We start from the raw sequence: 105,403 nt of genomic DNA on the forward strand, positions 1-105,403 counted from the left end.
ATCTTTTTTTTTTTGTTGAAATGATGTTTTAGTTTACTAAGAAATTTTAAGTGAACTGGCAGAGTTTGGGAAGCACAAAGATGCGCGGTCATCTTTGTGAACAAACAAGAAACCTTTGGTAATTGGTCCGCTCCAGAAATATCCGAAAAGCCTTGTGTCTGTTTAGATTCTCTCAGTGAAAGACAGGCCTGCAAGAACGGTGATCTCAGTCAGGGATTTTGGGTCCCCTGAAGGAATATCATACTGGGCCCCCAACCCAGATCAATCAGATTATGTTCCAAATTTTTTAGGGCCCCTGTCACGAATCGTTGTAACTTTCCTTCGCTTTACAGCACTCCTGATCTCAGTATAAGGGAAAATCGGCCAAGACCTACCGACCGTTACATAATCAGTTTTTTATTTGGCAGCCATTAGAAAATACCTTGTTATTAATATGAAGAAGGAAGTACATTGTTTAATATCCTTGCCTGTCGTGTAATTCTTAGGTAAATGATTACACTATTTTATAGATCTTATCTTTATGTAATACTCTAATTTAAGATGAATAGGCCTACAGTAAAGGCATATGGTTAATATTTTAAAGCAATCAAACATACAAGCAATTTCCCAAAGCTGAAAAGACGTCGTTTTCTCTTGGCATTATGAAGGAACAGTCATTGGTAAAGGGCAGTCTGAGGGACTGCAAACAAAATAAAGTGTGTGAAGAGATTGACCTGCCAGAACGGCCAATGGAAGGAACTGAGGTGTGGAAAAAACGAGTAAGCTTCTGTTTTTGACCAGACGTTACTTCACATGTTGCTCCTATTAAGATGAATTTGACATTATTTAAACTGTTCCTCTGTCTTCCTTTGACTCTGATCGTTGATGGAATCATATCGATTTTTCCTATGAGACATTCACAATTTCCACTTTAAAAATGTGACACACAGAAGAATGCTTTAATTCACACTAATCCAACAATAATACTGTGCTTTTGTTATAGTTTGTGAGTACTGTTAAATAACTACTTTTGTGGGTTTGTATGACTTTGATGCATGTTATGTTTTAGTTTATTGCACAGTTTAAATTCTTTATTTTGTGTTTTAACACAAAACCATGTAGTTTAAAGTCGACTGCTTTTTTGTGCTGAAATTTATGCACTGGTCATTACTTTCATTGCCCTTATCTTCAAAGCATTTCCTTAAATAAATATCCATAATGTAGTTGTTCAAGTTGTGATTATGATTAAGTCCCTGTTGTCAACGCTCTTCCTCCGTTTCTCATTTTTCGTTTTGTTATGAAAACTGTCCTTAATTCACTTACTTAGGCTGTGAATTTCCTCAGACGTTTTCATTGGCTACTATTGATTTCTCATATTAAATTCCGCCCATGCTTGATTGCTCCTGGGATATGATTACTGCCGTCTAGGAAACGTTTCATACCTCATAGACTGAGAAGGTGGCGTACTCACTGCATCGTAAGGTTTGGTGAATGGTGTTCTGTATTAGTAAATTTGATGGGCATGCAACAATAAAAAGAAAAAGTCTGGCGTATTGTCAAACATTGCTCTTATTTGGTTTACAGTCAAGTTAATCAGACAGGCAAAAGGAGTATTAATCTCTTACAAACATGCGATTTCTTTGTTTCGCTGCCTTAAAACAATAACTTTGAACCAAGCATAATGTTAGACTCGCATTCTATTCCCACTTCTTGACGATAACATCTATTCGTCTCGATCCATCGACTGGGACCCCCGGACTGGGACTCGCCGCACCAGCTACCCTTCTGCGGGACATTCCACAGGCGGTCACGTGACAACAGAGTGCTGGAACAGCGCCGCCTGGCGTCCAGTCGACTTACTGCTTCTCTCTCCGCATCGGTCGGAGGGAGGCGGGCGGTTTACGAAGGATCTCCGATTGTTTTTGCGGAGAAACTGCGGAGCACAAGCACACTTGCACCCTCCTCACACCGAGCGGGACGTCCTGGCAGGTGGGCGCCATCTCATGCCCGCTCGTCTGCGGATCCCTTCAGGTTGGCAGCCATCGTGGCAGGTCAGGCTTATTGCATTTACTGCGCTCTTTGTTTTTTTTAATCAAGCACCGTAAATTTAAGTAAACTGAGAAGCAGGGATGCTTTTTAATCATAGCGTAGTAATGCCGTTTGGTTACTGCGTAACGCTGGAAATGTTTACGGATCCGTTTCGTGGAAGACATCAAAGGTTATGATGACATACTCGGACTTCTGGTGTAACTAGTTTAAATCGCTTTTAGCTAGAAGGCAGCTAGTTAAATTGTTGTGATTCAGCGCGCGACGCGGCTGTAGTATGTAGAGCGAGCGCGATGGATCTTTTTCGCTTAGGATTCTCCCTATAAACCAACTAACTACCTGCTTTCCCCGAACAAAGTACTTCTCAAGTAAGTGTTTCGGATGTCTTTTAATTCGACCTTTTGAGAATTAACCACTTTGTTGTGTCTTGAATCTACTTCTGTTAACCGATGGACCAGATAGTGCCTTTGTGTATCTGAGAGTGTCTTTGTTTTCTGTTTTTTTTTTTTGTAAGAATATGTACTTATATTTTTAACTTCCTAAGACAGCTTTCTAGTTAGACCAGTTAACAGTTCTGTTAAACAACCTAACTATGCACCGCGAAGAATCGTGAGAAATTGGGTGCATTTCATCGTTATACGTTTAACATTAATAAGTAGATATGTAAACAATTGCAACTGTTGGGTCAAGTGGGAAATGAGGGGGGGGGGGGGGGTTCGGCTTTTGTTGAACCATCAAATGTTTTTGCACGGGATATACATTCACATGAGCTCCAGGTAACTCACTTTTATCCAGACAAGAAAAACGCGTCGGACCGGGGCAAAAGCGCGACGTGTGATACCAATTCCGGTAATAAGTGGCAAACAGTAGGATGACAGCGGTGTCCCTCGGATTGCTGGCTTTTCCGGGGTCATGTACTCTGACTACTGTGATGTACGACAGCGTACTTGGTACTTAGTCACCTTCTGGTATCTCCCACTAATTGTTATTTGGTTAACTTAAAGATAATGTCCTGTTTATATTTCGTGATAGTATAGCGGGCTAAAATAAACAAACAGATTTTTCTCTTTTCCTTTTTCCTTCTACTGATATGGCTGGGATTTATTTATTTATTTGCAATGGATAGCAAAAATTTGCCGCTGTTGAATAAAATTCTTCTCATCTCACATTCAGGGACGGATTACAAACCGGGCCAGCGGGGCCGCTGCCCAGGGGCCCTTGGGATGCAGGGGGCCCGTGGGGCCCCTAGCCTAAAACAATTTGCAACACTTATCAACAATGTATTTTCGTTTGTCTATTTTAGAGGGCCTACATTCTTTGATCCTCTGCCTACAAGGGCCCCTTACCCTATAGGGAGGGCGTTTGGCTGCCAAGGGCCCTTGAAATGTGGTGGTGGTGGTGGTGGTGGTGGGGGTGGGGGGGCGGTCTTGCGAACGTTTTGCCCAGGGGCCCACACAACCCATAATCTGTCCCTGCTCACATTATCTCGCTTTATCTCACATAATCAGTACCAATCGGAGCACATGTGGCAGCTTAGGCAACTTCATTCTTGGCCCCCTGCCATGACAGTGAAATTAGTTTGCTGAGTACGTGCCTCCTCGGGAGATGGCGCTATAGGTTGCACCCATGTCATATAATAGGGTAACTGGCTGGCAAATGGGTTGATAGGAAGGCTCGTAATATAGGCTAAAATTACTTTTTATTTTGGTTGACAACCTCAGTCTCTGAGGATGTTTATCAATATGCGTACTTGACATCCTTAAATTTTCACATACCTGTTTGGCGTCATCTTCCATTGCCGAAGTACAGTTCCACTTCTCAAGAACACAAGTATAGAGGACGGGGTTCTTGCCCCATTCCAAATATTAAGGAAGCATAAGTTTCATCCCGGCTATCGAGAACAGTCCCATGATTCATTGCGTCCAAGGTTCGTTCTTGGGAGGCAAGCTAGCAAGACTGCTCTTGCCAAGAATACAAATACGTTCTTTGCGCTCTTGGTGTTGAGAAACACCCTGAACTTTTTTAGCTCTAGAAAAGTGGTGTTTCTCAGTAAGAGTACTTGACCGTACTTGTGTTCTCGCGTACCCATTTCTATGTCATCTTCCATCGCCAAAGGCCAGTTCCAATACTAAGAGCAGAAGTACAGAAGATGGTAAAAATCCTGGATGTTGTTCTTGCCTCGCCACAGATATCAAGGATATATTGTTGCATCCTTGCCAAGTGAGACGAGTCCCATGGTTCATTGTGCCCAAGTTCGTTCTTGGGAGGCAAGTTAGCAAGAACACTCTTGTTAACTTGATATTGAAAAACACTCGTTATCTCACCTTATCTCATGTAATCTCGCGTTTTATCTTGTATAATCTTATTTTATCGCACAGGGCAGTGTGCAGATCAGTGGGCTAAGCCTGTGTGTCTGTGATCAGAAGGTTGCCGGTTCAAGCCCAACTTTGGCATATCTGCAGGTCCTTGGGCAAGGCCCTTAACCCCCAGCTCCCTGGGCACCACAACAGGTAGCTGCCCTTCCCAACCAGTTTGCTCTCACCTACAGAGAGCAAGTTGGGGGGGGGAGCTCAAGACAGTTTCCACATGGGCATCAATACAGCATCAATTATAAAATCCCTTGTAATCCCACGTTACCTGATGTGATCTTAGGGTGTTTCTCAATACTAAAAACACGAAAATTGACGCTGAATCATGGAATTGTACTCATTTGACAAGGATGCAACCGATGCATCCTTGATATCTGTGGTGGGGAAAGAACGACATTCATGGATTTTTCCTGTCCTCTGTGCTTCTGTTCGTACTATTGGGACTGGTCTTCGGCAGTGAAGGATGACGTCAAACAGGTACGCGAGAACACAAGTACGGTGACGTCTTCAAACCTTATTGAAAAACACCAATTTTGTGGTGTTAAGAAAGTTCAGTGTTTTTCAACACCAAGAACGCAAAGATTGTATTTGTGTCCTTGGCAAAAGAAGTCTTATCATTTACATTTAATTTTTTTGCAGCAAGGCCAACCTTGGGATTTGAACTTCCAACCTTATGATTTAGATAGATAGACACATACATATACATACATACTTTATGGAAATTTACACATCCAGTAGCTTACACATACAAAAGACCACAATGCAAAAGAATAAGAATAAAGAGTTGTAAGACTGACAAAACTGGCAATAGTAGCAATGATTAAGGGTTACAATAATGATGAAAGGTACTAAGAATGCTAATCACTGCAGAGTAGCTATCTAGTGACACAGTATTTGCCAGTGGGTGTGATGGTGCAAGGGAATGCACAAGAGAGGTACTGTAAATTACTGCATGCTGTAAATGTCCCAGTACAGTAATACTAAAATGCTTTAAATGTTATAATACTGTAAATACTATAAACACAATGAATACTGTAGATTGTAGCTAAATATATATTTGGAAATACCAAATGCAGGTATTGCCAGTGACCAGAGAGAAGTAAAGTCAGTTTAATCGCTGGGAGGAACTGAACAGTCTAATGGCCTGGGGGACAAAAGACTTCCTCAGTCTGTCAGTAGAGCAGGGCCTGCACAGCAGTCTGCCACTGAACATGCTCCTCTGCCCGGTGAATGTGCTGTGCAGAGGGTGGCTGGCATTGTCCATGATGGACGGCAGTTTGTTCAGAGTCATTTTCTCTGCCCCTGACATGATGAGATCCAGCAACTCACCGGTCGGTCCAGCCGCGTCGCGTCCCTCATCTTAATGCTGCCTCAACCAGCAGACCACGGCATAGAAGAGAACTTTGGCAACAACAGCCTGGTAGAGCATCAGCACGAGCTTCCTACAGATGTTGAAGGATCTCAGGAAATACAGCCGGTTCTGCCTCTTCCTGTGTAGCGAGTCAATGTTTGCTGACCAGTCCAGTCTATCGTCCATCTGCAGCCCCAATTGTAGGCCTTGACCACCTCCACATCGAGCCCTCAATGGAGACTGGCTGTAGACAAGGCCAGGTCCTCCTAAAGTCCACCACTAGCACAGCGACCTAACCAGCTGAGACATGCATCACTCCTGGGGGATTTTTCTTGTGACATCCAACATGGTGTTACTTCAAATTATTGTTATGAAATGAAATACATTATTACTATACTTGTGAGTAAAGTTATTGGTGGATTTAACATATTACAATAAAATTGCATGTATTGCATTTGTTTTGTATGTGGTAAAATACCCCTAAAACTGGGTCAGGTTGGAAGCCGGGTCATTGTTGGCAAAGAATTTAACCATATGAAAAGTTTAACTCCATCCAAGGTGCTGTTAATGTTTCTCAGAGCTGTTGACCACAGGTGGGTCTGTGTTTCTGCTTACTAAGCTGCTCGTGGGCGTGTGGTTTCTTGACGGAATGGCGTTGATGGGAAGGCAGTTCGCTCCTTGTGTTTTCCCTAAAGTTTTTGTTGTTCCCATTCCCCGAGGATTGTTTTCTCAGAAGGAAATGTTGCCGTTGCTTCCAAAAAGCACACATGGAATGTATTGAAGACATTACCACAACATGACGGGCTGTCTGCTTCCCCCACTTCTAGCCTTATCTTCCTCTTGTCTGTGTTTATCCCATCAAGCTCTGTATGACCCCTGCTTGCAGAATGCATGAAGCGCGCTGCTAGCTGTGTGCGCTTTTGTGGTATGTAGCCCTGTATTCACAGTATGCCTGTTACAGCAGAGTATTTCGCTGTGCCTTTGGCTGGTATGTGGTCGAATACGATGTATAAATTCCCCGGCAGCCTTCTGTGTCTGCTGAGTCTGTCAAGGCGATTTCTGCAGTGCCCGGATGAAACAGCAGTGTGAATTTGTGTATCCAAGTCCTTTAGTCAGAAGACAGGAACTTTAAATATTATTAACTGCCAAGGGTTCAGCCATGACCAGGGCTAGGTTACAGAAGACGGACAGATGGATTGGAGATGCTATTTCGCCATTTACATGCAATTTCTTTGTTCTTGACTTGAGGAAGAGTGTGTTTAAGCCGGGTGTCCGTTTTTCCCATGATGACAAACGCAGACACTTGGCACTTCTCTCTGAGCTGTTTTGTGTGCCTCGGATCAAAGGGATATACCCACCCCTTTGTCTCTGTTTAAAATATTGGATTCTGCTAAATGTTTTCATTCATGCTTGGGGGGGTTTCTTCTTTATACTCCCTTACTGTGTGTATGTATGCGTGGGCGACGAATTTGCCCAGACCTGCCGGGGACCGTATTGGAGAATGATTACAAAAGTGATTTTATCGGAAGATTTGTGAGTGAGCTTTGGGGGAAACCAAATGTGCACACTCTGGGTAAAGGGTCCGATTACTTCAGGTCCCTAAAGCCACCCATGAGTCTGCACGCTGGAGTGTAAACACATCGCGGTGAGGGATTTGTAACTACGTCGGCTCTGGGGAGGTAAGCAACCTCAGCTCGCACATTGTTTCTGTGTCAGTGTGCTCCTGGATATCATGGCTATTCATACTTGACTGCTGGCAGATGTTTATTTAAATATTTTTCCAGGAACTCTCCCGTCGGTCTCCAGACAACATGTCCGCATATGGTTGTGATGAAACCCAACAATTAAAAAACAACTTTTAAATTTGAAATTCTGATCTAGATTCAGCCATGTGATTCGTGGGCTAGAGGCCCTCTGAGGCTCTGTGGAGCTAGACTTTGTGTTTTTCTTCCTCTCTTTAATGTGTGTCGGATTTTAGCTTTCTGCTCCGGTGGCTGGGGGGAAATGCAAAGCTTGTTTACATGGAGCGCACATTGATGTTTGTTGTACTTGCTTATCCGTCCCATTTGTAATGTGCCCTGCAATGAACTCGTGCGTGTAACCCAATAGCACTGGTTTCTGTAAAAGCTACTAATATAAATTCTTTGTAAACATTCGTTCCCTGATCTGGAAGTGTTTTGTTTACATGCCGATTTGATAATGTTCCCACCAGGAAGTGATTCAGCGTCCAGCTGCAGTAACGAGATATGTGCTGTTTTCTTCAGAGCTGTAAATTGTTTGCGGACCTGAGTGAGTCACAGTGTGAATTTTGAGGTTTGTGTCAGATGACTCGGTCCACGGCAGAGAATAAAAATGCGACCAGTCTCAGTCGCACAGCCACTCCTCTGCTAGGTTGTACAGTCCTGAATGGGACTCATCTTGCCCGCTCTGTGGGTCATTAGCACCACCCACGCAATAAGGCACAAGTGCAGTTTGTCATCTTTGATGTCATTGTGGTTTGTCAGCTACATATGATAGCGCCATTTACCAGTCACTCTGGTGTCATTTTTGGGTGCATTTCCCCAAATGTCTGTGTATCTTCAGTAAAACTTGCCTGTGACGTGACCAAGGTACTTTCTTAATAATCACCCAGCGCATTCGAGCTCAACCTGGCAGCTGTAAATCACTCTTGGTGGTTTGGCTGTAAAGTTGAAATTAGTGTTGCTTGTTATCCAGGTTTAGCTGGAGAATAATTTCACTAATGACTTCGTTGCAGTCGTTACTAAACTAATCTAAGTTAATTTTTTAGGCAATTAAGTATTCATCAAAACCTTAATTGATTTAGATATGCTACTGGTGGAGCATAATGTGCGTGGGGTGATCGCAGTTCATGGGGTGGGGTCCAAGTTCATTTTAATACTCCTGCTATTCAGTGTTGGCAAATTGCATTACGGTTTCGAAACCATTGGCACTTGTCTGGCATCCTCCACGAAAAGGCAGTGACGGGAACAGAGAGGAAAAGAGTCCTGACTCTTGTGTTTATTTGCCATTGAAATTCAGTTATAATATTTATGATGTGAAACAGTATCTGTAGGCCGGCACTGGCTGTGTATAAACGGCAACACTGGACTTGTGAGAGGAGATTCTGAGGGGCCGTTTTGGCTGTTATCTGCTGGGAAGAGCGATTGCTGTCCCCCAGCAGCAGGGCAGGGTTGGGGTGGGATGCAGTGGGGTGTCGTAAGTTCACGGTGACGTTAGCTGGTCAGCTGTTTTGCACCGCGCTCTCTCTGGTCCCCATGGGCTTGGAGCATCTTGTCCTCCTGTAATAATTCATCAATCTCAGAGCTGAATTGTTCATCGCTTTGAGCAGTGCGGAGGGAATGAAGACGGTCGCCGGAACCACTGACCTCGCCCAGGAAGTCGTCCGTATGTAACGGACTGGAGCGTTAAGGCCATCATTGGCCGGCTGGGTCTCCTGGAGCCTGTGAGCTTTCAGAGATGCCCGGGGGTGGTTCTGTTCAGGTTCTGGCAGGCAAGAGCCTTAACTTGAAGAAAGTGTAAATACCAGTTCAGCTTATTTCTCTGTCTGGAAATGTTAGATTTTGAAAATGATTATTTCACAAGATTTTTCTTACTCTTTTTACCAACATATGCCTTTTTGTTCCTTCTTTCAAATACCACACTTAAATTTATACTTAGAAATGCAAGGATTTTTCAGCAGTTTGACTGAAAGTATTAGTCAGTTTCACCCTTCATTTTCTCATGAACACAAAAAGGAGATTTTCCAGGAGATTTGTGACGAAATCCCACAATCAAACGTGCAGTAGAAATGAAAGCGAGGTGCTCTGATCTGGTCAGGGAGGTACCCCAGTAGCCATATCCCAAAAATATAATGATATCTTAATGAAACGCACCAACTTATTCAATCTAACTCCTCTACCTACTTCCAGTACTGTCAGCACAATGCATTATGGGAATGAAGCTGCCCTCCCACCAAAGCTATTATTTTACAATGTAGCCCTATGGCACCATTTATTACCCCATCAGCTGTGCATCCAAGGGCAAGCTTTATACCTAAAAAACTGAGCCCTTTTCAAGGGTGTGACTTTATGTAGTCTGCCGCAAGTCCCTTTCCTGAAGACTGGATTGTTTTCCATGCAGAAGGTGTCTCTCCATGCCATAATCGGCCACGCGGCCAGGAAGCAGCCTCTTCAAGGTCAGGCTGCCAAGCACCTCCCCCCTCACTGGGTGGCCGGAGACACCTTCCCCCTTGGGGGGGCTTCTTGGGGCCTCCCATTTTGTTTTTATTCCACTTATTTGTTTATTCCAGTGACACTGATTTCAGACAAACCTCAAGGTTCCTCTGCTGAACAGCTCATCCAGCGCTTCCTTTGGTGTGCCGCTGTGGTTCTGTCTGGCCCCATTTTGGTCGGGGGGGGGGGGCGTGGGCCCATGGCCCAGTTATTCCACCCCTCTACCCTCTACCTTCTGCATTTGAGACATCACTAGCGGCAGAGAAGGGCACCACCTTTGGGTTGTGGAGGTGTTCCTTTAATTCATCACGAACCTCTTTAATACACTAAACCCTCATTTGGGTGACGCTATGAAAACAACCCCATGTGGTGAGAGCTGGCTATAACACCAGAAGTTAAGGAAAGATTGCATCTATTTTGAGCCTTGCTTTCATAGTCTTTTCAGTCAAGCCCATTTTTATGGTGGTTACACAGTTTAATGTATGTCCTACTGTAACTAAATTTTACTATTTATTTTTAATCCTTGTTTTGATAAGACAGGTACGATTCTCCCACACACCCCCTCCGAAAAAAAATGCCATTATAAAATTGCCACCAGCGAATTACTTAATAAAAGATTTCCCACGCAATCCGGGGGGATGTTGCATGAAGCAGGATTTCTTGCTTAGCCGGATAATTTATCAGATTTAAGGTAGTCTGAGCTAATTGTAAGAGAACAAACGAACTCTATTTAGCCCAGACTACCTTAAATCCAGCAAGTTCTTCAGCTAAGCAGGACATCCTACTTCATGGAGCACCCTCCTGGTTTCCCTTTTTGACCTCGTGCCACTCTGACCTGGTGGTGCCAGATGCTCATCACTCAAGAACTATTACGATTCTTATTGCACAACATTGCCCCACCCTCCTTTCCTATAAAAAGTGTTGTTTTTTTTTTTTTTTTTAACAGAATCATGCAGGAGGTTCCCTGAAAGTTCTCTGTACTGTATTTCTGAACACCAGTATATAGATGTTTTTTATTTTTCTTCCTTCTCTTGCAGGCATCTTTTCTGGAGAAAAATTTAATAACTTGGTGCAATTGAAACACATCCGCACCTTTTCACTGTTCCATAACTTCACGCTCTTCCTTTTATACCATCCCTATAAATTTCCTGTTTTCCAGCCCTCCGTGGAGACCGCCAGTATATTTCAATGGCCCTATTCCTCTCTAGGTGCTCCACACTCCCTCAGTTTTTGAGGAATATGGCGTGTACCGCATCCGTTCAGCCTCTGGGGGCTCCAGAGGGTTCCAGTCCATAAGAAATTGCCCCTTAAATGCAACCTGTAAGTCTGAATTTCGGTCCCCTCAATTGCAACCACATGCCGTCCATGTCATCATCGCCTGCAGCTGATTGGTAGGTTTCCAAACTGGGATCAGAGGGGGCTTTAATGTTGCTGGCCTAAATAAATAAATAACTGGAAAAGTGTGCTGGTATGGTTGGAATGGGATGGATGGAAAAACAACGGATTCCACTTGATTAAGAACTTCGTGGAAGTTCCTCCTTTGCTGGAGACTCACTTCACAGGAGCTGTTGCTCAACAATCACATGTCTCTGACTCTGGGGGTGGGGTTCAGATCCCAAAAAATCAGCCAATGGTCTGGAGGATCTCCATGTAAACAGACCTCTGAGCATGGTCTCATTCTTCACCATAGTACCCCTGGCCCCACCTCTGAAGTTTTCATGCTGAGTAAATGCAAAGACTCTTTAATCAGACATTTTCCTGAGGGCTCGGGGGGGGGGGGGGGGTTTGGGGTTTGGCGATCTACGGTTGTGAATCCCCCTTTATTTCCTGTTTGTCTCCATTTCTCGAGGATTGATTCCTGCTATTTATGCCTGGATGCGGTGGCAGGTGCTCGTGGTTTGGGGGCTGGACAGTGAGCCGACCATCCACATGTTTCCACTTTGCCCCACCCTCCCAAAATAGCTGAGAAAACAACGAGGAGGAAAAAATCCAGGGGATTAGCCGCAGCAACAGCGTGTTTGTCATAGCTGTGCTGTACCTTACGTCTGTTTTTCTCAATGTTCTTTGTTTGCTCCTCTGCTGACCTTGTGTCAGTGATGTGCTTTGGCACATGTGAGGAGTTTGGAAGCCAAGATGATTGACCTGTCTGCGCAGTCGCTTGTCACAGCATGCTTTGGAAACCAAAGTGATCGACCTGTCTGCGCAGTCGCTAGTCGCAGCTTGCTGTGGGAGCCCAGGCAAACTGGTCTTTCTGCGCAGGTGTAATGTAGCAACCCCGGACGCACCCTCACGCAGCGGTTTGAGATTTGTAAATGCTTTCTCTCGGTTTCTGTCTGGACTTTTATCGAGCTCAGTTGGTTTTTGTACAGCACAATATCTTCACCGCGCAGTCAGGAAGCTCCGTGCCTTTGTGACACTCACCGACCAATAGGCGGGAGCGGAGCCAGACCGGCTGGTCACATGACCTCTTGCTGGGAGGGGTCTTCATTCTTAGCAGAGCCCTTAAGCATGACACCATGGGCAGGGTTCCTGGTCCGGAAAGTGCTTCTACAGTCTCAGAACCAAGCAGCTCACAAGGAGCTTCTACCCTCAGACCATCAGACTGCTTAATGCTTAAATGGCAATTCTTATTTATATTCTCACCTTATTTACGCACCTCGCATTTCACTGAATTGTGCTGCACTTTTCTGGGATTTTCTTTTCCTTATTTATTACTTTTTTTTTTGATGTCTTTGCTTTTGCTCTTTATTATGAGTTGACCACCTTTCATTTCACTGCAGGTTATAGTCTGACTTGTATACCTTGCATGTGACAAATAAAAACCCTCGAGTCCAACCCTCGAACCTCCTCGTTTATTTACAACAAGCCGGACATTTCCTGAAGCAGAAGACTGTATCTCACATTCGTTTCGATCGGTACAAATTAAAAGAATCGGGTTGAGCTGCTCGCTGTGTTTAATTGCTGGACCTTACTGGCAGTGTCGCGTATTAAGTGTTTGCTGAGTGGTGAGGTCTCTGGCTCTGTTGGGTCTCAGTTAGCTCATAATGAAAAGCAGCCTTTTTCAGTTCTCTCTCCCCCCCCCCCCCCCCCCCCTCGAATTTTTCAGCTCTGATATATTCCTTTTAAACCCGCTCCGGGGCACAGCTGTGTACACAATCGCACGTGGAAACGCGCAAACAGAATTTGAATATCCGGGGCAGGCGGAGACGAGAGGAGGTGAGGCTGCGGAGCATCGCGGTGGAAACGCCGCCGCTTGCTGCTAGATCGCTCAGACATCAAAGTGCTCATCTGAGAGAGGGGGGAGGTGGGGGGGGAATCTGAGAGAGAGGTCAGGCTGGCCGCTATGCCGTTTCTCCAGCCACCTGTTTCCAACCCGGCGGAGACACTGCAGCTTCATGATACATCTGAAGACACGCGAAAAAAATCCCCCCCCCTTCTTTTTTCACTTCCAGCAGTGTCTCCTCAAGTTTGCTGCAAACTATGATATATCTCTGTTGGAAATGCAATATAACTATTGGTCTGAATATCTCTAGTTATCTCTAGGTCTAGTTCTAGACCATTCCTACTTAAAAGGAAGTATGTAAAGGTGCCCGTGTAAAAGGAAAGGTGCCTTCAGTGGGTCTTTGTTTGGTTTGCTGATAAGGGTTGTTCCCTTCACTGAAAAACTCAGTCAGAGGCGACAAGTGTCAGTTAGGCGGAGAGTGATGATTGCGCCCCAGGTCTGCTCATAAAGATGTTCCTGTGACCAGTTTGTTCCATTTAGAATTTACTGATCAGTGGACAGCAACGAAACGCGTCCTCTGCATTTAACCCATATGTGATGTGGTGACGTAGCAGGGGGCGGCTAATTCAGCGCCCTGGGAGTAGTGCTTGGGGAACCTCGGCGGTGCCTTGCTGGTCGGGGATTCGAACCTGCAATTTACAAGTGCGCTTCCCTAACCATTAAGCCACCACTGCCCGCCATTACCATCCGCCATCACCTGAGAGGAAAGCCTGAGGATGTATGCATGATGTGCAAATACTCTGCAGGTTTGGTACAATATCAAAGCACACAGCGAATTATTCATTTCCTCGAGACTGCCTTCTTCATGTCTGCCTTTTAAGGGGGATTTCTGTCTGGTTTCTGAGGTAAGCTGGGTGTGAATTCCGTTAGTTCGGCTTCCTTTAGTTGAGTCTGACTTCCTCTGCTCTCTGTGCTGGCCAGATGTCCTTCATCTGCGTGTTGATTTTAACGCGAGCATTCGGGAAGCTCCTCTCTCTCTGGTCAAACCTCTGCCCCCCTCCAGGGATAGGGACACCTGTGCTCAGCTGCACACACGCACAAAGGGGCAAGCTCACGCAGCCCCCCCTGCCTCCGGGTGCGGGACCGGAAGTTCCAGCAGAAATACTGCCACTACCTTTATCAGACAGCTTCTGTAGTCTTGCCCTGCTTTGGCCCAAATCACACTGCGGGGTCAAATGATGGAGACGTCGTCGCTCTCGGTTACGCCGCTGGACAATCGGCCATCTCTGTCTGCCAGCATGCTCGGTGACTGTTTCACAGATCCAGCACGAGAGCGTTTTCTCCTCCTCATAGCCATCATTGACGGCTGGGCTGCAGCTGATTACGGGGCAGGTGGGGTTGCTGTTTGCAGTGTGCCTGCTGGTCGCTGCTCTGTGACGATGGAGCCGGTATCGTGATTCCGCATCTCCTGCTTACCTGGATAGCTCGTCAGATTTAAGGTACCCCAGTTTAAATGGACTTCATCTTCATTTACTTACGTTTAGCCCGGGCTTCCTTAAATCCGACAAGTTGTCCAGCTTTGTGACGCATGGCCCCCAGTCCAAAGGGGCTCCCAGTGTTTACTCGGTATGAGCTGGCACTTGGGACCTGGGAAGGGGGGTCGCGAAGTGTGGTGGGGTCTTGCTGCTCGCCTGGGGTCCATATGGCGTCTGGTGCGGGGGGGGGGGGGGTCACATTCCACAGCAGCATCCTAGGGGACTATGTCAGGCCTTTGCCGAATCTGCGTGCAAGTAAACACTATAATGTGTCAGTCACCAAACTAATTATTTACTGATGTGTCGCTTGAGGGGACGATAGCGTTAGTGGCATTTCCGCTGTCAGACTGCTGGTGTGTCTGCAGGCCGTTTCTTCTGGTTTTTACATTAGTGAGGACAAACGGGAAAAACTCGCTGAGAAATATCTGATTAGTTACCCGTACTTGCCAGTTCTTACGGCTGTCTTTGCCCTTCACACTAACGTGCACGCTGATGGTGCTGAACGGGAGTGCATGAACTCGATGTTGGTGTTTTAAAATGGCCTGAGATGAGGGCGCCGGGGTGCCATACCCCCAATGCGGGGCGACCCGCTTGCAGAACATGCCGGATCCGTCCGTCGTGGGCTTCATGTTCCTGCACAGCTGTGAGCAGGAATGCTCTGTAACAAAGATGGGGATTTCAGAACCAACAGGGTGCCAAGCAGTCATATATATTTGTGTGTGTGTGTGTGTGTGTGTGTGTGTGTGTGTGTGTGTGTGTGTGTGTGTGTGTGTGTGTGTGTGTGTGTGTGTGTGTGTGTGTGTGTGTGTTTGTGTTTCGGGTCAGCCCATTTCCTCTCCCTAGACCCGGGGCTGGGAATATCTCGGTTGGGCTGCTTTGAACACCTGCCAGCTCTGGACGCCTGCTGATGTTTTCCACATGGGCTTGGCAAGCAGGAGTAGCGTGCTCTGGCCCCCACAGATAACACTGCCCTTGTACAGCGCAGTTTCGGATGTGCGGAGGAAGTCGTCCATCTCGAATGGAACGATGATTCACGCACATTGTAAATAAAGGTCATTTTGTCATGATCAGCGAAACATCAAAGTGGGGGAGGGGAAGTGCTTGATCTGGGGTGATTTGAAGGAAGCGGGGGAGGTAGGTGAGAGAGAGACAGTGGGTGAGAGAGCACAAGGGAGGAAAACATTTAAGCAGAGGCGCTCCTGCTGGTTCTCTGGCCGGCCCCTGCGGCCAGCGCTGGAATTTCCTGCTGCCGGGACCATGGCTCTAGCGCCTGTCTGTAACTCCCGCAGGACCCCAGCCGGCCCCCGCCCCCCCCTGCAGACGCTCGGAGTGAAGCATGGCTGCCAGCGCCCTGGTGCATCCGTGCCTGCTGGACAGGACCGGAAGCTTCTTCAAGGTAGGTCGGGCGTCCCTGTCATTCGCTGGTGCGGGGATGGGTGATCCTCTCTCTGAGCCACAGAATTGGGGCAATGGGACATGCAGAGAGACACAGGGACACACAGGCAGAGACACGGGAACGCACAGAGGCTCAGGGACACACAGGCATACACTCTGGGCTACAGGGGTCTAGGGTTCATATAGAGGGCGGCAGCTTTCCCTGTGGCTGTTTGATCCCTCTGAGGCTCCTCTCTGCTTCTCTCTTCAGGCTGTAAAAACTCAATGGAGCCTCATAAATCTGCTGAGGCAATAGACAGAATCCCCCCCGCCCACCCCAGTCTTTTCTCTGTGCCACTGAGGCAGGCTCGTCACCCTGCTCAGCTGCAGAAAAGTACATAAAGAATTTTTATGGGCCAGCATTGCTACTGGGACAGACTTCTAATTGCACTAAGACACTATAAACGTAATTAATTTCATGGCCATTACTCCTGTTTCCAGCTGTGTGTTGATGCTTTAGCAATTAACAGGTGTAACTCAGGCGCTTCAGTGGGGCCTGGGAGTGAAATTTCAGACACCCAGGCAGCGCAGCCCAAAGTTCAGCTCTCTCTCCCACAGCCCACGCGCCTCCCCCAGCTCCCAGGGCTGCCGCGTTCCTGGTCTGCTCTGTGTGGCTCGCCGTGTCGTAGGCAGTCTCTGGCCGGCCGTAAAGCAGGCGGCTGGCTCCTTGCAGGGAGCCTCTTTCTTACAGCCTGGTGTCAAGCTGCATTACTCCTATGGGTGCGGACTGCTGGAGCGCTGAAGAGCAGCTCGATTCTGAGCGACGGAGCCTGATGATGCAGCGGGAAACAGAAACCCTGAAGTGTAACGTGTAATTCTCCAAATGGCAGACCCGCAACCCCGAACAGGGTATTTATAGGCTTGGTGAAAGTACTGGCCCAAGGCACAGTGTTGCAGGCCCTAATTACTTACAAACAAAGCGGCCCTTCCCTTACAGTGAGCCTGGTGACTATGATCTTGCTGTGTCTTTGTGTGGGCTGTATCGCCGCTCTGTGAGAGAGGCTCTATACTGCCCCCTGTTGGTGGAGATCAGTATAGCTCTCTGTTGTTGCACCCTCTGTGTCTGTGGAGATCTGTACTGCCCCCTGTTGTGGGGAACAGTGCAGCCCTCTTTCAGTGTACCCTCACTGTTGCTGTGGATCACCCAGTTGGAGTGGCTCTGTACTGCACCCTGTCAGTGTGACTTTGCAGTGCCCTCCCAGTGGTGTAACTCCACATTGCCCCCTGGTGGTGTGGCTCCGTACTGCCCCCTGCCGGTGTGGCCTTGCGGCGCCTCCTGTTGGCACACCCTCTCCGCCGGTGTCCCCCGCCCCCGTGCTCCGCCTGAATGCTCCCTCTCAGCAGAGCCGCACTGAAAGCGTCCTCTGTGCACTCACACATACTTTCCCATTGACCGCAGCCCTTTGATTGCGTTCATGCAGAGAGCCGCTTTCTTCTCCTCTTGTTAAAGTGCCACCAGGCATTTCGGATCGTTTCCTCAGGGGAGGAATACCTTCAGATGGCACTCTGAACAGCTGTTGTTGATTATCAGGCAACATTACGTAAGCTTTCACACGACTCTTCTTTACCACAGTGTCCCTTTACCTGGCCCCTCCTGACCGGCGTATCACCGACTCCCCCCCCTAAATGGTCCCCTCTGATGATCCAAATCGGTTCCTATTAATCTGTTTTCCAAGTTTCCAGCTACTCCCATGCCCCGCGACCAGCAGACGTTCCTGCGTATGAAACTCCTTACAGATCTTTCAGGCTGAAATGTACATTAAAATGTCGGAACCCATTTTCAGCCGCTAGATCCGCGGCTCCCAAAACGTGACCCTTGATTTTCGCGTCACCTGACAGGAAATCTGAGCACAACTAGACCAGCCACTCGATTCATGTAGGAAAACCAAACGTGTTTTTTTTTTAAATTAGATTTATTGAAAGGAGATGGTGGGAATAGTCCTTAGGAGATTTTTTTAAATACACAAAGAAGACATTAAAAAACACAGTGTTATTAATAACAGAGTGGGAATATTTTGAAAAAAGTGCTTAGATCTGTATGTGGATGCTGTCACAGGATAAGGCCTGTGCTCCAGACCTGTGTGCCCGACACTAGATGTTACTCGACAGCCGGGGGACGCCGCGCACGGAGCCCTGGACACGTGCCTCTCAGACATTCCCTCTGCCAGTAGACTGTGTGGTTTGTGGGGGACACGGAACTCCGGGTTTCTGAAAATTGCCTGGTGGAGTGATGAATGTGCAGGGATGAGAAAACATGAGAGGAACTGAGAAAGCTGTCTGCCGAGCGCCGATGGGTATCTGGCCCGGCGAGCCTCTAAGTCTCTCCTGCATTGGGAGGCGTTTAGCACGGTTGTCGGCGTGTTTTTAGCGGCGCTCCCTGCATTCTGCTGTTAGTGTGGATGCTGGGGAGGTGAATGGGGTAGGTGACGGCGTCGTGACTCAGCGGGCGAGGTCACGAGATCAATTCCCAGGGTCTGCAGACCGATTTCACCATTGGGACCTGGAGCTTCCGGGTCAGGAATGTACGTCGCGTTTGATAACCGCATCTGCTAAATGGGTATTATGTAAAAAATAAAAATATGAGCCGCATGCCAGCAATGCTGCTGTATCGCACCCCGGACAGTCACGCGCATCACTTGCCTTTGGAGGGCACTCCTCTGTGTGAATCGGGCTTTCCCGTTCATATCCAGAGCTGCAGGTTAGCCCCGCAGCTAAGCAGACTCCCAGATTTCGTGAGTGAAGGATGGGACCATGCCAGATGCAATCCCACGTTGCAGTGACACGTGTCGGATGGCATCGTCCTGTCGGAGGGGGATGCGAGCCTGCCTGGGAAATTGCTCTCTTAGCTGCCGCCCCCTCCTGTCATGAGTCGGTATTACATCTGCCACCTACATGTAAGTTTATCACACGTGAGTGCACCTTCTCTTGCTGGCTGTGGGTGCAGCTTAAGCAGGGTGAGTAACACACTGTGGGCTGCAGAAAGCCCTGTGACCTGGCACTCCTCCTCTTATCTGAGCACGCTGTCGATAGAAGCTATGTTTGAGTGCTTGCCATATATTGTTTGGGAAATGATCTCAGGCAGTCAAAGAGAATGATGTTTAAATGATCTTCATATTGGTGTGACTGTGATATGTATGTCAAATTTTTAATTTAACCACTACCCCACTTGGTCTGGCTAATCAATACCCCATTGAGCAAGTTAAATAACTAATCAATTAATTGAGCTGGTGGTGAAATTTAATGAATACACAGAATGGCTGAGGTGCCCCTGAGGAGAGGTTAGGGAGCCAAAGCGGTGACCATCTATTAATCCAGCAAGGTATCAATGATTTCCTGTTACTTGAACTAAATCTCACACATATTCTCTGATGGTCTAAAACTTTTGCACAGTAGTTTATATCCATCCATCCTCTAATTGGTTGTCTAGTGATGGTCACATGGTGGCCTGGAGCTAATCCCAGGCAACGCAAGGCTCTAATTTATGTGTTGAAATCCTTATTATGCAATCCAGACATGACTAATCCCACGATTACTGTTAAATGAAAGTACAATGAACACTGACGCTAACTGTTCATGGAGCAGCATTCATTCCTGGTCGTCTCCCCCCCTTTTCCCCTGCCTCCCTTGAAGCAGTGTGGGCTTCTGCTTATAAGAAGACCTGGCATCACCAAAGATGAAAGGGGAGCTGCTCTGTTGCATGCTGCCCTCTGCTGGACAGTATCGGTCATGCTGGATGGGGGAGCTTTCTGAGATCAAGCCAGGGTTTTCTATTTAGGATGTTTACGCTGAAAGAGGAAAACGGATAATTGGTGCCCGTTTGCATAGTTACGGTGAAACTGGTGATAAGATAGGAGCTGAGTTTGGGTGGGGCTCTGTACCAGCTTATCTGCCCAGCAGGAAGCTGTCCCAGTGGACAGGGATTTTGGGAAGTCCTGCCACTCAGTGTTGTTGTGGCTTTGTTTCCTCTTTCTCTCCCTTCTGATACCTCCAAGCTTCCCTTTTCCTGTTAAGTCGCTCCTGTTGATGACTGTATGGTTTGTACAGGAAGTTTGGTGTGTTTTTTTTCCTTCCCCATGCTCTCCAGAGTCCCCCGGGCCAGGATGTGCGTAAGCGAGCCTTTCTGTCTGGGGCGGCAACCTGCAGGAATGCAGATCCTTATACCTTCACGCTTCTCTCTTTCTCTCCATTCGCCTCCTCGCCCCCCGGTTCCCCATGACGCTCCCCGCCAGCTGATCGACTCGTTCGCCTCGGAGATTGGAGAGCTGAAGCAGGAGATGGTGCAGACGGCCCAGCCCACGGCCAGGCACTCCGGCGCCGACCTCCTGGAAGGGTAAGTGTATTACACTGACCCCTAGGAGTGTCCGACGGTCGCGCTCTGGCTCTTCACGGCAGGGTGAAAGGTTTACGGTCCTCTAAAGAGCTATAGTCCTCAGTCTTATCCGGAGACCCAGCTGCCTGCTGCAAGGAAGATTCAGTATAAGTTCTCTTTTATTGCCTTATTGAGAAACATCAGTGCAGATGTGCAGTCAGCACCTATGATCGGAGCTGTCAGTGGTATCAGTATCCTGTGATACGATGTGCTTCCTGTTTGAAGATTAGCTATCAATGTAACATGAGTCCCATTGACACCCCCCCACCACCCCCCATCAGGAGAATCCAGGGAAAACGTCTTCGTGGTGTCCTCCTTGAACGGATTAGCGCATGTCATCAGGTGCTGTGTGTCTGTCAGGCTTATCCGCCCAATTGGATAAGATTTGAGCTGTATGATGCGGAGTAAGGAATCCCTGAGTAAGACGGTGGTATCCAACCTTTTTCAGTTAAAGCTACGTTTACAAAGAAAATACTACTGAATGGTGATGGTATATTTCACTGATTTTGGGGTGTGGGGTTGTGGGTTCAGGGGTTGCGTCTCGATCGGCTAGAATTAGATCGACTACATCGAGTGATCGGCGACCCCTGTAGTAAGGAGTCACTAAGTAAAACTTTGTGTCTCCAGAGTCAATGGGCTGTGGAAGGAATGGGATGCCGAGGACTCTGAGACCAGGGCTGTGTGTCACCCACCGAGTTGGGCACTTCCTCATGTGGACCAGACAGTGGCTGTGAAATGGAAAATCCCCATAAATTCTGTCGTTTACTGAACTACTAGGTTTGGCATGCGAGACATCAGTCACCTATGTTTTAATTCTTTGATAACAGAGCACGCAATCATTGTTGGACGGTTAATGAATCTGACTCATGGACTGAGAGTGTTATTTTACTGCCTGCAAATGCTCAGGTCCACCCGCAGGGGGAGTCGTTGCTCGCATTGCTCTGGAAAATGTCGCCATTCAGTAATTCAGATGTTGAAATGTCAGCACCGAGCAGTTTATTCCGCTGAGGCTAGCAGGTTTTGTTTTGAAATTCTAGCACGTGGTTCAGCATTTCCTGCAAGGTGTCATTTTTTTTCCCCCCTAAATAGACATTCATGATGTCATCTGTCTGCAGCTGTGAGGGAATGGAATATGTTCAGTGTGATATTCCTGTAGTAAAAATGGGTCCGTATGCAAATAGGCTGCTGGTGGGCTAACTGCGGAAAGAGCACGACCCCTCAAACCCTCAAACGAGACGCTCCGCGGTTGTGGTTTATGAGATTGATGTGCACCGTGGAGGCGTGGGGTTACTTCAGTAGTCATCGTGTCGCTCTCCACTTCTCTCCCCACAGGCTGGAGGGGGAGGTGAGCGGCGTTTATCTGCAGTCCCACCCGGGGGCTACAAGTGGCGCCAGAGACTCGGGCTACGACTCCCTGCGGCGCCGCATGAGCGTGCTGGACAGACTGGCGCAGACGCACGCCGCATGGCTGCTGCTGTCGCTCAGCGACGAGGAGGCCGGCCGCATCCTGCAGCAACAGCCCTGCGGGGTGAGAGGCGCCCCCCCCAGCTAAAACAGGGGGGGATTCACTCACACTAACGGGGATTATCCTGACCCTTTTGGTGACCCCAAAGCCTGGGGCAGAGCAGACTTAATTGAGAGAGCTGCTTGTTGGTTTAGATGAGAGTGCCGTTAGGGAGCCATTGAACAGTCTTTAATTGCTTTACAGAAAGTTGCAGTTTTCTAAGGAAAGGCTCCAAGAATCAGGTATATGCTGTCTGATAAACAGAAATATGTACTGGACTTCTAAGGGGATTCCCTTGGTGCGAAAGGCTTATTCTTATTAATCTCTACTTCCAGCAATGTTATCCGTTAGCTGTACATGTTCTCGGCTGCAGCAATCGTTGGGGCTCAGTCAGACCCCAGGCTCTGCTTCTTAAGCGTAATGCGCTGTGTGATGACTTGGTGACAGTGTCGTATAGAGCTGTCCTCTATCTTACAGACGTTTCTGGTCAGAAAGTCGGCGCGGCTGCAGAGGAAGGTGCTGTCCCTGCGCGTGGATGATGTGGCCCCCGGAGCCGTCAGTGACTTCCTCATCAGGGAGAGCCAGTACAGTACGTGCCTCTCTTCACACATCTGGGGGCTCTTTCTGCACGCTGAGCCCCGATCCGTTCCGGCGGTTTGCGGTTTGCTGCGGGGTGTCTGTCCCATGGGCTGTTTGTGTAGGTGTTTCTCAACTCCGACACCTTCTCCTCTGCCTTCTGAGATTGCACGCTGATACGCAGACTGCTGTCCTCCTTTTGCAAAGAAGTAAATTTGCTTTACTGGCATCGTAGTTTTGGCAGAGGTGTGGGCTTTCGTTTCGGCCCGTCGGCCAGCCTGACGGGGAATTCCCCCTGATCCCCCTGCCACCAGTCCTCATACGTTTAACACTTGTTTTATTACTTCAACGCTGCAAATTTTCCACTGGAGGGGAGCTGATGCGATTACCCATCCTGTTTGCTATCCTGCGGCCAGGTTCGCAGAAAGCACGGTCCCCGGCAGTTTCACAGGAACGCCATCTAAACATCCCATGATAAGCGGTGAATTTTCTGTGTGGCTCTGGCAGCTGTGTTATTAAGCAGCGATTGGCTGACTGAGGAGTTGGTGCTAAGCCAGCAGCTGATCTCAGGTCCATAGAGGGGGGCGCTCAATCAGGCTGTGGGCAGCCCACAGACGCGTTCCTGCTGTCTCTTGGGGTTGGGTGTAGCTAAGAGTTCAGGACGCAGCCAGCTCTGACCATCCATTTATTTATTTACATGGCTCCAGGCCCATAGTGACCCAGGCAGGCCTCTTGGCCCAGCTCTTATCCCCATGGCGTTTCTATGTTGCCTTTGACAACACCAGCCCGTTCTGGCACCTTCTCCCCACAGCTTTCTCTCTGGAGGGATCTGGGATCAGCTTTGCCGACCTGTTCCGCCTGGTAGCCTTCTACTGCATCAGCAGGTAAGGAGCCCCCGGCCAATCACACATCGCCCTCCCCTGAAGGTGTGAGGAAATGCCTGTTTTCCTCAGGGGACGGCGAACATTGTTACTGATTGATTTCTTGGAATCCCGACTGCCATCGAGGTACTGCACTGAGTGCAGTCCTGAAGGCAGTTACCCACGGGAGGCTCCTTCTCCTTCTATACCACCACGACATTTAGGCCAGAGACATAGAGACATCTTGGTGCTTTGCAGACTGGTTGTTTCCCTCTCGCCTGGGAGTCAGCTGCGGAAGAGTCCGCTTGCATTATTGCCGTGAATAAGGCCACACCTGAGTGCTGCAGTACGAACCTGAGTGGGAACAAAACCTTTCAGGATGTAGCCTCGCCGACCATGTGATCAAACGTCGCACTGGGCATGCTCGAAAACAGACAGCCACCCAGGAAACTCTTTGTCACTGGCCAATGGCATCCACCCTCCCCGTCCCTGGGGCTGAAGCTGACCGCCTCTTCCCTCTGTCATGACAGGGATGTCCTGCCCTTCACCCTGAGGCTCCCTGAGGCCATCGCCACGGCCAAGACCCAGACTGACCTGGAGCAAGTGGCCCAGCTGGGGGCAGGTGAGAGCCACGCTCAGGCCTCTGGGCCTCCGAAACCCTACAGAGCCCCAACCCAGAAAGATCCCCTCTCACATGACTAGTCACATGACTAGGGCACTTTATCATCCCACAATCACTGTAAACCTTTTGCACTTGTCGATATACTGCTGTGTTTTAGTATTGTCTGCTTTGTTTTGGTCATATAATATTATCTATTTTACAGTCATTTCATTTTATTGTTATTTTATTGTATATTATTCTTGCCTTTATATCATTATTATTATTGTTGTTATTATTATTTTATCCTGTATTATTTTTTTTTCCTTTGTATTTCATATTTTGACATGCACAATCCAGCAAGCGGGTGGAAAAGCATTTCACTTTACAGTATTTCAGTGTATGATCATGTATGTGACCGTTAAAGCCTGAGATACAACTTTGAGCAGATCAGGGCGTTTGTACCTGTCCACCGTAGTTACATATAAGGTTTTACGTCAATGCATGAAAAGAAAAACTGCAGGAAATGAGCACTGAATCTGTCACAGTGGCTGCAGGCTGTGTGTGAGGGTGTGTAGGGACACGCGTTCGGCACTCGCATAGGCCTGGGGGGTTCGGCATGGAACACAAATGTGACATATTGGCAAAGTGCTGTGTTAAGGTCTTGGCCCGTGTTGCTGGGCCCGTGGCCGTAAGAAGGAGCCCAGTGCATTGGCAGCAGTCTTGTATAAAGTACCCAAAAGTCACATTTAATTATAAGTACAGATATCCTCCCAAAAATTTACTTTGATAAAAGTTCAGGTAACCAACTAGAATTCCACTCAAGTAAAAGTCTTAAAGGGTTTAGTATTCACTGTACTTAAGTATTACAAGTGATCTATAACTAACTGTACTTGAGTAATGAAAGTACAAGTGCAAGTCAATGTTAATAACAAGAGAATGCTGTCTAAACTTTTAATATTAAAATGTTTGCTCAGCATTTTAAAGCATGGAAAAGTGAATTTTTTGCCTCCATCACACATTTCAAAAACAGGGCTTAAAATGTAGTGAAGTAAAAGTGAAAGTTGACAAAATAAAAAAAAAAAAAATCAAGTAAAGTATAGATACTAAAGTATAGTAGAGTACTTCGTTACTATTCAGCACTGATCTGCAGTAGGTATATTTAGCTACCAGCCTGGAGTTATTATTAGGCAGCCTTGTGAGTCAGTGCTGGGGGGTTTTTCTGCGACCTGTTTGGGGAATGGAGGCTGTGTCACCAGCGGACGGCTGGCTCCATTTCTGCAGCGTCCCTCAGTCGTGCAGATCCGACCCAGCGGACTTTGCTTCTCATGTGCAACAGACTGTCCCCAAAAGAATCTGATAGCAATCAAGCGCTTCCCCTGATGTTTGATATATTGCCTTCTGGGAGCTCCGTCCGCGGTGGGGAGGGGAGGGCGAGGATGCCTGTTAACACAGAGGCCTGGAGAAGGCTGTCTCCATCACTCCAGTGTTGGGTAATTAGTCCCCCCAGCACTGAGGAGTGTCTCCCCCCGGGTCCCGCCCACACCTCCGGGACGGTGCAGTGCTCCACTAGCTGCCTTTGTGCTGCTCTGGCTGGCGGGCGGCCCGAAAAGGGGCCGAGTTCTGTGGCGTGACAGAGCCCCACATGTGTCACGCATTCTCCCCCCACGCCTAGCCGCTGCAAGCCCCCTCCCTTGCTGCTAAATGTAGCTGGGAACTGTGCCCGAGTGGGACGGTGCCCAGCGCAGGCAGGCAGCTCTCCGGGGGCGGGGGGGGGGGCATGCTCAGATTTCTCTGTGCCGCTGTCAGAGGAAAGACAGGCGGTCCGTTTCTCGTGGCCTGGCGCCAGAGCTCACGGGCCGATTCTGACTCCGGTCAAAGTAGGAGTCTCGCTTCTTAAGTCAGGAGTCACTGCTCCTGGAGTGAAATCCAGCATTTAGCAGAGGTTTCTGCTGCCGCGTGACGGGTAGCAGGAGGCGGGGCTTGGGTGAAACTGCAGAAAGTGGGTGGAGCTGCCTGTCTCCTCCCACATTTTACATGTGTGTGACTCACAGCCTGCCTATGGGCGTGTGTCTGCATTTGGGATTCAGACTCCAGTAATGCTGGACTGAGTTCCCTTCTTGTGTCTCTCCGTCCTGCTTGGATCTGCCTGCGATCGACAGAAACAGCTATTATACTTCTAGGGCCTGCAGATTTGCACCAGACACTCATCTGAGTAAGTTACTGTTATGCTCCTGCTTGTGTGGTTTATCTCTTTATGTTTTAAAATTTTAAACTTTCTCTTCTTCTTTTTCTTCCCTTCTTTTTCTCTCTGCCTTCTTTTTCACCTTCTCTCTCTCTCTCTCTCTCCCTCTCTCCTGTTTCTCTCTATCCCTCTTTCTCCCTCCCCCTCCCCTCTCTCTCATGACAGGATTCTGGGAGTCCTCACTGTGCCGCAGGAAGGATCCCTGCGTGTCACCTTCTCGCGGGTCACAGGTTAAACCCCCACAGCCGCCAGGGGACCCGGGGCCTCACCTGAGTCTGCGCACGAGGGCCCCGTCGCAGCTGGAGCGCGGACAGTCCAACGGGGCACTCTGCTTCATCAACCCACTCTTCCTGCAGGCGCACCGCCTCGAGGAAGCTGCACCTCCGGATCCCAAATCACTCCCCCGCGGGCCTGCCCTCCGTACACCCCCGCCACGGCCCCCGCCCCCACGCTCACTGCCCCGAAGGCCCGTGCCTCCGCCGCAGAAACAGAGGAGCATGCCGGAGACGGCGGGCTGGACGTGCCAGCAGCCACAGCCTCCACCGTCCGTGCGCCGGGGCCTCATGGGGGCCAAGCTCAGTGGCCTGACCTTCTCCACGCCCAAACGCAGCAGTGCCCCCATCCCCGTGCCCCCGCCCCGCCTTAAGAAGCAGTACAGCATGTCTGACGCCGACGGCCTGCGATGCCAGATCGCGCTGGATGAGCGCACCATCGAGAAGGCCCTGTGTCAGCGTCGCCCCCCCGCTCCGACTGCCGAGAGCCCTAGCCCCCCTGCTGTGCCCGGCGCACGTCCAGACGCCCGGCATCGCAGCAGGGGAGAGCCCGGCCAGCGGCTGAGTGACGTCAGCATCTCCACGTCCTCCTCCGATTCCCTGGAATACTCCCACAGCTACTCCCTGTCGGGGCCAAGCCCCCCCTCCGGCGACGGGCCAGCGGGCGACAGCAGCGAGGAGGAAGACGACGACATGGAGGAAGAGGAGGACTACGGCATGAGCGTGGAGAGCGACCAGGAGGTCAGCGTGCCGCTACCGTTCAAGTCCAAGAAGTTGCACGTGGGAGGCACCTTCGTGCTGCGACGGGCGCTGAAGGGCCGCCTGCGAAAGGTCAGTGGCGTATTCAACTCGTTCATGACGCCGGAGCGGCGGGCGGTGCGGCGCATCGCTGAGCTGGCCCGCGACAAGGGCGCCTACTTCGGCTGCCTGGTGCAGGACTATGTCAGCTTCCTGCAGGAGAATCGCGGTTGCCACACGTCGGGCCTTGACCTGCTGCAGACGCTGCGGCAGTTCATGACACAGATGAAGGCCTACCTGCGGCAGAGCTCTGAGCTGGACCCCCCCATCGAGTCGCTGATCCCTGAAGACCAGATCGGTAAGGGCAGGGGGTGAGGGCGTCCCTGTGTTACACCGTCCCTGAGGAATGGGTACGGGGGCGAGGTGGGTGTTGGCTTACGGGGCCCCGTGCCAATTTAGCGCGCCGGGCTAAGCAGCCTGCTCAGCTATGTCACCCGCCGCTTCGCTGGTCTTGCCGATTCAGCTGGCAGCAGCGATTTTAGCGGCTCTGCGATAGATCTGCTGAGGTTTTTGCAGGACCTTAGTGGGCTTTCTGTGCGCTAGGGGCATGTGTCTCCTTTCTGTGCCTGCTTTCGAAGGAGTCATCAGTTTCTTGCACAGGAATTTACGACTTTGGCACCGTACGCACTCGGGCGCCAGGCCTGCCTTGTGTCTGATTCCCTAGAAGTAGTTTACTTTAGAGGTCAAGTACCGAGACCACATGGCTACATGGAGTATAGCTCTCCGGAGTGGTTTCACTGTAACTGCATGGCGTTACTGTACTTAAGTTGCTTGGTTAAGCAGTAAACTTCTTAGCTAAATGGGTTATGAATGACTAACTATATGTGTTTGGTTACAGGCAGTAAAGTTGTGTGATGATTGACTGGGGGGCGCGTTATGTCATCCTGAGAGAGAGCAGTTGTTCTTAATGCACATTTCTCCCTGTGTGGGCAGAAACAGAGAAGCTCTATCAATGGGCCCCTTCTCTGCAAGACGCGAACAACTACACCAGTGTCACCGACGTTGCTGCCGATGCCTCCTAGTCTTCAGCCTTTCTTAGCAGGCCGTGTTGGGATCGCTCTAAGGAGCAGAGCATCACTTGGCTGCGGTGGCCGGGCGGATGGACGTCTGTGTCCGCGGTGGGGGGGGGGGGGGTCTGGCATGTTTATGCTGGCAAGGCAGGGTGTGTCGCTGGATGTCGGACCATCTTGACCCGTGGGAGAGATCGGGTGGGACGCCGCTCCCCTGACCACAGCTTGGGGCCTCGGGATGCGTTCGTCTTGACGCATTTTAGTGACGGTGTGGTCAAGGAAGCCACTTTCGCATCCTGTTTCTGCCCGAGAGATGCAGAAGTGGAATGGCCACAGGACCCAGGGTTCTGCATCACAGTGCATGGCCACGTCAGGGACTCCTGTTCCTGTTCTGTCCTCAAAGGCTTTGGAGAATCCTTAGTTGCTTCTGCCTGTCAATGGGGAGAGTGTTGTGTTTATGAGGGTCTAACAGAACGGTCCGACATAAACCCTGTTTATCAGGCCTCACTCAGGGTATAAACTGCGTGACTTTTACTGCCGCGCTCGAGACGGTTTGCAGTGCCGTTCTTTGGACCAGCGATCTTCCAGTTCAGTTTTTTTTTTTTAAACAGGAATTCACTTTATGCCACACAAACTAAAAACTCCTGGGTTTACCAGAGTACATTATACCCTTCGCCATCAATGAAAGAGGCTCGAAAAGTCAGAACCATGCAGCTGCATTATGTAAAGCCGTTCCAGCCCGTGAGAAACCGACCGGCGTCAACAGAGTGCCATCAGTGCACAGAGGCATGCTGGGTAAACGTGCTGAGAGGCCCACACAGGTCTTCAACACTACAGCACTGAATAGCTGTTTGTCTTTGTATAGTCGGACTGTTGCTTAACCAGCGATGTGTTTTGACTGCAGCAGAAGCCGTGAAAGCAGTTATCTGTCTGACTTGGACGTGTGTTATCGGGCCACACTGACAGCCTACCCAGGGTTCGTCCATCTTCCTGGCCTCTTACCAAAGTTGTGTGACTGCTTCTTTCCTATGAGATCATGCATATTTAAGAAGTAATGGCAGCGAATTTAAGCTGCGTTTGGTATGCTGGTTTTTTTCATTCTAGCCCTTTCTTGTCTGTTTCCAAGCTTGAGCCGAGAGAATTTATTTTCCAGGGTAGGATTGCAAAGCGGGATTTAGGGAAACATGTGGCTGGAGCCAGCAATGGTGCTCGCTAACTCTGCCGACTGCTAGCGTTTTTTTTCCCTCCAGCTGGGCATGGTTTCTGGAAAGACTTGTAGATTGTCCACAGCCTAATTGTCGGCGGATGTGAGGCAGGTGTTGGATGCCGACTGAGCTGGACTGCTTTAAGAAAGGTGAATTGAGTGTCGAAGTGTGCACGCCTAATGTGCGTGCGGGCGTGCGTGTGTGTGCACGCGTGTGCACGTGAGCAGTGTGGAAGTGTGACTGCTCTGACTAGGCGTCCGCTGCCGGGTGGTGTTAAGAAGGACTGCTGATGGCAGCAGAGGTGGCATGTGACTGGCTCACTCGAGATGGGGGGGGTGGGGGGAGACAGATCTCAGGTCTCAGATGGCAGAGAAGCTATAATTAAAGGCCGGAGTAAGTGCCAGATGGGGCCCCTACCAGTTGTGGGGCCACTTCTGTCCTGATGGCTCCATTCTGCAGGTTGAGGCGTCTTTGATAGGCAGATGTTAAAACTGATCCAGGTGCAGGTCGGCCTCGTCACGAGGTCAGACGCCTTCCTTGGTAATGGCTGTGATGAAGCTGGGCTGCTATTCCTCATTGTGGTTTCATTACAGCACATTCAGCTATTTAGAGCATGATTTAATAACGCATTTCTAACGGATCATGTACTGTGATGTATTACAGTGTAGGGAGACGTGGATGCAGAGGCTAAATGCATAATGCATACTGTGCAATGGTATCTGCAATGGTGTGTTTGTTTTGAGAGGTGCCCCCCCCCCACTATGCAGTGTCAGGGTCCTATCAAAGGGCTCCCACATCACTTAATAGGTCTTTGTGTTGTCTGTAGTCACCCAGTGTAGTCAAACCGAAAACACATTGTTTGAATGGAAAATGTTTAATCTGGCGACCAAAGTCTAACTGCAGGACTTGCACTGGTAGTGAAGGTCACTGCCAAGGCACTGCAACAGGGGTGCAGAGGCTGTGTGCCAGGTAATTAAAAGTTAGCGTTTACAGTTAACTCCGTTCGGTTTAACGTGGGTATTAATAATCGAAGTTAAAGTACTGAGACTATTGAAAGGTTTGAACTTACAAGATACCGAAACTTTTCACTGAGCTGCTGGGGATGTGAAAAGGGTTATTAATTAGTTACTCGCTGTCTGTACTGCAAGGTCGGACTCTTTGAGGGCCAAAGGGTTCATTCTGTTTTTTTTTTGTGCAAGTAGTGTGTGAAATCAGACTGACCTCATTAGTTATAATGAGCAACTGGCCGGGAACGACCAGTGCCTGCAGTGCACCAACACTGACACTTTAAAAATAAAATGAGGAAGTTCATCCTCCGCTTTCCGTAGGAATAAGTATCAGTGTTGCGTCAAAATAACTTCACATTTCCTGCCCATATGTTCTCTCCTTTTCATGACTGTCTCCTTAAACATTTCATACATATACAGCCGTGGAAAAAATTAAGAGACCACAGCACAATTTTTTGTGTCACTCATTCCTCAATTTATGGGTGTGTCTGTGAGTTATATATGTATGTTTTGCAAACTGCAGCCTGGTCCTTCCCTGCTTCTCATTAATGAAGGGCTTCTTCCTTCTTCCTTGCTTTATGGGACTTCAGTCCTGCTTCTGTGAGCCTGATACACACTGTCCTAGCAGTGCACTTAATGTTTCCCATTCCTTTAGAAGGTCACTTGATGTCATCTTCCGATTCATGAGAAACTGTCTGAAAAGTTAAGTCATCAGGCACTATAATGTTGCTTCCACCCTCTACCTGGCTGATTTCTGGTCATTCCCAGTGTTCTCTGCATCCCCTTATTCTTTTGTACTACTGTCTTAGACATTTTGAACCTAAAAGCAACCTGTTTCAGCGTAGCCTTCTGCCAGCAGAACCAGGATTAAATCAAGAGTTCAATTTAAAAAAAAATATATAGTCTCTTAATTTTTTCCATGACTGTATATATATATACAAACACATACAAACATATTAAGCAACAAAAAGGTTATAGCGTGTCATGTTTGATTTATTTTGCCTTATCTGACATCGTACGTCCTGCGATTGGATTATTGCGCATGCGTGCATGGTGACGACGATGCTGAAGCTAAGTATCGTGCAGCCCTAGTGGTAACTTAGCAACACTCAGCATGTGTGCAACTGCCCCCCCTCCGCCCAGGCATCACTGCAACATTTCACAGTTACATAAAGCCAGCACGGCGCCTGTCCCATCATGGCCTGATTAAGCCACAAGGTTTTTCATGTTGAGTAAAAGAGATTTTCATGCAGGATGTCGGATTAGACAGGGAGGCAGAGGTGTCTAATGCAGTAGGTCAGGTCTGGTGCCTGAAGATTAAGAAAACATAGAACTTCATTGATCTAGTGGGAGGACAAAGGATACCACAACTGAAAATGGATATGTAAAGGAAAATCAGTAATAAAATTAAATGTAAACATGATCAATTTAAATAGAAATAACAACATGATGTGAACAATGCAGCACTATGGTAAATACAGCGGGAAATGGCTGTTGTGCAGTAGCATATGTGCAGTCGTTGCCTGCTCACACTGCGGTTTTGCACGTTGCTCCCCACAGACCAGGTGCTGGAGAAGGCCATGCACAAGTGCGTGCTGAAGCCGCTGAAGGGTGTGGTGGAGACGGCCCTGATGGACTTCCAGGTGGCCAGCGGCGCCTGGCAGCAGCTGCGGGAGAACCTGGCGCTGGCCAAGGCCAAGCAGCCGCAGGAGCTGGGCGTGGACTGCACCTACCCCCCGGACCCGGTGGCCGTCGAGAAGATCCGCCACAAGTTCCACAACATGCGCAAGATGTACTCGCCTGAGAAGAAGGTGGCATTGCTGCTGCGAGTGTGCAAGCTCATCTACACCATCATGGAGGACAACTCAGGTGAGATGCCGGGGGGTGTAGATGGAAGATGCACACTTGTGGATAAATTCAGCAGCAGATTTATTATATGAGAGGTGTGTGTGTGTCTGTGAGGGATGGTGTGGTTGTGCGAGTGAAAGAGTAACGCAGCGGCCCTAATGCAGAGAGCCCCTCTCCTGACAGGGAGGAAGTTCGGTGCCGACGACTTCCTGCCCATGCTGACCTACGTCCTGGCCCAGTGCGACATGCCCCAGCTGGACCTGGAGATCCAGTACATGATGGAGCTGCTTGACCCATCCCTGTTGCACGGCGAAGGTGAGCATCTCGACCGTGCCCTCCCCCCCCCCCCCCCCAGTGGAGACCGGGGGTATCTGCATGCCGAATGAGGCTCTTATTTTCCGTTTTTACTGCTGAAACTCAGCAGTTTTACAAACTCCCACTTGGCAGCCATTTTATTCCAGGCCAGTACAGTTACATAAACATTCTGAGGAAATGTCCTGCAATTTCCATAGGAATGTTAGCATAGTTAACCGGAATACTATCAGAGGAGATTCCGTCCAGGAGGACCTGAGCATTCATTGTCCGAGCAGAATCGGGCTTCCTGCAGCTCATTGTGTCGTGCGGCTTCCTACAGGGAGGGGCTTTTCCTCTGAACTCTGCCTTGCCTTAAGTGCCCCCGGTGTAGCACATGGGAGCCGTAGAGTCCGTATTTCCACACGCGCACGCCCCCCGACCCCGCATCACCTCTCTGCTCTGCCCCCTGCATCAGGCGGCTACTACCTGACCAGCGCCTACGGAGCCATGTCCCTCATCAAGAACTTTCAGGAGGAACAAGCCGCCAGGGTGCTGAGCTCAGAGGCTCGCAGCACACTGCACCAGTGGCACCGCCGGCGCACTGCCCAGCGCACCGTGCCCTCGGTGGATGACTTCCAGGTACCGACTGCAACGCCCGGCTGTCCTAGGAAACTCAAGGCAGCGACCACTCTGATCTGCTCTATGATAATAATTACAGTTTAATATTTATACTTTCACCCAAAACGGCACAAACGGTGTAGTCCGTAAGTAGTGTCGGAGAAGATGCTCACAAAAGTGATCCAGTTCAGGTCCAGAAAGTACAAATCCAGACCAAGGTTTTGTTTCGACCAGCTAGTTGAGCTTAAAGTCACAGTCACAGAGTACGCAGTGCTGTCCATACTGCACCCCATCACAGTGGACTTCAACATGCTCAACATGACAATCAACATGCTCTGCAACCCACTTGAGGATGTATTTCGCTTGCTGCAAAGATTAAGGCTGACAGTCCACACTTTAAAAACAGGCTTTGAGTGTTTCATTCAAATCCATTGTAATGGGGTGCAGAACTAAAATAATAGACTGAGTCACCGGCCAGATACGTATGGAGCAGACTGCACATTTTCCCACACAATGGGTGTCTAGTTGGCTTGGTTCGGAATATCAATGATCTTCTCTCCCACAGCTTAATCAGGGCCCTCACCCCGCCTCCTTGTTGTGTGTTTGTGCAGAATTACCTTCGCGTGGCCCTGCAAGAGGCAGACAGTGGCTGCACGGCCAAGACCCTGCTGGTGCGCCCCTACTCTACCACCGAGGAGGTGTGTGTGCTGTGCTCCCAAAAGTTCAGCGTGCAGGACCCGGAGAGCTACGCCCTGTTCCTGCTCATCGGAGAGACCAGCCAGCAGTTGGCCGCAGACACCTACCCCCAGCGGATCAAGGCAGAGATCCACAGCCGGCCTCAGCCCCAGCCTTTCCACTTTGTGTACAGGAGGGTGCCTAACCTCAACTTGTGTGGACCCACCGACCAGCAGAACGGCAACTGTCTCTCAGATTAATCTCAGGGAGGCTGTTCCAGGTTCACATCACGCAGGACTCGAAATGTCTAACCCAAGCAGCTACTCGCTTTCTGTGACGGCGGAAGCCTTGCGTCTTGTCGGATGAAAGACAAAACGACTCCGACTCCCGAATTTCACATCAGAGTGACACATCTAGGGGCAGTATCTTATATTTCCTGTCCCCGGCATAGAGCTCTGAACTTTAAAAAGGCTGATATACAGGGGGCGCTGTAGCTCCCAGCCCATAACCTTCTCTTCACTCCATACATCTCCCTGACTTGTACGACTGCTCACATGATGACGCAGGAGCATCGAAGACGACGGATCTCTTTTTGTTCAGTTTCATCACAGTGACAGCTAAGACCGCGCTGGAGCCCAGGGTGTGCTGAAGTACTGTATCAGTACGGGCATCGTCCTGTGTGTGAGGATTCCTCTCTGACTGCTACACACCTCTCCTGCCCACAGATGCGTACTTATGCATTTACATATTAAATATGCGGTAAATATATTTTTATTTAGAAAAGAAGGTTTCCGATTTAATAGTTCTTCTTGTGCTGCAGTTGCTGGTAAACTGTGGTTTGTTGTTGGTATATGGTCTTTATTTTTTGGTAATTTTTATATTTTGACCACACTTTTTATAGATGTTTCATAAGACTCCTGGTGCCAGGCTGTTCTGATGGCTACCGGGAAGGCTCTTTATGTTTGACATGCCGGTGATCAGCACCACGAAAAGACGATTCGTTTTGTAATTCAGCATCTCGCTTCTCTTTATGAGATACAGATACATCCATCCACGCACCTTCTAACTTGGGACTGGGGTACACCATGGACAGGATGCCAGTCCAGCATACAGATACTGATGGATAAATAAGTAGCGAGTTAAAATGACTAAAGGAGCCATGGGATTGTTCAAGTCCTTGTCTTGGACTTAAGAAGTCAAATGATCGGTGAAGTCTGTGTTACGGATTATAAAAGGCTCACGGTTAGTCAAATTCATGTTATGATGTCGGTAAACTACTGACAGGTACCACATCTTTTCAGAACGTCCCCTGTTCCTGTGGGGACACAGTGTAGTCATGCCTGGTCTTAACAGAAGACTCATGCACCCTAAGTCATAGATATGTACGCCATGTATACAGTGCTGTACACACCAGAGTTTATTCAGCCTTAATTCTTAATGCCTTAATATCTTTATAAGTGATTATAATTGCAGTAGCTGTGAAATGATGGTTATTAGCGACATTGCTCAGTGCGTAGGTTCCTACTGGAAAGAACATGTCATACACAAATACGTTAGGCCATGTCCACGGGTAAAAATAATGTAGAGAGAGACTGGCCTCACCTGCAGTGGCCGTTGCCGAAGATGTGGCACTCGAAATGTGTTCCGTTTACCGGGGGATCTGAAAACAAGAGGACTGTGTTAAGTGCAAGTTGGAGAAGAGAAATGTGCAGGGCTTTGAGGGAGGAGATCGGGATAATTAATAATGCAAAACGTAGTGGATGCTTTTTATTGCTTTCAACCGCTTTTCTGGTTTTACACGTTTCGAGCCCGTTTGATGTCAGTGACCAGCGATATGGGGATGATTTTTGTTTAAAATCTGTCTGGAATTTAAATCTGATGTTGTACGGTATCCAAATCATATTGCTCTTGTAATGAACAAGACAGAAGACAACTTAAAAAAAGAACTTAAAGGCACTAATCTTCAGCAAAATCTGTAGCTGCACCAGGCAGATGGTGTAGTGATCATTTTGATTTTTTTGTTTTTTTTTTTTGCTTATAAGAATCCTGAGAAAAGTATCAGAGACCCAAAGGTTATAAATAAAGGTGAATGTTATGTGGAGCACAAACACAAAAGTTATGAAACACTAAACGTCTGGATTTGGTGTGACTATTAGGCGTGTGATCATCTTAAAGCATTATTTTAGATTCGTACTGTAACTGTCTTTTAAAAAATGATTAAAATATAGCTGGTAAATGTATTTATATATATCTATAGTCTGTGCTGGAATTTTCACAGATAACTTTGTAATTCGCCCTTTATAGTCCTCATTTACTTGTTTCGTTTTGTCTTCTGGAAATGACAAGACATGTAGAATAAGTATCCAGTCCCATGTCACCGGTACCTTGTGTGTAAACCTGTTTATACTATATTTTGCACACAATAAATTCTGGTGATTTGGTAGAATAAATTTTTGTATCTCTTATATTAAAGTTCATGCACACATGCATGCACACATGCATGCACACATACACACACTAATATATAATATATATATAAACACACTTATGAAACCAATACATTTGCAACATTTTTACAGAATTGAACAAGCCTCACAAGACTGTGAAGTCTTCTGAATGTTCAATATAATCGTACTTTAAATAAATCAAATTTTTCTTTTCAAATGAATATTTCTTTTTGTCTCTGGCAGCAGGACAGATCCTGTATCTGCAGACTTCCTGTGCAAATAAAGGAAGTATCTCCTTTTAGCATCCAGGCATCAGAAATGCATACAGGACATTTCATAATTTTGTTGTGTGTGTCTAGTTATTTAGTGCGTCTAACCTATTTACAGAAGGACAATTACGCCTTCTCAAAGTGGACTGCAGATTTGGATTGAAATGTATAGTATTTATTGAACTCATCAGCAGCCATCACACACTCACATGCTGGTTTACTGAGTGTAGGGTTGCCACTAACGATTATTTTTCAGTCGATTAATCTATTGACTATTTTACCGTTTCGTCGATTAATCTACACTATTAATTTTCTTCCTGAAAATAAAATTGACCATTTCATTTAAGTTAATTATGTTTTGACAACAACAAACTATGTCACTCCAGGGCTTTAGATAACAGGCACCGGTCTCTCCGCACTATATGTACCTTACATACACCCACGATTCCATAAGCAGGTTAGTAGTTGAGTAACAGTCTCTCCTGAACAGGACACAAAGCTGGAGGCGAAATACTTTGAGCTGTTATTGCATCAAAAGATGGCTCAACCAATTACTAATGTGCAGAGCTTAAATACTTATGTAAGCAGCATTCTGCAAGTCTGGATACTTTGTGAAGGGTTGAATATTTTTGCAAGCCACTTTATTTTACCTGGAAATGGTCTGCGATTAGTGCTTGACCTCGGCTGTACCTGTTGTGAGAGGCATTTCAGAACACTGTGCTCCAGTCTGCATGGGAGATGGTGCAGTAAAATGCATCTGTGCGTCTCTTCAGGAAGCCCCTTCCTTGAAAGTTCCACATCCGTGAAACTAAGAAAATTAAAAGCACCTCTATTCACAAGAGTTCCCTGCCTCCTCCCCCCCCCAAAAAAAAATAAAAATAAAAGCCTAGTCTTTGCTTGATGTACTCTTTTACACACTTTGATTAGGGAGCAAATCTTTATGGCACAACGCTCCATCGGCTCAAGAGATAGAGAAATTGCGGAGATGGAGGGTGGACGTTCTACATAAACTCATCTCTTTACATTTCCCAAGTCTCAGTTACTTCCTTCCTCACCAAAAGGACACTGAGACGCGTTTTGAAACATAGAATTAGGGCTGGGTGTGTAGCCTTCCGAGGTTATGAGACACAGAGGCCTCCACGTGCCATTACATGCTGTGTGGAAGGCACCCAGTGAACCAGTAGGTGTCTTTCTGCCTTCCCACTCCCACTTCTGAGTCAGCTCTCAGAACCCAAGTTTCTAATCGCCCTGACGAAAGGGGGACTTTTTTTTATATTAGAGTAAATAAAAATGACTAGCAGGTGACATTTAAAAGAAAAAAAAGGATAAAAACCAAGAAAGGGATTTATTTTCATGAGGAGCACATGTGTAGTTCTCATACTTTCCTGTGTTAGTAGAGGTGGTCGGGTAACACGACAATCAGAATTAGAATCGTTTTAATTAGCCAAGTATGCTGCCATACAAGGAATTTGCCTTTTACAAGACATTACAAAAAAGGACATTATAAAGAACATTAAACGTTTATCAAAGGCATATACAGAAAAGTAAAACACTAGCTTAGTTTTTGGGTAGTAGAATAATTATGTTACAATTAATCATAATAATAGTGATGACGATAATGATATAATTAGATATGTAATTATATATGTACATATGTACATTCATATATATGTATTATGACGGATACATTACGTATTATTCATTTCCTCCATTACACAAACCCTGCAGTTTGGTACGCAAATTATTTTGCCTAAGGCATATTTGGGCTTTGCATGCCCCACAATGGCTGGTAATTTGTGACATTCACTGACTCCATCACTAGGTGGAGACTCAGTGACCTTTGCCCTTCCTATGTCATCTTACCACTCCGGTTTACATCACCCTGTTTTTCATTCTTTTAAATCCGACAAGGCAGCGCCACTCTGAAGCACATTCATTTTTCAAGGTGGTGCACCTAAGCCTGCCAATCTGAAGATCCATTTTTATTCCTGGATCACGGATGAGATGTATCAGGCTAAAGAGATACGACTACGCTTAATCAGTATGGTTAATATGAGAAAGGTGATATGGGGGGCGGCATGGTGGTGCAGTTGTTAGCACTGTTGCCTCACACCTCTGGGACCCGGGTTCGAGTCTCCGCCTGGGTCACATGTGTGTGGAGTTTGCATGTTCTCCTCATGTCGTCGTGGGGTTTCCTCCTTGTACTCTGGTCTCCCCCCACAGTCCAAAAACATGCTGAGGCTAATTGGAGTTGCTAAATTGCCCGTAGGTGTGCGTGTGAGAGTGAATGGTGTGTGAGTGTGCCCTGCGATGGGCTGGCCCCCCATCCTGGGTTGTTCCCTGCCTCGTGCCCATTGCTTCTGGGATAGGCTCCGGACCCCCCGCGACCCAGTAAGATAAGCAGTCTGGAAAATGGATGGATGGATGGAAGATGATATGGACGTAATGATTTTTGTTCTTGCAATGTGTTTTGTAGAACATTTGGCGCAGCTGTTCAAAAACATGCAACCCTGTAAACACGTTGTGGTGGATCACCATCTAGTGGCGGAATTGCGTTTGACCGCTTCAATGTTTAAATGGCAGTGTATTGAAAATATTGTAGCGCTGGCGAGACGGCAGAGCCCAGTGAATGCGCTGAGCATACTTGGTATATTGTAAATAACCCAGGTGTGTTATTCTAAACACTTGTGTTTCCTTTTGTCGCGTGTCTTTGCCCGTGTTATTTGTAAATTCCGTCCGATCCTCGCGTGTCATTAACCGATGTGTAAATGACTCACCGTGTGTGTCCGAGCTCCCCGTACTTTGTGTGTTGTTTGATGTTTGTAGGATGTATGTGGTAGTCGTTTTAAAGGATTACGGAAAGGGCGTTGTCTTTTTTGCATTGAGAAATGTCTGTTTTTAACGGCTGCTGTCAGGCTTCGGTCTGGCGGACATGGCAATGTTGTGTTTGGTTAGCGTGTTTTTTTCTTAACCAGTTCAGGTGTTGCAACCTTGCAATACTTTTATTTGATCCATCTATTTAATAAACAAATAGAGCTTTGCTACAAGAATGAAAAAGCTGGAACTTTTTTGCGAGCTCCATTTGAATATATTTATCTCCTGAACAAAAATCGGCACAGGTGAACTGCACCAGCATTTTAAGCTAACATGTTTAGATATACAACTTAACTTTCCACTAGAGAAACCAGATCTTTTGTCCCCAAGGTCCCAACAGTATTGTGCCCAACATTTTATATATTGAGCACTACGTGTTCTGTTTTCAAAGTATTTAAATAATCTATATAAATATTAGATCACTTTAAATTGCGTGATTCAACAAGTATACATTTTAAACACTTTTAATGTTTTATTAAATGTTTTGTCGATAACAGGTCAAGTGTCAGAAGTGAAAGAATCTTATAGTTGAACGCAATGACTATAAAAGCATCATAGTTTCCATTTATAGTAATTATGTGATATTCCACTCCAGTGGGATACAAGAGGGAAAAAAACTGAGAATAACGGGGTTTCTTACTTTTAAAATTGTAATGAGGGATCAGTAATTTCACCGAATGAAACAAAACTGAGGACTGATGAGTTTGACACCAGCGGTCTGATCCAACCGACAGCCGGTTAACAAGTGCGCATATGATGCCATCGGCCGGAGGGGCGAATTAAAGCTCGCATTAGTTGCATTCTTCGAAAGACGCGGCATGTGTAGGCTTTCTATCCACATCATGCCTGCTTTGCTCAATTATGTTAAATATGGTGTTTTTGTGGATAAGAAAAGTTTTTTATAACTTGGTTTTACTTGCAAAATGTTATATAAATAAATGTAGATATCTAAAAGCGCTCCCCTTTTAATTTCATTTGAAATTATCTAAATATACTTTGTCTTTAAGTAAAATACACAAAAAGAATGTAAAAACTGCATAATGTAATGCACTTATGTATATTCTAAGTATTTTTGTAGATGTATTTGAATATAGCTGGGGTTGGCGCATGCGTACTGACGAGTCCCCCACTTCCGCTTTCATCTTTGACACATGACTGCAGGATCCTCATAACAGTGGAAACTTTGGGATTTCTTTTATACGCTACCAAATAAAATGACTAAAGAATATTTATGTACACAGTTTCTGAAGTAAGTCATGCGGCGACCTGCAGAGCGCCTTGAGTGGAATGATATCGCCTCGGCTCCATCAGTTATTAAACATTAAATAGTCCCGCTCATGCAAAATGGAGGAATATTATGAATCTCCAGATTCCTCCTCTGACGATCATCGTCGCCCTTTGCTGTACCGTAGTGACAGCTGTAAAGTTGAACAAGGTGAGTATGAAGAAAACATTTAGCCTAATTAATAAGTGCTCTATTCGTTATGTGGCCGATATACAGGTTCGGCTTTTATCAGTTCTTTCGGACAGTTAAGGTATACGGAATAATTGTTTGTCTTCTTAATTGGTATAGTAGCGAAATGAGGCGGTTAGCATGATAAATAGGTCCCCCCACCCACGTGAAGTGAGTTCTGATTCCCATAGTCATCAGGCTAAAACATGACAAAAACACGCAAAACCCACGATGACACAATATGTTGTTGTTAAATGTTAAGTTACGTTCAGATATTAGTTATTAAATCCTTTGTTTTGGCCACATTTCATAATAAAAGTACGATTAGAAAAATAAAACAATTTAGTAACTTGCTTATAACTTGCAGTTAAATGGCGGGTTTTAGCCAGCACTTATTAGGTACCGTCCCCTCCTTAATACATATTTTATAGTATGGCACCATGCAGTATCACTGATGTAACATTAATGCTGTTTGTACCTTTGGGATGTTCCTCAAAGTACATTTCTGTACCTTAAAAGGTACAATTACAAGGGTACAGCATAGGTACAAACTGGTACTTAGTGACAGAATCAGATATTCACTCAGCTCAGAGGTTTCCGGCATTAAGCATTTCTGTTTGTGTCAGCAAGTTGTTTGCTATTTGTTCAGGTAACTTGTTTAAATTCTGTGAAATCAGGAAATGTTGATGTGCAAGACAAAAGGTGATTTTACCAGGAAAAGTAATTTATACCCATATATTTTGGGCTCACAACCTACGCCAGTTCAATTATGTTCCAGTGGCCTGTATGACGGATTTAAGGTAGTCTGGGAAAAATGTAAGTGAATGAATATGAAGTCCGTTTCAACTGTGGTACCTTATATCCGACAAGTTACCCAGATAAGCCAGTAACCCCACTTCGTAGTACAGGCCACAGGACTTTCACAGGCCCTTGGAATTACCCACCCCCCCTCTTACTGTGCCCCTGTGTGTAACATGATATATCATGAAGTGTGTAGGAACTATACAATAATCGGTCTATACATGTTGCAACCTCACATCCAGAACAGGGTGGGGGACCTGTAGAGAGAGGTAAGGAGCGTACACTGTTTACAGCGAATGGACCGAATGGACCAGTGTGAGATTTTTGTCCAGTGACTGGAGTGTAAATCCAAGTTATTCCCTGTGAGTTGGAGGGCCTCCTTATAGGGCTGGATGTGGATTAACATCATACCCAGGACAAAGCAATTGCAGGTTAAGGGTCTTGCTCAAGGGCCCAACAGAGTAGAATCACTCTGGGCATTTACGGGATTTGAACTAGCAAACTTCCAGTTACTGGTATAGATCCCTAGCCTCAGAGCCACCACTCTGTCTACAGTAGGTTTATAAGACATTTGTGAAAAGTAGTAAAAGGACAGAATGGCACACATATTACTCAATATATCAAGATAATGAAAATTACATATTATCTTACCATGCGGGGCGGCATGGTGGTGCAGTGGTTAGCACTGTTGCCTCACACCTCTGGGACCCGGGTTTGAGTCTCCGCCTGGGTCACGTGTGTGTGGAGTTTGCATGTTCTCCCCATGTCGTCGTGGGGTTTCCTCCGGGTACTCCAGTTTCCCCCCACAGTCCAAAAACACGCTGAGGCTAATTGGAGTTGCTAAATTGACCGTAGGTATGCGTGTGTGAATGTGCCCTGCGATGGGCTGGCCCCCCCATCCTGAGTTGTTCCCTGCCTTGTGCCGTTTGCTTCTGGGATAGGCTCCAGACCCCCCGTGACCCAGTAGGATAAGCTGGAAGATGGATGGATGGATCCTACACAGCCTGTTTTTTTTCCCCATATTTGTTGTACAGTACTGCTTATCCAGTGTAATCCTACTGTAATTCGCCCAACCTGATTAAATATATTTCCTCACTACAGAGCTTCCAAAATCTAAATGCTTAATCATTTTCATAGCTTAATTTTCTGTAAAAGTATATTAATAATGTGAAACATTCTGCCAAAATACCCCCATCTTCTCGTTCAGTACGCACAATGCTTTAATGGGACTAATCACAATGAAATTAATATTGCCTTGTTTTTTACATAGTTTAGATCTCGACAAATAGGACTATCTATAAGCATTACAAGTGACTGCGGAAAGTAATAATAATATAAGATTTGCCATAAGATTTCTTAAATCGTTAGAGTCTGGAAGCGTCGCGCCAGATGGGTGAGAGTTGGCAACATGTTTAAAGTCTTTAACCCGAGCTGATGTGTATTTAAAAATAATGGTCCTTTATACAGCTGTCAAAAAGCAGAAACTTCGACGAACTTCAAATCATCCAAAATCTACCCCACGGTTGCAGTCTTTCACGTAAACAGAATTTTACGTGTTCCATTTAAAAACTCCGGTGCTTTTCACAACTTCATTCCATGTTTTGAAAGTTTCTTAGGTGATCACAGCTGCAGGCTTTCGTTTTTAGATAACATCTGTGGGTGATTGGAGTCCCTGCCTAATATAATTGAAACCTCAGTCATCAGATGAGTGACTGGAATTTCACATCTAGTTATAGTCTTTCTCATGTTTGTTGATGACTGCCAGCATCTCTATTTCACTGTCTATGCCTGTTTCAGGGACTTCAAAGCAACTAATTTTCTTGAAGCTTTTGGTTTATGGTGATTTTAATTGTGGGCTGCTTCTCCCATAATCCTCCAGCACCTGCCTGCTGTTCCTCACGCTACAACCTAGCCCTTCTCTCCTGCTATGGCTTCATCGTGGCCTATGCCTTGCGCGTCAACCTCAGCGTCGCCATGGTGGACATGCTGGACGTCAGAACGGACGGCAACACCAGCTCCTCCGTGTGCCCCGTGCAGGAGGGACGCGCCAAACGCAACCACACGGTTGGTGGATGTTCTATTACAGCGTGTGTCCCAACCCCAGAACTCCACTGGTGGTGAGACATCTGCAGTCAAAAGTTTGGACTCGCCTAACCATAGAAATGTTTATTGTACTGTGCTCTGCCTTTAGATTTTTGAATAATTATAAAGATGTCAGAAATATAGAATTGCAAAAATGGAATTATGCACTGAACAAAAAAGTATTAAACCAAAAAAAAAATGTGTTAGGGCTGCAGCTGTGTGTGTTGGGATTCAGAAGGTTGCAGGTTCAAATCCCATGGTCAGCAGAGTGATTCCACCATTGGGCTCTTGAGCAAAGCTCTTTGCCCTAATTGCTCCAGGGACTGGCTGACCCTACTGTCTCCTCTATGCCAGTTTCATGAGGTGGTCTCCTGAGATGCTTTTCCAGCTGGAGGTGTCATATATACTGAGCACTCATTGGTCACTTTTCCTTCCCTCTCTGGTTAGACTCCTCCAAAACCGTTTCCACTGTTTTTTGGTCAGGTGACCAGCTCATGTGATGTAACATCCTATCAGTTTCTTTTGTAGGCTTACTGGCCTTATCAGATTTTTGACTGGTACTGTATTTTTAGATGAACCTGTGAATCCAATACTAGTTGCTATCAGACAAAAGAGTTGCATTATTTTTTTCTTACATTACACTTAGAAATCTGGACATGAAACATTCCCAGCACTTAATGGTGTAAATTGGGGTATGGACAATAGGGACATTTTGTGTGGACAGAGCAAACCACATCACCTTTCAACTTTTGCTCTCTTTTTTCCTTGTTATCTCCCACTTGCTCTTTCATACTCCATCCTTCAGGAAGCGCAGACCTTCAAATTTACTCCCCAAGTGGTCTGAGTGAAAATTGCAGCTATGAAATTATCCTTGATTTATGCCAGTTGCACAAACAGAAATACAGGCACATTGGCTTGTGTCTCTTCACCTTCCCCATCTTGCTCTCCATGAGGCGCGCAGACTATTGTACAGGTGAAAGTAAGTTGGGGAGGGGGGGGTCACAGTGCAGGGTCAGCCAGCGTACAGTGACCCCTGGAGCTGCAGCTTAAGGGCCCTATTCAGGGGCCCCCGGACGATTTTGCCGAGGCTAGGCCCCGAACTGGCGACCTTCCAATCACAGACACAGAGTCTTAGCCCACTGATCCCCACACCTAGTAACCGTAACGAAGACCTCTGCAGTTTTACATGCATATTCAAAGCTACAAAGGTTTCAGGGGAGGCTCGAGTGAGATAGTAACGGTACAGTGGTGGTTCTGTGGCCCTCAGGCACCCGTATATGACTGGAACTCGGAAACGCAAGGGTGGATCCTGGGCTCCTTCTTCTATGGCTACATCGTGACCCAGTTACCTGGCGGATACCTGGCGCGAAAGCATGGCTCGAAGTGGCTTCTGGGCCTGGGCATCCTCTGCACTGTCATTTTCACACTGCTCACGCCACTGGCTGCCAGCCTGGGCGCCCCGTATCTCATCGGCGTGCGTGTGCTGGAGGGCATCGGAGAGGTAAGCTCACCTCGTCGGCCTGCTCGTGTCTGTCCATCTTCCCGCTCCCTCGTCAGTTCCTGACCTGTGTGTCAGCCCCCTACATTTGCGCCAAATGAACTGTACAGGGAAGATGTGCAAGCATGTAAGGAAATGCCTCCGTAACCTGAAATACTTAAGTCAAGCATTTCGACCCCCAAATGAAAATAGCAGGGTAAGGACCCCCTAATACCTGATCATTTAAGGAACTTTGGACCAGCTTTCATGTTTCTTCTTGTGGCTCTGACTTCAGCTTTTCAATTGGGTGGAAAATAAACAGCTGTAATATTTGTAAGTTGAATTGCATATGAACAGAAAGTGAGTGTGTTTGGATCCTTATATGGCCGTTCAGTGATGTCAGATTGCTGATGTACTGATTGGTTTGTTTTCTGGGGACCTTTAGGGGGTCACGTTTCCCGCCATGCACGCGATGTGGGCCTCTTGGGCTCCGCCCCTGGAGAGGAGTCGCCTGTTAACTATCTGCTATTCAGGTGCCGTGTGTGTGTGTGTGTGTGTGTGTGTGTGTGTGTGTGTGTGTGTGTGTGTGTGTGTGTGTGTGTGTGTGTGTGTGTGTGTGTGTGTGGGGGGGGGGGGGGGGGGGGGGGGGGGTTTGATGGCAACATCTGGTGGAGATTTTGTGTCAATAGAAAACTTAGAAATCCCCTTAATGTTAAAAATGCTGATGTGTCAAATACTTATTTTCCCCTTTGTATATCTGTTGTTTTAATAAATCAGGTTACCTGATATAACCAATATTTTCAATTTCTCATCTCCCCAGGTTCCCAGTTAGGTACAGTGTTGGCCCTTCCCTTATCTGGTCTGATTTGCTTTTACCTGGACTGGACATACGTTTTTTACCTCTTCGGTAAGTTTCTACCCTTTTACTTTGTTATTATTAGTGTGAATGGAGTTGAATCCTCCTTTTTCGAGGGTTTCTGGTCGGTGCTGGAGGTGGGGGTTCTTGGGGGTGTTTTTGGCGGTGGGAGGGTTTTCAGGGGCCTGTCCCGCCATCCGCAGGTGTCGTCGGGCTGCTGTGGTTCTTGCTCTGGTCGTGTCTAGTGAGCAACACCCCGGACACACACAAGACGATCTCAGAGAAGGAGAGGCTCTACATCACGACGTCTCTGAAGAACGAGGTAAGGAGGGATGCATCTGCAAACTTGATGATGGAGTTGGATCCATACATAGGCCTGCAGTCATGGGTGAAAAGGGAGTAGAGGAATGGGCTCAGCACACAGCCCTGTGGAACGCCAGTGCTTAGTGTAATGGTGGTAGAGCAGTTATGGCCTGACCTGACATGCTGGGGTCTGTTGGTCAGGAAGTCCGTGATCCAATTACAGATCGAATTGTTAATACCAAGATCCCCAAGTTTAGTGATCAACTTGGAAGGGATGACTGTATTGAATGCTGAGCTGAAGTCAACAAACAGCATTCTTGCATAAGTGTTCTTATTGTCCAGGTGTGAGAGTACACAGTGAAGCGCTGAGGATACAGCATCCTCTGTACTCCTATTGCTTCGGTAGGCAAATTGTTGAGGATCCAGTGTGGGGGAGCAGGCATGTCTTGAGGTGTGACAGGACCAGTCGCTCAAAGCACTTCATAGCTATAGGCGTGAGTGCTACAGGGCGGTAGTCGTTCAGGCACATCGGTGATGAGTGTTTCGGCACTGGCACTATGGAGGTGGTTTTGAAGCATGCTGGTACTGCTGCCTGGGCAAGGGACAGGTTGAAAATGTCTGTAAAGACCCCTGTAAGCTGTTCAGCACATGCCCTAAGCACACGTCCAGGAATGCCGTCAGGGCCAGCAGCCTTACGAGCATTGATACGGCTCAGTGCATCATGTACCTCAGTGTGGGTTATTCTGTTTAATTATAATTATTCTGATAATTATAAACCATTTACATCAAGACTAGACACACATTTTCCCACCTAAATATAAAATTAATATGAGGGATCATTACCTATCACTTTTTCTGTCTTTTTCGAAACAATATGATAACCCAAATTGCAACAGCAGTTAAAGTGATCAGTTTTTTTGCATTTAATTTAACAGCAAGGCTTTAATTTTATTGCCTGCGTGGGATTATGATTAATTTAACAAGATCAGTGTATTGAAACCAATACTTAAAACGACCCTGTTTGATCGAGATCATTGTCAGTGTCGTTTATGTTTGTTCTTGTCCTTTTTCTGTCGTCTCTCTGCAAGTTCCAGTATATTCCCGTATTGTTGTTAACAACCAACCGAAACCGCGAACATTACACTCCTTTAACCGCCAAGCACTGGGGCGTTGCTAGACACAGAAAACGAAATTCTAGTAATAAATGTTACCATAGATCAGAATCAACAAGAAGGCTAAAATTTCTAAGCACCGTGTTAGGTCGTGTACGAAGGAAACCAATGTCGAGGTGGTGAAACTCATGTCTTGCAGCCTTGGGACATTACATCATTACTTCTGTTTTTTCTGTGTTTAACATTTTTAATCTAATCTAATTTTTATCTAATATCTAATAGTCTTCAAACCAAGAGAGCAGTGATGCATCATCAGGGTTAACAGATATGTACAGCTGTGTATCATTTGCATAACAATGAAACCATAATGATTTCTCATAATGTTACCAAGAGGTAACATTATAGCATGTATAGGGTAAACAGTAGCAGTACTGATCCCTGTGGGACACCATATTCAAATTTGGTAGCCTTGGATGATTCATTTTTCACATGGGTATACTGATAGCGGTCAGTTAAATATGAGCGGAACCAAGAGAGCGCTGTCCTCGTAATCCCAAATACACTTTCTAATTGGTCCTAGAGGATATTATGGTCCACAGTATCGAATGCTGCAGTTAAATCTAGTAATACCAACAGAGATACACAGCCACGGTCAGAAGCCATAAGTAAATCATTCGTTACTTTGACTAGAGCAGTTTCTGTGCTCTGGTTTGGTCTAAAGCCAGACTGATATAATTCATTAGTATTATTTTACACCTACAGAGTCAAGAACAGCTGCAAACGCTATTTTTAACTTTGTCTTTCTCACTGTCTTTCTCCATGTTAAAATTACCAGCAATAACAGCTTTGTCAGTAGTTTTTAACAAACCACCAGGTTTGTTAAAAAATCGGCAAACTCCTTAAGAAAATTACCGTACAGCCCAGGCGGTCTATACACAATAACAATGGTGATTTGGGGTGAAGAACTAGAAGGTGATGAGAGCAATGAAATGCAGCAAGGCTAAGAACAGGAGTTTCAAATGTGCTGAACGACATTTCTCAGACACTCCTAGGCTGGACTGAAAAATTGCGATAACACCAACAACTTTGCGATTCGGTCAAGGGTTATGCTTAAATCAGACAGCAGTTTACAGCGATACAGTTAGTATTCCGCTGGAGTAGGTTCATTCAGTGCCATGAATTCATCCGGTTTAAGCTCTCAGTAAGGCATAGGGCACCAAGACTAAAATCAGTAATTATTTCATTTATTAACAGTGCCTTAGGAGCCAGTGATCTTACATTCAGAATTTTAAGTTTAAGCCTTGCATCACTAACTCCATCCATCCATTTTCCAAACCACTTATCCTACTGGGTCGCGGGGGGGTCCGGAGCCTATCCCGGATGCAATGGGGTCGAGGCAGGGAAGAACCCAGGATGGGGGGGGGGGGCCAGCCCATCGCAGGGCACACTCACACACCATTCACTCACACATACACAACTATGGGCAATTTAGCAACTCCAATTAGCCTCAGCATGATTTTGGACTGTGGGGGGAAACCGGAGTACAAGGAGGAAACCCCACAACAACAGAACATGCAAACTCCACACACATGTGACCCAGGCGGAGACTCGAACCCGGGTCCCAGAGGTGTGAGGCAACAGTGCTAACCACTGCACCACCATGCCGCCCCCTTGAATGAGTCAGTTTGTGGAAATGTTTAAATAATTCAGATTGCATGTTATGCAAAACTGACATTGATAAAAAAAATGTGTATATATATATTTTATGTCCCCCCCCCTCACATCTGGGAGGACGGCGCCCAAGCGCCCCCCTATGGGCCAGCCGCCACTGGTGGGGCGATAGCAATTCTTGCGTAAACTTTCTAGTTGAAGCGGCTTCAAAGGTTACGGAACAATTGCTAATCCCCCACATTTCCTGTCAAGACCTTTTCTAGTTGAAGTGGCTTCTTCATTTGTGTGCATGCGGTCGTCAAAAGAGAAACCTTTTGTAAAATAAAGATAAAACAACTGTTTATTCCAAGCCGTCTTTCATAAGAGAGAACCTAAAGCGCAGTTATTTCTAATACGACATGGGGTCACTCCTTCGCTAAAGCCCCCCCCTCCACGCCTTAAAGTGACAGTACTGAAATATATTATGAACATGAATCCAACTGTACAGAAGCATCCATAACCCATCAATTGCACATAAGCCTCTATGTCATCTATATGAACAGTATTCACTGATAGTAACTTAGACTGTGTAAAATGCTTTGTCTCCAACAGGAAGTACAAACTGATTTGGCCTGTAAGTGTACAGTACAGTTACTGTTTCTTTAGAAATTGATAATAAGTAGACTGTGCTATTGTTCAGGCTAGCAGCCCCCCCCCCCAACCATCAACAGTGTGAAGAAGTTACTGTAATTTACACTGAAGCACACAAAACTGCAGTGTGGCTAGTTATGATCTTTCTTAAGTCTGAAAACGGTCAAATTTATGCAAACCAAATGTCTCGTTTTCTTTCTAAAATTTGATTACTTACTACTTCAAAGTTTGATCTGTGCTTCATTGAATATTTTGTACAGGAGAATCTTGTGTAGTTTTTGACCTAGAAATGGTTATTTGGGGTATACAATGATATTTTTTGATTGATTTCTTTGTTAGATTTTGTTTGACAACCGATTGTACAGTTTGCACTTTAAGAAATGTTTCTGCAAATTTTTGTGAATATTAGTACAGAATTAAGCTAAGAAAGTGACTTGTATCTCGTCGGCCTGGGATTTTTTCTGTAGTGTAGTGGCGTAGCTTCCGTTTAAGCAACACGACCATTATATTTGACTGTTTAGCATACTCCACCAATATCTGCATTTAGTGTTGTAGCGGTAGTTAATTGAAATGTATTGACACAAATACCCAATTTAATTCTTAGTGGCTGATAAAGCTGAAGAAATATCGCATTGGCCTCAGCAGTTACTAGTTTTAATACTGAGGTGGGATCCGAAAAGATTAAATTGGCCCATGTCTAGTTTTACACTCTGTCAGATGTTCAGCTGCTTTTACCTTAAATTCTGTGCTGTTTTACCCGCCGTTAAGTGGGTGCTTGAGAAGACATGGGTCTTCAGCGTGATTCCTTCCTTCCCAGCTTTCCACCACCACAAGCCACATTCCCTGGGCGTCCATCTTCACTTCCTTGCCTGTGTGGGCAATTATCGTACCACACTTCTGCTACAATTGGACCTTCTACACCCTCCTGGCTCTGCTGCCCACCTACATGAAGACCATCCTGGGTTTCAGCATCCAGCAGGTGCAGACTGTCATCTGTGGTGAACTTCTCGATCTTGTGGTCCCAACCACAATATTGTGATGTCCTTACAGTGATGGCTTTAGGAACTAAAATCTTATAGAAGTGTGGGACTGAAGTTTATGCCAAGTTAGGGCAGTCGTCACCATCTGGTTGCCACTCTTTTCATCTCCCTGCCTCCCTCCTTCTTGAGTAGAACGGGATGCTGTCAGCGCTGCCGTACCTAGGCTGCTGGGTCCTGGCACTGCTGGGGAGCCATCTAGCGGACCTGCTGCGGGAACGATGGCTCGTCTCCACTGTGGCTGTGCGTAAAATCTTCACCCTCATAGGTAGGGCTCAGCGAGGCGCAAGCCTGGCCGACCCAGGATTGGCTGGGAATATCTTGGAGTGATTTAATATGATGTCTGACAAAGACACAACCTTGTTGGTTTGGTGCTGTATTGACACTGACCAGCCTATATTTGGTGTTGGGGTGGTCTGAGTGCACCAGATGGCTGTATTTTGAGTCTCGTGTTTTTTTTTTTTTGTCTCTGTGACCTTCCAGGAATGATCGGGCCAGCGGTGTTCCTGGTGGCAGCGGGCTACACCGGCTGCAACTATGTGATGGCAGTGGCTTTCCTCACCATGTCCTCCACCCTGGGTGGCCTCTGCACCTCTGGCTTCAGCATCAACCAGCTTGACATCGCCCCTTCGTAAGACACCTCTGTGTCTTACGGTGCCAGCCTAGTCCTCCTGGCTTTTATTCCTACTGAACAGTCATGCCTAATAGCTTAAAGCTGTTAAGGTACAGTACTGTACAAAACTCTTAGGCAGTCAAAGTAAAAAAGCTGTTTCTTCTGTTCTCCAAAAAGTTACTGACGTCTTGCTAGATGGTCATCGCTTCAGCTCCCAAACCTCTCCTCAGGGGCACCTCAGCCATTCCACGTGTTTATTAAATTTTACCACCAGCACACTTAATTAATCAATTAAATTAGTTTTAAAAAGTCAAGGAGGTATTAATTAGCCATACGAGGTGCGCTAGTGGTCGAGTTAAAAAAAAAAATACTTGGGTGTGTTGGATGGTTGCTGTATGTTACCTCTTTGTGTTATCTGAGATTCATGAGGTATGTTTATTGTGTAGAATTTAGTTTAACATACCCTTTTGTCAGATGTCTTGTAACAATTGATACAATTATAAATGTGGGTTGAGCACAATGGTGTCCTAAATGATAAACTAACCCGTTTTCAACATTTCTTCAGGTACGCTGGGATTTTACTTGGAATCTCAAACACTTTTGCTACCATACCAGGAATGGTAGGGCCTGTAATCGCTAAGGCTCTGACATCATCCGTAAGTACTGTGGTACTATTATTTATTACAGTAAAATTGAGTTATATCGAGTTTTATCGCAAGTCCATTATATCCACAGTTGGTGTACGCCCAGAACACAACTACAGGACACCATTTACTCATGCCACACCCCAGCAGACACACTAGTGGTATAGATTATTATATTGTGCATCTAATAATCCAACTTTATCTGAGCAGATGCATGACTATTAATAATGCCGACTACGTATCTGCACTGGATATCACCAGCACGCCACGCGCCTTGTGGGCGGAGCTGCATGTCCGTTATAGCCGAACAAAACTACAGCTAAAAGTGGCCCAGGGGACCAAATTGTTTGTCCGTTATAAGCAAAATTCCATTATATGCGAGTCCGCTATATCCGCTGCTTTTTCTGCATGTTCTTAAAGGCGCACGGCCGGGACCAGCGGACCTCGTCCGTTATAGACGATATTCCGTTATAAGCGAGTCCACTATAACGGGATTTTACTGTGCTATTATTTGATTGCAAAAGTAAAGTTGATTCAGTCGATGTAGCTGGAGGTAAAGCCTACCTCTGAGCTTAGAAGTGAAGTCCTTTCTGTGTGGTCTGGTTCCAGAACACGATACCTCAGTGGAGGATGGTGTTCTACATCTCTGCTGTCATCAACGTGGTTGGGGCAGCTTTTTTCACCATCTTTGGAAAGGGCAAGATCCAGCCCTGGGCAGTTCCAGACACCCACGTCCAATGAGAGTGAAGAAACTGAGGTACTGTTCTCATTCCAACCACTGTGCCTTCAGGGGTCGCCCTTGGACATTACAGACCCATAGAGGTCTTTGTTAAGGCAGTAATATTATCATTACTTTGATGAAGATAAGTGTGTTTTTTTTTTTTTTACCCCTAATTGCTTTATTTGTGTGTCTCAGTATTTATGTTTATCCACTTTACAGTTTGTGGAATATTTCCAGGGATGTCGTGGTAGTGAAGGGTGGAAAAGTTGTGGGCCAGCTGGTGCTTAATGTTTTGAAGAAATCAAGTTATTTTATATCTGTTTGATTAAGCATATTATAAAAGCAGTAAGATTCCGTGTGTTATAAAAACCACACAATTACATTCTGGGTAATAAAAAAACCTAAAGCGAAGTAGGGATTGAAAGGTACATTTCTGTTGTGCCGTCAGTCAGTCCCGATGCTGTTTGCTATGTGGCACTCAGATGGGGAAGTTTCAGGTTTAGAAAGCACAAATACACCAAGGTTTCGCTGCAACTGACCAGTCACATTACTCAACTGGTTGTAAAGGGATGTTGAAGGTGAGAACATTTAAAATGGTGGAAAGTGAAATAAAAAAAGAGAGGACTGCTTTCCCTAAACGGTAACAAATGTCAAAGAATATCAATGTATATGTATGTATATGTATGTATATGTATATGTATATGTATGTATATGTATATGCCAAATACCTGATAATAAAGCACGACCACCGTGTTCATAAATGGTTTTCACTTTAATTACATCAAAATCCATTTTTCCTGTGAGATGTATCCAGAAAATATGCATGATGAAACTACAGTCCAACAAATACTGTAATGGAAGTGCATTTCTAACACCTATCGCCATAAAAACTGATCTGCAAACGTGTCTTTAACCTGTACATTTAATACCTGGAGCAGTACGACTGAAGAGAAGAAGAACAAACCCCCAAACGTATTTAAAAGTAGCACGTATTTCTCAGTAGTGCGCCTGGTGTTAGTGAGTGATGCTTTTTTGTGGACTTAGAGGGGGGTTCGCGTATTGGCTGCCCAGTTGGCAATAAGAGCACCCCCTCCCATCTGAGATGGAAACCAAGCACGAACGCAGCCTCTTGCATATATATACACACACACACACACATACACACACATACACACACATAAAAAAATCTGGAATTCAACAATAAATGTTTACATGTCTGGCAATAGCACATATCTTAAACATGTTTGGATGGCATAGTTGAGGCTATGTTTGATGGAAAGGAGAAATATGAGAAGAAAATAAAGCAGATACTATTATCCAGCCGTAATTCAGCCAGGAGAAGAGAAATACTGGCTGATGATTTAAAGCAATTAACTGATGACATCAGGAGCACATAGGGCACTGTGGAGGAGTTAACAGACGGCGCTGAAAAAGCCCAGCTATGTCTATGTCAGATACACTGGCTGGCAGTAGTACGGAAATCAACCAGACTTTATCTGTAGAGCTACGGATTCCCGTCACGCCATGGCGGTTCTGAATTCCTGACATGCAGCAAACTGTGCCAGTGGGTGTGATAAAGATTGTGGAGAAGAAAACATCCACCAGTGGAAAGGTCACCAAGTCAGCTGAAAAAGCTCAGAAGGTCAAGTGAACATGATGCAGGGCAGCCGACCTCAGTGTCACAGGCGACGTACCGGCACTTTGCTCTGATTGGCCACTGGAGTCGCTCTCTCAGACTGCTTACCGCTGTGAATCGCAAAAGTACGAGAAGAAAAGAGTGGCACTGTCGCGTATGTACAGTCTGCATTAGTTCTGCAAGTTCATTCCTAAACTTTTCAAAATGAAGAGGAGTCAAGTAAACAGTTTTACTCCCTCGTTCTGCAGTTGTCATTTCCTAATTTACCGACCTCTACGTTCTTCTAAACACCTGCATTCATCTAATGTGACACCTACTCATTTGACCCTACGCACTTTTTTTAACCCTTTTGTTACAATCTTCCAATTTCTGAGTTAACAGATGGATCTGTTATGTTAATGGTAAACAAATGCCATTCCTTAAAACAGTAAAGGTGTATAAACGGTTCACACCTGTGCTTTTGTTTGTTATACTGAACTTTGCAGGGGTGAAGTTGTTTTATCTGACTGGCCTATTTGATTTTTATTTTAACCACAAGCCTCAGTTTAAGCTGTGCATATGAATTATGAAGATGGGCACCTAATCGCAGGTGCTTCAAAGGTGTCATCCGGAAACCCCGTTTACACCTTCCATCTCTTCCCTTCTATGTTGCTGAGTTACTTAATGTGGACCACAGAACTCTGGATCATGCCCTGCACTGGCCATCAGGCATACCATGCATTTTCAAAGTGAAGTGATGGGTTTTTGCGCTGCAAAGTATATTTTTGGAATCCTATGACCTTGCATGGGACAAGTAGGTATGGAAAATTGATGTATGTGCGGTGGGTCTGTATGGGCAAAATTCCAGAGCCAAGTTTTAATCCCAGTCCAGCCCTGGACCCAACCATGTATGATATGTTCAAACCAATCCACTTCAGACTTAATATATTTGAACTAATCATCCAACTCCTCAGCTGATCAACAAAGCTAGTGTCGCATGCATAATGCAGAGCGACTGCTATATAATTATTTGTGGCCTTTATCCGGCTGACAAATTTTACATAATAGATTGTATATTAATGAATACTGTGCATAAAAATGATGTCAATGCTAACATGACATGTAATGCACATACGGTTGCCACGTCCCAAGGAGAGCAGTAGCTGGGTTGAGATTGGGTCTGGGCAGTAGGCTCATACCACAGTATATAGCATTCAAATGAACAGTCAGAAAATGACAACAATTTCACAATCATAATGTAATTTCTTTAGTTGGCTGGGTGATATTTATTTCGGGCTTGTCGGGTCCCAGCTCCTTAGCGTGGATTTCTTTCCACCATCGTCCTTCTCGCAAAAGGTTAATTCAATAACGATCTCACCGAACTTGCTGGAAGCTGCCCCTCAACTGTCGTCGTCACCATCATCTCTCTCTGACTGACTGACCTGAGAACAATCCAAACCTTTCCCGCATTTTCTGTAGCAGGTGGCGAAATTTCCAACGCCCCAAAACCATTTAAATCGGCGATGCTGATAGGAGAAATCTTTTTTATATTCGCCTAGCAAGCATACACGATTGGCTATTCCGCCGTACTTCTGGGGCGCTTTGGTGAGCGCAAAATAAGAGAAATGATCGGTGGAAATTCACTGTTGAATGAGTCAGTTTGTGGAAATGTTTAAATAATTCAGAATGTATATAGGCACACACTATTAAGTAAAACTGACATTGATTAAAACATCTCTATATATATTTTGTATCCCCCCCCCCCCCATCTGGGAGGGCGGTGCCCGAGCGCCCCCTATGGGCCAGCCGCTACTGACTCTCGGCCTCCAGGACTGCAGTATAACAATCCTACTCCATCAGAAAGCCCTTTGGTCAACTCCTGTTGTTTTAAAATGTGCTATACATAGTAGCTTATACAGATAAATTGACTTGACTTTTGACCAAAGAGACCAGAAAATCCATGGCAAAGAGGACACTTTGAGTTACTTCAGGTTTTCCAAACTACTTTAAAACTGAACAGCTCCTGTGCAAGGCTAAATAATTAAATTCATTCTTGTGTTTTGACTAGTTTGTTTCCTTGATTGAAAGACACATCCAGCTCCTTCCTATTAACATTAGTGGCACATGCATGATTATAGGACACTGACCAATCAGCACACAGCAACATCTCAGTGCTAAAGTGAAACCCAGGTCCTATTAATTGAAATGGTAGTTTAAAAACTATAACAACTCCAAAAGTTCTTCATTTGGTACAGAAAACATACGCCCGGCTGACGAAGTTTATTTCGTCTTTATTCTTCTAAACACCGTGAAAAACTATAAAACATATTATTAAATTCCTGAATTGCATTTAATCTTACAAGCCATTCTAAAAGATCCATGATATTACCGATAAACAGTAGCTCATACATCACCGCAATTCCAAACAACTTTTCAATACAAGACAACAAGTAAATACAATAAATAGAAATTATCGTGTGCGCCTTCTGACCAAATGCTTAGGAGTTATTACAGATCCGGCAGTGACAAGCCGACAAACCAAAAATCGACTCCATGAATCTTCCAGCATGCATTTACTCCTCCCCAATTCCGTCACATGACCATGTATTCAAGGGTTAACACGGATCAATTACATAAATAGTCAGCAGAGGGCACTAACATACTTTTAACACAGTATACATTCTGTATTAAATCAAACCAGCAAAAGGTGATTTGTAAAATAACCATCTTAGCAACAGTTACACAAACCTTGTCCTCGCTTGAAGTATCTGGTCACCCTGTTTTTACCAAACTGCCTCAATAAATAATTCATTCGTATTAGTTGGGCTCTAACGCATCAACTGAGCAACGGAATGTACAATACGCAGAAGTTCAGATTTTGTAACTTTGCCAATACGCGTAAAACGTGACAGAAACTGCGCTTCTAAATGTCAAAAAAGATTAGAAAAATTAGTAGCTTGCAGCCTGCCTTTAATGAGATCGTGGTTGTGCTGAATTTCATGCAGGTTTTATTTATTTAATTGGATGTTCCCGCACTAACTAAACTTTCATTATTTTACAGACGACGTCAGTAGTCCCTACATATATGGACCGCCCCGATTACATAAGACCTGCGGAATGGTTTCAGTAACCCTTTTGTATGACAGGATCACTCTTTTTACGCCAAAATGTCAAGCAAAGGAATTATGCGCAAAGGTCGCGGACATGACAGCGGAGTTTCAAAGGGAGCTGGTGCAAACGAATCAAGTCCTATCGGGAACGAAGGAGCGAGTTGCAGCGGAGTTTCAAAGGGAGCTGGTGCAAACGAATCAAGTCCTATCGGGAACGAAGGAGCGAGTTGCGCTCCTACTCGCTCTCTCCGTGGCCGCCGCAAAGAATCGAACGTGGTCAGAGATCCCTGTGAGATTGAATGCTTGGAAAAATCTCCTCCTCCACTTTCGAAGACTAAGGGTTTAATAACAGTGAAGAGCCGTGCTGGCCAGGATAATGGAATTGTGCGCAAAAAAGGTGCGCAAGCCCGGGCTGGTAAAGACAGCGGGGTTTCAAAGGGATCGAAGATTAAGGGTTTAACACCGAAGGATAATGTGACCCAGGTGCTCTTAACGACACTCGACAAGCTGAGGATTCGCAAGAGCCCCCGATCGGAGTCTACCGCCGTTATAAACACCATCGTAGAAAACATAGTCAAATATTTAAAAAGACAAACAGATTGCTTCAGACAAGTTACAAGTTTGCGCACTGGAAGCTACTACGAGAATGTGAAAGTAAGTAAAATGTAGCTGTAATTCGAAAAAAATAGGCTAATTATAACTGCAACTGGAAAAAGCGGAGTGAACTTTACTCTTCAGGTACTACAGGTAGTAGTAGTAGTAGTAGTAATGATAATAATAATAATAATAATAATAAATTATTTAAATGTACACGTTTGCAAAGGATGGTAAATATTTCACATTGACCCCTTACTTTTTAGCTGCTATGAAAGCATTCAATTTGCAATGTGTCTTACTGTATGGAAAGGGATCGTTCATTTTACCTCAAGAAAAAGGTCTCATTTAGGCCACTTAAAAAAAATTTGGTTCTCGTCCTTTTTTTGGAGGGGGTGGGTCGGGCGGCGGGATTTTTATTTTATTTATTTTTTAAAAAAATTTTGATTGAGTGTTTGGACTTTCAAATATGTAAGGAAATACATATTTGAAAATACATACCGAAGAGAGCAGACCTACTTAGTACGCCTCTTCAGTTCTTCGTTTGTTGCGTTTCAAATATATTAAATGTAAGAAAATACAAGAATGTAAATTCCTTGATCCATGTGTATCTCATAAATGCCTTCCTAACTATGGATTTGGATACTTTATGCTGATGTTTCATTCGTGAATATAAAAATGATACTATTTGAAACCAATATTCTGTTTGTCATTCCCATTCTAAATGAACAACCAAGATATTAAAATATATATCTAGAAAGAAAGTGTATTAAAACATGTTAAAACACGAGGAATTTACAAAATACAAGAACCTGAATGTTTGAACAAGGAAATACAACTGTTCAAACAAGTACTTAAGAACATGTACCACATCACTTCCCCAGATTTAAATCTTTGCACCAGCCCATCTCAGGTAGAGACAAATTTAGGTTCATGAAACCATTCCAAGACTAGGATTACACAATGTGGATCACGTCGATGTGGAATGCGCGGGAAATCAAATGTCGTCATTCTTGGGCATTTTCCATGCGATTTTTACGAAATAATAAAAAAAAATTCGGGTCGGAGGCATTTCGGCGGGTCGGGCGGGGACGAGAACCATTTTTTTTTAAGTGGCCTTAACTCCATTTATTTTTTTCGTAACAAAAATGGTAAATGTATTAATGCGATACAAGCCGTTAAATAAAAAATACGTCGCACTTTCAAACATCAAACCAAGTTCAATGAATTCCTCTGGCCCTCTGTAATCCTCCACACCCTATGAAGAAATTTTCACACCCATCTATTTTCCAGAACACCAGCTCTATGTGACCTATAACCGTTTGTCAATATTGCAGTTGGATAAATTGCAATAACTCATTTATTTTTACATGAATCAAAGCCTAGCTACCACTAACCAACAACGTACAAACCATTTTATTTGGAACACCACCACAGAGCAACCGCTTTGTTAGGAACTCCAGCTCTTCAAATGAAGTGCAATTGGTCCATCTAAAAATTTCTTAAGGAATTTTCATTCTAGTTATTTTTGGTCTTGTCTCAACTTTATGCCCATATAACATTAAATGTAGGGTTTATGGCAAATACAGCTGTGAAAAAAATTACAAGATCACTATACTTTTAAACAAATCTGCTTTCTCAAATCTTGGTTTAATCCTGGTTCTACGGGCAGAATGCTACACTGAGCAGTAGGTTGCTTTCACGTGGCTGTATATACACACTGTGTGTGTGTGAGGCAAATTTTAACATACAAATAAACTAGCATCTTATAAAGAAATGTTTATTTTGCCATTTTTATTCGGTTTACTGCCAATTGAAAATTTTGAATTCAATTTAAACTGCGTTCAAGGTTTTTTTTTTTTTTCAGCAATAAGAATGTAAGCCAGTACTTGTATTTAATATTTAGTTGCGAGCTTGGTATCCAGTTGGCATATTAATATTTCTCTTAGGTCGGACAGCCTGACGAGTTTGATGTGATTTTGGCTATCCGGGTGCAAAGCGTGGACCTTCGTGAGTTCGGCGACGATGGCGCTTTCTACAGCGTCGCGGTGAAGGAGAAGTCGCGAGGACATCCTCTCGCTGACTTTTTGCATGGGCACGGGGTCGTGTCTGCTAGTGAAATGCTGGCTAAATTCAGGACTCATGTGAAAAATGCCCTGGATAGTACCGCGATGACAGGTGGGTCGCCATGCCATATTGAGGGCAGGCATTAAGTAAGGATGGATCTGCAATAAATATTTTTTACTTAACAGTATTTAAAATAAGCAATTTTATATGGCCATCATTCGCTCAATTTGATCAATTCGCTTTATAATTCAAACTGCAAAATTATTTTTGCGCGATTTGTTGAAATAGATATTTATTTGAAGCTCATTACCATGGAGACCTGAATTTTGTATAATCTTCTCATGGGATGACGTTCGGTTAGCATTTCACAAAAATACAGAACAAAACCTCCGCATTTTTTTCTCACGGAACTTGTGTAAACTTATGTATGGCTTTTGACTGAGGGGATAAAGGACCACAGTGTGCAATGCCTAATTGTGGAAAAAGGCCCTGAGGTTCGCTGATTTCATATATCCCTCTTTCTTTGGAGATGTGCAAGTAGAGAGAAAGAGGAAGGGAAGCCCTGCGGTGACCCTCCTAGTGAAGAAGGACGGTCTGCAGATCAGTCTGGATGTCGTGCTTGGGCTGGAGGTCCATTCCACCTGGCCGCCTGTCACTAAGAGTGGCTTCCTGATCGAGAAATGGCTCGGCACCAAGGTGAAGAAAGAATTCAGATTCAAACCTTTCTACTTGGTGCCAAAATACGAAGGAAATGGGAGTGACGCCCAGGATGGAATCTGTGCCAAAGGTACCGTTTTCGCATCAGTTCATTAACGGGAAATTACTCCAAACTCGAATCATTTACGGATAGATTCTCACACCAAAAACTTTTAAAAAGCACTTAAAAATTGAGCGCTTAAAAATGATTTTTGGCAACATACACTATTTCATTTACCTTATGAACCAAATTGAAATAGAAACGCTTAATAGTTGCTGATATTATTATAAATACTATACAGCAATTCCTGTTTTTTTCTTTTTTTACCTTTTTTCAGAGTGTGTGCACACCTGCAAACCGCTGGGCTTTGCTATTGTGGGCGGTGGTGGCTTAATGGTTAGGGAAGCGCACTCGTTGTTGAAAGACTGCAGGTTCGAATCCCCGACCAGCAAGCTATTAAGGTCACATATCACATATGGGTTAAATATGAGTTAGTCATGTAAATGACAACTAAGTTCTAATGATCAGTTAACTTATCGACAGTGTAATTAGCATCTAAAGACATTTCCTTTTAACAAAACCTTTGGTTCCTCCACTTAGAGGTTTTAAAATGGTTTACTTTTAAACTGTTCATTTCGTCTCTTTTATTTTAACTTGTAGCCCTTTGAGATCTTGTGATGTAAAGGGCATTATAAATAAAATGTATTATTATTATTATTATTATTAATAATAATTATACCTACTGGGTTTACAGCTTTGACTAAGCCTATATAGTGCACATATAGCCCACATTTTCTCCTTTAGTAACGAAAAAAAATACATTTTTTTTATATATATATCTATTATGTGATTTTCCTGGTGTAATGTCAGTACAACAGGTCTTTTAACTGTCTATCTTTGCTGAGAAACGAACGATTTTCAATAGCAAGAACATAAAGATCATACTTGGTTTTGGGCAGTGCGGCGGCCGTAATCTTTTCGGTGCGCTTGCACATGGAAACATTGGTTGTTTCCACGAATACGCTGCTGTGTGTAGTTGCTTTATATTTTAGCAGTTTTGGAGTAAGAATGTTATTTCCGAGAGACAAACAAACATACAAGAAACACGAACTAGTCAAACCACATTAAAAGCTTTATAAAATATTTTAGTACATTCATAACGATATTCTTTTTTCGAGAGGCAAACAAACTACAAACCGCCATGTTGAAATTACGTCACGGGCAACTCGGACAAGAAAATTCTGTTCGACATTAACGTCATAAAAGAGGCGTGTTTCCGACGGGAAGTGACGTATTTCGTGACATTTTCATTCGAGTTCCGAGTTGGAGAGAAATAATCGAATGCTCTAAAGTGGGGAAAATGGGATAAAACTCGAATCTTCACCCAAAGCGAATTTAAAGCATAATTCCACTAATTTTTCTGTCTTGTAGCACCCATTAATTTTGGAGAATTAGATTCACATAGTTAAATATTTTCGGTTGTGCCTATTATAGTAGGTAATTGACGGCGATTATTCACATTGTTGTTTTTGTATTACAGGAAACAGTTTTTTAGGACTTGTCAGATGCTCCTTCAGCTTTGCAGAGTTTCCGTTCCTTTTTTACTTTATCTAGTTTTTAAACCTTTCAAAGTGTGACAGGATATTTAGGTCACAAAGTGAAAGTAGTGATTAACAGAATATACAGCATTGTTCAAAAGTGTTAGGAAAAGAAAATATTTGAACGATCTTCATTTTGGTGTTAAACCATAATGATATGTCTGCCAAAGTCTATTTGCTTAGCCATTTTCAAACCTTTCCCAAACTCACCTCTGCAGGCTATTTGTGGCCAGGGACGGATTATGGGTTGTGTGGGCCCCTGGGCAAAACGTTCGCGAGGGCCCCCACCAGCACCACCACTACAACCACCACAATTCAAGGGCCCTTGGCAGCCAAACGCCCTCCCTATAGGGTCAGGGGCCCTTGTAGGCAGAGGATCAAAGAATGTAGGCCCTCTAAAATAGACAAACGAAAATACATTGTTGATAAGTGTTGCAAATTGTTTTAGGCTAGGGGCCCCACGGGCCCCCTGCAACCCAAGGGCCCCTGGGCAGCAGCCCCGCTGGCCCGGTCCGTAATCCGTCCCTGTTTGTGGCAACCATTCGATATACCAATGTATTATTATTTGATCACTAGCATATCTTGTTTGGCTAATCAATACCTTATCGAGTTATTTAATTGATCAAATTAATGAACTAATTGAGCTCGTGGTGAAATTTTAACGAATACATGGAACGGCTGAGGTGCCCCTGAAGAGAGGTTTGGGAACCAAAGCGGTGATTATCTAGCCATCCAACAAAATATCAATAACTTTTTAGAGAAGAGAAGAAATGAGTTTTTATTGTTACTTTTTATTATGTTAATTCTCATATATTCTAATGTTAAATTGAGTTTATTTTATACACATACACATAAATAGGTTTAAATATTTTCTTTGCCTAAAACTTTAATGTGGTCAAATATTTAATTTAATATCAGGATTGTTTTTTAATTAGTATTATTACAATTTTGTGTTGATTGCCTATTCTGTCACCCTCATATAAACATCAAATTAATAACCTTTCAAGTAACTGCAGAACTGAATTTATCTGTTAACCAAAAATAGTTAGCTTTGGATTTTTTTTTATTGTTTATGTGTTCTGAAAGGGTGGACAGTAATGAGCAGGATGTGGGCGGTTTGCATTGTGTCTGCATGTCAAGTTATCTGGAGAGTTTGCTTCAGCTTCTGCCCAAACTTGAAAAGGGCCAAGCCAGTGACAGAGACTGTATGGCATAAGTCAAACAGCACTTTACTTCATCACCTTTTATGTTTTATTGTTGGGGAACTTTGCTTTCAGGTCGAAAACCTTTACAATGCAAAAAATAGAAAAAAATACTGACATTACTGCAAATTCCATTTATCACATAAAGAAAATGAAGCTCCTTTTATCACTGAATTCTTCATAGAGAGTGAATTAAATAATCCTCACTTACATTTTACATTTTAATCAAATTAAAACGCTACAAACCACACCCATAGCCTACATACAACATAACTGATCTCATACTGACTCTGGGTTAAGCACAAACTAATCTGGGCTGCGTTTCCCATACAATGATGAAAGTCAGCATTAACAACAAATCGTACTATGTTAGTTCCAATTAATTAACATCCGAAGTACGACTGTTTCCCAAAACTGCAATTTTGTCATGATGATACTTGTATGATGCTTCTTCTGAAGGGAAAAAAGAGCTAGACTATTAGCTATTAGGCTATAATGCATTTAATGACATCGGCTCTATCTGTAATTACATTTATTATATTCTAATTTTATTATTTTAATCACACTATAAGCACATAAATTCCTGATCCATCACTATTTATACAGCCTTAGTGACTCGGTGTGTAAAACACCCACCACATTTCTTTCCAACAGTCATGGGTTTGTATTCAAATCTTATATATATATATATATATATTGCAATGAAAGCTCTGCGCTTAAGAAGCCCACACAACCCGTTTAATAAACAATCAACAAAGTTGCGAAACTTCATACATGTTGGCAGACACTTTTTTTTTTCTTAAGGAGGGATTTGCTCACTCGTTACTGTGCATCAGGCGAAGGCCGTCATTCTTATTTTTGCCAGTGACGGTGATCGCAGTTTCAGATGCAGTTTAGTGCTTATTTCCATTTCACAATACTGCTGTGGTGGTGTCTTCACAGATGCCTGGCGAATCTCCTTCTCCCACGTGGAGAAGGACATTTTGAAGTCCCACGGTTCTGCGAAGACCTGCTGTGAAGCGCAGGGCACCAAATGCTGCAGGTACAGCCTCCCACCCAGTATGTGCAACTGGCGCAGTGATTTTCCCCCGTCCTGCCCCAGCATGTGCAACTGGCGCAGTGATTTTCCCCCGTCCTGCCCCATATCAATTTGTTCGCTTTAACCATTAACCGCAGCTAGGCTAGGAGATGGATTGCCATTATTCAAACCAGCAAGGGTCTGTCTGTTATACCTTTGCAGAGGTTGTGTGTTCTGAATTCATCCATCCATCCATTTTCCAAACCACTTATCCTACTGGGTCATGGAGCCTATCCCGGAAGCAATGGGCACGAGGCAGGGAACAACCCAGGATGGGGGGCCAGCCCATCGCAGGGCACACTCACACACCATTCACTCACACATGCACACCTACGGGCGATTTAGTAACTCCGGTTAGCCTCAGCATGTTTTTGGACTGTGGGGGGAAACCGGAGTACCCGGAGGAAACCCCACGACGACATGGGGAGAACATGCAAACTCCGCACACATGTGACCCAGGCGAAGACTCGAACCCGGGTCCCAGAGGTGTGAGGCAACAGTGCTAACCACTGCACCACCATGCCACCCCGTGTTCTGAATTCCTCTATTAAAATGTGTAGTTGTACAAAGAATTTACATTTTCTGTGGATGAAAGTGTTGGCCAAGTAAGTAATGATAGTAAATATATTTTTAAACACAATTTTTCTGTTTATAACTGATTAATATTTTATATTAAAATATATTTATTTTATGTATACATAAGAAGCATTATTAGTTATAGCAACACCAGCGTAATGCTGGTAAAGCTCAGCATAAATTTAAAAGGCTCAGATGAGATGAACCTTGAACGTGCAAATCGGAGCTGGAGCCAAAACAAATTCTGCAACTGCAATTACTGAAATACTTGCTATTCCTGAACCCCTTGTAGAAGAGAATGTCTGAAACTTCTGAAGCACCTGTTGGAGAAGCTGAAGGAGAAGTACCCGAAGGATATTTCCAAGTTCTGCTCCTACCACGCTAAGAGCACGCTGTTCCACGCCTGCGCGGAGTATGCGGATGACAGCGACTGGAAGATGGAGCAATTGGACTGGTGTTTCTTGCGACTCCTGGAGGACTTTCAGAATTGGCTTCGCAAAGGTGTACTGCCAAACTTCTTCATCCCCACACACAATGTTTTGGGTTCGAAATGTAACCAGAAAAGCTGTAACCTTTTGGCAGACTATATAGATTTTGAAAAGAACAATATGTTTCCGATATTTTTAGAATGATTTTTTGGCCCATGTCAGATCCTCTATGAAATGTCAAATGCAAAGTACAAATGTATGTAAATGTATAATATACGTAGTATTTTATATTTTTGAAATGCATGCAAAAACTATCGGTTGCCTATCTATGGACTTGTCATTTGTGCATCACATAATGCCCAGTCTATTTCAAAACAAAAATATCCATTCAAAGAATTCCCTTAGATAAATGATGTAAGGCGTAAGTAACCATATTATTAACTGGCAAGCAAATGGTTGCTGCTTTTCTCACAGACATCTGTTATAGTTCCGCATGCACAGGCCCATGGCTGCCGCCATCAGTATTACCATGGAGGTGCTTCTTTTTCACAGACCACACGGCATTTTTTCCATTTCGAGGATGTGAATAACCTGTAATTAAAACCCAGTTTCATGTACTGAAGTATCTGATTGCATCTGTTGCTATACGCTGTGCCATTCAGACTTGTGGAATTTATACATACACCAAAATGATTAGTTCAGGGAGATGATAATCAGATGGCAGAAGAGGTGGGACCAGGATATGTAGTTGATCCTGCCTCCTCTACAATTTGATTGGTTATCTCCATGAACCAATCATTTTTCCCTTCTGCCCTCAGAACATTTATCTGTCCTCCGAGCTGGTTCCCGCTGTCTCTGGTCATGAGAGTCTTGGAGGAATGCGATTAGTTGTCATTAGGCACGTAATGACGAATCGCGACTCTGTTAAAAATCGATGTAAATGTATGACAATTGAAGCCGGCTGATTTGGAAAATGAATCGCTATTTTAGGAGTACTTCACGTTACTTTACTTAACAGGAAAACTGGTGTAATATTACATTTGATTTCACGACATCAGTTCGATGTCAGGTGTCACTGCATATTCACCACATTGTGCTTGGCAAGATAGTTTGGCAATAGTCCTGACATAGTCCTGTTTCCAAAAAAATGGGCAGAGTCTCTGTGCAGTGAAGATGGGGAGAGGTTCACCACTCTGTGAAGAATTGCACGGGCAAGTAGTGCAACAATTTGAGAATAATGTTCTTCAACATAATATTGCAAAGAATGTGGGAATTTCGTCATGTATGGTGCATAATATTATATTAAAAGTTTCAGAAAATCTGGAGAAATCTCTGTACGCAAGGGACAGGGCCAAATCCAATATTGGATAGCTGTGATCTTCGGCTCCTCAGACAGCACTGCATTAAAAACAGACACAATTCTATAGTGGAAATCACCGCATGGACTCAGGAACATATCTGAAAAACCATTATCTGTGAGCACAGTTAATTATTGCATCCACACATGTAGGATGAAACTCTACCATCCAAAGAAGAAACCACATCTGAACATGATCCAGAAACGTCACTGACTTCTTTGGGCCGGAACCCATTTAAGATGGACTCTGGAAAAATGGAAAACTGCTCTCGTCTGGCGAATTTCAAATTCTTTTAGGAAATCATGGATGCCATGTCCTGTGGGCTAAAGAGGAGAGGGACCGTTCAGCTTGTTATCAGCGGACAGTTCAAAAGCCTCATGTATAATGACGAGCATAGAATTCACATTAAATCATGGCGTACGGACAAAACTAGGAATGTACGTAAGCAAGAAAAAATCCAGATGCACAAAACTGTGCTTAAGCACATATCTACGCACACACCCTTTATAAATCCCAATGAGTGAACGAGCCCACGGCCACACCCCGACCAGCCCATAATTATGTATATTTGCATATGTAAATCTGTATAAATGCCCACTTTGTTCTATGTTTTTCTTAAACAACAATGGATAAACCACATCGGAAAAAAAGAAGTATTTCAGCGAGTGCGAAATGGAGGTCATGTTAACAGAAATCGCGAAGAGAAAAGTGATATTATTTGGTGGTTTAAGTAGTGGCATCAGCAATAAACGAAAGTTGACGGAATGGCACCGCGTGGCGGAGTCAGTTAAAAGACATTAAAGTCGACGTGAGAAAACGAGTGGCCGCTCACCGTAAGAGTCTTAACAGCACAGGCGGAAGTGGGGTTTCACACTTATCGGGCGAGGGGGACGCCGATGTCAGCGCCGGTGAGTTTTTCTCGTAGCATACTTGCTTGAATTACTTGCATGTTTATGAATAACGGGGGGACGCACTGGCATAAAACTAATATTTTATGTGAAATGTGGAAGGATCCAAACGAATAATTATTAAACAGATTTAATGGCGGCGACGCCCATGCATTTATGAGACGCGTGTTCGAATCCCACATAATTTGTACATCAATAGAGTGAAAGTGCTTTCTATTTACATGAGCAAATTAATTCTCTGAAGGTGCATTTATTGCAATGTGTTTGCAGTCGACGGCTCCGATTACACTGGGAAAACTGGACAAATTGTGGTTTAATGTTTGCCTGTTCAAATACAGTGTAAGAAAATTTTATATATCTGGGTGACAAGCGGATTATGCCGTCCCATACAGCTGGCATGGCGCGACTTGGTGTTGACTGAGAAATACCCGATCGCGCCGCAAGTTCTCGCTGAAAAGCACCTGTGGCTAAAAACCCGAGAGTGGAAAGAATTTGTTAAGGAACAGGTACAGCGCAATAGTTCAGCACACAGCTCCAAAAGGATTGCTCTTATTGCCCTTGAAATCTAAATCGACTTAGAAGCCAGTCATCGTGATGGGCCAAGAAATCACTATGATCCCTGAATACGTGGTCTCTTCTAATTCTTCCATAAGCTATGTCTTCCAATAACGCAAGAGCTGCCAGTTGAAATAGTTCGGTCATTTTCTAAACAAACTGAATAAAAATCATGTGCCGTACATTTGTAAACAATATATAATTAATGTCGGTGTATTGGATAAAGTCAGCGTCATGATTGTGACTTTAAAAAGGGAATCCACAGTAGCAATGACTTACCACTGGGTGCCGTCTGTTTACAAAACCGAACAGAAACGTGCGTACGCCATGTCTGGAGCTACCGTGAGAATGTGCGTAGCGGTACGCCAAGTTTTGTTTTTATACATTTCGACGTGAGCGTAGAAACGGACGTACGCAACATTCATACATGGGGCCCCTGGTGCCAAAGAAATGCATCACTGTAGATTAACTTACTGAAGCTATCTGATCATTTCCATACTCATTCACAGACAAAACTGATCAGCCAGTGCCAATTGTGAAAGGCTTCTCAACCAAGGGTATAACAGGAGGAAATGGCCATGAGAACCGGTTCCGAACTAGACACCTTCCTCTTCTTATTCTGGTTCTGGCATAAGACATACCACTGAGTTGATATATATTCTTGAATAAAAGGTGGCAGAGCAGAGAACTTCTGCAGTCTAAGTTCACAGACTTTAGACTGTGACCTAAACACCACTATGCAGAACATTACCATCATGAATGTATATGGTCCACTTTGTGAAGTGTGGACAATGTGCTTTGAAGGGAAACACAAGTTCTTCAGAAAGGTTGTTCGAGACATGGGAACATTTTATATATTGTGAATGACGCTTGCTTTTACAGAACACAAGTCGCCTCTTTACCGAAAAACATTCAGAGAGCACTTGGTAAAAAAATATGGAATCCATCAGCAGTTTTTGTCGCATCTTCCATCTGTATTGCAGGGCAGTATCTCAGCCGGCCATGACAGATCAGGTTTAAAAAGCTTAAAAAATAATTGAGGAACTTAATTTCCAGTGTCCCGAAGTGTCACACTGCCACCAAAGATGATGTTGTATGAGTGAAGAAGATGGTAAAAAGCAAATAAAATACTAAATAAAACCACAGTCTACATGGAGGGATCAGGAAGGTCCGAACTTAGCCACGCCATCTTGATTAGAGCCGGTCCTGTTGTGCTTGGTAAGAATGAATTGAAGGGTTTAGTTCTAACGCAGACAAATCAGCTGGCCATGTAAGGTGGAAAAAATGTTCTCCTATCAGGCAAATGGGGGACATTTTACAATCACATTGCAGTGGTCTAGTATTGTTACTTTGATTTATTTTTGTTTCAAGTGATACAGAGAAATTGCCAGTACATCCATGTATTCATTTTTATAAATTTTCATTTTTCATTCGCTTTACAATGTGCATTTTGGTATAGCTTTCTAAATAGCTTTATGATTGTTGTTCAGTAGTTTAGTTACTGGTCAGGTGGTGGTACGTTGTTCTAATACTGAATACATGTTCAAACAGATGCTTTCTGTTTCTTTTACATTCTGTATTTAGCTATAGTTTAAAGCACATTTACCTACTACAAATGTATGTAAAATGATTTGGTCGAAAAGAGTCTACAGGTTTATGCAACCTCAAGAAGTTCAATCACAATTGCAAGAATGTCTGCACTGCATGGATGAACCTTAACGTTATTCTAACATAAGTTTCTAATTTTGAAATGATAATCTTGATGGCAATACTGGTGATGCAGCGAAGGTGATGGATCACATCTTCATGGGCAGATGCTGGAGACTCCTGCAGAACTACAGGATCTACAGAACTGCCCAGTTTATGAATTTTGACCACAGACATGTTGTTGCTACTCTGAAGATCCAGCTTAGGTTTAGTAGGCTACTTGAAGGTTGCTGAGGGTTGTGTTGGTGTTGCCGGAGTGCCCAGAAGGAGGTGTTACATGCATGGCTTGATGGCAACTTCAGTCTGTATGGGGAACCGAGAAGAATGGCTGTGAGGGATCTGAGGGGAGATAAGGAGGCATCTGTTAGAGGTATTTGTGAGCAAGTGACACCATCTAAGGTATAGCAACCCATACTCTGCTTATGGAGGAATTGAAGTATTACATGCATCCAGATCTTTTTCTCTGAGGTTAGAGTCAGGGCAGATGATGGAATGTTCCTTAAAGATAGAGCTGCAGTTGTGACCTACTGCGCCAGCTACTTTGAACAGCTGTGTAAAGCTGATCCTCTGGCTAGGATATTGGGCTTATCTGGGACAATGAATCTGATCATCCGATTAGCTTTGAACCACCTAATCTCACTCAGATTGCACATGTGGTGAACAAGGTGAGGGTAGGGAAGATTGTAGGGGTCTGTGGTATCTGGGGTGAACGTCTCCAGACTGATGGTAAGGCTTGGGAGACAAGCATCCCCCCTGGCAGATTTGGCCTTAATTGTCATTGCTATGCTGATGATACTCAGTTGTATCTCAGTACCCATTCCTCCATTGACTCCCCTCCCAATACACTAACTGATTGCATCTCAGATTTAAAGGTTTAGATGCATAATAACTTTCTCAAACTTAACACAGACAAAAATCAAGTCTTAATGTTGGACATTAATCATTGGTATCCAAATCCTACAGATTCTCTGTCTGTATTGATGGTGTCCCTGTAAAACCTGCTACTGTTCAGAGTAAATCTTGGGGTATTATTTGACTCTTCATTCAATTTTGATCTATATATAAAATCCCTCTCCAAAATCTCATTCTTTCACCTCTGTATCATCGCCCATCTATGTCCATTTCTGTCCAATTCTGATGCCCTGACTCTGCAACATACATTCACTACAACTAGTATTTACTACTGCAACTCCACCTTTCATTGGCCTCCCTGCAAAATCTACACAAATGCTTCAGTATATTCAGAACTCAGCAGCTTTGCTCACATCACACCCATCCTGTATCAGCAACACTGGTTACCAGTAAAGTTTCATAATTCAGAATTCAAAATATTGCTTCTCACTTGCAAAGCTCTGCATAACCTCACTCCTTGCTACCTCAATGAACTATTGACTGTCTCAGATGTTCTATTAATAATCTCCTTGCTGTGTCACGTACCAGACTTTCCACCATGGGTGGCAGGTCCTTCAGTGCCACGGGCTCCAAACTATGGAACTGTCTTCCACACTCTCTCCAAGGCTGCTCTTCCTTCAAATCTGAACTAAAGACATTTCTCTTCCATGAACATTTCTGTACTGTCTCTTCCTGATTACTGATTTTTTTTTCTTTCCCCCATAAAGCAACCCTGGTTTTGTGAAAGGCGCTATATAAATGTAACCTATTATTATTATTATTATCCTAACTGAAATGAATGCAAGGCTTGTTGTCCCTATCTGGAAAGAGAAGGGTGATCGCCTAGATTGTGGCAACTACAGGGGGATAACACTGCTCTCAGTGCCAGGTAAGGTCCTTGCTAGGCTCAATCTCAATAGGATCCATGATCACTTGCTCACCTACCAGCGACCGGAGCAGTCTGGTTTTTATGCCTCTCGACCACATCATGGCACTGAGGGTTGTCATTGAGCGGACTCATTTGAGTCGTGCTTTCCTTGCACGGCATGAAACACAAGTTTACGTAATTCTGAAATGAGATTAAGTTATCCTAACACGACAGGTTTCAGTTACTCTAACGTTATGAGTGTGAGTTATTCCCCGGTCCTGACATTGTTACGTGTCATCGCACCCAAAACCCATCTTCATCTCTACATAAGTTCCCCTACAGGGGTTTTCCGTTAACCAAGCTACATTTGAGTCGTGCTTTCCTCGCATGGTATGACACACAAGTTTCTGTTATTTAGAAATGAGATTAAGTTATCCTAACACGACAGGTTTCAGTTACTCAAACGTAACGAGTGGGAGTAATTCCGCGGTCCTGACATTGTTACGTGTCATCGCCCTCAAAACCCATCTTCATCTCTACATAAGTTCCCCTACTGGGGTTTTCCGTTAACCAAGCTACATTTGAGTCGTGCCTTCCTCGCATGGTATGACACACAAGTTTCTGTTATTTAGAAATGAGATTAAGTTATCCTAACACGACAGGTTTCAGTTACTCAAACGTAACGAGTGGGAGTAATTCCGCGGTCCTGACATTGTTACGTGTCATCGCCCTCAAAACCCATCTTCATCTCTACATAAGTTCCCCTACTGGGGTTTTCCGTTAACCAAGCTACATTTGAGTCGTGCTTTCCTCGCATGGTATGACACACAAGTTTCTGTTATTTAGAAATGAGATTAAGTTATCCTAACACGACAGGTTTCAGTTACTCAAACGTAACGAGTGGGAGTAATTCTGCGGTCCTGACATTGTTACGTGTCATCGCCCTCAAAACCCATCTTCATCTCTACATAAGTTCCCCTACTGGGGTTTTCCGTTAACCAAGCTACATTTGAGTCGTGCTTTCCTCGCATGGTATGACACACAAGTTTCTGTTATTTAGAAATGAGATTAAGTTATCCTAACACGACAGGTTTCAGTTACTCAAACGTAACGAGTGGGAGTAATTCTGCGGTCCTGACATTGTTACGTGTCATCGCCCTCAAAACCCATCTTCATCTCTACATAAGTTTCCCTACTGGGGTTTTCCGTTAACCAAGCTACATTTGAGTCGTGCCTTCCTCGCATGGTATGACACACAAGTTTACGTTATTCTGAAATGAGATCAAGTTATCCTAACATGACAGGTTTCAGTTACTCTGGCATAAATTTCAGTTATTCTAACATGATTTAATTCAAATTTTACTTACATGACAAGTTTTATTATTCTCACCTATTTAGTGTCAGTTATTGTACCATGCAGAACTTTAGTTTACTGTACTGAAACTGGGCAGTGCAGTGATGCAGTGGTTAGCGCTGCTGCCCTATAGCAAGAAGGTCCTGGGCTTGGTCCCTGGGTTGGGCGTAGGACCTTTCTGTGTGGAGTTTGTTTGCTGTCCCCGTGTTCATGTGGGTTTCTGCCAGGGGCTCTCTTTCCTTCCCCAGTCCAAAAGTATACATAGTAGGTTAACTGGTGACTCTAAGCTCGCCCCGTGAGCACGTGTGCCCTGTGGTGTTTTGCTTCCTGCCTGATATTCCCAGGATAGGCTCTCGTCCCCCTCTGCAACCCCAGTTGGGATTAAGCAGTTAGAATGATGGATGAATGTATTATATCAATCGCATTATAACAGATTTGCACTATGATATCACTCATTATGGTGGGACTGACTGTACTACTTGTACACTAGCAATGGCACCTACGCATGGGCCTATGTAATGAAAAATTTTCAGGATGTTGTAATATTCTACAATATATGCGCATTTCATGCAGTTTTTTACCATGCAAATTGTTTAAGAATGACATCTTTTCATAGCACTGTTCAGAGACTCCTTTTGAATCACTTCTGTGTTGACTCTGGAAGAGACGCCTGTCAATCGGCAAGATTGATTGTGGTTATGCTTGTATGGTGTGCCTGTCTGACTCAAACACCAGAGCCGATTTTTAATACCAGTCCAGCCCTGCACAGGAGCCACACCAATTTGCTGCAACTTCCAAATATGCTGTAAGAGCTCCTTGCCGTTCTTGACACACAACCACTAACCCGTACTTTAAAAAAATCGAGAGACTCATGAACGATGTGGGCGTCGTTTTACTTTCTGACACGACAATTCCTTTACAGCACCATCCATGGGCCCCAGTTATCTGGGTAAAACTCTGGCGTCGTACTCAAAGAAAATGAAGATCTGCACTTTGCAGTGCGCCTCAGCGGCAGCCCGGCCTGGGATTGTGAGAGGAAAAAAATGCACAGCTTCTTATTGCACTTTAAAAAATTAATTTGAAATAAAGTTGTAAACAACTTGCTGTCTAAATATGAACTGAATGTTCAGGCTCTAAGAAGGCTTAATGCTGGAAATGGTTAAATGCTGAAGTCCAAGTACTGGATGACAGCAGGAGTATGAGTTAGTGACTGATTTCTGGCCCACTAGAACCAGTTCTCTAAGAGAGAGAGAGAGAGAGAGAGAGAGAGATGAGTTCCATGATAACTTCCGTTGCGACTTACGTACATGTAACTAGCATACAAAATCAGCAGGCCTGCTCCTCCTTTCCTTATATCATAATGTGACTATGAACATAATTCAAAGACACTAAATCACAAGACCTGAATCAACCTCTCGGCCAGACAAAGCATCCCAGCCTGGAACCTTCAAAATGTTGTACAGCATGTGTAGTTTCTGGAAAAAAAAACACAATAACACAAAGAATAACATAAAGAATACACAGTGTGAGAACAATAGATGTCATGAGAAAAAGAATGATTGCGAGAATAAAAAATAATATAAAAGCGAGAGAATGGAAAAGGGTTTCAGACTTTTCGCTCTAAGGGGGAGAGCGAGAGGACAGTGAGATTGGGAGGGAGAAAAATTAGAGGTATTCCGCGATGACATAGATTATCTGCTCACCCCACAAGTCCAAAATTGGCTGTTTTTCTGCATCGGCTCTTCTCTTGACTACAAGATTAACTGTCACACCAGGGTGATTTTGCCGTACATAAGCACTCATATTCAAATTCAAAGCAAAATTTACAGACAGCCGCCGTTTTATATGCAGCACGTCGCTGTCATAAATTGTCGGGAAACCAGAACGCTTCCACGCAACCTACCCATAAGATAGCGGAACGGGGTTTTTCCTCATCAAACTGGAAATAAATTGTAAATCATGACTCAGCCGTTGCTTGGCTGTAACTTTCACGTGGGTGACACCCACACAGAAAATGCTTTTATGCCCGCTTCTACGTCTAAGTTAGCTGGTCTGGAAAACCTTTTTAAAGTAAAAATTACAAGGACTAAAATTCATATAGATTATGAGTCCGATTCGGCTACGTGCGCCGAACCATGGATGCCAAACCGACTGGATCGGCTGTGAGCCTTGCTGTTCTTAGTGAAACGTTCCCGTGTTTCTGCACCATTCTGTGCACTTGTGTATTGTTGCATTGTGCGCGGTCTGCTTCAGGATTATATAAAGAACATCTTCGTGCAAAACGTTTTTTTTCCGTCTTTCGCCGTCACTGCCTCGGTGGATCAGCCTGCCGAACGTCCCAATGCTTCGAATGGTTGATTATAAATAAGATGCTATATTATAGGATTACATCAGGGGAGTTTGTAGATGTTGAAAATATCAGCAGCTAAGTTAAGTTTACCTGGGGCGTGACTTTTGTTTTTGAAGGAAGATAATAGGCATTGGGGCTATAACGACTCTCATGTATTACATTATAGTTCCGTGAAAAGGTAGTCAGTTGAGTGTTATTTAATAGATTTTATTTTATTTGCACAGTAAAGTGTTGTACCTGGTAGGCTGATTTCATTTCCGCCCTTGCTTCACACCACTCCCTTGACTTTCTGGCTTTGACTGAGACCTGGATATCCCCTGACAACTCGGCCACCCCGGCAGCTCTCTCCTCTGCTTATGCTTTCTCTCACTCTCCTCGCCAGACTGGCAGGGGTGGTGGCACAGGTCTATTGGTAACTCGGAACTGGTGCTACACGCCCCTCTCTCTGCCCCATCTCAACATTTCATCCTTTGAATTCCATGGAGTTGCTGTTACCTCTCCACTCGATATTCGGATCATTGTTGTCTACCGCCCTCCTGGCCCCCTAGGCTGCTTTCTAGAGGAGCTTGATACTCTCCTCAGTCTCTTCCCCACTGACAGCTCATCTCTCATTCTCCTTGGTGACTTCAACCTCCCCCATGACAAGCTCCCTTCTTCTGGTCTCCTCCCTTTTCTCGATTCCTTCTCTCTAACATCCAACAGCTCCTCTCCTACACACAAAGGAGGTAACGTCCTCGACCTGGTTTTCAGCCGCCCCTCTCCGGCTACTGACATCTCTTCTACTCCTCTACACATTTCTGATCACCACTTTGTATCCTTTACCATTGCCCTACCCGTCTTGCCTAATCCCAGTTTTCAAGGTTTCCTCCCCACTCGACCAAACCTCCACTCTGTCTCCGCTTCTTCTGTTGCTTCCTGCACCCTGTCTTACCTTCCTGACCCTGACTCCTTTTCCTCCTTGGCACTGGAGTCTGCAACTGATACTCTCATCTCCTTACTTTACACATCCTTGGACAACCTCTGCCCGCTGTCTTCCAAACCAAGGAAAACTCGGCCTACTCCTTGGCTTTCAGCTGCATTACGTACCAACCAAAGAGAATTGCGGGTAGCAGAGAGGACGTGGAAGAAATCTAAACTTGATGCAGATCTGTCTTCCTACCGTACTCTGCTATCCAAATTCTCTATGGACGTGACTGCAGCTAAAACTGCCTTTTACAAAGACAAACTAGAATTATCCTCACAAGATCCTCGCAAACTCCATAACATCTTTTCGTCTCTTCTCAACCCTCCCCCTCCTCCTGCTCCTTCCTTCCTGACTGCTGAAGATTTTGCCAACTTCTTTGCCGAGAAGATTGACAGAATCTGTCAGACATTCTCTCCCTCATCCACTACACTACACACTAAGGATTTCCCTCCCCCCTCACTGGCCCAGTTTTCCGGTCTTACGGCAGATGAGATCATGAAAGTCATCTCATCTTCCAACCCTACCACCTGCCCACTTGATCCAATCCCTTCTGCATTGTTTCAGACAATCTCTCTAGACCTTCTCCCCTTTATCACGACTATCATTAATGGCTCTATAACCTCCGGTCATGTACCAACAGCATTCAAAATAGCCAGGGTCATTCCCATCCTAAAAAAACCCACTCTAAATCCCTCAGACACTTGCAGCTACCGACCAGTATCGCTTCTTTCCTTCCTTTCAAAAATCATCGAACGTACAGTCTACAACCAGCTTTCTCTCTATCTCTCTCAGAACAACCTCCAGGATCCTAATCAGTCTGGCTTTAAAGCAGCTCACTCTACAGAGACTGCCCTCTTAGCAGTCACTGAGAAGCTACATGCTGCCAGATCAGCCAAACTGTCATCTGTCCTCATCCTTCTTGACCTATCAGCAGCATTTGACACAGTCAACCACAAAACTCTCCTATCCATCCTTAGGAGTCTTGGCATTGGTGGCCTGGCCTGGCGCTGGCTGACTTCCTACCTAGAAGGCCGAACATACCAAGTGACATGGAATGGATCCACATCTACTCCACGTTGTCTTTCCACCGGTGTCCCTCAGGGCTCGGTTCTTGGCCCTCTCCTATTCTCCCTCTACACTAAATCTCTTGGCAAAGTCATATCCTCACATGGCTTCTCCTACCACTGCTATGCCGATGACACTCAACTCATCCTCTCCTTCCCTCCCTCAGACACTCATGTCTCCACTAAGATCTCTACATGTTTGGCAGACATCTCATCTTGGATGACCACTCACCAGCTAAAACTCAACACTAGTAAAACTGAGCTGCTTTACATCCCGGCTGACTCATCCCCCCTCCAGGACCTTGCGATCTCTTTCGAAAACTCCCTGATCCGTCCTTCGGTTTCTGCTAGAAACCTTGGAGTTACCTTAGATGATCAGTTGTCATTTTCCTCACATATCGCCAGTCTTTCTCGCTCTTGTCGGTTTCTCCTCTTTAACATCAGGAGGATACGTCCATTTCTTTCCACTCAGGCTACCCAGATACTCGTCCAGTCCCTCGTCATCTCACGCCTTGACTACTGTAACTCGCTTCTAGCGGGTTTACCACTGAGCGCCATCCGTCCCCTCCAAGTGATTCAGAATGCAGCTGCTCGTCTTGTTTTCAACCTTCCCAAGTTCTCCCACACCACTCCTTTGCTGCGCTCCCTCCACTGGCTTCCTGTAGCTGCACGCATCAGATTCAAAACACTGATGCTCACATACAAAGCCAAAAAATTCTCTGGCACCATCCTACCTAAATGACCTCATCACACCCCGCTCTGCACCACGATCTCTCCGATCCTCCAGCACTGCTCGACTGGTCCCACCTCCCCTCAAGGCACAAGGAAGACACGCATCTCGGCTCTTCTCTGTCCTGGCACCTAATTGGTGGAATGAACTCCCCCTAGATGTCCGAACAGCTGAATCCTTGACTGTCTTCAAGCGACGACTCAAAACTTTTCTTTTTCAGAAATACCTGATGTACAACTTCTATATTCTTACTCGACTCTTTTTCTGGTGTGTGTATAAAAAAAATAAATAAATAATAAAATTCTGCACTACTCAATGGAGTTCTCAGAGATAGTATTCATAGCTTGGGTCCTTATTGAGCTAGCATCGGAAATTCATTGCAGAGTCTCAAAGCACTTATGTAAGTCGCTCTGGCTAAGGGCGTCTGCCAAATCCTGTAAATGTAAATGGTAGGCTAACGGAACAATTAAACTGACATTCAGATTGTTTTTTGCTAACGCAGCACTTGGGGCTTATTAACAAAACCTGGAAGATAAGTTACGCACCAAAATAATTTTCACTTTATAACAGTAAACAATATGAAGCATGGGGATTTCAATTTTACTTACACTGCAAGTTTTATTATTCTCACCTATTTAGTGTCAGTTATTGTACCCAGGGACGGATTACGGACCGGGCCAGCGGGGCCGCTGCCCAGGGGCCCTTGCGGTGCAGGGGGCCCGTGGGGTCCCTAGCCCAAAACAATTTGCAACACTTATCAACAATGTATTTTCGTTTGTCTATTTTAGAGGGCCTACATTCTTTTATCCTCTGCCTACAAGGGCCCCTGACCCTATAGGGAGGGCGTTTGGCTGCCAAGGGCCCTTGAATTGTGGTGGTTGTGGTGGTGGTGCTGGTGGTGGTGGGGGGCCCTCGCGAACATTTTGCCCAGGGGCCCACACAACCCATAATCCGTCCCTGATTGTACCATGCAGAACTTTAGTTTACTGTACTGAAACTGGGCAGTGCAGTGGTGCAGTGGTTAGCGCTGCTGCCCTATAGCAAGAAGGTCCTGGGCTTGGTCGCTGGGTTGGGCGTAGGACCTTTCTGTGTGGAGTTTGTTTGCTCTCCCCGTGTTCATGTGGGTTTCTGCCAGGGACTCTGTTTCCTTCCCCAGTCCAAAAGTATACATAGTAGGTTAACTGGTGGCTCTAAGCTCGCCCCGTGAGCACGTGTGCCCTGTGGTGTGTTGCTTCCTGCCTGAAATTCCCAGGATAGGCTCTCGTCCCCCCCTGCAATCCCAGTTGGGATTAAGCAGTTACAGTGATGGATGAATGTATTATATCAATCGCATTATAACAGATTTGCACTATGATATCACTCATTATGGCGGGACTGACTGTACTACTTGTACACTAGCAATGGCACCTACGCATGGGCCTATGTAATGAAAAATTTTCAGGATGTTTTAATATTCTACAATATATGCGCATTTAATACGTTTTTTTTTAACCATGCAAATTGTTTAAGAATGACATCTTTTCACAGCACTGTTCAGAGACTCCTTTTGAATCACTTCTGTGTTCTCTGGAAGAGACGCCTGTCAATCGGCAAGATTGATTGTGGTTATGCTTGTATGGTGTGCCTGTCTGACTCAAACACCAGAGCCGATTTTTAATACCAGTCCAGTCCTGCACAGGAGCCACACCAATTTGCTGCAACTTCCAAATATGCTGTAAGAGCTCCTTGCCGTTCTTGACACACAACCACTAACCCATACTTTAAAAAAATCGAGAGACTCGTGAACGATGTGGGCGTCGTTTTACTTTCTGACACGACAATTCCTTTACAGTACCATCCATGGGCCCCAGTTATCTGGGTAAAACTCTGGCGTCGTACTCAAAGAAAATGAAGATCTGCACTTTGCAGTGCGCCGCAGCGGCAGCCCGGCCTGGGATTGTGAGAGGAAAACATCCACAGCTTCTTATTGCACTTTAAAAAATTAATTTGAAATAAAGTTGTAAACAACTTGCTGTCTAAATATGAACTGAATGTTCAGGCTCTAAGAAGGCTTAATGCTGGAAATGGTTAAATGCTGAAGTCCAAGTACTGGATGACAGCAGGAGTATGAGTTAGTGACTGATTTCTGGCCCACTAGAACCAGTTCTCTAAGAGAGAGAGAGAGAGAGAGAGAGAGAGATGAGTTCCATGATAACTTCCGTTGCGACTTACGTACATGTAACTAGCATACAAAATCAGCAGGCCTGCTCCTCCTTTCCTTATATCATAATGTGACTATGAACATAATTCAAAGACACTAAATCACAAGACCTGAATCAACCTCTCGGCCAGACAAAGCATCCCAGCCTGGAACCTTCAAAATGTTGTACAGCATGTGTAGTTTCTGGAAAAAAAAACACAATAACACAAAGAATAACATAAAGAATACACAGTGTGAGAACAATAGATGTCATGAGAAAAAGAATGATTGCGAGAATAAAAAATAATATAAAAGCGAGAGAATGGAAAAGGGTTTCAGACTTTTCGCTCTAAGGGGGAGAGCGAGAGGACAGTGAGATTGGGAGGGAGAAAAATTAGAGGTATTCCGCGATGACATAGATTATCTGCTCACCCCACAAGTCCAAAATTGGCTGTTTTTCTGCATCGGCTCTTCTCTTGACTACAAGATTAACTGTCACACCAGGGTGATTTTGCCGTACATAAGCACTCATATTCAAATTCAAAGCAAAATTTACAGACAGCCGCCGTTTTATATGCAGCACGTCGCTGTCATAAATTGTCGGGAAACCAGAACGCTTCCACGCAACCTACCCATAAGATAGCGGAACGGGGTTTTTCCTCATCAAACTGGAAATAAATTGTAAATCATGACTCAGCCGTTGCTTGGCTGTAACTTTCACGTGGGTGACACCCACACAGAAAATGCTTTTATGCCCGCTTCTACGTCTAAGTTAGCTGGTCTGGAAAACCTTTTTAAAGTAAAAATTACAAGGACTAAAATTCATATAGATTATGAGTCCGATTCGGCTACGTGCGCCGAACCATGGATGCCAAACCGACTGGATCGGCTGTGAGCCTTGCTGTTCTTAGTGAAACGTTCCCGTGTTTCTGCACCATTCTGTGCACTTGTGTATTGTTGCATTGTGCGCGGTCTGCTTCAGGATTATATAAAGAACATCTTCGTGCAAAACGTTTTTTTTCCGTCTTTCGCCGTCACTGCCTCGGTGGATCAGCCTGCCGAACGTCCCAATGCTTCGAATGGTTGATTATAAATAAGATGCTATATTATAGGATTACATCAGGGGAGTTTGTAGATGTTGAAAATATCAGCAGCTAAGTTAAGTTTACCTGGGGCGTGACTTTTGTTTTTGAAGGAAGATAATAGGCATTGGGGCTATAACGACTCTCATGTATTACATTATAGTTCCGTGAAAAGGTAGTCAGTTGAGTGTTATTTAATAGATTTTATTTTATTTGCACAGTAAAGTGTTGTACCTGGTAGGCTGATTTCATTTCCGCCCTTGCTTCACACCACTCCCTTGACTTTCTGGCTTTGACTGAGACCTGGATATCCCCTGACAACTCGGCCACCCCGGCAGCTCTCTCCTCTGCTTATGCTTTCTCTCACTCTCCTCGCCAGACTGGCAGGGGTGGTGGCACAGGTCTATTGGTAACTCGGAACTGGTGCTACACGCCCCTCTCTCTGCCCCATCTCAACATTTCATCCTTTGAATTCCATGGAGTTGCTGTTACCTCTCCACTCGATATTCGGATCATTGTTGTCTACCGCCCTCCTGGCCCCCTAGGCTGCTTTCTAGAGGAGCTTGATACTCTCCTCAGTCTCTTCCCCACTGACAGCTCATCTCTCATTCTCCTTGGTGACTTCAACCTCCCCCATGACAAGCTCCCTTCTTCTGGTCTCCTCCCTTTTCTCGATTCCTTCTCTCTAACATCCAACAGCTCCTCTCCTACACACAAAGGAGGTAACGTCCTCGACCTGGTTTTCAGCCGCCCCTCTCCGGCTACTGACATCTCTTCTACTCCTCTACACATTTCTGATCACCACTTTGTATCCTTTACCATTGCCCTACCCGTCTTGCCCAATCCCAGTTTTCAAGGTTTCCTCCCCACTCGACCAAACCTCCACTCTGTCTCCGCTTCTTCTGTTGCTTCCTGCACCCTGTCTTACCTTCCTGACCCTGACTCCTTTTCCTCCTTGGCACTGGAGTCTGCAACTGATACTCTCATCTCCTTACTTTACACATCCTTGGACAACCTCTGCCCGCTGTCTTCCAAACCAAGGAAAACTCGGCCTACTCCTTGGCTTTCAGCTGCATTACGTACCAACCAAAGAGAATTGCGGGTAGCAGAGAGGACGTGGAAGAAATCTAAACTTGATGCAGATCTGTCTTCCTACCGTACTCTGCTATCCAAATTCTCTATGGACGTGACTGCAGCTAAAACTGCCTTTTACAAAGACAAACTAGAATTATCCTCACAAGATCCTCGCAAACTCCATAACATCTTTTCGTCTCTTCTCAACCCTCCCCCTCCTCCTGCTCCTTCCTTCCTGACTGCTGAAGATTTTGCCAACTTCTTTGCCGAGAAGATTGACAGAATCTGTCAGACATTCTCTCCCTCATCCACTACACTACACACTAAGGATTTCCCTCCCCCCTCACTGGCCCAGTTTTCCGGTCTTACGGCAGATGAGATCATGAAAGTCATCTCATCTTCCAACCCTACCACCTGCCCACTTGATCCAATCCCTTCTGCATTGTTTCAGACAATCTCTCTAGACCTTCTCCCCTTTATCACGACTATCATTAATGGCTCTATAACCTCCGGTCATGTACCAACAGCATTCAAAATAGCCAGGGTCATTCCCATCCTAAAAAAACCCACTCTAAATCCCTCAGACACTTGCAGCTACCGACCAGTATCGCTTCTTTCCTTCCTTTCAAAAATCATCGAACGTACAGTCTACAACCAGCTTTCTCTCTATCTCTCTCAGAACAACCTCCAGGATCCTAATCAGTCTGGCTTTAAAGCAGCTCACTCTACAGAGACTGCCCTCTTAGCAGTCACTGAGAAGCTACATGCTGCCAGATCAGCCAAACTGTCATCTGTCCTCATCCTTCTTGACCTATCAGCAGCATTTGACACAGTCAACCACAAAACTCTCCTATCCATCCTTAGGAGTCTTGGCATTGGTGGCCTGGCCTGGCGCTGGCTGACTTCCTACCTAGAAGGCCGAACATACCAAGTGACATGGAATGGATCCACATCTACTCCACGTTGTCTTTCCACCGGTGTCCCTCAGGGCTCGGTTCTTGGCCCTCTCCTATTCTCCCTCTACACTAAATCTCTTGGCAAAGTCATATCCTCACATGGCTTCTCCTACCACTGCTATGCCGATGACACTCAACTCATCCTCTCCTTCCCTCCCTCAGACACTCATGTCTCCACTAAGATCTCTACATGTTTGGCAGACATCTCATCTTGGATGACCACTCACCAGCTAAAACTCAACACTAGTAAAACTGAGCTGCTTTACATCCCGGCTGACTCATCCCCCCTCCAGGACCTTGCGATCTCTTTCGAAAACTCCCTGATCCGTCCTTCGGTTTCTGCTAGAAACCTTGGAGTTACCTTAGATGATCAGTTGTCATTTTCCTCACATATCGCCAGTCTTTCTCGCTCTTGTCGGTTTCTCCTCTTTAACATCAGGAGGATACGTCCATTTCTTTCCACTCAGGCTACCCAGATACTCGTCCAGTCCCTCGTCATCTCACGCCTTGACTACTGTAACTCGCTTCTAGCGGGTTTACCACTGAGCGCCATCCGTCCCCTCCAAGTGATTCAGAATGCAGCTGCTCGTCTTGTTTTCAACCTTCCCAAGTTCTCCCACACCACTCCTTTGCTGCGCTCCCTCCACTGGCTTCCTGTAGCTGCACGCATCAGATTCAAAACACTGATGCTCACATACAAAGCCAAAAAATTCTCTGGCACCATCCTACCTAAATGACCTCATCACACCCCGCTCTGCACCACGATCTCTCCGATCCTCCAGCACTGCTCGACTGGTCCCACCTCCCCTCAAGGCACAAGGAAGACACGCATCTCGGCTCTTCTCTGTCCTGGCACCTAATTGGTGGAATGAACTCCCCCTAGATGTCCGAACAGCTGAATCCTTGACTGTCTTCAAGCGACGACTCAAAACTTTTCTTTTTCAGAAATACCTGATGTACAACTTCTATATTCTTACTCGACTCTTTTTCTGGTGTGTGTATAAAAAAAATAAATAAATAATAAAATTCTGCACTACTCAATGGAGTTCTCAGAGATAGTATTCATAGCTTGGGTCCTTATTGAGCTAGCATCGGAAATTCATTGCAGAGTCTCAAAGCACTTATGTAAGTCGCTCTGGCTAAGGGCGTCTGCCAAATCCTGTAAATGTAAATGGTAGGCTAACGGAACAATTAAACTGACATTCAGATTGTTTTTTGCTAACGCAGCACTTGGGGCTTATTAACAAAACCTGGAAGATAAGTTACGCACCAAAATAATTTTCACTTTATAACAGTAAACAATATGAAGCATGGGGATTTCAATTTTACTTACACTGCAAGTTTTATTATTCTCACCTATTTAGTGTCAGTTATTGTACCCAGGGACGGATTACGGACCGGGCCAGCGGGGCCGCTGCCCAGGGGCCCTTGCGGTGCAGGGGGCCCGTGGGGTCCCTAGCCCAAAACAATTTGCAACACTTATCAACAATGTATTTTCGTTTGTCTATTTTAGAGGGCCTACATTCTTTTATCCTCTGCCTACAAGGGCCCCTGACCCTATAGGGAGGGCGTTTGGCTGCCAAGGGCCCTTGAATTGTGGTGGTTGTGGTGGTGGTGCTGGTGGTGGTGGGGGGCCCTCGCGAACATTTTGCCCAGGGGCCCACACAACCCATAATCCGTCCCTGATTGTACCATGCAGAACTTTAGTTTACTGTACTGAAACTGGGCAGTGCAGTGGTGCAGTGGTTAGCGCTGCTGCCCTATAGCAAGAAGGTCCTGGGCTTGGTCGCTGGGTTGGGCGTAGGACCTTTCTGTGTGGAGTTTGTTTGCTCTCCCCGTGTTCATGTGGGTTTCTGCCAGGGACTCTGTTTCCTTCCCCAGTCCAAAAGTATACATAGTAGGTTAACTGGTGGCTCTAAGCTCGCCCCGTGAGCACGTGTGCCCTGTGGTGTGTTGCTTCCTGCCTGAAATTCCCAGGATAGGCTCTCGTCCCCCCCTGCAATCCCAGTTGGGATTAAGCAGTTACAGTGATGGATGAATGTATTATATCAATCGCATTATAACAGATTTGCACTATGATATCACTCATTATGGCGGGACTGACTGTACTACTTGTACACTAGCAATGGCACCTACGCATGGGCCTATGTAATGAAAAATTTTCAGGATGTTTTAATATTCTACAATATATGCGCATTTAATACGTTTTTTTTTAACCATGCAAATTGTTTAAGAATGACATCTTTTCACAGCACTGTTCAGAGACTCCTTTTGAATCACTTCTGTGTTCTCTGGAAGAGACGCCTGTCAATCGGCAAGATTGATTGTGGTTATGCTTGTATGGTGTGCCTGTCTGACTCAAACACCAGAGCCGATTTTTAATACCAGTCCAGTCCTGCACAGGAGCCACACCAATTTGCTGCAACTTCCAAATATGCTGTAAGAGCTCCTTGCCGTTCTTGACACACAACCACTAACCCATACTTAAAAAAAATCGAGAGACTCGTGAACGATGTGGGCGTCGTTTTACTTTCTGACACGACAATTCCTTTACAGTACCATCCATGGGCCCCAGTTATCTGGGTAAAACTCTGGCGTCGTACTCAAAGAAAATGAAGATCTGCACTTTGCAGTGCGCCGCAGCGGCAGCCCGGCCTGGGATTGTGAGAGGAAAACATCCACAGCTTCTTATTGCACTTTAAAAAATTAATTTGAAATAAAGTTGTAAACAACTTGCTGTCTAAATATGAACTGAATGTTCAGGCTCTAAGAAGGCTTAATGCTGGAAATGGTTAAATGCTGAAGTCCAAGTACTGGATGACAGCAGGAGTATGAGTTAGTGACTGATTTCTGGCCCACTAGAACCAGTTCTCTAAGAGAGAGAGAGAGAGAGAGAGAGAGAGAGATGAGTTCCATGATAACTTCCGTTGCGACTTACGTACATGTAACTAGCATACAAAATCAGCAGGCCTGCTCCTCCTTTCCTTATATCATAATGTGACTATGAACATAATTCAAAGACACTAAATCACAAGACCTGAATCAACCTCTCGGCCAGACAAAGCATCCCAGCCTGGAACCTTCAAAATGTTGTACAGCATGTGTAGTTTCTGGAAAAAAAAACACAATAACACAAAGAATAACATAAAGAATACACAGTGTGAGAACAATAGATGTCATGAGAAAAAGAATGATTGCGAGAATAAAAAATAATATAAAAGCGAGAGAATGGAAAAGGGTTTCAGACTTTTCGCTCTAAGGGGGAGAGCGAGAGGACAGTGAGATTGGGAGGGAGAAAAATTAGAGGTATTCCGCGATGACATAGATTATCTGCTCACCCCACAAGTCCAAAATTGGCTGTTTTTCTGCATCGGCTCTTCTCTTGACTACAAGATTAACTGTCACACCAGGGTGATTTTGCCGTACATAAGCACTCATATTCAAATTCAAAGCAAAATTTACAGACAGCCGCCGTTTTATATGCAGCACGTCGCTGTCATAAATTGTCGGGAAACCAGAACGCTTCCACGCAACCTACCCATAAGATAGCGGAACGGGGTTTTTCCTCATCAAACTGGAAATAAATTGTAAATCATGACTCAGCCGTTGCTTGGCTGTAACTTTCACGTGGGTGACACCCACACAGAAAATGCTTTTATGCCCGCTTCTACGTCTAAGTTAGCTGGTCTGGAAAACCTTTTTAAAGTAAAAATTACAAGGACTAAAATTCATATAGATTATGAGTCCGATTCGGCTACGTGCGCCGAACCATGGATGCCAAACCGACTGGATCGGCTGTGAGCCTTGCTGTTCTTAGTGAAACGTTCCCGTGTTTCTGCACCATTCTGTGCACTTGTGTATTGTTGCATTGTGCGCGGTCTGCTTCAGGATTATATAAAGAACATCTTCGTGCAAAACGTTTTTTTTCCGTCTTTCGCCGTCACTGCCTCGGTGGATCAGCCTGCCGAACGTCCCAATGCTTCGAATGGTTGATTATAAATAAGATGCTATATTATAGGATTACATCAGGGGAGTTTGTAGATGTTGAAAATATCAGCAGCTAAGTTAAGTTTACCTGGGGCGTGACTTTTGTTTTTGAAGGAAGATAATAGGCATTGGGGCTATAACGACTCTCATGTATTACATTATAGTTCCGTGAAAAGGTAGTCAGTTGAGTGTTATTTAATAGATTTTATTTTATTTGCACAGTAAAGTGTTGTACCTGGTAGGCTGATTTCATTTCCGCCCTTGCTTCACACCACTCCCTTGACTTTCTGGCTTTGACTGAGACCTGGATATCCCCTGACAACTCGGCCACCCCGGCAGCTCTCTCCTCTGCTTATGCTTTCTCTCACTCTCCTCGCCAGACTGGCAGGGGTGGTGGCACAGGTCTATTGGTAACTCGGAACTGGTGCTACACGCCCCTCTCTCTGCCCCATCTCAACATTTCATCCTTTGAATTCCATGGAGTTGCTGTTACCTCTCCACTCGATATTCGGATCATTGTTGTCTACCGCCCTCCTGGCCCCCTAGGCTGCTTTCTAGAGGAGCTTGATACTCTCCTCAGTCTCTTCCCCACTGACAGCTCATCTCTCATTCTCCTTGGTGACTTCAACCTCCCCCATGACAAGCTCCCTTCTTCTGGTCTCCTCCCTTTTCTTGATTCCTTCTCTCTAACATCCAACAGCTCCTCTCCTACACACAAAGGAGGTAACGTCCTCGACCTGGTTTTCAGCCGCCCCTCTCCGGCTACTGACATCTCTTCTACTCCTCTACACATTTCTGATCACCACTTTGTATCCTTTACCATTGCCCTACCCGTCTTGCCCAATCCCAGTTTTCAAGGTTTCCTCCCCACTCGACCAAACCTCCACTGAGTGCCATCACCCATCAGCTCATCAGCCACTGCAACCAACTGCAAAGACCTCCCTCTTTCCTGCATCCAAGTAAACCAACTTCCTTTCCTTTCTAACAACCTAAACTGTCCTATTCACCTGCTATATTCCTTTAGGTTTATATTCCTACAAACTGCTTGCTTTGCAAAACAGTTTTTCCCTTTTCAGGTTAATCATTTTAAATCTGGTCACTGCATTTTCATGATTACATCGTTTGTGTCTTTTCCGTTATTTCATGTTTATTGTTTGTTAGGTGTAATGTCTGTCTTATGTTAGTTGTAGGAATAAATGCATGTCTTTTTACACAACTTCAGTCTCCGTCATTGAGTGCTCACAATAGTCCCTGCCTCTGTGCGATCTGGCTACTACGCTCTGAAACCTCTAAACTCGCCTGAAATATCGCGAGACTCTCTCTCATCGGCCGTGAGGGGAGCTTCGCTACCGATCGTTTACATTATCTGGTGACGCAGCTCGCTGGACAAGCCTACTAACCCAGGTTATTAAGCGATACTGGTTATTAATGAATCCCATTTAAGTCTCACATTAACAGATATCGGGGATTCGCAATTGAGTTTGGAGGAGCCGACCATTCGGCATAACAATTGGTTAATAATCAGCATTAAATGATAATTAATTAAAAGTTAATTAATTTCAAAACATATTAGTGGAGATATTAAAATTTACCTGAGCTAATAATTCCTACACACGACAGGTTTCAGTTACTCTAACGTTATGAGTGTGAGTAATTCCCCGGTCCTGACATTGTTACGTGTCATCGCACCCAAAACCCATCTTCATCTCTACGTAAGTTCCCCTACAGGGGTTTTCCGTTAACAAAGCTACATTTGAGTCGTGCCTTCCTCGCATGGTATGACACACAAGTTTACGTTATACTGAAATGAGATCAAGTTTTCCTAACACGACAGGTTTCAGTTACTCTGGCATGAATTTCAGTTATTCTAACATGATTTAATTTAAATTTTACTTACACGGCAAGTTTTATTATTCTCACCTATTTAGTGTCAGTTATTGTACCATACAGAACTTTAGTTTACTGTACTGAAACTTGGCAGTGCGGTGGTGCAGTGGTTAGCGCTGCTGCCCTATAGCAAGAAGGTCCTGGGTTTGGTCCCTGGGTTGGGCGTAGGACCTTTCTGTGTGGAGTTTGTTTGCTGTCCCCGTGTTCATGTGGGTTTCTGCCAGGGACTCTGTTTCCTTCCCCAGTCCAAAAGTATACATAGCAGGTTAACTGGTGACTCTAAGCTCGCCCCGTGAGCACGTGTGCCCTGTGGTGTGTTGCTTCCTGCCTGGTATTCCCAGGATAGGCTCTCGTCCCCCCCTGCAACCCCAGTTGGGATTAAGCAGTTACAGTGATGGATGAATGTATTATATCAATCGCATTATAACAGATTTGCACTATGATATCACTCATTATGGTGGGACTGACTGTACTACTTGTACACTAGCAATGGAGCCTACGCATGGGCCTATGTAATGAAAATTTTTCAGGATGTTGTAATATTCTACAATATATGCGCATTTCATGCGGTTTTTTACCATGCAAATTGTTTAAGAATGACATCTTTTCACAGCACTGTTCAGAGACTCCTTTTGAATCACTTCTGTGTTGACTCTGGAAGAGACGCCTGTCAATCGGCAAGATTGATTGTGGCTATGCTTGTATGGTGTGCCTGTCTGACTCAAACACCAGAGCCGATTTTTAATACCAGTCCAGCCCTGCACAGGAGCCACACCAATTCGCTGCAACTTCCAAATATGCTGTAAGAGCTCCTTGCCGTTCTTGACACACAACCACTAACCCGTACTTTAAAAAAATCGAGAGACTCGTGAACGATGTGGGCGTCGTTTTACTTTCTGACACGACAATTCCTTTACAGTACCATCCATGGGCCCCAGTTATCTGGGTAAAACTCTGGCGTCGTACTCAAAGAAAATGAAGATCTGCACTTTGCAGTGCGCCGCAGCGGCAGCCCAGCCTGGGATTGTGAGAGGAAAACATCCACAGCTTCTTATTGCACTTTAAAAAATTAATTTGAAATAAAGTTGTAAACAACTTGCTGTCTAAATATGAACTGAATGTTCAGGCTCTAAGAAGGCTAAATGCTGGAAATGGTTAAATGCTGAAGTCCAAGTACTGGATGACAGCAGGAGTATGAGTTAGTGACTGATTTCTGGCCCACTAGAACCAGTTCTCTAAGAGAGAGAGAGAGAGAGAGAGAGAGAGAGAGAGATGAGTTCCATGATAACTTCCGTTGCGACTTACGTACATGTAACTCGCATACAAAATCAGCAGGCCTGCTCCTCCTTTCCTTATATCATAATGTGACTATGAACATAATTCAAAGACACTAAATCACAAGACCTGAATCAACCTCTCAGCCAGACAAAGCATCCCAGCCTGGAACCTTCAAAATGTTGTACAGCATGTGTAGTTTCTGGAAAAAAAAACACAATAACACAAAGAATAACATAAAGAATACACAGTGTGAGAACAATAGATGTCATGAGAAAAAGAATAATTGCGAGAATAAAAAATAATATAAAAGCGAGAGAATGGAACAGGGTTTCAGACTTTTCGCTCTAAAGGGGAGAGCGAGAGGACAGTCAGATTGGGAGGGATAAAAATTAGAGGTATTCCGTGATGACATAGATTATCTGCTCACCCCACAAATCCAAAATCGGCAGTTTTTGTGCATCGGCTCTTCTCTTGACTACGGGATTAACTGTCACACCAGGGTGATTTTGCCGTACATAAGCACTCATATTCAAATTCAAAGCAAAATTTACAGACAGCCGCCGTTTTATATGCAGCACGTCGCTGTCATAAATTGTCGGGAAACCAGAACGCTTCCACGCAACCTACCCATAAGATAGCGGAACGGGGTTTTTCCTCATCAAACTGGAAATAAATTGTAAATCATGACTCAGCCGTTGCTTGGCTGTAACTTTCACGTGGGTGACACCCACACAGAAAATGCTTTTATGCCCGCTTCTACGTCTAAGTTAGCTGGTCTGGAAAACCTTTTTAAAGTAAAAATTACAAGGACTAAAATTCATATAGATTATGAGTCCGATTCGGCTACGTGCGCCGAACCATGGATGCCAAACCGACTGGATCGGCTGTGAGCCTTGCTGTTCTTAGTGAAACGTTCCCGTGTTTCTGCACCATTCTGTGCACTTGTGTATTGTTGCATTGTGCGCGGTCTGCTTCAGGATTATATAAAGAACATCTTCGTGCAAAACGTTTTTTTTCCGTCTTTCGCCGTCACTGCCTCGGTGGATCAGCCTGCCGAACGTCCCAATGCTTCGAATGGTTGATTATAAATAAGATGCTATATTATAGGATTACATCAGGGGAGTTTGTAGATGTTGAAAATATCAGCAGCTAAGTTAAGTTTACCTGGGGCGTGACTTTTGTTTTTGAAGGAAGATAATAGGCATTGGGGCTATAACGACTCTCATGTATTACATTATAGTTCCGTGAAAAGGTAGTCAGTTGAGTGTTATTTAATAGATTTTATTTTATTTGCACAGTAAAGTGTTGTACCTGGTAGGCTGATTTCATTTCCGCCCTTGCTTCACACCACTCCCTTGACTTTCTGGCTTTGACTGAGACCTGGATATCCCCTGACAACTCGGCCACCCCGGCAGCTCTCTCCTCTGCTTATGCTTTCTCTCACTCTCCTCGCCAGACTGGCAGGGGTGGTGGCACAGGTCTATTGGTAACTCGGAACTGGTGCTACACGCCCCTCTCTCTGCCCCATCTCAACATTTCATCCTTTGAATTCCATGGAGTTGCTGTTACCTCTCCACTCGATATTCGGATCATTGTTGTCTACCGCCCTCCTGGCCCCCTAGGCTGCTTTCTAGAGGAGCTTGATACTCTCCTCAGTCTCTTCCCCACTGACAGCTCATCTCTCATTCTCCTTGGTGACTTCAACCTCCCCCATGACAAGCTCCCTTCTTCTGGTCTCCTCCCTTTTCTCGATTTCTTCTCTCTAACATCCAACAGCTCCTCTCCTACACACAAAGGAGGTAACGTCCTCGACCTGGTTTTCAGCCGCCCCTCTCCGGCTACTGACATCTCTTCTACTCCTCTACACATTTCTGATCACCACTTTGTATCCTTTACCATTGCCCTACCCGTCTTGCCCAATCCCAGTTTTCAAGGTTTCCTCCCCACTCGACCAAACCTCCACTCTGTCTCCGCTTCTTCTGTTGCTTCCTGCACCCTGTCTTACCTTCCTGACCCTGACTCCTTTTCCTCCTTGGCACTGGAGTCTGCAACTGATACTCTCATCTCCTTACTTTACACATCCTTGGACAACCTCTGCCCGCTGTCTTCCAAACCAAGGAAAACTCGGCCTACTCCTTGGCTTTCAGCTGCATTACGTACCAACCAAAGAGAATTGCGGGTAGCAGAGAGGACGTGGAAGAAATCTAAACTTGATGCAGATCTGTCTTCCTACCGTACTCTGCTATCCAAATTCTCTATGGACGTGACTGCAGCTAAAACTGCCTTTTACAAAGACAAACTAGAATTATCCTCACAAGATCCTCGCAAACTCCATAACATCTTTTCGTCTCTTCTCAACCCTCCCCCTCCTCCTGCTCCTTCCTTCCTGACTGCTGAAGATTTTGCCAACTTCTTTGCCGAGAAGATTGACAGAATCTGTCAGACATTCTCTCCCTCATCCACTACACTACACACTAAGGATTTCCCTCCCCCCTCACTGGCCCAGTTTTCTGGTCTTACGGCAGATGAGATCATGAAAGTCATCTCATCTTCCAACCCTACCACCTGCCCACTTGATCCAATCCCTTCTGCATTGTTTCAGACAATCTCTCTAGACCTTCTCCCCTTTATCACGACTATCATTAATGGCTCTATAACCTCCGGTCATGTACCAACAGCATTCAAAATAGCCAGGGTCATTCCCATCCTAAAAAAACCCACTCTAAATCCCTCAGACACTTGCAGCTACCGACCAGTATCGCTTCTTTCCTTCCTTTCAAAAATCATCGAACGTACAGTCTACAACCAGCTTTCTCTCTATCTCTCTCAGAACAACCTCCAGGATCCTAATCAGTCTGGCTTTAAAGCAGCTCACTCTACAGAGACTGCCCTCTTAGCAGTCACTGAGAAGCTACATGCTGCCAGGTCAGCCAAACTGTCATCTGTCCTCATCCTTCTTGACCTATCAGCAGCATTTGACACAGTCAACCACAAAACTCTCCTATCCATCCTTAGGAGTCTTGGCATTGGTGGCCTGGCCTGGCGCTGGCTGACTTCCTACCTAGAAGGCCGAACATACCAAGTGACATGGAATGGATCCACATCTACTCCACGTTGTCTTTCCACCGGTGTCCCTCAGGGCTCGGTTCTTGGCCCTCTCCTATTCTCCCTCTACACTAAATCTCTTGGCAAAGTCATATCCTCACATGGCTTCTCCTACCACTGCTATGCTGATGACACTCAACTCATCCTCTCCTTCCCTCCCTCAGACACTCATGTCTCCACTAAGATCTCTACATGTTTGGCAGACATCTCATCTTGGATGACCACTCACCAGCTAAAACTCAACACTAGTAAAACTGAGCTGCTTTACATCCCAGCTGACTCATCCCCCCTCCAGGACCTTGCGATCTCTTTCGAAAACTCCCTGATCCGTCCTTCGGTTTCTGCTAAAAACCTTGGAGTTACCTTAGATGATCAGTTGTCATTTTCCTCACATATCGCCAGTCTTTCTCGCTCTTGTCGGTTTCTCCTCTTTAACATCAGGAGGATACGTCCATTTCTTTCCACTCAGGCTACCCAGATACTCGTCCAGTCCCTCGTCATCTCACGCCTTGACTACTGTAACTCGCTTCTAGCGGGTTTACCACTGAGCGCCATCTGTCCCCTCCAAGTGATTCAGAATGCAGCTGCTCGTCTTGTTTTCAACCTTCCCAAGTTCTCCCACACCACTCCTTTGCTGCGCTCCCTCCACTGGCTTCCTGTAGCTGCACGCATCAGATTCAAAACACTGATGCTCACATACAAAGCCAAAAAATTCTCTGGCACCATCCTACCTAAATGACCTCATCACACCCCGCTCTGCACCACGATCTCTCCGATCCTCCAGCACTGCTCGACTGGTCCCACCTCCCCTCAAGGCACAAGGAAGACACGCATCTCGGCTCTTCTCTGTCCTGGCACCTAATTGGTGGAATGAACTCCCCCTAGATGTCCGAACAGCTGAATCCTTGACTGTCTTCAAGCGACGACTCAAAACTTTTCTTTTTCAGAAATACCTGATGTACAACTTCTATATTCTTACTCGACTCTTTTTCTGGTGTGTGTATAAAAAAAAATAATAATAATAAAATTCTGCACTACTCAATGGAGTTCTCAGAGATAGTATTCATAGCTTGGGTCCTTATTGAGCTAGCATCGGAAATTCATTGCAGAGTCGCTCTGGCTAAGGGCGTCTGCCAAATCCTGTAAATGTAAATGTAAATGGTAGGCTAACGGAACAATTAAACTGACATTCAGATTGTTTTTTGCTAACGCAGCACTTGGGGCTTATTAACAAAACCTGGAAGATAAGTTACGCACCAAAATAATTTTCACTTTATAACAGTAAACAATATGAAGCATGGGGATTTCAATTTTACTTACACTGCAAGTTTTATTATTCTCACCTATTTAGTGTCAGTTATTGTACCCAGGGACGGATTACGGACCGGGCCAGCGGGGCCGCTGCCCAGGGGCCCTTGCGGTGCAGGGGGCCCGTGGGGTCCCTAGCCCAAAACAATTTGCAACACTTATCAACAATGTATTTTCGTTTGTCTATTTTAGAGGGCCTACATTCTTTTATCCTCTGCCTACAAGGGCCCCTGACCCTATAGAGAGGGCGTTTGGCTGCCAAGGGCCCTTGAATTGTGGTGGTTGTGGTGGTGGTGCTGGTGGTGGTGGGGGGCCCTCGCGAACATTTTGCCCAGGGGCCCACACAACCCATAATCCGTCCCTGATTGTACCATGCAGAACTTTAGTTTACTGTACTGAAACTGGGCAGTGCAGTGGTGCAGTGGTTAGCGCTGCTGCCCTATAGCAAGAAGGTCCTGGGCTTGGTCGCTGGGTTGGGCGTAGGACCTTTCTGTGTGGAGTTTGTTTGCTCTCCCCGTGTTCATGTGGGTTTCTGCCAGGGACTCTGTTTCCTTCCCCAGTCCAAAAGTATACATAGTAGGTTAACTGGTGGCTCTAAGCTCGCCCCGTGAGCACGTGTGCCCTGTGGTGTGTTGCTTCCTGCCTGAAATTCCCAGGATAGGCTCTCGTCCCCCCCTGCAATCCCAGTTGGGATTAAGCAGTTACAGTGATGGATGAATGTATTATATCAATCGCATTATAACAGATTTGCACTATGATATCACTCATTATGGCGGGACTGACTGTACTACTTGTACACTAGCAATGGCACCTACGCATGGGCCTATGTAATGAAAAAATTTCAGGATGTTTTAATATTCTACAATATATGCGCATTTAATACGTTTTTTTTTAACCATGCAAATTGTTTAAGAATGACATCTTTTCACAGCACTGTTCAGAGACTCCTTTTGAATCACTTCTGTGTTCTCTGGAAGAGACGCCTGTCAATCGGCAAGATTGATTGTGGTTATGCTTGTATGGTGTGCCTGTCTGACTCAAACACCAGAGCCGATTTTTAATACCAGTCCAGTCCTGCACAGGAGCCACACCAATTTGCTGCAACTTCCAAATATGCTGTAAGAGCTCCTTGCCGTTCTTGACACACAACCACTAACCCGTACTTTAAAAAAATCGAGAGACTCGTGAACGATGTGGGCGTCGTTTTACTTTCTGACACGACAATTCCTTTACAGTACCATCCATGGGCCCCAGTTATCTGGGTAAAACTCTGGCGTCGTACTCAAAGAAAATGAAGATCTGCACTTTGCAGTGCGCCGCAGCGGCAGCCCGGCCTGGGATTGTGAGAGGAAAACATCCACAGCTTCTTATTGTACTTTAAAAAATTAATTTGAAATAAAGTTGTAAACAACTTGCTGTCTAAATATGAACTGAATGTTCAGGCTCTAAGAAGGCTTAATGCTGGAAATGGTTAAATGCTGAAGTCCAAGTACTGGATGACAGCAGGAGTATGAGTTAGTGACTGATTTCTGGCCCACTAGAACCAGTTCTCTAAGAGAGAGAGAGAGAGAGAGAGAGAGAGAGAGAGAGAGATGAGTTCCATGATAACTTCCGTTGCGACAAAATCAGCATGCGTGCTCCTCCTTTCCTTCTATCATAATGTGACTATGAACATAATTCAAAGACACTGAATCACAAGACCTGAATCAACCTCTCAGCCAGACAAAGCATCCCAGCCTGGAACCTTCAAAATGTTGTACAGCATGTGTAGTTTCTGGAAAAAAAACACAATAACACAAAGAATAACATAAAGAATACACAGTGTGACCCCGCGACCCAGTAGGATAAGCGGTTTGGAAAATGGATGGATGGATGGATGGATGGATACACAGTGTGAGAACAATAGATGTCATGAGAAAAAGAATAATCGCGAGAATAAAAAATAATATAAAAGCGAGAGAATGGAACAGGGTTTCAGACTTTTCGCTCTAAAAGGGAGAGCGAGAGCAGGACAGTGAGATTTGGAGGGAGAAAAATTAGAGGTATTCCGCGATGACATAGATTATCTGCTCACCCCACAAATCCAAAATCGGCAGTTTTTGTGCATCGGCTCTTCTCTTGACTACGGGATTAACTGTCACACCAGCGTGATTTCGCCGTATATAAGCACTCAAATTCAAATTCAAAGCAAAATTTACAGACAGCCCCCGTTTTATATACAGCACGTCGCTGTCATAAATTGTCGGGAAACCAGAACGCTCCCACGCAACCTACCCATAAGACAGCGGAACGGGGCTTTTCCTCATCAAACTGGAAATAAATTGTACATCATGACTCAGCCGGTGATTGGCTGTAACTTTCACGTGGGTGACGCCCACACATAAAATGCTTTTATGTCCGCTTCTGCGTCTAAGTTAGCTGGTCTGGAAAACATTTTTTAAAGTAAAAATCACAAGGACTAAAATTCATAGATTATGAGTCCGATTCGGCCTGGATGGATGGATCGGATGTATGCCAAACCGACCGGATCGCTTGTGAGCCTTGTTGTTCTTAGTGAAACGTTCCCGTGTTTCTGCACCATTCTGTGCCCTTGTGTAATGTTGCCTCGTGCGCGGTCTGTTTCAGGATTATATAAAGAACATCTTCGTGCAAAACGGTTTTTTCCCGTCTTTCGCCGTCACTGCTTCGGTGGATCAGTCTGCCGAACGTCCCAATGCTTCGAACTGTTGATTATAAATAAGATGCTATATTATAAAGGACTACATCAGGGGAGTTTGTAGATGTTGAAAATATCAGCAGCTAAGTTAAGTTTACCTGGGGCGTGACTTTTGTTTTTGAAGGAAGATAATAGGCATAGGGGCTATAACGACTCTCATGTATTACATTATAGTTCCGTGAAAAGGTAGTCAGTTGAGTGTTATTTAATAGATTTTATTTTATTTGCACAGTAAAGTGTTGTACCTGGTAGGCTAACGGAACAATTAAACTGACATTCAGATTGTTTTTTGCTAACTTGGGGCTTATTAACAAAACCTGGAAGATAAGTTGCGTACCAACTAATAATTTTCACGTTATATTGTAACAGCAAACAATCTGAAGCATAAGACATAAGACACCTTCTAAAAATATACAATGCCGTTCTGTGTAGTAACTCTTGTAAAAAAAAAAACAGCAATTTGGATGAGCAGTCATAGCAGCGCAGTGAGTTGATAACAAGTTACATATAAATAAAACGATTATAGGCCTATGAAGGAACTCCTTGTCATAACTGAACTATGGCACCAGTCACAGAACAAGCGATTTAGTTTTACACAAATATTAACAAAGATCTACTTTCCATATTATTTAACGTTTTACTTCTTCTGATCGTTCATGACAGTATGAGTCACTATACTTCGCTATAGGGAAGTAGATCTGGTCACGGCTGCCAACTGTATTATTCCATTATGAACCTAAAATTAGCTGCATTGAATCACTCTGAATTTTTTTGATCCAAACATATTTGTCTTGTAAACTATTACATTAAGGAATTATTAAGTAAGTAAGTAAGTAGAGCTTTATTGCCATCCAAAACAATACACAATGAAGTATACAGTGAGACGAAATATTGTTCTCCTAGACCATGAGTGAAATATAAAACACAAACACACAAGACAGATCACAATGAGGGTGAGAGGGGCAGTAATTTTTACACTACACCTATATACATGTAAATATGTGAATGTGATTGAATGTTCGTATATACAGGGTAAGTAAAGTGATTAAGCTATAAAGTGTCAAAATGCCCTTCGGTGTAACTGTCCCGATAAAATTTTTTATGTCAGAAGTGGTTTTAAAATGTCCGTCCATCCAAACCGCTTATCCTTCTGGGTTGTGGGAGTCCAGAGCCTATCCCGGAAGCTATGGGCACGAGGCAGGGAACAACCCAGGACGGAGGGCCAGCGCATCACGGGGCTCACTCACACATGCACTCCTACGGGCAATTTAGTAACTCCAATTAGTCTCAGCTGGGCTAATTCGGAGGGGGGAAACCGGAGTACCCGGAGGAAACCCCAGGACGACATGGGGAGAACATGCAAACTCCACACACATGTAACCCAGGCGGAGACTCGAACCCGGGTCCCAGAGGTGCGAAGTGCTAACCACTGCACCACTATGCCGACCGGTTTTAAGATGTAAAAAAACCTTACTAATTATACAAATAAACACCCACGGTATAACTGTGTTAGTGACTGCAATAATATAGAGAATAATGGGCTACAAATTGTATCTAAAAACATTTTATAACTTCAGTAAGTTTTGTCCTAACTCTTGCCGTTCATTTGTGTCATTCAGTATATGTAAAAAGCCATTTAAAGCGTAAAGGATGTGTTATTGCCGTATGACAGATGCTTAGAGCAATGGAATCCTGGCCAGTACGATAATGATAAATACGAATATAATCACTTACATTTATTCATTTGGCAGATGACTTTATCCATCTACGAATCGGACGTCATTGGTTACGTAACACTGCATAAACTAAACAAGCTTCGACTTCCAGCTTCGAGTTGCTAAGATTTACTTTTGAAAAGACGAAGTCTATAGTTTCGGTACTGTATGTCCCATCACAACAGCACGGCTTTGTATGTAAATTTAACTACTCTAAGACCTCGTATCAAAATCAACAGTTAACCAAGAAGAGATTATGTGAAATGGTGGAATTTAATCGTTTCATGTCGATCATTTTTCATAAAGATTATCTTATTTGATTATGCAAACCACAACTAGTTTTGTTAGCTGACAGCATAGCAAAATATTAACGCTGATAACGCAGCGGTACATAGAGTTTGTTTCAGCCATAATTCTCACCCATAAAGTCAGTTACTCAGGCAGGGGCGCTGCTAAGGATTTTGGGCCCCATGAAAAGAATCTTGACAGGGCCCCCAACACAGTTTATTGGGGGCTTCTCTGGGCCCCCTCTCTGTCATGGGCCCCGAGAATCGTCATCGTTTACCCCCACCCCCTTTACAGCGCCCCTGTACTCAGGTACATGAAATTCAGAATCATGTTCATACAATGCTGGCAAAAAGTCCCATTTATTCCTAAGAGACTCACTTCTTAAGATATTTACTTCTGTGCCAAGTTTCAGGACTGGGTGTGAGGTCATCCTGCAATGGAAATGGAGACCTTCAGTCACGGTGAGCTGCGAATAACAGGGTCAGAGAGTGTACGTGAGGCAATCGGGCGGAATTTGCGTGTCATCCTTGTTTCAGTTTTAGCATCAAGCGACCGTTTTATGCTTGCACTCGCGAACACGTTTCGATGTCTTTGCAGATTAGTTTAGACTAATTTAACCAAAAGGAAATACCTGCATTTATAAACATCATGTCATAAAACTTGGTCATAAAGAGCAACTATCAGACTTGAACATTTTTTACTTGAAACCTTAATTCATACAACTGTCTTCCTACCGCTCTTAGCTGCTTGTAGCTGACATCCGTTATCTTGTTTTCATGTGTTTCCTTTGAGCTACCGCTAAAATTACGCTTATTGTCGTTTATCTCCTTCATTGGATGAGACACTTTTCGTCTCCCTTACCGGAACAAATATTCATTCATTCCGCCCATATCATCAGCGTGTCCCGTGGTCCTGACAGGGGCCCTAATAATTGGGGAAAATAACTGATTTGAACTGACCTGGGGGGGGGGGGGGCAATATGAAATTACCTGTCAAACTTGGCTTATATATGTAAATGCATATACTGTAAAACCATGGATTTCAAAATGCATTTTCTTGAAAATGGTACAGTGAATGTTGGCCAGATTTGGTGGAGGTATACCCTAGGACCTTCCCTTTCAGCAGGTACCAGAAATCTTTATACCTTAGGGGATAATGCTGAGAAATGAGCTGTCCAACTTGGCTCATAATATAAAATTATGTGTATTTCAAAGTGCATTCTTTTAAGTTTTATATGAAATCTAACCAGATTTGTTTAGGAAATAGCCTTGAACGTTGCCTTTCAGATGCCAAATGACTTGTTCATACATTATGGGAAAGTAAGACATTAATTGCATTTAAGTATATCCTGTACTTTGTACATACAACTACTCACCCTTTTCCTATGCGCGCTGGCTTGGAATGTTATTTTCATAAACCGATATGTACGGCTGATACCGTAATTTCATGTATATGCGTGCACTGCACATTTTAAGCGCGGAAGATTTGACTGAGTTTCGGTGATGCGCGGGTAGCTTGATCGCAGTAAATTTTTAGCCTCGCCCCTGTTTCTGTACATTATTTTGTTCTTCTTGTGTTGGTGTTTTGTGTTATACAGTGCGTTGTGACTTGCTTGTTTGCTATTGTAATCCTTGAAGGTTAGCCAATCTGTCGCCGCTTATATTTTGATATATTGCTGTTCATTTCCCGGTTATTGTCCTTCTACTAGTCACGTCTTTGCTCTTCTAATGATATTTCTTATCGTGTTTGTTACTTTATGCTTGTTCGTGTATAAGCCAAGGCAACCGTTCTGCAAACAGATATTGTAGTGGGTTCTTAGTCTGGCAGAAGTTCCATTGCAGATGTGCTTTTCTTTTGAACATTTATTTCTTCCGGCCGGAGTTTAAGCAGCCCACATTTCTCTTGCTGGCAACCGGAATTGGTTTTCCTGTCATATCTAATAAATAACTTCCTGTTTTTTTTTTTCTCGGACGAAGAAACCATCTCTTTGTCCGTTCTTCTCTTGCCACAGTGTGCAGTTTTTGCAGTAAAAATTACCCTGCATTGTTCCTGCATCTCTATTTCTGTGTTTTGTTGAAATAATAAAAAAAAATCTCGATGTGTCGATGTTCAGTCACATGACAAGTACATCCATCCATCTTTCAATAATTTATCCAATACAGGGAACTTACAAGTATATATTCTTTATATACGGTACACATCATTAACCGCAGACTGAGCAATTATGCTGAGGAATGGTTTGGAATAAAAAGCAGCTGATGCAAAGCTTTTGCAAACAGGGGATTCAGCAAAACTGTCTGGTAATCGATCAAGGTAAAAGGGATGTTTATTTTGCGCTGCTGGTAGGCTAACGGAACAATTAAACTGCCATTCAGATTGTGCGTCGCTAACGCAGCTCTTGGGGCTTATTAATAAAACCTGGAAAGATAAATGGCGTACAACTAATTTTTTTTTACCCAGATATATTTGGCTGGTAAACTATTAAATTAAGGAGTTATTAAGCTATAACGAAGTAAGTAAGTAAGTAGAGCTTTATTGCCATCCAAAACAATACACAATGAAGTACACAGTGAGACGAAATATCGTTCTCCTAGACCATTCTAAAGCAATTAACATAAAACACAAACAACACACAAGACAGATCACAATGAGGGTGAAAGGGGCAGTAATTTTTACACTACACCTATATACATGTAAATATGTGAATGTGATTGAATGTGTATATATACAGGGTAAGTAAAGTGATTAAGCTTTAAAGTGTCAAAATGTCCTTCGGTGTAACTGTCCCGATTAAATCTTTAATGTCAAAAATGGTTTTAAAATGTCCGTCCATCCAAACCGCTTATCCTTCTGGGTTGTGGGGGGTCCAGAACCTATCCCGGAAGCTATGGGCACGAGGCAGAGAACAACCCAGGACGGAGGGCCAGCGGATCACGGGGCTCACTCACACATGCACTCCTACGGGCAATTTAGTAACTCCAATTAGTCTCAGCTGGGCTAATTGTGGGGGGGGGGGGTCCGGTCCCGATTAAATTTTTAATGTCAGAAGTGGTTTTAAAATGTAAAAAAATCTTACTAAGAATATAAATGAACTCCTACGGCATAACTGTGTTAGTGATTGCAATAATATTGAGAATAATGGGCTACGATTTGTATTTTTTTAAAAAAAAAAAAACATTTTAAAAGCCGGGTCCTAGAGGTGTGAGGTGCTAACCACTGCACCACCATGCCGCCTGGTTTTAAAATGTAAAAATAAAATCTTACTAATTATATAAATGAACACCCAAGGTATAACTGTGTTAGTAATTGCAATAATATAGAGAACAATGGCCTACAATTTGTATCTAAAAACATTTTATAACTTCAGTAAATTTTGTCCTAACTCTTGCCGTTCATCTGTGTCATACAGTATAGGTAAAAAGCCATTCATGTAGCAGTATGGGATATTACACAGAGGACCCCTTGAAGACCCTGTGTCTGTATTGTGTTAAGTTGACTAAATCTCTCTCAAATATTTGATGATTTTTTTTTGTTTTTACCCGCTAGTACCCCTTGGAACAAAAACACGTGTCCTTTAGCAACACAGAAACATACTTTTAATGTTGTAATGTTAGTAAAAGCCAGTGATGGGCCGATGAAGCTTCGAGTACAATCTGAGAATGAAGTGTTACTGGTATGACAGCAAGGTCTGATTGTGTTATACTAAATATGATCTTAAATATACTACGTATCTTTCGGCTTACTTATATGTATTTTCAGACTTTATGCATTTACAATAAAATATTGTGATGAGTCAGGGACGAACTCATTAATTGCTATTAAATTATTGCCAATTCGGTGCCAAAATGCGTGTCTGTTTTCACTTGTTGGAGTTTAGAGGGGAGTTTAAACTGGGGAGATGGGGGACTAAGGAGTAAAAGAATGAGGTACTGACGCCTTGGGGTGTAGCTTGACAGTCTCACGGAGGCAATGAAGATATTTAGCACATTGAGGATTTCGTATTTTTCCATATCAATATTGATTCACCTTATTGGGGGAAATAGACTCAAGCTATAGCCAGACAATCGAGGATCGCCTCAAATGTTCATAGATTTTAGGCAGAAAAGTTTTGTTAAGAATCCTCTACAGATTTTCAGATGTACCTGTGACATAAAATATGTTGCATGTAAGATAAAACAATTGGATTTTATTCTGGGAAGTTATGTTTCTGCCGATCTGAGCATGGATAAATAACGATGGTTTATGAATAAAACGAGAATTTTCAGGTGATTATGTTTCCTACAATATTTACACGTGGCACGGTTTCAATGGTTATTTTTTGTCATTATACACACTGATGTACTAAGTACATACTGACAAGCAAGCTTCATTCACTCTTACATTAAACATTCACTTCGCAGACAATAAATTGTAGGCTTATATAGTGAATATGTCGTGATTTTATGTAAACGTCACTAGCCACGATGGTACCTTGGAACACGAACTTAATTTTTTCCAGAAGGCTTGTCGAACTCCGCGTCACAGTGTGTGGCTCAGTGGGCTAAGCCTGTGTAATCAGGGGGTCACCAGATTAAACCAAATTTCAGCATGTCTGCGGGTCCTTGAGCAAAGACCTTAACCCCCAGCTCCCTACAAAGGGCAAGTTGAGGGAGGCGTAAAGCCAATTTCCAATAAAGTGTCGATTACCATTTGGTCAAGGTCCAAGTCGAATTTCCCCAAGAGAAATACTATAAATGAATTTAATCTGTTCCAGACCCCTAATAACTGCCTATTTAAACCCATCTACCTACGTAATGACAAAAAACATTAACAATCAATGTAAACCTAATACACATGAAAAAGGAGAGATGCAAAATAAACAATAATTTATGAGCACTTTACCTGTACTGAGGTGAGCTGATGACATTCTGGAAATGGCACGTGGAGAGGAGGAAGGGTTGTTGCTTGGAAGGGGTCTGCTTTGTCTTGTCATGTTCGGAGTTTTATGTCGAGTTGCTCCTAGATTTTTCTCGACTGATCCGTTCGAGGTCCGAATTCGTCTCCACACACACTCGTTTTAGCAGGAACAATCGAGTT

The 105,403-nt window shown here is 44.6% G+C and overlaps 3 protein-coding genes and 2 long non-coding RNA genes across 13 annotated transcripts; 3 read left to right on the forward strand and 2 right to left on the reverse strand.

The window, feature by feature from the left end:
• The first annotated feature begins 1,860 nt into the window (after positions 1–1,860).
• LOC125725458 (ras and Rab interactor 2-like) lies at positions 1,861–36,498 on the forward strand. 4 transcript variants are annotated; one of them, XM_049002387.1, is made up of 12 exons: positions 1,861–2,030; positions 16,025–16,131; positions 20,399–20,499; positions 21,871–22,066; positions 22,520–22,631; positions 23,430–23,502; positions 24,009–24,100; positions 26,487–27,689; positions 32,174–32,482; positions 32,645–32,776; positions 33,231–33,394; positions 33,985–36,498. In XM_049002387.1, the coding sequence occupies exons 2-12, from the start codon at positions 16,072–16,074 to the stop codon at positions 34,306–34,308; spliced, it is 2,766 nt and encodes a 921-aa protein (XP_048858344.1). In that variant the 5' UTR covers positions 1,861–2,030; positions 16,025–16,071; the 3' UTR covers positions 34,309–36,498. The 4 variants fall into 4 exon arrangements, with proteins under 4 accessions (XP_048858344.1, XP_048858345.1, XP_048858346.1 ...); XM_049002388.1 differs by lacking the exon at positions 1,861–2,030 and adding an exon at positions 2,073–2,393; XM_049002389.1 differs by lacking the exon at positions 1,861–2,030 and adding an exon at positions 3,465–7,424.
• A 4,265-nt stretch (positions 36,499–40,763) lies between these two features.
• Positions 40,764–53,799, forward strand: LOC125725462 (sialin-like). Its single transcript, XM_049002392.1, has 11 exons — positions 40,764–41,073; positions 43,772–43,956; positions 45,242–45,475; positions 45,897–45,984; positions 46,272–46,358; positions 46,511–46,629; positions 50,841–51,002; positions 51,196–51,328; positions 51,544–51,691; positions 52,239–52,329; positions 52,927–53,799. The coding sequence occupies exons 1-11, from the start codon at positions 40,983–40,985 to the stop codon at positions 53,056–53,058; spliced, it is 1,470 nt and encodes a 489-aa protein (XP_048858349.1). The 5' UTR covers positions 40,764–40,982; the 3' UTR covers positions 53,059–53,799.
• A 3,910-nt stretch (positions 53,800–57,709) lies between these two features.
• Positions 57,710–66,620, forward strand: cgasa (cyclic GMP-AMP synthase a). The gene is made up of 5 exons (XM_049002351.1): positions 57,710–58,417; positions 60,307–60,535; positions 60,954–61,211; positions 64,864–64,963; positions 65,868–66,620. Exons 1-5 carry the CDS (start codon positions 57,821–57,823, stop codon positions 66,205–66,207), a joined length of 1,524 nt encoding a protein of 507 aa, XP_048858308.1. The 5' UTR covers positions 57,710–57,820; the 3' UTR covers positions 66,208–66,620.
• A 3,539-nt stretch (positions 66,621–70,159) lies between these two features.
• Positions 70,160–98,576, reverse strand: LOC125725435 (uncharacterized). 6 transcript variants are annotated; one of them, XR_007387484.1, is made up of 5 exons: positions 98,133–98,576; positions 97,683–98,031; positions 97,310–97,382; positions 96,095–96,942; positions 89,647–90,088 (listed from the first exon to the last, which is right to left on the reverse strand). It is a non-coding gene; the product is annotated as an uncharacterized LOC125725435 (long non-coding RNA). The 6 variants fall into 6 exon arrangements; XR_007387486.1 differs by lacking the exons at positions 89,647–90,088; positions 96,095–96,942; positions 97,310–97,382; positions 97,683–98,031 and adding exons at positions 70,160–70,834; positions 91,322–91,394; positions 91,623–92,359 and having other exon boundaries at positions 98,423–98,566; XR_007387487.1 differs by lacking the exons at positions 89,647–90,088; positions 96,095–96,942; positions 97,310–97,382; positions 98,133–98,576 and adding exons at positions 70,160–70,834; positions 91,322–91,394; positions 91,623–91,818 and having other exon boundaries at positions 97,879–98,010.
• Positions 72,824–73,811, reverse strand: LOC125725436 (uncharacterized). Its single transcript, XR_007387488.1, has 2 exons — positions 73,663–73,811; positions 72,824–73,582 (listed from the first exon to the last, which is right to left on the reverse strand). It is a non-coding gene; the product is annotated as an uncharacterized LOC125725436 (long non-coding RNA).
• Positions 98,577–105,403: the final 6,827 nt, after the last annotated feature.

Source organism: Brienomyrus brachyistius, unplaced genomic scaffold (genome assembly GCF_023856365.1).
Source record: "Brienomyrus brachyistius isolate T26 unplaced genomic scaffold, BBRACH_0.4 scaffold67, whole genome shotgun sequence".
In the NCBI taxonomy this organism is placed as follows: Eukaryota; Metazoa; Chordata; class Actinopteri; order Osteoglossiformes; family Mormyridae; genus Brienomyrus; species Brienomyrus brachyistius.

Bases quoted from the DNA above. Each gene is read 5' to 3' on its own strand.
- cgasa (XM_049002351.1), top strand. From the start codon at position 57,821: ATGTCAAGCAAAGGAATTATGCGCAAAGGTCGCGGACATGACAGCGGA. The intron at 58,418-60,306 runs GTAAGTAAAATG...TATTTCTCTTAG, and splicing joins GCTACTACGAGAATGTGAAA to GTCGGACAGCCTGACGAGTT. The intron at 61,212-64,863 runs GTACCGTTTTCG...GTGTCTTCACAG, and splicing joins GGATGGAATCTGTGCCAAAG to ATGCCTGGCGAATCTCCTTC.
- LOC125725462 (XM_049002392.1), top strand. From the start codon at position 40,983: ATGGAGGAATATTATGAATCTCCAGATTCCTCCTCTGACGATCATCGT. The intron at 51,692-52,238 runs GTAAGACACCTC...ACATTTCTTCAG, and splicing joins CAGCTTGACATCGCCCCTTC to GTACGCTGGGATTTTACTTG. The intron at 52,330-52,926 runs GTAAGTACTGTG...GTCTGGTTCCAG, and splicing joins CTAAGGCTCTGACATCATCC to AACACGATACCTCAGTGGAG.
- LOC125725458 (XM_049002386.1), top strand. From the start codon at position 20,201: ATGGTTTGTACAGGAAGTTTGGTGTGTTTTTTTTCCTTCCCCATGCTC. The intron at 22,067-22,519 runs GTGAGAGGCGCC...TCTATCTTACAG, and splicing joins TGCAGCAACAGCCCTGCGGG to ACGTTTCTGGTCAGAAAGTC. The intron at 27,690-32,173 runs GTAAGGGCAGGG...TGCTCCCCACAG, and splicing joins GATCCCTGAAGACCAGATCG to ACCAGGTGCTGGAGAAGGCC.